Source organism: Onychomys torridus, chromosome 1, assembly GCF_903995425.1.
Source record: "Onychomys torridus chromosome 1, mOncTor1.1, whole genome shotgun sequence".
NCBI classification, from domain to species: domain Eukaryota; kingdom Metazoa; phylum Chordata; class Mammalia; order Rodentia; family Cricetidae; genus Onychomys; species Onychomys torridus.
In genome coordinates this window covers 60336239-60439243 of record NC_050443.1, presented here as the reverse complement: position 1 = coordinate 60439243, position 103005 = coordinate 60336239, and the positions used below count along the sequence as shown (strand labels likewise).

At 48.7% G+C, this 103005-nt stretch overlaps 5 protein-coding genes across 8 annotated transcripts; 1 reads left to right on the top strand and 4 right to left on the bottom strand.

The window, feature by feature from the left end:
• Positions 1–1791: 1791 nt before the first annotated feature.
• Positions 1792–6371, bottom strand: Ngrn (neugrin, neurite outgrowth associated). Its single transcript, XM_036175468.1, has 3 exons — positions 6154–6371; positions 5692–5802; positions 1792–2609 (listed from the first exon to the last, which is right to left on the bottom strand). Exons 1-3 carry the CDS (start codon positions 6315–6317, stop codon positions 2033–2035), a joined length of 852 nt encoding a protein of 283 aa, XP_036031361.1. The 5' UTR covers positions 6318–6371; the 3' UTR covers positions 1792–2032.
• A 704-nt stretch (positions 6372–7075) lies between these two features.
• Positions 7076–23758, bottom strand: LOC118584902 (tubulin polyglutamylase TTLL13). Its single transcript, XM_036189245.1, has 15 exons — positions 22633–23758; positions 21888–22155; positions 21163–21203; positions 19536–19654; positions 17274–17404; positions 16689–16845; positions 16158–16301; positions 15726–15811; positions 15183–15414; positions 14425–14609; positions 10889–11074; positions 9133–9313; positions 8667–8846; positions 7778–8096; positions 7076–7408 (listed from the first exon to the last, which is right to left on the bottom strand). The coding sequence occupies exons 2-15, from the start codon at positions 22142–22144 to the stop codon at positions 7149–7151; spliced, it is 2478 nt and encodes an 825-aa protein (XP_036045138.1). The 5' UTR covers positions 22145–22155; positions 22633–23758; the 3' UTR covers positions 7076–7148.
• A 3325-nt stretch (positions 23759–27083) lies between these two features.
• Positions 27084–40021, bottom strand: Gdpgp1 (GDP-D-glucose phosphorylase 1). Of its 4 annotated transcripts, XM_036189221.1 has the most exons (3): positions 39597–40021; positions 37711–37822; positions 27084–28667 (listed from the first exon to the last, which is right to left on the bottom strand). In XM_036189221.1, the coding sequence occupies exon 3, from the start codon at positions 28656–28658 to the stop codon at positions 27498–27500; it is 1161 nt and encodes a 386-aa protein (XP_036045114.1). In that variant the 5' UTR covers positions 28659–28667; positions 37711–37822; positions 39597–40021; the 3' UTR covers positions 27084–27497. The 4 variants fall into 4 exon arrangements, with proteins under 4 accessions (XP_036045114.1, XP_036045104.1, XP_036045120.1 ...); XM_036189211.1 differs by lacking the exon at positions 37711–37822; XM_036189227.1 differs by lacking the exon at positions 37711–37822 and having other exon boundaries at positions 39662–40020.
• Positions 40022–40082: 61 nt separating this feature from the next.
• Positions 40083–45085, top strand: Cib1 (calcium and integrin binding 1). The gene is made up of 7 exons (XM_036189244.1): positions 40083–40375; positions 40506–40540; positions 42023–42131; positions 43635–43785; positions 43901–44019; positions 44108–44196; positions 44841–45085. Exons 1-7 carry the CDS (start codon positions 40325–40327, stop codon positions 44860–44862), a joined length of 576 nt encoding a protein of 191 aa, XP_036045137.1. The 5' UTR covers positions 40083–40324; the 3' UTR covers positions 44863–45085.
• Positions 45086–45644: 559 nt separating this feature from the next.
• On the bottom strand, positions 45645–73037 carry Sema4b (semaphorin 4B). Its single transcript, XM_036199964.1, has 14 exons — positions 72908–73037; positions 58253–58416; positions 57963–58025; positions 55609–55707; positions 54859–54970; positions 54441–54554; positions 54189–54340; positions 52574–52755; positions 52305–52455; positions 51354–51564; positions 51128–51243; positions 50740–50906; positions 47807–47892; positions 45645–47269 (listed from the first exon to the last, which is right to left on the bottom strand). Exons 1-14 carry the CDS (start codon positions 73026–73028, stop codon positions 46530–46532), a joined length of 2478 nt encoding a protein of 825 aa, XP_036055857.1. The 5' UTR covers positions 73029–73037; the 3' UTR covers positions 45645–46529.
• Between the last annotated feature and the right edge of the window lie 29968 nt (positions 73038–103005).

Here is a 103005-nt window from a genome sequence, read left to right as displayed (position 1 = left end):
TCTTCAGATAACATATAGAATGAATCAAAGGGGCTTTTGACACGAGGAACTTCTAGTATCCAAAACACTTTTGTGTACAGCCAATAAATATGCTTCTGAACAGAGGTTCGGGGTTCGGATATCAGAAACTTTCTCCCTGTTACCAGAGAGCCTAAATTACATTCCAGGGTGCCTCTCCTTCTTTGACTGGCTGATGCAACACAGAACACCTAACAGAGCTGCTTAAGGCCAGGTGGCTGGGAAGCCTCTAGGGAAATGACATCAGAATCCTGTAGTCCCAGCACTTCCAAGGCTGAGGAAAAAGGATTGCCATTTTAGGACAGCCTGGGCTAGTAAGACCCTATTTCAAAAACAACAAAAAACAGCAGTCAATACTATACTGACTGTTACCAACATCAGACTGTTACCAATTTCAGATAGCTAGACTCTAACAGAAATCTCAAGTTTGATGTCCATGTTTTAAGTGACAACATAATTTGGGAGTACCAATGTCACTGGATTGCAAGGTGTTAAAATGAGGCACAGTGAAAAACGTTACTGGGTTGTTGCTGACGTTCTCATTTTCTACTAGAATTTTTTTAGTGCTAACTTCTAAAACAACCAGGAATTGGGGGTTGGGGATTTAGCTCAGTGGTAGAGCACAAGCGCAAGGCCCTGGGTTCGGTCCTCGGCTCTGGCAAGCAAAAAAAAACAAAAAAACAAAAAACACCCAACCAGGAATTGCCCCACATAGCACTGTATTACTGGAATTTTAAAGGAGGCTTGGGTTCAAGCCCCAGAACTGCTGTCATTTATCAGCAGCCATCTCAGGGTCTGTTCAATTGTACAGGGACTGAGTTCCTGGATACATGCCCACAGCATCTTTAGGGAAAAGCTGGCATCAACTGGGATATCAAAACCAGTTTGGCACATAGTTGGGGAGATTATATTAGGGACTCTAAGCCTTTAACCACTAAAAATTTAATAGCTTTGCTTCAAAACTGCTCTGTTTGCTCCCATTCCCAAATTGTTTTCAGAATCCCAGCAATTCAAAGATGTCCAAGTTTTGGTTGCCGTGGGAGCTGGTAGCATGGCTTAGCAGGTACAGGTTCTTTTGTGTGTGTGTGTGTGTGTGTGTGTGTGTGTGTGTGTGTGTGTGCGTGTGTGTGTGTGTGTGTGTGTGTGTGCGTGTGTGTGTGTGTGTGTGTGTGTGTGGTTTTGAGACAGGGACAGGGTTTCTCTGTAGCTTTGGAGGCTGTCCTGGAACTCGCTTTGTAGACCAGGCTGGCCTCGAATTCAGAGATCCACCTGTCTCTGCCCCCAGAGTGCTGGGATTACAGGCGTGTGCCACCACTGCCCGGCAGGTACAGGTTCTTGCTGCCAACCTAAGTTACATTTCCAGGACAGGCATGGTGGAAAGGGAAAACCAGTTGCTACAAGCTGTCTTATGACATTTGCATGTGCACTGTGGCATACATACAAAAATCTAATTTTTTTTTTAAAAAAGATTTAATTATGTATACAGCATGTATGACTGCAGGTCAGAAAAGGGCACCAGCTCTCATTACAGATGGTTGTGAGCCACCATGTGGTTTGCTGGGAATTGAACTCAGATCCTCTGGAAGAGCAGTCAGTGCTCTTAACCTCTGAGCCATCTCTCTGGCCCACAAAATCTAATTTTAAAACTTTAAATCTGGTTGGGGATTTAGCTCAGTGGTAGAGCAGTTCAAGAACAATTAGTGTTGTGATCAAGGAAATGAGGCTAGAAGCACACTTTCTATTTCCTCCCAAAACAATAACACACAAAGAAAGTCATGATACATCACGTTTATACTTGTTTTCAACAGAGACCAAGCAAAAAGGACGAATGAGTACTTAGATCCACAGGGATTCAGTGAGGCTTACTCCAGGAAGTCTGACTCTAGCCAAGAAGCTCCTCCACCCACATCCTAGCCTCAATTCTTCTTCCAAAGTGGCCACTCATGCAGAAATGCTGCAACTTCAAATCTACTTGCCTAGCTGTGTCAAGACTCTCCAAATGCCAGGCCAAGGTTCAAATTCTGTAGAGGAAGTTCCCATTGCTGTCAAAGAACTCACGCCCCCTCTGTACTACTCTGCTGCTGAAATTCTGGTCACCTGGCTCCCCAGCCTTCAGCCCTCCCAGCTTCTCAACACTTGGCCATCCATCGTTGTCAGATCTTCTGATGGTGTCTTTCTGAAGCTTTCTCTGATGCTCCACGGCTGCAGTGCTGGGCACCAAGCTTTCTTGCAAGCCTTGGCTTCTTTTATTCCTCTCTTCCTGTCTCCTCTGTGCGCCTGTGCTGTGAGTGTCTGACCCTACCACTTTCAAAGCTGGGCTGTGAGTCTGACTTTCAGAAGAGACTTCATCCCCTGGCAGCAGCAGTGGGCCAGATAGAGAATGGCCTGCACTGAGAGGCTTCAAGGCGTCTCTAGAAACCACTTGGGGAAAACCAGCTTTTTTCAAGACCTTCTGATCCTGCTTCCGTTTCTGCTCCAAAGTGGGTACAAACTTACTTTTTAAAACCCTCCTGATAACATCGGTGCTGACATCAAAGCCTTCTGCCAACCTGGGAACTGACCAGGACTCTGCAAATTCCTTATGTAAATACCTAGGGGGAAAAACAGCAGGTTTTCAAATGAGAATAAGTCTATGAGAAGAGCTAAAGTGATAATGTTAATGACTCAAATGTGGTCCTTAGACTGTGCCAATGAATTCTGTACCTGTGAGCAAACAGCAATGCCTGGCCACAGGACAGCTCACATTAACCAATAGCTACCAACTGCTATCTACTGATAGAGGTATTAGTTAGGTCCTGGTAATGTAGGACTGGCCTTCACTTCCAAGATTATACAGGTTGGTGGTAGACATACTATGGTGATATTTTATTTGTGCTGAAATGCGATTTTATTTGTATGTTAATAAACAAAGTTACCTGGGGGTCAGAGCTAATAGCAAGCCATAGCAGAAGTCTGGCAGTTGTAGCACACGCCCTTAGTCCTGATCATATCAGGCAGATCTCTGTGTGTTCAAGGACACCACCAGCATGGAGACATGCACCTTTAATCTCAATACCAACCATAGAAGACCTGAAGGTCTGTATAAACAGGCAGTGACCAGGAGGTCATGTGGTTGGGTTTACACCCAATGAGAAGGCAGGGCAGAAAGTCAATAAAATGACAGATACACAGGAAGTAGGTCTCTCTCTGAAGGGAAGGACAGCAGCGAAGGGTAAGAAGGTGGTTTTAAGTCTCAGCTCTTAGCTACTGCTCTGACCTCTTGGGCTTTTACCTCTGCATTTGGCTCTGTGTTTCTTATTTAGTAAGACCGTTACATCTACAATATACCACAATGTAACAATAATGCAAAATAATGATAATGCAGTTAGTGCACCCAGAGGGAGAGCGGGGATAGGCAATTCCACCACTTACAGTCTGACCCAGGAATGCCTGAGGAGTCCGAGATAGAGAGGATCTAAAGGATAAGGAAGAAGTAAGCTGGAAAAAACAAAGGGGCAAAACAAGATACTGCCTGTGAAGCAAGCAGCACGGGAAACCTGAAACTCTGCATCAGGAAAACTGACAGCATACCGCCATCAGCAAGATAATGAGTAGGATAGGGGAAGAACAGGAGGCTGCCAGGCTTTACTTCATAACCCGTCTTTCTGTTGAAGCTAAAGGACATTTACTGACTACAGGCAAGGAGGAGCTGACAGGTAGAAAGCTGGAAGGTTAGTTAAAAGCTATTATCCAAAATGGTAGAAAGGCACTTATCAGGAATGGTGGCACTTATCTTTAATCCCAGCACTCAAGAGGCAGAAGCAAGCAGTTCTCTGTGAGTTTGGGGCCAGCAAGAGCTACACAGCCAGACCTTGTCTCCAAAGGAAAAAAAGGGAGAGAGACAAAGTTTAGAGGGCTGTCTATCTATACCTCAGTGGCAGAGTACTTACCCAGCATGTTTGAGGCTCTGAATAGGATTCCTAGAACCTTGGGGATGGGGAAGATTACAGTTTCATGGGAATCCAGGAGATAGTACAAAGTCTTGACCAGCTCTACAGAATTCTCTTTGTTAATTAATTTGAGTCTTTCTCACAGAAATGGAAAAGGGTATATAGTCAATATAGGGCTACTTAGCAATATTTATCATAATGCAAATGTCTTATTTCCAGTAGATATGCTGCACACTACATATACAAAGAGATTTTAGTTTTAATTTTTTTGGAGACAAGGTTTCTCTGTATAGCCCTGGCTATCCTTGAACTTGTTCTGTAGACCAAGTGGTCCTGGAACTCACAGAGAACAGCCACCACCCCACTTCTTCCCTCCTCCCCAACTTGGAGAACTCTTTGTAAGGGAAAGAATGGAAAGCATTTAAACACCTATCACAGAAGACAGGAAGGATAAACTATGGCCCACTGTACACCTATAAAAAAACTCCGCCTACACAGTTGTATGTAGGCCAAACCCAGCAAAAATAGGATTTAAGAAAAATATTGTATTGTGGTCATGTGTAGAGGGTGCATGGATGTGTCTTGGTGCATGGAGCTCAGAAGACAATCTCTAAAGTTGGTCCTCTGACACCTTCTATCCTTTTGAGACAGGGCCTCTCACTGGCCTACAACTCTACCGTAGAGGCTAGACTAACTGGCCTTGCAGCCCAGGGGTACGCCTTGTCTCTGCTTCCCATTTCACCACTGCTGGAATTACAATTACAAGCACAGGTCACCACATCACGCTTTCTCCATGAGTAACGGGGAACCAAATCCAGGTCCCCACAACACTCGCTAGACAAGTTACCAACTGATCTCCCCCAGCTCCTTTCTTTTTCTTTTTTTTTTTTTTTTGGTTTTTCGAGGCAGGGTTTCTCTGTGTAGCTTTGCGCCTTTCCTGGAACTCGCTTTGGAGACCAGGCTGGCCTCGAACTCACAGAGATCCACCTGCCTCTGCCTCCCGAGTGCTGGGATTAAAGGCGTGTGCCACCACCACCCGGCTCTCCCCCAGCTCCTAAAAGAGAAAACAAACCTTAACACTTAAAAAAAAAGAAAAAGGAAGAAAAAAAAAAAGAAACTTTTAAGACCCCTTTCAAGCAACAATGGTGGCTCTCTCACAATGCAATCCCAGCACTTGGGAAGTAGAGGCAGGTGGACTGCCAAGAACTCCAGGCTACCCCGTTTACATAGTAGTCCTGTCAAAAAAAAAAAAAAAAAAAAAAAATCCAGGCGAGTTGGCACATACCTGAAATCTCACATACAGCACTCAGGAGGACAAGGAGTTCAAGACTGTCCTTGGCTACAGTGTACTGGAGGCCAGCCTGGGCTGCATGAAACCGTCAAGAAAAATTCCTTCCAATACTTCTAAGTTACAGTTCTCTTCCAGAAACAATGCACAAAACCACGGAAAATTCCATCTCACTATCTCAACTCGTTCTATTCAGATGTTAGGTGTTTGGGCCTCTATAAATATTAATATTTTTACAAAAAAACCCAAAAAACCCCAAACCACCAATTGCCCGTAATGGTAACATACTAACCCCAAGCTGGGGATGTGGTTCCGAGGTAATGCCGTTGGCGGACCCCAGCATCGCAAAACAAACAAACTTCTAGACAGGTTTAGGAAGGTCCTTATGGCGTTTTCTATTAAGGCGACAAAATCAAAACCCTCAAAGTAAACCCCATTGTGAAAACAATGTCTTACCGGATCTGCTCAATGGCTTCCCACGTCAATGTTCTGGGTGGAGCCCCTGGAGCCTCCATTTGCCTCCGAATTTTCTGGAATCGCATTGCCTTTTTCTGTCGTTTCAGAGCGCTAGGGGAAAGAGCCAATGGCAGAAGCCATGCGTGGAAGCAAGACGGGTGTTTAAAGAGTCTCGGACTGATTCACGGAGAGCCCAGCCCTCGTTTGCCCACAAAGGCAGCCCGGCCATGTGTGCCAGGTTAACGCACTCTGCACACCGCCCCGGAAACCTAACGCCTACACCACCAGACGGTAAGCATGCCGAACTCTTTAAACGGGTGATGAAACACGGCACTAGCGAAGGGACCTGGGGTCCCGAGGGTGAGAAGACACTAGAGCCTCTGCGGACGCGGCGGCAGGACGCCCGAAGCGGGGGGGCGGGAGGCCTAGCTGCAGGCTGAGGGCCCGCCAGGGAGCCGGTACCTCTGCACCTCCTGGAGCGCCCGCTCCTCCGGCTCCCAGTCGGAATCGGGGTCCGGCTCGCGGCTCACGGGGCCCAGGCCCCCCACGGCCTGGGTCGCGAACCCACGGCGAGCAACGGCGGCGCGGACACGACAGCCCAACCAGAGGCTCAGGGCGAGCGCCATTGCGACCCAAGTCGGCCCTCTCCAGCTCGCAACCGGAAAGCACCGGAAGCGGGAGGGCGGGCCCGGAAGCAGAATGGGGAGCCGGAAGTCGGGCGGGATCGTGAACCTTCAGTTTACCAAATAGGCGGAGGCTGCCCATGTACGGTCTAGTTACCCACCCTTTTCTGCTTATTTTGTTTTTGCGGTGCTGCGGAGCCAAGCCAGGTCCTCGTACATGCTAGGCAAGCTTCTACCACTGAGCTATCTGCCTACCACCGCGCTGGGCTTCCCTATTGTCACTGTGAGAAGAGCAGCCTCAGACGCGAGGATGGAAAGGAGGTACACGACGCGCCTGGAAAATGACATAAACTTTAATAAAAAGACGGGTTCATTGCCCAGAGCCGCCCCTCTGGCACAGGCTGCCCAGGCCTGCCTGATTCTGCCACTGTGGCAGGAAGGGCGAACCCTCAGCAATCTTCTGATGGCGACTACACCGTACCTTGGGCATTTGACTCCACTCGGAAAGGAACTCCTTGTTGCCCAATGACCTCCAGCCACAGGCCACAACCAGGGTTCAGACCCATCGCTTAGCGGTAAACCCAGCCTAAGGCTTGATGAGCAGAGATGCATACATGCTGGCCTTAGCTCTTCATCTTTTAGTCTTTACCGATCTTTTTGATCTTTACCAGAGAATCTTAGGATGGTGAAGAATTCTTGGTGTCTTTGTGTTTTGCCTCTTGCAAACAAAGGTCCTGGCCAGAGCTTTTCAAACTGGAACTTGGTGGCAGTCTTTCAATTAGCAATGATTGAAGGCCATTTGCTCTTGTAGTTGAGTGCTGGGCTTCTCTTCTTTTACCTGTGTTGGATGACGTTGAGGAGTGGGCTGGAATGGTGCAGCACTGGTGCAGAGGCAGGGCAGAGGGTGAGATTCCCAGCCTTTGCTCCTCTGTGTTCAGAGTTTACCATGGAGGGCAAGGTGCAGCATTCGGTCCACGAGTCACTTCCACGTCTTTCGGGCTGCAGAAGATAGCCCTGCTTTGGGGTTAAAGTGGGTGGCACTGATCCTGACAGGGCTCGGTTTATGGCTTCTAGCCTTCTGCTGGCTTGACCTTCTGCAGTAGAAACATGGATTCCCACTAAGTTGTGGTACTCATGGAAGAGATGTTCTCACCTCTTTCCCAACTGTGGTCCATTACACAGAAGAATGGCATCCCATGCTTCCCTCCAGCATCTTTACCACACGTATTTTAATTAGTCTGTTTATATGTCCATTTCCCTGTTAACCTTTGTTGAGGGCTGGGACTGTTCCTGCCATGTCTATCACCAGGGGCACTAGACAGAAGTAAATCAATGGGTCCACTGCCTTCCCCCACTACTACACTATCAGGAGTGCCGCTTTATGTCTTGGGAGCATCCCAGCCGTAGTACTTGCCACTGGGAATTTACAGTCAAAGTGACCAAAGCTAGTTTTGTATACTTACGGCCAGTGAGCCTGACTCTAGAGCTGGAAAAATAGTGCTTCCCAGATTTCTTCATTGGCAATGAACAGTGGCCAATGGCTGCTGGATCTCCTGTCCAGTTGAAGTTCTTGGGCTGCAGATGGCACCGAGAATGCTGTGCAATTTCGGGATTCATGCTTGATAGCGGCCCTAAGATCCTGGGGATCAATTCATGGGGCCGAAGTGGTTGCAGGAAATGAGGAGGGACCTGTTCTGAAGCAGCCCCTCTCAGGAACACCAGTGGGACCAAATTCACAGGTTGCAGTTCTTGACTACCCAGCCCGTCCTGGTGAAATCTAGGCTAGAGGAGAAGAGCAGCCCCTTACCATATTTCTTGTGAGGCTGGATAGAGTGTTGGAAGAAATATGCAACTAAAAAATAGAACAATCTCTTCTAGGCCATAGCCACTGTTTAACTAGTTATTCTTTAGGGGTTCAACAAAAACGGAGGGCCCAACAGGTTCATTACTAGCCCAGGGAATAGTGAAAACGGCAGCTGTTTTGTTGGCCCAAGACTGTTTACTTAGCTCCCATTTGAGCCAGGGTATTAGCAATGCTAGGGCGATTACACAGAAGCCACTGAGCATGGTGGTGGCCTTGTTATTTGTCAGTCATGAGTTGTGAGTTGCTGTGAAACAAGAATAGAAAGAGCAAGTCTCTTGCCATTGAGAAAGTTGGGAGCTGCACTTTGCTGGGTTGCAATACCAAACCCAAGGGATCCTGGGAACAGACATCATGGAAGCAACAGACCCTCTCCCAGGGTCCAGTGACAGATACCATCACATAAACCTCCTTTGGTGTAACCACCACCATGTGCTGGCATCACAGCCCTTGTTCCCTGGCTTTGTGAGAGGCTTCTCGGGGACCCTCACCCGATACTCATGAAGCTTTCTGTGGCCCCGGTGGCTGGGGTACAGCATGCGAGTGAGCTGCTCTACAATACCCAGGCTGCGGATGAGATTCTCTCTTTGTAACAGGAGCTTCATCCGCTCAAGCTCTTCCTCTTCCACGATGTCCTGAGGCTGCATGGTGTCCAGGTGTGCTGGTAGCAGCTACAAGACACAGGAGAGATATAGGATGTCCAAGATGAGGCTCAAACCATCAGCAAGGACAGATGCAGGCCCCTGCTCCACTCTACCTCCTTCCCTCCCCAGACCTCACTGTGAGGGTCCCTCAGCTGTCCATTCTCTCACCTTCTGTTCCAGAAGGTCAGATTCAATTTACTAGTTAGAGACTCGTCTCTCTCGAGCAAGGAGAGGACAGGACAACAGGGATTCCTTTCTCTACTGGTCCCAATTTCATTTCATGTGAAAAGAGAAGAGCCACAGCCCCTGACACCTCTTTCTCCCGGTTCCGGTTTCTATAAGTCAAGCTGGTGACAAGGCCCCGTGTTCCTGTTCTGGATCGGCTTTTCTCCCCAGCTGATTCACCCTGGTTCTGGTCCTTGTTCTCCCTTCGCTTCTTGGTGCCTGGGTTTTCCTGCTGTTCCTGCTTGAGGCGAATCTCTTCCAGTTGCTGCCTGATAAGACACAGCAGCTTCAGACACTGGAGAGACTGTGTGGGCAGAAGGGGCCAGGGGAAACAGGACGGGCTAATAAAAGGGAATCACGGTGCAGTGTTGGGGCTGTTGAGAAGAAACGAGGGAGAGCACAGAAAACACTAAAGGAAAGACTCATCAAGAATCTGTGTCGGGCAGTGGTGGCGCACACCTGTAATCCCAGCACTTGGGAGGCAGAGCCAGGAGCATCTCTGTGAGGTCGAGTCCAGCCTGGGCTACAGAGTGAGTTCCAGGACAGGCTCCAAAGCTACACAGAGAAACCCTGTCTCAAAAAAAAAAAAAACACAAAAAACAAAAAACAAAAACAAAACAAAGCCAGCAACAACAACAACAGCCAAAAAAAAAAAAAAAAAAAGAATTTGTTAGTGGTGGGTTGATAGCTCAGGCAGTAAAGTCCTTGACCTGAAAGTATGACCTGAATTCAAGCCTCAGAACCTATGTTTTTTTAAAAAAAAAAAAAGCCAGATATGGTAGCATATGCTTGTATCTCAGCACCAGCAAGATAAACATAGGCAGGTCCCTGGGACTCCTGCTGGCCAGCGAGCCTAGCCTACTTGGTGAGTTTCAGGCCAATGAGAGACTCAAAAATCAAGTGGTCCAGACATAGTGGTACCCACTTTTAGTCCCAGCATTTGGAAGCACAGGCAGGCAGATCTCGACGCATTTGAGGCCAGTCTCATCTATACAGCAAGTTATGGCCAGCCAAAGCTATGTATTGAGACCCATTTCAAAACACAAGACTCTAAAAAATAATAATAACAATACAGAATAAAAACAAAGTGGAGGGTTGGGGATTTAGCTCAGTGGTAGAGTGCTTGCCTAGCAAGCGCAAGGCCCTGGGTTCGATCCTCAGCTCAAAAAAAAAAAAAAAGAAAAAAAAAGAAAAAAAACAAAGTGGAGCTGGCAAGATGGCTCAGCTGGATGGTAAAGGTGCTTGCCACCAACCAGACCACCTGAGTTCATTCCCCAGAACCCACTTGGCAGAAGGAGACAGTGACTCCTGAAAGTTCTTTTGACTTCCACATGTGCACTGTGTATACATACACGTGAAAATAAGTAAAGGTAATTTTCACATATTTAAAAATGCACAAATGTCAGGCAGTAGTCATGCATGCCTTTAATCCTAGCACTCGGGAGGCAGAGCCAGGCGGATCTCTGTGAGTTCCAGGCCAGCCTGGGCTACAGAGTGAGTTCCAGGACAGGCACCAAAACTACACAGAGAAACCCTGTCTCAAAAACAAAACAAAAAACAAAACAACAACAACAACAAAAACCCACAAACAAGGTGAGCAAGCTAGGGAACAATACCCAAGGTTGTCCTCTGGGTTCCACATTCATAGTGTGCACACATACATTGCATACATACACATCATATGTTCAAATGAAGGCATACATGCATGTTCCTGGACACAGAATTTTTTCTCTATTTCTCCTTTCTCAAGTATGTGGCGTCTTCCTCTTCCCCTGGTAGGGAGCAATTCAACTTCAGGATTTGCCCCCAATCCACTTGAACAGAGGAAAATGCAGCCAAGATACCTGGCACACTCCTCTCTGGCCTTGGAGGCAGCAGTCTCCTGGAAGAGGGAGCCATTGTGCTTGAAGAAGGGTGCATATTTCTCTGAGTCAGGCCCAGGGTAGATCCGCCGGTAGCCCCCTAGGTGGGAATCTTCATATCGCTCCTGGTCCTGCATGGCAGCCTGGGATGACTCAATCTGTTCTCGCCTATAGAAACCAAGCTTAGGGAAGTCAGAGGAGGGCTGTGAGACTGTTCCGGAGGGAAAAGAATACTGGCTAAGGCTTTCAGAACCTCCTACTGGCTGCCTGCCAGGTCTCCCTGACCCCTGCCTATGTAGGGAAGCATCCAAGCTCATGGCTAGCCCCACCATGTATGTAATCATCAAATTAGGTGTCGTTTCCAGAATTTTGATTCTCATCCTAAGTTCAGAGTGATCTATTCATAAACAATCTAATTACCACAGTCTTTTGGGCTCCTGATTATAAGAGTAATACCAATTCAATATAGAAAATATAAAAGGGGTTGGGGATTTAGCTCAGTGGTAGAGTGCTTGCCTAGCAAGCGCAAGGCCCTGGGTTTGGTCCTCAGCTGGGGGGGGGGGGGGGAGGATGATATATATATGAGAAATATTAAAGTAGATGTGCCACAAGCTTATAATCCTAACCCTGGGAAGGCAGAGAGAGGAGCTAGAGTGCAAATCCAGCCTCAGCTTCTTTGTGAGATCGAGGCCAGGCAGCCAGGCTCATGCTCACTGCTGCGAGGCACACAATTCATTCCTAGAGTGTAAAAAAGAAAAAAACGCCTGTGGTTTTTAACATTTGTCTGGCCATTTGCCTGAGACTAGAGCTTGCTAAGTGGCTCAAGCTGGTCTTGATCTTATGATCCTCCTGAGTGTTGGGATCCCAGTCCTGCACTGAGACACCAGGATCCCTTGGTTTCTTTAGTCCAGTGTTTCCCACACATTTTCTCCACTGACAGACATGATTAATTCAGATGTGCCACCCCATCTTTTGGGATTATTCAGGGTGCTTACAATTATTCTTCGCCCCCATTCCCCACACAAATACTTGAGTGTTTGCTATACCAGTCCCTAACACTATTTCAAGGAATCGAATATACTTTGCCTCTGTATATCAAAATGCAAACAGAGAACAATGTTATTCTCCAGATTAATTCAATTCAATTTTATGTCTCATTAACAAATTATAATTTCAGTATTAGCAACCTATTGTAACCTATTTTATAGTGAAAATAGTGGGTGATAAAGAATAACTCAAACAATTTAATATACAACTGGATGTCATTATTACAAGGATTCTCAGGAATTGGTTTCTAGATGAGCTTTGATACAAAGCAGACCAGCCTGCCCACCCTTCAAGGCTCAGGCACCTTTATGGAAGAGGGGATGGAAAGATCATAGAGCCAGAGGTCAGAGAGGACTGGAGCAAATGAAGTATCTTCTGGACCTAACAGAACAGATGCTCTCAGGAGCACACAGCAGCTGTGGGCACCTGCACAGTATCTGCACAAAGTCAATACATTCCAGTGGAGCAGGGAGGGGCTCAGAAGCCCCATCTCTGGGTGAGAAACCATTGACAGTTGATGTCTTCCAGGAGTATAGTCGGTTTTCTTTAAGAGTGTGACTCCTGGTATGTAGACCACACTCCAGTGGACTGCCCCACTCCAGTGAGTACATAGACAACACAAACCAGACTCAGTGGGTTATTAAAAACAAAACAAGAAGTTACAAGGGTGGATCTGGGAGAAGTTACAGATGGGGGGGGGGTGAATTTGACCAAAATACACCATATGCATCTATGCAATTCTGAAAATAAATAAAAATATTATAGTAAAAAAAAACCCTGGGAGTTATGGTTTATCATTAGTTCAAGGCCTGCCTGGACTACTGTATATAGCAAGAACATGTGTCAAAAAATAGGGTCAGAACTAAACAGCCCCAACCAGCTGATCACACTACATAAAGTTCCTTATGTGCCTAGTGAAAAAAGCTATGGAGTGTGACTTGTTTAACAGTCCAGGGGAACCAGGAGAAAGGATTTTGTATAAATACATTTAGACTTTCTTTTTTTTTGGGGGGGGGGTTGTTTTGTTTTGTTTTGTTTTTCGAGACAAGGTTTCTCTGTGTAGCTTTGCACCTTTTCCTGGGAACTCGGTAGCCCAGGCTGGCCTCGAACTCACAGAGATCCGCCTGCCTCTGCCTCTGGAGTGCTGGAATTAAATGTGTGTGCCACCACCTCCTGGCACATTTAGACTTTCTTAATATTTATTTTTACACGTGAGGATGTTTTGCCTGCCTGTATGACTGTGCACCATGTATGTGCAGTGCCCACAAAGGAGAAGGTCAGATCCCCTAGGCCTGGAGTTACAGATGATTTCAAGCCACAATGTGGGTACTGGGAATTGAACCTAGGTCCTTTGGAATGACAGCCAGTGCTCTTAACCGCTCAGCCATCTCTCCATCCCCACATTTAGACTTTTATTTTTATTTATTTATTTATTTTTTATTTTATTTTATTTTTTTTGTTTTTCGAGACAGAATTTCTCTATAGCTTTGGAGCCTGTCCTGGACTACTTCTGTAGACCAGGCTGGCCTCGAACTGCCTGGCTATTTATTTTATTTTATTTCTTACTTTTTGGTTTTTCAAGACAAGGTTTCTCCGTGTAGTTTTGGTTCCTGCCCTGGATCTCGCTCTGTAGACCAGGCTGGCCTTGAACTCACAAAGATCCCCCTCCTGAGTGCTGGGATTAAAGGTGTGCGCCACCACTGACCGGTTCACCTAAACTTTTAAATGCTTGTACAAATATAAATATACAACAGTAACATGAGTCGGCTGGAAACTGAATCACTGCAGGAGAAGGCCATGAAAAAGACTACTCGATGTATTTTTAAAAAATATGTCTCGCTGGGCAGTGGTGGCGCACGCCTTTGATCCCAGCACTTGGTAGGCAGAGGCAGGCGGATCTCTGTGAGTTCGAGGCCAGCCTGGGCTACTAAGTGAGTTCCAGGAAAGGCACAAAGCTACACAGAGAAACCCTGTCTTGGGGAAAAAAAAAAGTCTCTACAATATGTAGTGTATTATCTAGGCAAAAAAAATTTTAAGTTAATCAGCTCCTTCTCTTAGGAAAGTAATAACAAAGAAGTTAAGATGCACAACTAAACACCTACCAGGACCTGCAGGGTGGCTCAATGGATAATGACACTTGCTGCCAAGCCTAAGGACGTGAGTTCAATTCCCATGCTCCAACATGGTGGGAGGAGAGAACCAACTACCACATGTTGTCCTCTGACCACAGGTCTGGCATGGCCCAGTACAGAAACACACACACACACACACACACACACACACACACACACACACACACACCATGTACTATATTAACTTAAAAACAAATAAACTGGACATAGTGATGCACACCTTTACTCCCAGCAACTGGGAGGCAGAGGCAGGTAGATCTCTGTGAGTTTGAGACCAACCTGCTCTATGTATCTAGTCCCAGGCCAGGCAGAGACCTGTCTCTTAGATACGGGACACACCTGGCCTCTCGTGGCTGTTGGTGGCATGGGAAAAGCCGCTCCTTGACCCGACGTTTGTCCTCTTCAATCACCTTCTTTTTGTCACAGCCCCGGAGGTTGACAAGGTTCATGGCATCGCACAGAAGTGCATCTTTTACCTCTCGATCCAGGCGAGAGTCTGTGGTGAAGCTCGGGGAGTGGTTTACCTGCCGAGAGGAGTCCTTATCGTCCCTGTCCTAGACCACACGAGCAGGGGGTGGTCTGTTGTAGGTCTAGTCTGGGGAGAAGCAGCTCCCTCCTGTGGCCTGAGCCGACCCCTGAGGAGAGATCTGACCCATCTCAGGGCTAGTCCGAGGAAACCAGACATACAACAGAGTCCTGAAGGGCAAGACTCACTCAGGGAGCACTGGGGAGTCCTGAACATGGATTGCTATGTTGCTTGCTTGCTTGCTTTCCTTGGGTTTTTGAGTCTGGGTTTCATAGAATCCAGGCTAGCCTCAGATTCACTATGTAGCTGAGGCTCATTCTGAAATCATAATCCTCCTTCTTCCGCTTCCCAAGCACTGAGATTACGGACATGCCCAGTCTGAATTACTCTTGTAGAGGGCAAAGACCACAGCGTTTGTCTCGGCAAATGAGAAAATCTTATGCTTTCACCTGGTTCTTGCCCACCCTGAGACTTCTACCTCCCATCCTCCCTATTCTGCCATGGTAAGTACACTCTTCCCAGGGCGAGGCCTCTGACTTTGGCCTTGGCAAGTCAAGGAGAGAAGTCTTACCTCTAGAAGCCAGGGTTTGAGCTTGTGGTCCAGTAAGATGTCAAAACCCAGGATCTCAAAGCAGGCACATGTACCTCCACACAGATATTGGGGGAAACAGGTTCGGTAGTTGTGGCGAAGGACAGAGTGGGCTGAGATGATGGTTTTGATGATGATGTCCTCGATGTCCCCCCACAGCTCCCGGGGGTCATAGCTGTGCTCCCGCAGCCAGGCATTGAGTGTCGACAGCTTCCTATGAGGCCCAGTGCTCAGAGGAAGACCAATTTCCATGCCAGCAGGGCCTGGCTGCAGGCAGGAGGCTCCCTGACGTCAACCCCAATTCCGTGTTTGGGACCCTGGGCTCCAAAGGGCTGCTAGCAGCTGGGAGCTGGGATTAGTTACTAGGGCCCTAGGTGGTTGAGCCTGCACTTAGAGCCCAGACACAGGACTAGGGTCTTCAAAATCAGAGACTCCCGAGAAATCAGCTTCCCAAGAGCCAGTTGGGTTTCATGGGCTCCTGAGACTGTGGGACTAAAGGCAGAGGAAGCAAGGGAAAACAGATACCTCTTACTGCCCACAGCATCATCCCGGACAAAATTCTCATTGTGTTTATTGATCGCATAGTTGGTCAGGTGCATGCAGACATCCTCCTGTGAAGTGAATGGCCGTATGTTGGCTCACACTGCCTCTGTGTTGGCCTCTCTGACCCTTTGGTGTCTTCTTATTACCCACTGCTCTGCCCCAAGGTTGCTCATCACCTGGCCCTCTTCACCAGGGACTGTCCTGTATGATCCTGGGAAAGAGGCTGTGCTGGGCAACTTCAGACAGAACCTTTACTTGGTCACCACCCAGCAAGGGCTCCCCCAGGTGCTACAACTCTCACTGACTCCCTTCCTTGGTCATGGCTGGCAATGACAAATTTCCTACCATGCCTGTCCCTAGAACCAAGGCACTCATGGCAATGAAGGGGAAGAGGGGCCCACCCTGCCTCCTCACCAGGTTGTTATGGCTAGGTTCCACATACGGCATGGTGGCAAAACGGGCCAGGCCTTCCTCATACATGAAGATCCGGAGAGGGTCACAGGAAGTGATCAGAACATAGATTCGCATGTCAAACTTGAAGCCATCAATGAGGAAGGGCTGAGAGCACGCAAACCCAGAGGGAATACTAATGAACTTCTAAAGTGCTTATTACATGCAATATATGGTTATTACAGGTGCTTCCACTATATAACACATTGAAACCTCACAATGATCATATAAAGCAGTAACTGTTGTTATTCTTATTTAACAGTGAGGAAACAGTGCCAAGGAAAGGGCCAGGTAACTGCCCAAGATCATATGTCTGGGATATGGGAAAGCTGTGAGTCAAACCAAGGCTGGCTAGCTCTGAACAACGGCTATAATCTGTAAGATAATGAGGACAGCAGAGAGGGCATGAGCCTATAATTGACTTCTGCCCTGATGTACAAGGGATAAGGTATCCCAGTGTGGGGAAAGGCCTGGGGGTTCCGAGGTGGCCTTCACCTTGGTGATGTACTGCTGGCAGATCATATGCTCTCCTGGCTTGATTTCCTTAGGGGTTCTGGTGATAAAGATGCCACGCCCCTGACAGCCGCTATCTGGCTTGCAGATATAAGTGCGGGTTTTCCGCTGACGACCGTAGGCCTGGAAGTCCCCATAGCTACATGCAGAGAGAGGCTGGTCAAAGGGTTTCTGTGCATCCTGACTGTCTTGGGACCCCCATGGCCTCCATCTTGTTATCTATTTCCAGGCTCTTCTTAGAGCACTTAGCCTTGGACCCACTTCTGCTTTGGCCAGCTGAAATTTTCTTTTTTTCTTTTTCTTTTTCTTTTTTTCTTTTTTTTTTTTGAGACAGTCTCTCTTTGTAGCCCTGGCTAGCCTGAACTTGCTATGTAGACCAGGCTGGCCTCAAACTCACAGAGATCCACCTGCCTCTGCCTCCCGAGTGCTGGGATTAAAGGCGGGTGCCACCACCGCCCGGTCAGCTGAATCTTTCTTGGTCCAGTTCCAACCCTCTTAAACACATCTGGGTCACAGGACCACAGAGAGCGACTCCTTACCCTGCCCCCAGGATCTCGGCTCACTCACTCTGCAGGGAGACACCAGGTTCGTGGGAAGATGTTGTACTCGGTGGGGTAGAGCTTCTGCATGCGGTTGAGGTTCCGAGCCAGCAGATCTTTGCGGCAGATTTCTGTCATGCCAGGGAAGTGGTTGATTTTCTGAAACAGAGTCAGTTGGTTATACTGCTCCCCCCCAAGGTTCCTAGGACCCGGGCATCCCACAGAGCCATAGAAAGGGACTGGAAAGGAAAGGAAGTCCAGGGGAAGATGGCGCTGTATCTAGTCAGCAAGGGTGAAAAAGGAAGCTTCTGTAAGGCAGGTGGGAAGTCACTCCATGGCCTCTCCCCAGTACACATTTAGAGCAAGGCTGAGAAAGGAGAGGACAGCTGGAAAAGCGTAGACTAGCCAGGACCTTTTGCTCTCCAGCCATGTCTCACATCCTTGGTCCACAGGAATAATGACGCTGTCTGGAGCTAAGGCTCAGTGATGGAGTGTTTGACCAGTGGGCATGAGGTCCTAGGTTCAGATCCCAGCAACACACACACACACACACACACACACACACACACACACACACACACACGCTTACTTATAAAAGAAGGATGACACAAGATAACACAAAGAAATAATAAGAAACGCATTTCCATGAAGACACAGAGGAGAAAAGGAATCCAAGAGGTCTGTAGGACATGCATGCCACAGCACCCAGAGACCACATGGCACGAGGTGTCTGCTGGGACCCTTAGCTGTTCTGCCCTGCAGGGATGGAAGGCAGAAGCAACGAGACAGCCAAGTGCATCCAGCAGCCTTCCTTAGTCACTGGCTGTGTGAACTCTGTTCTGGGCTTCCTGCCCTCTTTTTAACATGCTGCTCTCTGCCACTCAGGCATGCTAAGGATTTAATGAAGAAGCAATATAGAAACCCCTAACAGTGTCTGGCTGATACCTAGGAATCCCTTGGTAAAAGCTGTTAATTAGTAATCCTCATCTGCCAGCTGCTCCCTGCATAGCTATCCTTTCTTTGCAGTTGCTCCAGCATTTAGAGCAGTTACTCCCTCCTAGCTTCCCCCTTAAGACTAGGTTAGGATAAGTTACAGTGTCCTGGGCTCCCTTTCTCCATTCCCCTAGAGAAGCGTATAGACCCTTTTTAATTAGTCATGTACTGCATAACGACATTTCAGGTAAGAACAAAGCCCAGACCAAATGGTGGTCCTAGAAACCCCATCACCTAGCAACTGGACAGACATTTGTTTATTGCACTTAATGATGTTCCCACGAGGAAATCGCCTACCAACCCATTCTTCACAAGCGCATCCTCATCAAGCCACACACGACTTCACCAGACACGGTGACACACTGTCTTGTTTTTTTTGTTGTTTTGAGCCAGGGTCTTGACAGACAGACAGCCCAGGACAGATAGCTTCAAATCCTCTTGACTCAGTTTGCTGACTGCTGGGATTACTGTCCTGTACCACTATACCATGCCCAGCTCCATGCATATGATTGTTGGCTGGCTCTCTCTCCTGCCCCACTTCTTTGTCGTGTGTGTGTGTGTGTGTGTGTGTGTGTGTGTGTGTGTTTCTTTTTCTTTTCTTTTCTTTCTTTCTTCCTTTCTTTCTTTTCTTCCTTCCTTTCTCTCTCTCTCTCTCTCTCTCTCTCTCTCTCTCTTTCTTTCTTTAGGCTGGGTCTATGTAGGATGGCCTTGAGCTCCTCCTGCTCCTCATTTCCACCTCCCAAGCGCTGGGATCACTGGTGTATATTACCACATTTGGCTCTTCCACGATACCTCTTAACAGACTTGGCTCTTCCACACTCTCTTGGTAGATGTGTGATGCTAAGCTGCTTAGATATTAAACCATCCATCTGGCCTAACTATTAGTGCCCCCCCCCCCACTTAGATCCTGGCAACTGAACTCGATGCCTTTTGCATACTAGGCAAGCACTCTACCACAGAGCACTGAGCCAAATCCCTAGCCTTCTGCTATTAGCCCCTGAAGCAGCTTTCTAGGCCTCACCCCAAGATGGGCACACCTGCTCTCAATGAGGCAGGCAGCCTAGTCAGAAGCCACGAGTCAGAACAAATAATGTGACAGGGATGTCCCCACCCGACACTTACTTCAGGTAACAGAAGCTCCAGAGAGCCAAGAGGAGAATATTTTTATTGGAGCAGAAGACCTGGGGGTGGCCTCCCTGTCTGTATAAGGCACAGCAATGGAAAGAGGCAATGTCCCCGTGTCAGGGCAGCCAGGGTGGGAATGCTCATTTTGGATGGTGGGCCAGGACATTGGTACCTGAAACCTCTTCATGTCCATGACTCGTTCCAGTGAGACAGAGCAGTCTGTCCAGTACACAGCCCACTCTTCATCCTCCCCCACTTCCTTCAGGCCACACATTTGGGCTGCCCGGCGCACTGCAGAGACAGGAAGAGTAACACTGCCAGTCTGGGCACCAGCCATGAGCCCCAGAACTCTAGCTGGGCCGAGGAAGGAACAGACCTGACCAGAGAGCAGACTGTAAAGGCGTGTGGTTCTTACCTCAGCCTCATAGTTACCAGGCTGCAATCTCAAGTTCATGAGGCTATCAGAGAAAACAAGAGCTAGACTCTGCCGCTCTGGGTCAGGACCGTTTGGATATACAGCTAACCCTCAGTCGGAGCACCTCGGGCATCTAAGACTCTGAGTGGCTCTTTGTACAGACGTCAGTAGGGAGAGGAGGAGACAGATGAAAACCTTGACCTAGCTGGGCTACGACTTTTCATTGTTATGCTCCATGAGAGCCTCTCGAGAAAAACACGGTTTTTTGGTTTTTGTGGTGTTGGAGATTCAACCTACCCATTCTCAACCTTTCAAAAATAGCTGGGATTTTGTTTGTTTGCTTTTTAAGATATTCATTATTTTGCTGGGCAGTGGTGGTGGACACTTTTAATCCTATCACTCAGGAGGCAGAGGCAGGTGGATCTCAGGGAGTTCAAGGCCAGCTTGATCTACAGAGTGAGTTCCTGGACAGCAAGGCTACACAGAGAAACCTTTTCTCGGGGAAAAAAAAAAAAAACCAAAAAAAAAAAAAAAAAAAGAAAAAAAAGAAAAAAAAAGATTTTCATTATTTTTAATCATGTATGCATAGGTGGGCACATGTGTGTCAGATCATGCATGTGGAGGTCAGAAGATAATTTGCAGGGGTCTCCCTCTGCCATGTGGGTCCCCACGATTGAACGTAAGTTGTCAGCCTTGTTGACAAGTGCATTTATATTATGAACTATCTTTCCAGTCCCAAAAGCAGTTTTAACTTTTCCTTCTGTCCCTCATTTGAAGGGTAGGGCAATGGTGACATTCCGACAGATTTTTTTGTTTTGTTTTGTTTTGTTTTGCTGGCTATGTAACCAAGGATTACCTTGAACTTCTGATACTTTTGACTCCATCTTCTAAATACTGGCAGAACCTACCAGGACCAGTTTAACGGGGTACTGAGGATCAAACTTAAGGCTTCATGCATGTTAGACAAATATTCTACCAATGAGTTATATCTTCAGGCCCCCCCCCACCGCCTTTAAAATGATTATCATTATTTATTTTTTAGTTTTTTGCCCCCCAAGGTCTCACTATGTAGCCTTGGCTGTCAGCTCACTCTAGGCCAGGCTGGCCTGGAACTCATAGAGATCTGCCTGCCTCTGCCTCCCGAGTGCCTGACTTGTGGGTTTTGTTTGCTTGTTTCTTTTTGCCAGCTAATTGGAGATGCCTTCCCTACCAGTGAGACTAGCTGAAATATGGACATCTCAGCTGCCAGGAGCTCAGCCTGGGGACCTCAGTGTAGGCAGTAGGTAACCTAGGCAGGAGCCAGAAGCTGGGAAAATGGCTGTGGTTCTGTCCCAGGAATAACAACAACAGTCCCTTGGCTGTGAGTGATGAGCCCAGTGCTTACCACTCTCATACTTGCAGTTGGTCAGATTGATGGCCAGGGGTCTGAAATGAAGGAAGGACAGAAATCAGGCAGAGTAGGAGAGGACAGGCTCCAGGCAGCCAGGAGCCCAGGTGAAGAAATAGCTAAGGAATTTATAATACAAATTCATTTTCTCTAGAAGTATCTTAAATACCAAACCAACATGCTACAATTCCAAGCTGGGAAGACCCAAATGACTCTGAATTTTTTTTTTTTTTTTTCTGTTGCAGGAGCCTTTCTTTCTTTTTGAATTTTCAAGAGGAGGTTTCTCTGTGTAGCCCTGGCTGTCCTGGAATTTGCTCCGCAGACCAGGCTGGCCTGGAACTCAGAGATCAGCCTGCCCGAGTGCTAGGATCAAAGGTATATGCCACCATGACTGGTGTGTGTGTGAGCATTGGGGATTCAAACTCAAGCCTTCATGCTGTGCATCAAACTCTCTTCCCCAATTGAGCCATCCCATCAAGCCATTGTTATATGGTTTTTGAATCAGGGTCTCAAACTGGCCTGGAATACAGTCATTATTTTGTCTCAGCCTTCCTATTGCTGGGATTATTGGTGGATGTGCACCACAGCCTGGCTCTCCTCTCGCCTCCCAAAGGCTAACATGAAAAGCTTAGATCCCATCGCTCTCCTCTATCAAATGGCAGTGTTACGCCTAAGGGCTGACTCTCTAGAGCCAGATCTGTGGGGATCTAGGGAAAAGTTACCTCCGTTTCCGCTTCCTCTTTCTTCTCCCAGCTTCCAAATCATCTGTATCTGCTGTACTTAGGATTTTCTTTGGGATTTTCTTGGCCACAACAGATAAGGTAACCCCATTCTCAAACTCTTTATAATCAGCCTTTGCAAGTGCCTGCTGGGAAGAGTTGGGGGTGGTCGATTCCTCTCTAACACACTCTTCCTCAGACTCTTCTTCCTCAACATAGTCTTCTTCAGAATCACTGGTCTTACAGGTACTGGGCTCCATCCTCTTAGATTCTAAGGGGAAAGGGATGGGAATGAAATATCAGACCTCCTTCCAGGCCCAGAGACCCTTTATGGAGCTCTAAGGAAATGTTGTCCTTTCAGACCAATTCTACTGTAGACTAGGTTGTTTCCAAGTAGAGGGCTATGGGGAGAGCATGGGATGTTGGTAGGATGTAAAGTCCTTAACTAAAAGACCCCATCATCCAGGATTACCCTGGATCATTCAAAACACTGCAGTGCATGCAGAACAGAGCTGGCCGAAGCCACGATCGCGGCTGTTTTGTTTCCTGACTAGGAAGAAAGGTGGCAGACTGAACTGGATGATTCTTTGCTTTAAAATACAGCTGATGATCAAAGGTTCTCGGGCCGGCCCTTTCCCCGAGCCAGGATTCAGTTTCCCTATGTGAACACGTCGGGGTCGGGCAACTGATGGCTGATACCCTTTGGGCTCGGATAGAGGAAAGGAAACCCACGGCAGACACTGCCCACCCGAGGTTTCGAGGAGAGCTCAGGGGCTGCTGGTGTTGCCCCTAGCAGCCCGGGGCTGGCCTCAGCTGGTCGCTCATGGCCGCCCCTCGCCCGCTGCAGCTCTTCCTGGGCGTTGCTGGACGTCGAGGACCGTCTCTTCGTTCCACAGGACTGTCTGTCCCCGCCGTCGCGAGGGGGAGCCCGCTCCCCCTCGGGGTTAACTCCTAGCTCCGAGATCCTGGCGGCGGCGGCGCCTCCTTAAGCAAGCCGACGGCCGCCGCCGCCGCCGTCGCTATGGACACGAAGGCGGCCCCTATTGGAGTAGCGTTCTGGGGGCGTGGCCTTCCCGGGAACCACACCCACTTTGGTGCCAGCAGAAGCCATCTTGGAGCCCCGGCTGTCTGGTTTTGCCGGGTGCGGCTGGAGGTCAAAGTGTATGAGTCCGTGTTTTCCGCTAAGAGAGATTCTTCCAATGCATTATGGGACTTGTAGTCCTCCCGCATTGGTGACTTTCCTGGATTCCGATGGCCAAGGCAAACAAGTCTGTGTTTGAGACAAGTAGCCGCTTGTGTTTCTTCTGCATTTTAGAAATGGTGCCTTGAGAAAAGTCCCCGCCCTTGACAGGGACAGCAGCGATTAGGACACCTGCCAAGGTTTTCACCCTGATAAGCTGAAACAGTTCCATTAACTAATTACAGAATAGGGCCAGAGAGGTGGTTCAGCGGGTAAAAGTGCTTGCTGATAAGCCAGAGGACCTGAGTTCGACCCCCTGAACCCACGTGGTGGAAGATGAGAGCCTGGACAACAGTAAGTAGTCTTCTGACCTCTATACCCACGCCTTGGCATGGTGCCCACCACTATAAAGAAACTTTTTTAACTGAAAGAAAAGGAAATAAGTTACCTCATGCAATTGCTCTGTCATTGTTGCCTTCCTATATTTGACATCCCCCCACTTTGAATTCCACTAGCTTCCTCCACCAAACCCAACCCAACTTGTTAAAATTCAGATTATTTTGTGTGGTAAAACCCAGAGAAGAATTGAACAATTTTTGTTCATAAAACGACAAACATTCTCGAAGTTACATGAATATGAGTATTTTCTGCTTCCCCGGTAATACTGAAAATGTGCTTAAGTAGTAGTGTGGCAATGGAAGCTAATGTCATTCACTTTTTAAAGTACTAGTTTATGTGTATGAGCTTTTGCCTGCATGTATGTATGTGGAGCACATTCTTGCTTGAAGCTGTGCAAGTCAGGAAAGGACATCAGCTCCCTTGGAAGTGGAGTCACAGTTGGTTGTGAGCCACCGTGTGGGCAATGGGAACTAAACCTGGGTCTTCTGAACCAGTGAGCCATTTCTCCAGCATTTTTTTTATTATTAAAAAAATTATGTGTTTCTTTGTGCCCGAGTGCCTGTGCTCCGTGTACGCAGAGCTAGAGGAGGTCAGAGGAGGGCACTGGATCTGCTGTAACTGGGGTTACAGATGGTTGTGAGCTGTCATGTGGATGCTGGGAATCTTACCCAGATCCTCTGGAAGAGCAGCCAGTGTTCTTAACCACTGAGTCATCTCTCCAGCCCTCTCTTTTATTCTTTTAAAGATTTACTTATTATTTTATGTGTATGGGTGTTTTGCATGCATTTATGTATGTGTACCACATGTGTGCAATGCCCTCAGAGGCCAGAAGAGTTTGTTGGAGTCACACATGGTTGTTAGCTGCCATGTGGGTGCTAGGAACCAAACCTTTTTTTTTTTTTTTTTCCAAGACAGGGTTTCTCTGTGTAGCTTTGGGCCTTTCCTGGAACTCACTTGATAGCAGCCTGGCTCTGCCTCCCGAGTGCTGGGATTAAAGGTGTGTGCCACCACCACCCGGCCCGGCTTCTTTTGGTCTTAAAAATCAGCATTCTATGTGATTTAAGAAAGTATTCTAGCCAGGTGGTGGTGGCACACACCTTTAATTCCAGAACTTGGGAGGTAGACAGGTGGATCTCTGAGTTTGAGACCAGCCTGGTCTACAGAGTGGGTTCCAGAACAACCAGCCAGAGCTGTTAGAGAAACCCTGTCTTGAAAAACAAAAACAAAACAAATATAAACAAATAAACAAATCTGTTGACCTTGTTACTCCTCAAAGGGGTTTCAAGTAAGTAAATAAGCAAACACTGTAAGTGCAGGAAAAATGTACCCTGAGGTTATATTACCCCAAAATCTAAGCTGTAAATAAATAAATATTTGGTCATCAATAGGTCCTTTCAATATGTACTTATTTATTTTGAAACCTGTATCATCAAACTCTTCCTTAAATTTAAGATGTTGTTAAGTATGACATTTTTCAGGAGAGTGAGTTCATGACTTAGATGGAATTCTGTAAGATATGTATGCTAAGTGTACAATCCCCCCCCCCCCCCCAAGGGTTTCTCTGTGTAGCTCTGTGCCTTTTCCTGGATCTCACTCTGTAGTCCAGGCTGGCCTTGAACTCACAAAGATCCAAGTGCTGGGATTACAGGCGTGCGCTACCACTGCCCAGCTTTAAATTTAAATTTTATACCTATAACAAGAGAACACGAAGTGTGTATTTAGGACTTGATATACCCTTGTCAAGTTCTTTTCTATATTTCTCAAGATCATTATGTTACTGACTCTGAAAAGTGATCTGGTAGTAACCTCATAATTTAAATCAAGACATTTGCATAAAATAAATAAGAACAGGGGCTTCAAGATGGCTCAGCAGGTAAAGGAAGCCACGGCTGAGGACCTGAGTTAGAGACTCCTCAGGATCCCTAAGGTAGGAGAAAACCGACTTTCCAAAATTTATCCCCTAATCTAGACACACACTCACACATACCAAGTAAATCAATAAATGTAAAGACATGGGGTTGGGATGTAGATCAGTTGGGTAGACTGATGGCCTAATGTTCTCAAAGCCCTGGGTTTGATCTCCAACATCCCAGGAAACAGACACAGTGGCATTCATCTGTGACCCCAACATGTGGGAGGGGGTGGCAGCAGAGTCAGAAGTTCAAGGTCATCCTGAGCTACAGAGAGAGTTCTAGGTGTGAACTTGAATTCCTAAAAAGGCTGTGTGTTGGGTGCTCACGTTTAATCCTGGCATTACAGGCAGACCTCATTCAGCATTCAAGGCTTGCCTGGTCTTCACAGTAAGTTCCAGGACAGCCAGGGCTATGTAGACAAATCCCGTCTCAAACAAACAAACAAACAAACAAACAAGATTTCCCTGAAATCTACTTAAATAAACTGTGTCTTCAAAGACTCCCCATCTAGCCGGGCGGTGGTGGCACAAGCCTTTAATCCCAGCACTGGGGAGGTAGAGCCAGGCAGATCTTTGTGAGTTTAAGGCCAGCCTGGGCTACAAGAGTGAGTTCCAGGAAAGGCTCCAAAGCTTTTTTTACTCAGAGAAACTCGGTCTCGAAAACAAACAAAATTGAGGTAGACTTGGTATGTAACCTAAGATGGCTTTGCACTCACTAGTCAGCTCTGTTCTTGGGGGCTAGAAGAAAATTTAGATGGAGTTTCAGAGACAGGAGGTTGAGGCCCAGGATGAAGTAGTACCAAGTACAAAGGAGAGGCAAAACCAGCCACAGGCAAAGCTGGAGACCCGGAGATTCAGGGAAACTAAGACGGTGTGTGTGTGTGTGTGTGTGTGTGTGTGTGTGTGTGTGTGTGTTAGATTTGAGAGGTTTGAGGCTAGCTTGGGCAACAGAGCAGACTCCATCTATTAAAAAAAAAGGCAGTGGTTGGGAAAGTGTGGCAGGAATCTTAAATAGTCTTATTAATAAAACCAATCCTGGAGCCAGGTATTGGGGTGAATGCTGGAAGATCAGAGAAGCAGAACAAGCCACAGCTACCTCACTTTGCCAATTCCTCAGCTGATCCTGTTTCCTCAGACTGGATGCCTCTCAGCTGAACTGTACTGCTCAAAAGCCTAAAAGTTCTTGGTCCTCATGCCTTATATACCTTTCTGCTTTGTGCCATCACTTCCTGGGATTACCATGCCTGGCTGTTTCCAGTGTGGCTTTGAACTCACAGAGATCCGGATGGATCTCTGCCTCTGGAATGCTAGGATTAAAGGTGTGTGTGCCAACATTTTCTGGCCTTTGTATCTAGTGGCTGTTCTGTTCTTTGACCTCAGATAAGTTTATTGGGGTACACAAAATTCTTGGGAACACAGTATCACTACAGGAAAGGGACAAGAGCAAAGGAAAGTCAAGGATGGTAGCCGGATGTATCCATAACCCACCAAAGCAGAGGCAATGATTCTCACCAAAGGCAAAGCCAGATATAACAGGAGTGTGAAGCTCCCACACTCACTGATTTCATACCCCACCCCACCCCAGACAGGGCTCCTTTGTGTAGCCTTCACTGTCCTGGAACTTGAGCTGTAGATAGGCTGACCTGGAATTCAGAGATCTCTCTGCCTCTGCAGCACCCCCCCCCACACACACACCCAATGCTGGGACTGAAGGTGTGTGCCACCACCACCTGGCACATTTACTTTATTTGAGATACGTTCACTTTTATGTATGTGTACACGTTTGGGTGTGTATGTGCAATGGCGTGTATGTGGAACTCAGAGGACAACCATTACCATGTGGGTTCTGGAGGTTGAACTCAGGTTGACAGACTTGGCAGAAAACATGCATCCCCCTCATTGAGCAATCTCGCTAGCCCTTAATGGCAGATCTGTTACCCCTGGGCCTTGTCTAAGAAGAGAGATGAGAAGCAGTTGAAACCTTCACGAGAATGCATCCATTCAGTGCTTTCTCTATACTCCTCAAGCTGAGAGGTGGGCAGGCGATCATGAAATGCCCAGATGCCAGTGACCAACAGTCTTCGGAAAGGGTCTCGAATCAGTAAAGAAAAAAACTGAAGAATCACAGCTCTTCCTGGGCCATCAGGGCCACCAGCGCTGCCTGCACCTCCTCTGCCTGAGTTTGGGGCAGCAGACAGTCCCGAATGAGGGCCACCGCAGCTGCCTCTGTCAAGCTGCCGAAGTCCTGGGATGTTTTAACAGGTAGGTGGCCAGCCAGCTCACAGAGTGCAACGTTGAAAGCCCCACTTTCCTTAATTCCAAAGCTGGACTTCCGGGCCCACAGAATGACTCGGATCCCAGTGAGGCCTGAGGAAGCTGATGCCTGCCCAGGTGGGGCTCCCCGGGTCACAAATAAGTTATGTGCAATCTCATGGTCACTCAGATAGTCAGTGGCCCGGCATACCCTGCTAATCAAGGCTTCCAAGTCAGGCCCTGGCCCACTAGCGTAAAAGAGGAAGCCAGGAGCTGGGAGGGACTGCAGCAGATGTATAGAGCCCTTTGGATCTAGCGGTGTGCTTGGGGCGCCCTCCACAGGCAGTGGCTGGGCCAGGTAGTAGCCGTGCAGGTGCAGATGGTTCACGGAGGCCAAAGCCCCCAGGCTGTTGAAGCCTACTCGGAAGCCTGGGTGCAAGCTCAGAAGCACCGTTTCAAGCCCGGCCCGCAGCACCCCAGGCAGCAGGCGCTGGGGGAGCCCATGAGCAGGCTCAGGCACCAGCAGCACGTGGCCCCACTCCAGGGGGCTGACATTGATCATCACAAGGATGTCCTCTTGCTTTGGGGCGGCAGGGCCGTTAGGCTCCTCCCGCTGCAGACGGAAAAGGACTTCTCCAGGTCGGATTTTATTGAAGTTAAACTGCTCAGGGTCAAACTCCTGCCTTACACTTTTGATATTCTGAGGGCGCCTCCTCTGTACTCCTCGCTCTATATTCAGCTGAGCGACGAACCCCACGGAACCAGGGAGGATTTGGGTCTGCAGATCTTCTAGGCGGTATCGAAACAGGCCCAGTGCCACTCGCTGCATCCACGCAGAGCAGAGGGCAGAATCGAAGCGGGACCGTGGCAGTTGATCCAGGGTGTTGGGTGCATTCCTTGGCCACTGAATTCCCTTCCCTACGAGGTCCTTCTGTCCATAAACAAAGTCTGGGATGTCTCGTCCCTCCCAGTCCTCAGGGTTTGGAGGGAGCAGGTAGGAAGTTTCCTGTGAATCATGTGGAACAGCCATGACGGCCACCTGAAACAATCAGAGATGGAGAGTGCGTGAGTACAGAGGGCGGCCCATTTCCAGAGGTCTGCACAATCACCGCCCAGCCCAGAGATGATGATGATGATGATATTATTATTTTTTGTTTGTTTGTTTTTCTAGACAGGGTTTCTCTGTGCAGCTTTGCGCTTTTCCTGGAACTCACTCTATAGCCCAGGCTGGCCTTGAACTCACAGAGATCCGCCTGCTTCTGCCTCCCGAGTGCTGGGATTACAGGGGTGCCCCACCACTGCCCGGCTTATTTATTGGGTTTTTGAGACAGGGTTTCTCTGTGTAGCCCTGGCTGTCCTGGAACTCGCAGGTCCAACTGCCTCTGGATCAAAGGCACACCACCACAGCCTAGCCAGAGATTTTTTTTTTCCCCAGAACTGAGGACCGAACCCAGGACCTTGTGCTTGCTAGGCAAACACTCTGCCACTGAGCTAAATCCCCAACCCCCAGAGATTATTTTTGAATCATCTTTTTTTTTCTAGTTATAAAACTGATAAGAATCTGTTGACATGCCTCAGAAAATTGAGGAAGTCAAAGATTTGCTACTCATAGGCAAAAGGATGCCAAGTCAGTCAGCTCAAGAACAGGGAAAGGTGAAGTTCACGGTTTGATGCTGCAGGATTACACCCTGGTCCTCACAGACAAGGAGAAGGTAGAGAGGCTGAAGTCATGTCCGCCTCCCCACCCCCCCCCCCCCCCCCGTTTGGAAGCAAAGGAGCTAAAATGAACCAGACCCCTCATGAGGGTGTTTTTACTGAATTAAAAAACATAGCCAAAAGCTGGGCGGTGGTGGTGCACGCCTGTAATCCCAGCACTCGGGAGGCAGGCAGAGGCAGGCGGATCTCTGTGAGTTTGAGGCCAGCCTGGTCTACAGAGCTAGTCCAGGACAGGCTCCAAAGCTACAAAGAAACCCTGTCTCAAAAACCAATATATATATAAAGCTTGGCCTTAGCTTAGGCTTGTCCCCCTAACTCTTATAACTTAAATTAACATATATACATATACACACACACACACATATAGCAAGGCATAGTGGTGCATGCCTTCAACCCCAGTACTTGGGAGGCACAGGCCTGTGAACACCCCCTACCTGGCTTAGTTGGTAAAGCACCTGCCTTGCAAATGTGAATGAAGAACTGAGTTTGAATCCCCAGAAGCCAAGTAAAGTTGAGCGTGCTACATGACTGTAATTCCAGTGTTCCTGCCCTGAGGTAGAAGGTAGAGACCAACATCCAAAGTTGTCCTATGACCTCTACATGCATGCACACACACACACACACACACACACACACACACTCATACCATACACACTCATACCATACACAAACACCAAATAAACTCAACACTCTGTGTGTATGTGCATGTATATATATACACACACATAATTTAAATTTTTTGAGGGCTAGGGGTGTAGCATTTTTCTTTGGGCTACCAGCTCACAAATAATGACATGGAGACAGTAATTATGAAAGCTTGGCCTTAGCTTAGGCTTGTCCCCCTAGCTCTTATAACTTAAATTAACCCATGACATTTAATCTATGTTCTGTCGGGTGGCTTGTTATCACATCTCTCCATACTGCTCAGGTTGCTTCCTCCAAGTCTGGTTGGTGATTCCACCTCTTCACAGAGTTCTCTATTTGCCTTGAAGGCAAACACCTATCCCTCTTGCCTAGCTATTGGTCAGCTTTTATGACATCAATCACAGCAATACATTTTCACACAGTGTACAGATATCCCACAACATAGCTCACTCAGTTGGTAGACTCCCTGCCTAGCCTTGGGTTTTATCCCCCCGGACTGAATAATCTGGGTGTGGTAGCTCATGCCTGTGATCCCAGCAATGGGGAGGTGAAGACAGGCAGATCAGAAGTTCAGCACTGACTACACGGTGGATCTGAGGCCAGCCTGAGCCACATGAGATCCTTTCTCAAAAACAAAAATCAGACTGAGTCATCGGTGGCAGCACACATCTGTGACCCAGCATTCGTGAGGCTGTCAGGACCAGCTCTATGTCCAAAACAGCCTACACCGTGAGAATCTGCATGCTGATCTCAACGTCGAGAATAAGGCCACCGCCACAATTTGAGCCGAATCTGAGGCAAGCCTGATTTTTATTAGGGTGCACCCAAGAGCTGACCAGCGACTGAGTCCCAAGTTGGGTTAAATAGAGCAGCTCCGAATCTACCTCTTGGGCCCCTTTTAAGGAGTAAAATCACTAGTGTAGTTTTATAGAAGAGAGACAATGGGGCAATAAGGAAATTTAAAAAAACAACTTTAAAAAAATCATATGATCACTTACCATGTGATTAGGATCACTTACCATGTGATTAGGAGGGGTCAGAGAGAGTTAGGGAGGGTCAGGGTCTAACAAATCAAGGTCATGGGCTGGGGAAGGTCAGGTTCCAGGAAACAAGAGCTACTCAACTCACACAGTAAACAGAAACTTATTTTTGAAACTACAGCATAATGGCTCCTGCCTTCAAAACAGAGTCGGGCAGGTTCCTCCTGCCTGCATAAGAGAAAGACAGATCGGAAGGTAGGGGGTGTGGGGAGGGAGAAGAGAGACTGGCTTCAGTCTAATTTTGTTCTCCCTCATCTTTGCTGGTCCAGACATTCATACTGGCAAACCAGAAGAAAATACACAAACAAAATGATACACAGAAGTCAACCTAAGGTGTTGTAGAACATTATTTTGTGTGTTACTTTTGTTTATGTTGCATTTGTTTAACTCTGTGAAGCTGAGTTACTGTGCCTGTCTAAAACACCTGATGGTCTAATAAAGAACAGAACCGCCAATAGCAAGGCAGGAAAGAGAAATAGGCGGGCTGGCAGGCAGAAAAGATAAATGAAGAAAGAAGTAGCCAAAGAAGGAGGACTTCAGGGGCCAGCCACTCAGCCACCCTGCCACCCAGCCAGATGTGGAGTAAGAAGGAAAGAAAAGGTATACAGAAATAGAGAAAGGTAAAAGTCCCAAGGCAAAAGACAGTGATAATTTAAAGTTAAGGAAAGCTGGCTAGAAACCAGCCAAGCTGAGGCCGAGCATTTATAATAAAGAATAAGCCTCCGTGTGTAATTTATTTGGGAGCTGGGTGGCGGGTCCCCAAAAGAGTAAAGGGTAAAAAACAAACAGCAACATTTTGGTGTACCAGCATGGCATTCAAATTTCTGTAGTGCCTGAGGAAAGTTTTGTTTTTTGTTTTTTTTTTTTTAAAATACAGCTCCTTTATGAGTTTCTGCTGGACACTTTCTGCCTGCTGGTGAGCCCTTGAACAGCCAGTAGGTTAAGTAGGAACAAAAAACTAAGTAAAAATGCCTGCCACAGTGCAAGCATTGGCATTTTAGAGCTCTAGGATGCAGTTCTTGGACAAGAACCTCCACCCAGCATGGAGCTTTAGGCTTGACTTTCACAACTTGAGAAGTGGGTGGGGCCAGCCGCCAAAGCCCCGGATGGAGGTCCCCGCTGCTTGGCAGTTTACAGTTTTTTCATGTAGTGAAAAGCCTAGAATATGAACAATAAAAGATGTCCAGATGGAAACAATGAGCATAGACTTAAGAAATGAAAAAGGGTATAGTCAGAAAAAAATGAATAGTTTAAAAATTAAGTCTTTTTTGTTTTGTTTTGTTTTTTGAGACAGGGTTCTCTATGTAGCCTTGGTTGTCCTGGAACTCATTTTGTAAACCAGGCTGGCCTCGAATTCACAGAGATCCACCTGCCCCTGCCTCCCGAGTGCTGTCCATGCACCATCACCGCCTCACTTAAAGTCTTTAAAGAGAGAAGTAAAGTAATATAAAAAAAAAAAAATAATAAGTCATGTAGAAACGGGAAATACATAGGGAGCCTGGATCCTGTATGTTATTGTGTTGATTTTGAATTTTATGATTGTTGAGAAGCAAAAGACAGTTGCTAGGAGACATGGAATTGTGAACTGGACTGCTAAATTGAACAAATCTAGATACTTTAGGAATGCTTTAACTTTAAAAAAGTCAAAAAATATACTTGTCAAATGGAAGTCAAAAATGCTTTGGACTTTTGTTCCCACAGGAGATGAGAGGTTGTGGATTCCTTCAGGGTTAATAGGGATCAGGTTTGATCAGGTGAGACCTCCTGAATCTTGACAGGTTGAAGCATGAATCCTAATTGGTCTTAATCAAAACCTGAAGCCAGATATTGGGGTAAATGCTGAAAGATCAGAAACAAAGGGACAAGCCACAGTCATCTCTCACCTCACCAGCTCCTCAGTCGAAAAGGACTGACTCCTGTCTCCTCCCGCCTTATGGTCCTTTTTCAGCCCAGCCATATCACTTCTTGTCTCAGCCTCCCTAGTGCTGGGATTAAAGGTATATGTGCCTCCCAAGTACTGGAACAAAGGCATGAGATTACAAATTCTGGGATTAAAGGTGTGTGCCATCACTGCTTGGCCTCTATGGTTAACTAGTGGTTAAGATCTGCATTCTGATCTTCTCTAGGCAAGCTTTATTTGTTAAAGCACAAACAAAGTATCACCACAACAGGTGATATCTATCAGCAAAGGTTACTGCTAGTCTTCCCAGGACTTGGCCATTATCTTAAATCTTCTCAGAGATCCCTAAAAAAAATACCTTTACCCACAGACAGCAGGAAGCAGTTTGGAGAACATGACCTCCACATTTCCATGAGGGGCATGGGGGGCTTTTGGTTAATTGGTGGGTTATGGATGTTTGCTATCATTTAGGAGAATATAGTATATTGATACAAATTTAAAGTTATTTTGTTATACTGTATATATGTTTCTACTTTTGTTTAAAGGACTTTTGTATATTGATACAAATTTAAGGTAATTTTTGTTACAACATATTGTATATATGTTTTTGCTCTTGTTTAAGGTATTGTATCTGCAGTTCATTTGGAAATGTAGGGTGAAGTTCTAGTTTTTGAAAGCTATTATTATAAACCTATATAGGACAATCAAGAAACATAGATCTGGGCTGGAGAGATGGCTCAGAGGTTAAGAGCACTGGCTGCTCTTCTAAAGATTCTGAGTTCAATTCCCAGCAACCATGTGGTGGCTCACAGCTATCTATAATGAGATATGGTTCCCTCTTCTGGGGTGTAGGGATATATGCAGATAGAACATTATATACATAATAAATGAATAAATCTTTAAAAAAGAAACATAGTTCAGTAGTTAGTCATTTATAACAATCAAATTTGTAGCTATGTTAGGTATGTTGTTTAGGTTAAATAGAGATATTTTAGATAGGTAGTATTCAAATACTTCAAAGATCTATAGAATATGGCATTTAAAATGTTTTGTTAGCTTAAAAGTATTTTATGACAAAGAGACACATCTGTTCCTGGCAGCACCAGAGAAGACGATGGGCATTGAAGAAACCCCTTATGGAGTTTGCTTTCATTGTGGCAAAGTTAGCCACTGGGCAAAGAAACTGCTCTTGCCTTTGACTGCTGACAATGTGCTATGCAGACTGGACATGCAGGACACACCGGAAAAAGATTGATGAACTTTGCCAAAACAAGGCAAGACAGTCCTTCAAATTTCCTGCTTTACTGAGAAGTCTGCCTGATACTCTAGGCCTGTAGGCTGAAGATGGATGCCTCAACGTTGCAGAGGAATTTCAGGTGGCTGTCCAGGCAGAAAAATGTCTTTGTTGTTAGGTAATATTACACGCTTCTGGGTCTTTGATGGAGTTGAAGACTAGATGGTTATAGTTGTAGTTTTTCTTAATTATGACAGAAAGTAAGTTAGGTATAAAAAACTTTGGATTCATGAGCTGGAGAGATGGCTCAGCAGTTAGGAGCACTGGCTGCTCTTCCAGAAGACCCTGGTTCAATTCCCAGCACCCACATGGCAGCTCACAACTGTCTGTAACTCCAGTTCCAGGGGATCTGACACCTTCACACCAATGCACATAAAATAAGTTTGAATAAATTATTTTAAAAAACCCTTTGGATTCACTAAGATAGGGTAGATAATGCATTATTTTCTCTGAATATGCTAACTACAAATGGACAGAATATTGTAAATTCTTACTTGATAACTGTTTTTCTTGTGTATAGTTTTTTTTTTTTAAAGATGTATTTATTTATTATGTATACAGTATTCTGCCTGCATGTATGCCTGCATTCCAGAAGAGGGCACCAGATCTCATTATAGATGGTTGTGAGCCATATGGGTGCTGGGAATTGAACTCATGACCTCTGGAAGAATAGCCAGTGCTCTTAACCTCTGAGCCATCTCTCCAGCCCTGTTGTGTATAATTTTACTACATTAAAGTTAAAACCTTTCTTATTTAGACAAAAAGGAAATGTTGTAGAATATTTTTTTTTGTTGTTTTTGTTTTTTTGTTTTTTTGAGACAGGGTTTCTGTGTTGCTTTGGAGGCTGTCCTGGAACTCGCTTTGTAGACCAGGCTGGCCTCGAACTCACAGAGATCTGCCTGGCTCTGCCTCCTGAGTGCTGGGACTAAAGGCGTGTGCTACCACCGCCCAGCCTCAGATTATTTTAAGGTGTGTTATGTTGTTTATGTTGCATTTGTTTAACTCTGTGAAGCTGTGTTATTTTGCCTGTCTAAACAACTAACAGTCTAATAAAAAGCTGAATGGACAATAGCAAGGCAGGAGAAAGGATAGGCCATGGATGGCAGGCAGAGAGAATATATAGAAGGAGAAATCTAGGAGGAAAGAGGAAGGAGCAAGAGAAGGAAGAGGACGCAAGGGGCCAGCCACCCAACTACACAACCAGCAACAGAGTAAGAGAGAGAGACATGGGCTGGAGAGATGGCTCAGAGGTTAAGAGCACCAACTGCTCTTCCAGAGGTCCTGAGTTCAATTCCCAGCAACCACATGGTGGCTCACAACCATCTGTAATGAGATCTGGTGCCCTCTTCTGTGTACATAACAAATAAACAAATCTTAAAAAAAAAAAAAAAAAAGAAAGACATACAGAAATAGAAAAAGGTAAAAGCCCAGAGGCAAAAGACAGATGGGTTAATTTAAGAAAAGCTGGTAAGAAACAAGGCAAGCTAAGGTCAGGCATTTATAATTAAGAATAAGCCTTGGCGTGTAATTTATTTGGGAGCTGGGTGGCAGGCCCTCCAAAAGAGTAAAAGAAAATCCAACAACATTAAAGTTTAATAAGTATAAAGTTCAGTTTTTCTAAATTACAATACAAATGGCCAATGTTCATTATCTTTAGCCATCATGGAAATACAAATTAAAATACTCAGGGGGCTGAAGAGATGGTTCAATGGCTAACAGCACTTGCTGCTCTTCCAGAGGTTCAATTCTGAGAACCTACATGGGGATTTGACACACTCTTCTGGCCTCTGAGGACACCAAGCACAAATGTGATGCACAGACATATATATATATATATATATATATATATATATATATATATATATATATATATGCAGGTGAAACACCCATTCACATAAAATTTAAATTTAAAAAGAGTTAATCAGAAGCTAAGTACAGTGGCTCACAACTGCCTATAACTCAAGCTCCAAGAGATCCAACATCCTCTGGCTTCCATGGCACCTGCAGGCACATGTATGCAGACATGTGCATACACTCACAGACACACATAAAACTATAAATTATTTTAAAAAATTAATAGCCATAGCTACAATGGCCAGTTCCAGGCCAGTATGAATTACAGGAACCTATCTTAACAATAAGCCAAAACAAATGGCCTGTCCTCATACAAAAATGATTGCTTTTGGCATTACTGTAGCACGGCCTGCCCTTCACACATGGAAGTCGTGGTAACAGTATATGCAGATGAACACCTTACTGCGCAGTGCAGGGAAAACCGGTCACTTGGTAGACATTTACTGAGCAAGTGCTATCAGGTACAGGAGATCATGGGTCTTAGAGCTCCTTATGAGGTTTGCAGAGTGGAGGAGAAGGACATTAACCCAACCCTAACTAAAGTTAACTTAAACTGCAAACAGGAGACAATGTGTGGGAGAATACGAGAGACTGTGCAGATCCTAGGAGGCTTGCGTACAGTAGCTGAAACACGGAGAGCCAAGAGGAGAAGTCTGGTTAGACAGGACCAGGACAGGGCTTCAAACTGTTAGCCATGTCCGTTCTGTAATCCATCCCCACTGGGCTGTGCAGTGACAAATTCCAAAACTAAAGTAATTTGGTTTCCAGAACTACAGTAACTTGTTTTTCTAGATTCTTACCTTCTCTGCCCTATGGTCCCCAATAATGGCTGCCATGAAAGATTGTTACTGATCGCCTGACACCTGATTCATCTGTTACTCCTGGCAATGGCCTTCTGCAGGCCAAGAGAGGAAGCCTTCCAACCAACCCCCATCCCAACTCTCTGCCCCATAATTACCCCCAGACAATGGGCTGGATTCTTAGACTAGAGACTGCATCTCTTGGAAGTTTATGTCATGAATAAAAGGCTATTACTTGCCGGGTGGTGGTGGCGTTGCACGCCTATTAATCCCAGCACTAGGGAGGCAGAGGCAGGTGAATCTCTGTGAGTTTGAGGCCAGCCTGGTCTCCAAAGCGAGTTCCAGGAAAGGCGCAAAGCTACACAGAGAGGGGTTGGGGACTTAGCTCAGTGGTAGAGTGCTTGCCTAGCAAGCACAAGGCCCTGGGTTCGGTCCTCAGCTCTGGGAAAAACAAAAAACAAAAAACAAAGCTACACAGAGAAACCCTGTCTCGAAAAACAAAAACAAAAACAAAAACAAACAACAACAACAAAAGGCTATTACTGCATTACTGCTGTTTTTTATGCCTGAGTCTGTTTCCCTTCTCTCCTCTTACCAAAAGGTCATCCATCCATCCATCCATCCTTCCTTCCTTCCTTCCTTCCTTCCTTCCTATTTATTTCTTTTTGTGGTACTGGGTGATCAAAGCTATGGCTTTAAACATGTTAGACTGAGTTACAGCCTATTCTAGTTACTTATTATTCATTCATTCATTCATTCATTTATTCATTCACTGTCAACTTGACACAGCCCTAGGCATATCTGGGAAGAGGAAATTTCAACTGAGGAATCACCTTTATCAGACTGGGCTGGAGGAAAGTCTGTGCAGCATTTTCTTGACAGATGATGGCTGTGAGAGGGCCAGCCCATTGTGGGCGATGCTACTGCTGGGAAGGTGGTCCTGGGCTGAATAAGAAAGCAGTTGGAGCAGGCCAGGAAGCAGTGTTCTTCATGGCTTTCACTGAAGTTCCTGATTCCAGGGTGATTGCTGGACTACACTCAGGGATGAAGTTAACTTGAACGTTGTAAGATGAGACAAACCCTTCCCTGCCCAAGCTGCTGGGGTCATGGTGTCCCATCACAGCAACAGAGACCCTAAGACGCATCACTATCCCCTTTTTCATTATTAGTGGTTTGGTTTTTTTTTTTAAATCTTGAGCTAGGGTTTCACTAGGTTGCCCAAGCTAGCCTTGAACTTGCAATCCTTCTGCTTCAAGCTTCCTAAGTAGCTGAGCTTATAGATTTGTGCCAACCAATCCAACTTATTTAGTAACTTTAAACTAAGATATATATGCTCAGGTTTAATGAAGCTCAGAAATTAGAATGAGCGAGTACAATCAAGAATGAATTTGGGGAATGGAAAGATGGCTCAGTGGTTGAGAGCAGTGACTGTTCTCCCAGAGGACCCAGGTTCAATTCCCAGTGCCCACATGGCAGCTCACAACTGTCTATAACTCCAAAATCTGACACCCTCACATAGACATACATGCAGGCAAAACACCAATGCACATAAAATAAAAATAAATCATTAAAAGGAGAGAATTTATACACTGGAGTCTAACTGGGGATACAAAACCATACTCAATGGCAGGCCCCATGCCCAGTAGGAGATGGCCAACTCAAAACAAACTCAGTAATATTTTGGGAGAATTCCTTTTGTCTCATAATGCTTTGTTTGGGCTTTTTTTTTTTTTTTTAATAAAAACTTTATTGGTCTTTTGCTTATATACCATAGTGTGTGTGTGTGTGTGTGTGTGTGTGTGTGTGTGTATCTGTATTAGGTTACTCTAGAGTAGTGATTCTCAACCTGTGGGTCTTGACTCCTTAGGTATCGAATGACCCCTCACAGGGGTCCCCTAAGACCATCGGAAAACACAAATATTTACAATTCGTAACAGTAGCAAAATTACAGTTATGAAGTAGCAACAAAAATAATTTTATAGTTGAGGGTTACAACACGAGGAACTGTATTAAAGGGTCAAAGCATTAGGAAGGCTGAGAACCACTGCTCTAGAGGAACAGAACTGATGACTATATATTAAACGGGGATTTATTAGATTGGTTTACTCGATATGGTCTGGGCAGACAATGTTAGTTGCTCAGTCCACAAGGGTGCATGTCTCAGCTATCCAAATCTGGATGGTTCCTGGAGAGTTGCTGGTCTTTTATTTAGTCTGAATGGGAAGCTGAAGAGGCTGATTCTAACGTCAGCAAATGAATTCCAAAGGGGCAATAACAGGGTAGACGAACTTATCAGCAAGCGAAGGCAAACAGGCCCAAAGCAGTTTCCTTCTTCCACTTCCGTTTGTATGGGCTACCACCGGAAGGCACTGTGCACATGCCCACTTCAAAGAATCTGACCAAAAATCCCTCACAGGAGTGCCTAGCGGTGTTGCCTTCTATTCGTCTCCAGACCCAATCAAGCTGACCACTGGCATTAACTGTCACCTTTCCTTCCTCCTCCCAGCAGCTTGGAATCTTCACTTTTTCACGCAGTGTAAATTTGTTCATTCGTACATGCATCTGATAATTATGTGAATGTCCTAGAGGTTAAGAGGAGAAAAGAGCAAACAGGTAGACCAACCTTGGGCTCTACAGGTGGAACCTTGCACTTTGGGTCACAGGAAGCATGTCGGCTGTGACGATAAAACAGCAGTGGGGATCGGTGGACAGGACCTACCTCAAAACGCCCGAGTCCGGAAACATCACTGAAACTGGATCTGTGTTTGTAAAATGGAAGCCTACCTCGTCAACTGTTCCACGAATGGGGAATAACTGCACAACCAGTGAGTCCCCAGTAAACAGCTTCAAGAGGTAAAACCCAATGCACGTAAAGGCTAAGCTACTTCTAGAAGAGTCGGCAAGGTGTTGGGAGCTGCAGCTCGTGTCCAGGAAGACAGTCTGGGACTGTCCCTCTCGGCAGAGGGGCACCGGATCTCCTCCAGTCCAGGAGCAAATGTGGAGGTTACTTGCCTCCTCCCAGGACTGAGATCTCCAACACCTGCTTTAGGCGAGGCGGATGCATCTCAAGGCTCTGCGCGCAGACGCATCCCGGAACACGGCGAGGGGCGTGGTATTCCGGACGCAGGCGCAGTCTGCACCACGTGCGCGCGGCGCGACCCGCCCCGCCCACCAGGAGGCGGGGCCATGAGGCCTGGGCCCCGCCCCGGCGCGTCCAGCTCCTCCCCGGGCCCTGCCTCCAGCTGTCCTGGGCCCGCGGGGAGGCGGGAGCTGGCCCGCTGAGCCGTGCCAAGGGTGCCCGGGCACTGTACGCAGGGGCGGGCCCGGGGGCGGAGTCCGGGCAGCGGTTGCTGTGGGGACGGGGCGGGGACGCGGCCCCGAGGACGGAAGTGAGAAAGTTGCCGGAGTCCCGGGGAGAGTTGGCGGAGCTGTGCGCGCACCGCGGCGATGGGAGGCTCGGGCAGTCGCTTGTCCAAGGAGCTGCTGGCCGAGTACCAGGTGCGCGGGGCGCCAGTTCTCGCGGAGCTCGCGTGCGGGCCCGCGCCGGGGAAGAGGGTTCGGGAGCCGGCGGCGGGGCGGCGGTGGCTTTCCGGCGGCTTGCCGACCCTTATCTGGATTTGCCTTTCAGGACCTGACGTTCCTGACCAAGCAGGAGATCCTCCTGTGAGTGCTGTCCCGACCCCCGCCCTCCACCGCGGGATTGCCAAGGGGGGGTTTGAGGGTGTTGTCCTAGCGGGGGACGGACTGGACACCTCTCTTCCGAGGGTGGGGCCGAGTTTCACGGAAATCAAGATCAGCGGGATCTGGAACCGGAGGCTCGAAGTGCAGGTCTCGCCCGCGCGCGGGCCTTAGCTTTGCACCACGCATTCCTCTGTGTATTCAGGAAAAGTTGGACTGTTGAAGTTCTGCTAGCCTCCTCTTTGCCGAGCTTCCTGCTGTCTTCTGGAACAGCTGTGGCTCTATGCGGACTTTGCCCTCTGGTAAAAACAAGAAGCCTTGATGAGCCAGGCACGCTCTTCTCCCAACTTTACCTGTTTAATACAGTAACCGTTAACGTTTACTGAGCCTTTACTCTGCCCAGGAGCTACTGAGTGATTCCCACATTACCTAAATCTTCAGGAGGAGATTATAGAACAGGAAAACAGGTTCAGAGGGTTCTGGTAACTTGCGTATAAAGCACACTGTAAGTGATTTGATGGCCAGGACGCTTGACCTAGGGAGGTTCCTGGTCTCTTCAGTGAGATTCCACTGGGAAAGAGGTGGTAGGTGAGAGAAGGGTCCCTGGAGTGAAAGTGACATGGTAGTTTTGCTCTTTTCTCCGAGTTGTTTAGGGTCACTTATAGCTCCTTCCCTAACCTCTCCATTCTTCAGGAATCCTTGAAATTGTTACCGTCATTGTTAGGGTCCAGGAACTTGGGCCACAGGTAGTCCTAACCAGCTAGGCTGGGCTACCTGCCCTCAGTAGGCCAACTAAAAGGTCGGTATTGAAAAACAGAGAAATTAAATGTATCCAATGTGGCCACACTGGGAAAAAGAACAAAGGGGTCCAGTGACAAGCCCCTCCCTCCAAGCCAGCCTTCATGAAGAGCAGGTTTATGTTTAAATATAGAGCAGAGTATGTGTAACTAAACAGACTGGTCAAGATGTGGTCTCTCCAGCATTGTCTCAGCTCCATTGTCTTATGAAAGATGATCTGACAAGTTGCTGGAACTGTGTGAAGAAATCTCTTCCTGGTAGACATTTCCTCCTTGGCTGATACCAGGCTTCATCCTTCTCACCGTGTAAGATTACTGGGCAGTTCCAATCTCTTGAGGACCACTGATTTTATAGTCTGACAGCCAAGGGAGAGGCACAAATATCTCTAGAATATCTTTTTCCTGCCAGAACGGTTACAGAGTGTCTGACACAGTGTTTGCAGACACACATACATTCCATCCATTCCCCTCCTCCATAAATACCCACCTGAAGATGGGAGTCCAAGCCTCGGCTACTTTGTGACTTCCCTCTCTTCAGTGACTGAAGTCCTGGTTATGTGACTTAGTCATACACCCAGTTTACATGGCGTTCAACATGCAGAATGGGAATGCAGGGAACACAGGGAGACTGAATGCTCCAAGGCACCAGTAAGTTCCCCTCTCTCACCAGAGCCCACAGGCGGTTTTGTGAGTTGCTTCCCCCAGAGCATCGGAGCGTGGAGGAGTCACTGCATGTCCGAGTGTCATCCGAGCAGATTCTCAGCCTTCCAGAGCTCAAGGTTCAGTCCTCGTCCACTTCATCCTCTACCTACTCTATCTACCCTGTCTCTGCTACAGTCCCTAACTCTTCCTGCCATTCTGATTGGTTGGAAGCACGTGCCACCACACCCTGGGTTTGTTTTGATGATGATGCGTAATTGTGTGTGGGTCTGTACACATGTAAGTGCCAGTGCCTGTGGAGTACAGAGGCGTTGGATCCCCTAGTGCTGGGGTTACAGGCAGTCGTGAGCTGCCCGTCATGGGTGCTAGGAACAGAATTAGGGTCCTCTGCAAGAACAGAACAGGCTCTTCATCACTGAGTCATCTCCAGCCCCACTCCCCTCTTTTGCTTTTTAAGATTTGTTTGTTGGTTTATTTTATGTATGAGTGTTCTACCTGCATGTACGCCTTTATACCAGAAGAGGGCAACAGATCCACTAGAGGTGGTTGTGAGCCACCATGTGGTTGCTGGGAATTGAACTCAGGACCCGTGGAAGAGCAGCCAGTGCTCTTAACCTCTGAGCCATCTCTCCAGCCCACTCTCTGGGGATTAAATGCGGGTCTTTATGTTGACATGGCAAATACCCACCACTTCTTTTTTCTGACCCGGGTTTTACTACACAGCCTTGACTGGCCTTGAACTTGTTTCAACCCTCCTTTCCCTGCCTTCTGAGCACTGGGATTATAGGTATGCATCACCATGCCCAGTTTACTGTGAATAAGAATAATAGCTGCTTTATTATTATTATTATTATTATTATTATTATTATTATTATTTTATTATTTTGAGACAGGGTCTCATTGGCTGAATTCACTATGTAAAACAGGCTATCCTTCAACTCTTAGACTTTGCCTCCTTGGTGCTGGAATTAAAAGACCATAATGCCTGTCTGTTATGAAATTTCTATGCAAAGAGCCTCGCTCTATAATGAAGTAATTGTTTGATTAAATATATTTAAAAATGGCCAGCGTGGTCCATCCAAGTAGCTTAGAGGATAAAGACACTTGCTTTGTGAGCCTGAGGACCTAAGTTTGACCTCTGGAACCTATGGTAGAAGAGAGTTGACTATGGAAAGTTTCCCTTCCACTTCCATGTGTGGTGCATGTGCTCACGTGTGCACATACACACTTACAATAATAATCGGCTCATCTTGTTGCTTTGCTTAGGACACCTTCCTTTTCCTGCTGTGACTCCAGTTGTGATGAGCCGGAGTTAGACTCCCAGGGAGCATCTCTGCCCTTCCCTGGCTGGCTTAGTGATCCCTCCTGAGCCCTCCATGTCCTGGCCTCAGAGTTTGTCCATATAGAGTCATGACTGTAATCAGCTGCCTCAGGTTTCCAGAAGGGAATCAGTCATGGTAGCACATGCCTGTAATCCATCAGTTGGGAGGTAGAGACAGGAGAATCAAGAGTTGGAGGCCAGCCTGGGTTTATGAGACCCTCCCTCAAGTTTCCCATTGAGTTCGCTGAGCATGTAACCCAGGCAGTGTCCTGTGACATTCACAGAAGGCTTTCTTACCTAGGCCAACCCCTTCAAGGAGCGAATCTGCATGGTCTTCTCCACGTCCCCTACCAGAGACAGCCTGAGCTTCGAGGACTTCCTGGACCTCCTGAGTGTCTTCAGTGACACAGCAACCCCAGACATCAAGTCACACTATGCCTTCCGCATCTTTGGTAAGCACCAGAACTGCTGGAGCCCACTCCTTTCTACCCAGGAAACGGGGCCAGGGGTGTGCTTGTGGAACACCTCTTGAGCATGTCTGTATTGCTCCCTGTGTCTGCTGCCTAGACTTTGATGACGATGGGACCCTGGACAGAGAAGACCTGAGTCGGCTTGTGAACTGCCTCACAGGAGAGGGGGAAGACACACGACTCAGTGCTTCTGAGATGAAACAGCTCATCGACAACGTGAGCTGACTCTCCTGGCTGGGCCTGAGGGTGCTGGGTGGGGAGGGTTGGGGCTAAGCCTAACACCCGCCCGCCCGCCCCTCTCCAGATCCTGGAAGAGTCAGACATTGACAGGGATGGAACCATCAATCTCTCCGAGTTCCAGCACGTCATTTCTCGTTCACCAGATTTTGCCAGGTGTGACCGGAGCGCCCCTGCATTCTGAGTACCTATCTACTCCCAGATACTATTACAGGGGTATTTTAGGGTGTTCTTCCAGAGGGGACACTAGGGACCTAGCCCACTCTATGTTTGTTGTTTTGAGATGGTCTCATGTAGCTGAGACTGGCCTTAAATTCCAGCTGCCTCCCTAGTGCTGGTGTTAAAGTTGTACACCACCACACCTGACCTAAATGTCGAACGTGTGGTCTTCCTTCCTCTACCTCCTGAGTACTGGAATGCCTCCTCATTTATGTGGCGCCAAGGATTGAACCCAGTTCCAAACATGTTAGGCAAGCAGTGTACTGAGCTACATCTCCAGTCCCTCAGATGAGAATCTTAAACTGTGGTGGTGCAGGTCTGTGACCCCAAGCACATGGAAGACAACTACTGAAATCCAAGGCCGCTTGGTCTACACAAGGTCAGCTAGAACTTGTTTCGGGGGACCAAAAGGCAAAAAAAGTCACAGGAGAGAAGTGGGTGTGGTTGGTAAGGTCTCAGAAAACCCCACGCCGGCTAGAGTGTAGCTAATGGTGGAGTGTACATACATACATGTTTAGCCCTGTGTCAGGCTCTGGGTTTGATCCCCAGCACCAAAGCCAACTCACTCCTTCCTTATGCAGCTCCTTTAAGATTGTCCTGTGATGGCTTCTGAGCACCAACATCCTGTCCAAGACCTTTCTACTGCTGAGATGTGGCCAGGGTTAGGCCTGCGGTGTCAGGCCGGTGCCGGCCCAGCCTGGAGAGGGCACTGCAGAGTCTGGCCCGCTGGCAGGGGAGGGCCCTCCCCCTCCTCACTGCTGTTCTCATCACGGTTTTTACTCATGGGTAATAAAGGTTTAGAAATGTTTGCCTTCCTTGTGGGACACTAGTGGAGTTGGACCATCACCACTTTGGAGACACTCAAGTACATTTCCACACGTGTGAGAGCTTACAGAATGGCACGCCAAAAAAGAAGTCAGTTTAACCACATCATCGTCTGAAAGCTTTAAACACTGAAGAGCAAAAAAAGTCCTTCCTGTGCTCCAAACTGGGTGCTAAGGCATACTCCACCAGGTGACATCAGTCAGCCTTTAGAAAAAGGCTTGGAACCCCCCAAAAGATAAAACTTAAAAGAGCCAGGCTGGGGAGATAGCTCACGTGTTCAAGTGTCTGCCTCAGAGCATGAGGCCCTCTGTCCTTAAGCCTCAGCCCTGGGGAGGCAAAGATAGGAGGATCCCCGGCATTCACTGGCCAGCGGCCTAGCCTATCGGTGAACTCCAAGCTAATGAGACCCCATCTAAAGAGGGGTGTGCAGTTCCTAAGGATGACACCTAAGGCTAGCCTCTGGTCACCACATGCATACACACAGGCATTCACATCACACATACACACAAAGCAAAGTCCTTCAAGAATCGGGGCCACAATTAACTATCATTTGTCAGATTTTATTTAAAAAAGAAAGTAAAGTGCATCTTATTAAAAAAAAATATAAAACCCATGTAAATTCAGGGTCCTTGTGATGGGCAGTGTCAGTATCCCTTAGAATGTGGGGCAAGGGCAGGGTGAACTAGGAGCCGGAGAAGGTAGGGTTCAGAAGTCCTCGTGTCGGAACCGGAAGATAGGGCTGGGGAGGTGGGCAGAGACTTGATTCTCTAACTGGGAAAAGGTCAGCAGGCAACTTCTTATGTCGCCAACTCCCCTGGGGTCAGTCCCTTGCTCTCTTGAGGCCACAGCCTGATACAGGCCTGGTAAGTCCAGGAACTGGGACAGGGCCCAGGTCTGGTGACGAGGGCTGCAGAGCCAGCCTAGCCCTCTGGTCCCTGAGGTGGTAGGGTGTCAGCGGCCACAAATAGGTCCTCGGTTGGCTGGAGCTGGAGCAGGGCCCCTGCTCTGCATTGAGAAAGGGTAGCCCAAGTCAGCAGAGTAAGGCGAAAGGCAGAACAGGCCAGTGGGGGAGGGATTTCCAACTCTCTCTCACAAAGCCACTTTGGATAAGTCCCCAAGAGCCCAGGCAGGCTGAACTGGAGTGGCTGTGTCGTATTTTTCCTTGTCTCTTGTCTCTCTTCCCTCTCACTCTGGCTTCACATTTTTTAAACAAAGGGCTCAGTTTAAGTAGCAGAATTCTGCCACCCGACAAGGGCCCTCTGGCCCCTGGAGGCAGTGCCATCTTCGGCCAGGCACTGCAACCAGCTGGCTGGGCCCTGGAGCGGTGATACCAGCTGCCTCCCAGGCAGGGTATCATGGTTGTGTTGTGAGAAGCACAGGTCTAGCTGACCTCCGCTGATCAGTCACAGCCCGAGGCCTGGGGTGGCCACATCTCAAGTCAGCTCTCATACCACAGAGTCTCGGATCTCAGAGCCCAGTCGAACTCGGGGCCGGGGACACACGGGAGACACCTCCACAAAGCTGTCCTGGATACTCAATGGCCTCTTCTCTGACTCAGTAAAGACACGGGGCCCTGGGGAGCTATCCGACAGGGCCTGGTAGCCTCGGTGGTCAAGTGGGGTGCTAGGAGGGCCGACACCATTGAGTGGTCGGGTCTCAGGTGGAAGCACCACAGGACGAGTCTTGGGGTGCACAGTGGCACACTCGCCCTGCTTTAGGAAAAGTTTCATGCCATCCCGATGTCGGTAGAGAAAGAACAAAACCAGAAGCACCACAGCAAGGCCGAACAGAGTACACATCACCAGGAATTCGTTCCAGTATGACTTGTCTGCACCCCAGCTGGCCCTGCCACCAGCGGGCGCACTCACTCGTGATGTGTTGATAATGACTGGAATACCCTCACGCTGGTCCTTTTGGTCCATCAGCCCATGCTCCATCACCTCTGGGCAGTAGCTGGCCACCAGCTGCCGGAATCCTTCTTCTATTGACCAACACTGGAACATCCCGAACCCCTGCTGGCTGCCCACCAACAGCAGGTCGCCAGTGGGCAACACTCGGCAAGAGGCAGAGGCATTGACAGGGGCCCCATTGTACAACCAGAGCCGAGTGGCCAGGTTTGAGAGGAGTGGGCAGGCCAGGGTGTTCACTGTGTTCGGTTGGATCTGGACTTGTTTACACGATTTGCCTGCGGGCAGAATGTGCAGGAGTAGAAGGAGCCAATGGCTAGAGTAGCCACAGGCTTAGTCCCGCCTCCTGGCTGTGCTCTGGTGCTATGCTGGTGTACTGGTTTGGATGAAAATGCCCTCCATAGGCTCACAGGCAACGGCACTATTGGGACATGGCGCCTTGTTGGAGGAAGTCTGTCACTGGGGGTGGGCTTTGAGGTTTCAGAAGCCTAAGCCAGGCCCACCGATCCAGATGTAGAACTCTCAGCTACCTCTCCAGCACCACGTCTGCCTGTGTGCCATGACAATAATGGACTACATCTCTGAACTATAAGCCAGCCCAATTAAATGTTTTCCTTTATAAGAGTTGCCAGGATCACAGTGTCTCATCACAGCAATAAAACCCTAAGACAGATGTTAACTTGGGCGATTCTTGGGACTGAGTGAGACTCACTATCTGGACCCCTTTTTATAGGACTAGAAGAAAAATCTATACCTATAAATACCTGGACTCCTCTTCCAAGCAAATACAGCCCACCTTTTCTAGGGCATCTTACCTGCTGGCACTAAAGTCCGGGGCCTGGCCGAGGAAGCATTGCAGAGATCTTTCGCATTGGCTCCCTCAATGTCCTGGATCCATGGCCTGGGGACGAGAAAATCTTGGGTAGAACCCCATGGGCCAGTGCTCCCTCCCCCATCTTGGACCTGGGCAGGGGACCTGGTGTGAAAGGACCATCAGGTCCAAAGCAGCAGGAAACATTTTCCTGAGTAGAGAGTCTCCATCACCACAGGCCTTCACTGGGCATCTCCAGTTATAGTTTTGTGTGTGCACATTATATGGGGGTTTGAGGACAACCTTGGTATCATCCTTAGGAACATTGTCTACCTCCTTTAAGGCAGAGTGTCTCACTGGCCTGGAGTTTTCCAGCTAGGATAGACTGGGTGCCCAGTGAGCCCCAGGGATCTATCTGTCTCTCGTGCCTCCACTATGCCTGGCATTTTTATGTGTACTCTGGAAATCAAACTCAGACTCTCATGCATTCACTGACTGAGCTATCTTCTCAGCCCTGTCTATACATTATTACAAATAAAAGTCACTATCTCCTTTCGCCATAAAAGCATAATGTGCCCGGCACATGGGAGGGAGACAGGAGGTACAGAAATCCAAGATCATCTTTGACTACAGAGTGAATTGGAAGCCAGTCTAGGCTGGAAAAAAGATGGTTTTTCATGCACTGAAAAATTAGACCTGGGTTCAATTCCCAGCACCCACATGACAGTTCACAACTGTCTGAAACTCTAGTTCCAGGAATTCTGACACCTTCATACCAATGCACATAAAATAAAGTTAAAGGAAAAAAAGGCAATAAAAGCATTGAAAAAAATTAGAAAACTCAGCCAGGCAGTGTGGTACACATCTTTAATCCCAGCACTTGGGAAAGCAGAAACAGAAAGATCTCTATGAGCTTGAGGTCAGCCTGGTCTACATGATGAGTTCCAGGCCAGCCAGGGCTGTAGTGAGACTCTGTCTCAAAGGAAAAGAAAAGAAAAAAGAAAACTCAAACAAGCATAAAAAACAAAACAAGCCAGGCGGTGGTGGTGCACGCCTTTATTCCCAGCACTCAGGAGGCAGAGGCAGGAGGATCTCTGTGAGTTCGAGGCCAGCCTGGTCTACAAAGTGAGTTCTAGGAAAGGCACAAAGTTACACAGAGAAACCCTGTCTTAAAAAACAACCAAACCAAACCAAACCACACCACACCACACCAAACCAAACCAAACAACTACAGAAGTCCCCCACAATCTACTATGAAGCAGCCAAGACAGACTTCTGGGTATACCCTTCCAGGTTGGGTTGTTTTTATTTTTGTTGGGGGGCAGGTAAGGGAAGTTGAAATAGGGTCTTTTTTGAGACAATGTGTCTCTACACAGCCCTGACTATCCTGGAACTTGCCCTATAAGCCAGACGCCTCAAAACTCACAGAGATCTGCCTGCCTCTGCCTCCTGAGTGCTGGGATTAAAGGCGTGCACCATAGCACTTGGCCAAAACAGGGTCTTATGTAGCCTAGGCTAGCCTCAAACTTGTTATGCAGTCAAGGATAGCTATGAACTGCAGATTTTCCTGCCTCTACCTGCCCAGTCATGGGACGATTGCAGACCATGCACCACCATCCCCAAATACCGAAGTTCCTGAAACCCTTGACAGACAGACACCAAGTGTACCGCCCTGTGTGAAACGGACACAACAGGAAGGTGACACGTCCATGCTCTAGGCATGTGTTCATTTACGTCCCTTCTCCTGAAAACAGAGGAACGCTACAAACCAGACAGTCGTGTCCAAAACAATTAGACTGTTTGCTTTACACATTTGTAGAAAAATACACGGACGGTATGTTAAAATGCAAGCCAGTGGTGGCACCGTGGTGCTTTACTTTCTGTATACCCTATTCTCTTCTTAAAAAGAGAAAAAAAAGATTGAATTATTACTTTTATGTATGTGTAGCTATCTGTGCCTAAGTGAGCCTACATGTACAGGTGTGTGCAGGAGGCCAGAGGGTTGGATCCCCTGGAACTGAAGTTACAGGCAGTTGGTTGTCAACTGCCTGATAGAGGTGCTGGGAATGGAAGCTGGGTCTTCTACAAGAGGAGTCAGTGCTCTTAACCACTGAGCCATCTCTCCAGCCCCACCCTTTTTTGTGAGCCCAGGTCTCACATGACCCAGGCTAGCCTTGGAAACTCACTATTTTGCAGAGAATGCCCTTGAATTTCTGAGCCTCCTGCCTCTGCCTTCTGAGTGCTAGGACTACAGACAAGCACCACCATGTTCTGGCCACCCTGTTTTCTTTGAAGCCCCCACAACCATATACTGAGTTCCATCCAGGCCAGCCTAGGCTACATGAGACCCTATCTCACTAAAACAAAAAACAAACAATAATAGCAACAACAAAACCAGGTACTGGGATTTCAGCCATGCACCTACCACAGCTGACTCATCATCCCTTTTTTTTTTTTTTTTAAATTGAGACAGGACCTCATTATGTAGCTTTGGCTGGCCTGCATCTCTGTAGACTGAGATGGTCTTGAACTCACAGAGATCTTTCTTCCTCTGCCTCCTGGGTGCTGGGATTAAAGGCCTAATGTGCCACTATGCCAAATCCCTATTTTCTAAATAGACACACCTCTGATCCACATGTTACTCTGACTACTTTTTAATGGTTTAGTTAACTGCTGTAGCCTTCACTAAGCTATGTTCACATGGCAATCCACTTTCTCCTGGAAGGCTTTCACTAGATGTTTCATCTTCTACCAAATCCTGTCGCCCTTTCCAGGCAGGTACAGCAAACACTGACTATACAGCCCAGACTAGTTTGGGGGAAGTAGGGAACTGAGAACCATGTGGAGATGAGGTTAGACATGAGACCTCATAGGTGTCCCAGCGAAGACTTGGGTGCTCAGAGGTGACAGGCCTTCAGGGACTTCGGGAGTTCTCACCTGGAGGCCAGATCAGGCTGGTAGAGGCTGACGGGCCTGCAGCTAGAGCCAGTCCAGGCACAGTAGGGGTCTCGAGCGAGGAGGCAGTCCCCACAGGTTGGGTACAGGCTGCAGTTGGCTACCGGCACTTGTACAACGCCAGAGTGGGAGGAGGCATACAACAGTCCCTACACAGCCAAACACGGAGAGTGAGAGAGAGGCATGGGCACCCTATCTCTCAGTCACACCAGCCTCATATGCTCACCACAGCCACCCCAGGGAGCCTCTGACAAGTTCTGCCCCACATCCTTTTGATAGCCATTAGTCAGGGCTCCTTAAATTTCCCATCTTGCTTGGGTGGGGAAGGAAGAGCTGGCTTGGTGCCAAGCTCATTCTATGGCCCACTCACCCCATGGCTGTCCAAGAGCAAGTTCTGCACAGGCTGTCCTTGAGGGAAGACCTGCAGCTCCTCAATGATGTGCACTCTGGAGCCCAGGGTCACTGCCTTGTGCAGGCGGCCATCACCTGGGAACATGGACACAACTCAGGCCCTGGTGGGGCCCATGGCCCAGGATCTGCCAACCATGCATGAATTCCCCTCCTTAACTCAATCCTGCTGGGCTGCAAGCACTCACCAGTGCCCAGAAAGAGGACATCATAAGTGCTGTGCAAGCCAGGCACTCGGTGCACAGCCACACGCTGGTAGCGGGCTTGCGGCTGCAGCAGCAGCAGGCGGCTGCGGACCTGCCCATCCATCAAGAAGTGGTCCTTGAGGAAGTTTAGCACTCGGTCTGGAAGCTGCAGGGACGAATTGATCTTCCGTTCCCGGGCGCTGTTGGTGATGCACTACAGAAAACAGAAGCATGGGCAACAGGAATCAGAGAGGAGGCACACCTCCACACAGGGACAGCAGCGGTCTGTTCTACCTGCTGAGCTCCAGAAACCAGAGCACATCTGCCTTCCTGCACAGTGCTGGTTCTAGCCTCTTACCCTGGGGTCCTCAAGAAGCTGGGGCTGATCAATATCTCAGTACAGCCAGCCACGGCAGATTCCCACACCTACCCGGGTCCCGTTTCTCCCTGCCCAAGAGATTCTCTGCGCATGAGATAACACGCCCAGTGATGTGCGCCTGATGGAGTGCACTGTGACAGCTTCAGCTGGTCAGTGTGAGGGTCTGAGACGGACTCCACAACTTCGTGTGGTATCCAGGAAGCTCCAGACTCAGCAGCCCAGAGTGGTCAAGGCTAGGTGACACACACAGCCTTCCGTCTGCCCCTGTCCATTCCCTCACCCGGCTTCTCAGCATCATCTCCCAACCAAACTGCTGGCACTCATCCTGATGTCAAGTTTCCCTCGTGGCCCGCTACGTAACATGCAATTAAGAAAGGATCGTTGCCTAGGATCTGGTCATCCAGTCATTTCATGACTAAATAAGGAGTCTGGGGTGGACAGAGTAAAGGGATAGTAATAATAGCACTGTAGAGCACAGTGCAGAGCTGGGGATGGTGGCATCCCCCTTGTGATCCTAGCACTTGGGAGGTGGAGGCAGGAAGATCAGGAGTTCACGGTCAACTACTGATACCCACCGCTCCAGGCCGGGGTGTGGGCACAGGGTGTGTCTCAGTGTACCACTGCTGTGTCTCTCTGTTCACTTTCTTGTACAGGCCATCAAAAGCCCTCTGCACATCATTCATGGTGAAGACACAGATGGCAGAGCCTTCTGTGGTCCCTCTGTGCCTGCCAAAGAAACAGCCAAGTTCACTCTGAGTTGGGAGTCAGGGCTGAAGACGGGGTCAGTGGGGTCCAGCCATTCTTTACCCTCCTGTACCCAGCTAAATCCTAACATTTTACTCACCACTGGGAGGTGAAGACCCCATAGAAGAGGGTCTTGCGCCAATCCTGGGGGTTGGGGCTCAGGGTGAAGACATCTTGTAGCACGTTAAAGGGAAAGCCATCATCGGGCCGGGAACACAGGAGCTGAGCCTTGAGGAAGGAGGTCCAGCGCTGCTGCAGCACCCGCTCTCCACCCTCATCGCCCTGGAGGAGAAGAGGGGCCGCTGCCTGAGTCACAAGCCAAGGGCCACAGGTGGAAGCACCATGTTGCCTTGCCAGCCCTCCTCAGCAGCAGCTGAGACACACACTGGAATGAATGGAGCACGAGAAAAAAGTCAAGACAGATATGCAACTAAAATTGAAAACTTAGGAACTAGTGTGTGTTTCCCATCATGAAAGTGCATTCCATACTGTGGAGGACGAGCGAACCAGGACCAAGGGGAAACCATCTACACAGGGAAGGCACAGGAGATAGTTCAGGGGCACAATGCCACCCAGCATGCCAGCATCGTTGGCCATGCCAGTAACCTGGAGCTTCAGGTCACTCAGGAGGATCCCTCGAGTCTAGGAGTTCGTAGCCAGCCAGGGAGTGCAGTAGGACGTCAACGCAATAGACACATAAATGAAGCTCGGTAAAGAACACTTTAGTGTTAACAGTGGTCCTTCTCGTGGGGGGATAGGTTATCACCTCTAGGGACCCTAAGGGCTTTACATGGCAGAATTCAACCCATGAGACAGCTCTGGCAGTGGCAGTGTTTTGCTGCCAGTCAGCAGATGAGGAGTGGAGTTTGAACCAGGAACCTGGATTTTCAGTTTTCAAGAGAAAGCCGGACTTCTTTTCCAAAGGGAAAGCACAGCTGCTAGAGTGTCTGCCTAGTACTGATAACCGAGCTCGAGGCCCAGCACCATGGAAACCAGGTGGGATAACACAAGCATCCAAGTTCAAGGCCATCCTGAGTTACACAGTAAGTTTGAGACCAGCCTGGGATGCATGAGACCCTATCTAAAAGGGGAGCTATTACTATTAAGAAAGTTTTTAAAGCAGGGCAGTGGTGGCGCATGCCTTTAGTCCCAGCACTTGGTCAGAGGCAAGTGGATCTCTGAGTTCAAGGCCAGCCTGGTCTACAGAGAGAGTTCCAGGATAGCCACGGTTACACAGAAAAAGCCTGTCTCAAAAAACCAAAAAATATAAAAAAGGGAGAAGTTTTAAAGATAGGATCTTGTTATGTGGTCCAGGATGGCCTTAACCTTGTGATCCCTGCCCCTCAGCTCCGCAAGTGTTAGGATTTTGGGTGTGCACTGTCATACCTACCTTCAATATGAGATTTTTTTCAATTAAGAAAAGGAAGACCAGCCAGGCATGGTAGTGCTCTCCTTTATCCCAGCACTTGGGAGGCAGAGAGAGGTGGATCTCTGTAAGTTCAAGTCCAGCCTGGTCTACATAGTGAGTTCCAGGACAGCCAGAACTATATAGTGAGCCCTCGCCTCAAAAAAAAAAAAAAACGAAAAGAGGAGGAGGAGGAGGAAGAAGAGAGACAGGTAGCTGGTTGAGCTGTTGCTCCCCAGAGGATGATTCTGGAAGGTCACAGATGTGGGTTGCCCTTTGGGTGAATGGCTCCCCTCCCCACCCCACTCACCTTGCAGACTCGGGCAACTCGGGACACAATGGTGTTCTCAAAGAACTCAAACTCCTGGCCTGTCTCACTGAAGAAGAAGTAGATCTTATCATCATCACCTTCTGGGCTGCCCAGACTTTCAGGAATGTAGGCTGAGGCCACAAAGGCAGGATCTGCAGAGGCCAGTGGAGGGTACACAGTCAGTCCAGGAACCACTGGGACACTGTCCCCTCCCAAGGCCTGGCTGCTCAGGGGACCGAGGCAGAAGTCCACCTTGTAGCCAGTTGAGGGAGCTCTCAGTCTTGGTAGGGCGGGAAGTCTGGCTCCGGGAAATGGCTGGGTCGTTTCCCTGGAAGCTACTGACTGTTCCAGTGTACAGCTCACCATCTGCCAAGAGAATGTTCCCATGGGAATGGCTCCCTTGGCCCAGGCCCTGTGCCCTGCTCAGGGCCCACAGTGACCACAGCCCCATCCATCCTGCGTAGGCGGAAGCAGGAACTTGGATAGTTAAACGGGAGGGCAGCCTGGGGTCATTCAATGCCCCCTGGGAACCAGCACAGCATGGAGACACCAGCTCAGCCCTGGGACACACACTGCCCAGAGAACAGACCACATCCCAGATTCAGTCCCCTGCCCTGTGCATCTTCTGACTCCACAAAGCCCAAAGCCCTCATCCTCTGCCACTACTTACCAACCACCAGGGCAGTGGACTTGAAGTTGGGATCAAAGGGACAACGGCCCTTGCCATCCTCCAGGAGGACATTGCCGGCCTCATCTTGAGCTAAAGTGAAGCTCGCTATGTTCTGTGGGGGAGGAGAAAAGTGGCTTGGGAACAGGGCAGTGCACAGCGGGGAAGTGTGCTGGTGCCAAGGCGTGTGCCCTCCTTCCCCATGCCCTACGTGAAGGCATGTGTGCAGTAGGCACTAACCCCCAGTGAGCAGGGAAGAGATGAGGCTTCAAAAGTAGTCCTGGAGCCAGGGAGAGCAACGCGATACAAACCCAGGAATTTCTGGCTCCAAGGCCTGTGTTCCAAAACACAGCCTCAATGCCACCCTCTGCTCGAGTGTGTTAGGGTGAGGAGGAGGAGGAGGAACACAGGGCAGGCATATGCTGAGGGGCTCAAGAGGACGCAAGAGGGTCAAGGACAGCGAGGAAAAGAATGTGGAGGGACAGGGCGGCAGGTTGAGAGTCAGACAGGATCTCTGGACAAGGTGGCTGTGTGCACCCTTCTCTGCCCCAGCAGAGACACCCAGCAGAGGGCTGGGCAGAGGCCAGGATGATGTGCTCTGGGGTCTCAAGAGTCCGCTGCTACCTAGAAGCCCGCCCTGAGGACCCCCTTTCACCAGGAGTCAGGGCTGGAGAAGAACTCCCCAGGCAGGAAGAAGGGCTGCTGTGGCCCGGGCAGCTGCAGCCAAGCCCCAGGGTAGAGGAGGGAACTCACAATGTAGGCACACAGGGGGCTGAAGGCTGCTGTGCCACAGGTAAGCAGGTGGCTGCTGTTGAGCGGCAGAAGGATCTTGATGTAGTTTTGACAGTCTCGCTGTGGGGAAGGAGAGAATGTCAGGTCCACTTGTGCCACCAGGGGGCACTGCAGAGGCCTCCTCCCCAGACCCGAGGGCCAGGCCTGGGGGCAGGGCCTTTGCTGGGGACCAGAGAGGTAACAGAAAGGGAACAATGGAGAACAGAGAAGCCAGGAGCTGTGTGCTGGCAGAGCCTAGGCAGGGTCTACACTGCAGAAGATCCTGGGGCTCAGCTAGTTTCTAGACTGGCAAACGCTCCTTTACTCTGGTGAAGGGCGCCCTGGAGGGGGGATTCCACCTCTTGGGGTATCTCCGCCCTCCTGAGAGTCTTCTCCAACCCAGTGAGGAAACAGAAGCCAAAGCAAGAGAAACTGCTCAGGCCTGAACCCACCTCCACACGGTGTCTAACAGGAATTCCCAAAGTGGTGTGGCCGACCCCCCTAAGACCCCCCCTTCCAACTGAACTCTTCCATCTTTCCAGTGGGAAGCCCTGGCCTAGGTGTCTCTCAAGGCCCACACCTTTCTGGATGCTAAACATTCCAGAAACAAAAACCCTGAATCTGACCATTTCTCACTCCTTTATGGATGGTACCCTGGATGAGGCACTGTCATCGATTAACCCTCAGTGGCCTCCCTCGTGTCCAGTCCCAGAGAGAACACTCTATCCTGTGCACAATGGGACCTAGGTATTTCTGTTTATGGCAGAGTCTCACCTTGTAGCCCAGGTTGGCCTGGAATTACTAATTCTCTGTCTTACAATCAGTAGAACCACAGGCAGGCACAAGCATGCCCAGCTCAAAGCAATCCATTTAAAACACAGGCAAGACAGGCCTGGTGGCACAAGTCAGTAATTCCAGCTATTCAGGAGGCTGAGACAGGAAGATCACAAGTTCAAGACCAGCTTGGGTTACAAGGCTACAGGGGGAGAACCTGCCTGCCTCAGGTCAGGGATGTAGCTCAGTGGTAGAGCACCTGCCTAACATGTAAGAGGCCCTGGGCTTGATTCCAGTTCTGTAAAATGAAGCAAAAAAACCCAGGCAAGGCCATGCCGCTTCTCTGCCTATGCTTCCACTGGTATCTAAAGTGATTCGCTCAGACAGAAACCGGAAGTCCTGCTCACTCCCTGAGTATTAGAGTCGAGTTCCTTACCTTCCTCTAAATCTCAAAGGCTCAAGTGTCTTTACATCATGTAAACCCGGGCACCCTTTTTTCTTTCTTTTTGAAGATTTATTTATTTTCATTTTATGTGTACAAGTGTTTTGTTTGCATCTATGTGTGGACCACTTTTGTGCCTGGTGCTGTAGAGGCCAGAAGAGGGTACTGGGTCCCCTGGAGCTGGAATTACACAAGGTTATGAGCTGTCATTGTGGATGCTGGGAAATAGGCTGGTCTTCTGGAAGAGCAGCCCAGGCTCTTAACTGTTGAGGCATCTCTCCAGCCCTGGTTTTTCTTTTTTCATGACCACCTTATAAACTGATTTTTCATTGATTTTTTTTTTTTTTTTTTCATTTTTAGCTTTTGGAAATGGTGTCATGGAGTTCAGTCTGTCACTCTGCTATGTAGTCAAGGATGACCTTGAACTTTTAACCCCCCTGCCCAAATTCTGGGATCACAGGCTCGGTTTTATTTTTTCATAATGTCTCTAGTAGCTATCACTACAGAACAAGTTCTGAAGAGGGGCTGAGGCGCGGCTCATGGCCAGCACCCCCGTCTAGCATGGGAGGAGCTGCGTTTTATCTCCACATTGCCAATAAGTACTTGCTAACTGTTTGCAGAATGAAGCATGACTGGGTGGAGGCAGCCAGGACTTGACCTGAAGGCTGCCTTGGATGCCACTTGCTCCAGTTGGGACCTGGAGCCTCTGGGAATGTCGAGAAGCCCTGCAGGAGAATCCTGTATTGGGCTGGACCCCATCTAACATCTTTGCCAAAAACCAAACCAGAATGTGCCAGACTTGTCTCTCCACTGGAAACACGTTACAGACACAATCACCACCTCATTCAGCTCCTGCTGGTGCTAAGGCTAATTTGGCACTGTTTATGTGTCAGGGGCCCTGGACCCACTGGTTTATCCAGGAACACAGGATCCCCATTTTACAGATGGGAACAGTTAAGGCTTGGCCAGATGAATCTGCTTGTTCAAGATCATAGGAAGGATGGGGCTGGGGATGGGAGTCAAGCCCAATGCTGGCTATCTCTAGGCTATGCTCTTGCCGTAACACTTGGCTGTGTCTGCTCAGTGTTCTGCCCAGATCCCTCCCCCACTTCAGTCTCACCTTCAGGTCCTTGCCCTTAAAGCTGCACTGTTGCTTCCTGTCAGCATCTGCACGCCAAAGCAGCTAAGGAAGAAGGGAAATAGGTGTGAGTGTATGGAGGTGTGCAGAGCCATGCTCCTCTCCTGCCCAAAGCATCCTCTGACCAGGAGGATGATCTTCCAAGACCACCGTCTCCACCCACCTGGCCACTGTCTCCACCCACCTGGCCACCGTCTCCACCCACCTGGCCACCCTCTCCACCCACCTGGCCACCGTCTCCACCCACCTGGCCACCCTCGGCCACCTCTCACCTCTTGGTACTCCCCGCCCGGCAGGAAGCTGACGTTGCTGTTAAGTGCAAAGAGGGCCTCTTGGGCCCCCACGTACAGCGTCTTGCCATTTTGGCTCAGCAGAAGGGCCGTGTAGTTGGAGATGTTTTCAGCTTCAAATTTTCGGATCAGCCTTTCTTCAGAGCCTGGGGAGAAGAAGTCAAGCATTGGCCTGAGAATCGCCTTTTCCATCCATCTCAAGAAAGATAAACTTAGTCAAAGGCAGGTCTGCAGGGCAGTCAGTGGCAAGAGCCTGGGACAACAGGCCGGTATAAAGAAGAGAAGCATGTCCGGCACGCAAACGTACAAAGGGAAAGCACTGAGATACATGGAGAAGGACATTAATTACAGCTCCATTCATGGGACTGAGAAAGCAGAAACCTAAGAGTCCAAAGACAGCAACTGGACAAAAATCACCATGAAACTCCACCCAGTGGAATATTATACAGCTGGCAAAAAGCAATTACAAACTCCAGAAAATAAGCAAACGAAGCTGTGTAAGAAATACATAATTTAGCTAGGTGTGATGGTACATGCCCGTAACCCCAGCACATGGGATTACGTGAGGCAGAAGAATCAGAAGTTGGAGACCAGTCTGAGTTTACTTAAGTGGGACCCCATTTTAAGAGAGAGAGAAAGGCTCAAAATATGAAACAGATTACAATTTAAAGTCATGGGGTGTCTTTACATAATAGAATATAAGAAAGGACAGGTAGGTGGCTTGGTGGGTAATGGTAACTTCTACCAAGCCTGACTACCTGAGTTCAGTACCCCAGACCCACATGGTAAGAGGAGAGAGTGAACTCCCATAAGCTGTCTTCTGAGGCCCTCGTGAATGCTATAGTAGTGTGCAAGCACACACATAAATAAATAACTGTAATAGAGAGAAGAAAGGCCGGTCCATTTAACATCCTCCTCTGCATCAACATCATCTCAGCAGCTGACCAAGAGAGAAGGAAAGACAAAGCTCTCCTTCCCTGGCCCTGCAGGGATGTCATTTAACCCTCGGTCTCACGCCAGAGCCCTCAGCACTCAGAGACTCAGAGTTACTAGACAGAGTATGAAGGTCCTTAGCCTAGAACTCAGAAACATGAATGTGCCACAGACAGACAGCATGACTGTGGGGGGGGAGGGTGGGGGGGGTGGGGGGGGGGATGAGACTCGCTGTCCCTCTCAGGAGCAAAGAGGGTCACAATATGCCGTGCTAGGCTAACAGGGCTCAGAGTGTGGCTCAGTACACGCTTGTCTAACATGTAAGGACCTGGGTTTGACCCCACACACAGCACACATGCATGTATGTGCACACAGAACAAAATCGAGGGTTCTATCAGACATTACAAAAAGATGTTAGCGGGGTGGTGGTGGCACACGCCTTTCAGGCAGCCACACGGCTCAGGAGGGAAGGTGCGGAGCATGTAGGGAGGGGCGAGGATGATGACGGAAAGCCTCATTTTTCTCAGCAGCATGCCAAAAGGTTAGAGATGGAAGAGAAATAAATAGTGGTGTGAGCATTTCATGCCAGCAGCGTCCAGAGGGGACCTCGGCAGTGTGGGAACTCTCCAAATCTCAGAGGCGGCCCTGTGAATCAGGCACAGAGCGCAAAGACTGAGATAGTGCTGGTTCTTACAGCAAAGCCTTTCCTGTTTAACATTTAAAATGGTGTGTGTGTGTGTGAGTGTGAGTGTGCGTGTGAGTGTGCGAGCGTGTGTGAGTGTGAGTGTGTGGGAGTGTGAGTGTGTGTGAGTGTGTGCGAGTGTGCGTGTGAGTGTGTGAGTGAGTGTGTGTGTGTGAGTGTGTGAGAGTGAGTGTGTGTGTGTGAGTGTGTGTGAGTGTGTATCAGAGGGCAATTCTGGGAATTGGTTCTCTCTTCCACCATGTTGAATTTAGATTGTCAAGCTTGGCAACAACAGTGCCTTTACCCACTGAGCCATCTGGCCAGCTCTCATGCATTTATATACATACATACATACATACATACATACATACATACATACATACATACATACATACACACACACACAGTACCACTGAGAAAATTTTAGGACCTATTCATTGTTGCAGAAGATGTAATAATTAGGAGATACTAATTATCTATCACTAAGTAAAAATGAAGGTTATAAAATGTCTGGCCAGATTATTGCACTTTGTGGGAAAAAAATATAAAGGAGGAAAAAATTCAGACTGAAGAAAACATGAAGCATGAAACACTGAAGCAATCACTAGAAGGTATTTTCTCCTGAAACTTATTATTTGGGGGTTTTACAGTAAGCAACTTATACTTGCATAATGTAAAAGATATATAATGTTGCCAGGCTGTGGTGGCGCACGCCTTTAACCCCAGCACTCAGGAGGCAGAGCCAGCCTGATCTCTGAGTTCGAGGCCAGCCTGGACTACAGAGCGAGATCCAGGGCAGGCACCAAAACTACACAGAGAAACCCTGTCTCGATAAAACCAACAAAACAAAACACAAAGATATAAATTTAAGAGAAGAAAAAGAAACAAGTCAACGCCCACTGACCCATCAGTGTGCTGTTTATGCTTTGACTAACTAATGGGTTCAGAGAGAAATTATTTAAAAAATTCTAAACAGCTGAAGACGGGACACAAAGACAAGCAGGGAGCAGCCCCTGGGCAGCCTCAGGCATGTCCCAGCTGACCAGCGGGTCGGGACCATGCAAACAAACAGACTCACAGAGCCGGGAAGCCATGAGGCAGCCAAGCAATGCGAAGATGGCTTCATGTGGGTTTGTATGTCCAAGGTTTTTACATACCCTCAGCCTGGGTCCACAAAGAGGTAAGGAAACACAAAGACAAGAAAGTGTCGAAAGAGAAGCATTAAAATCAGGAGCAGAGAAAAGACAATGACATCTAAACCAGAGAGGAAAGAGATCTCGTGAGCAGGGCATGGGGACTTCACACAGCTACTGGGGAGGGCTGCACATTCAGCACCAAGACTCCTGGTGGCCACGGAGGAAAAGGGAAATGCAGTAGCTTGGTTCCCACTGTTCAAGAACAGGAAAACACACCAGTCCTTTGATGGAAGCTCAGCCTTTTACCTCATGGCACGGGAGGCTGAAGACGCTCTCAGGTGGGGCTTTCCAATACGCCTGCTGAGACACGTGGGATGGGTAACATCTTCAGTCAATAGGGTGATGGACAGGAGCCCACAGCCGCTTCCCGGACGGTCTCCAGGTACAGAGAGCACCAGGAGTTTGAGGGGAATATGAGCTCTGTAGCTCAGGTTCCGTCACACGCCCATAACCCAGAGTTAGACACAGGACTGCACTAGAATTCACAAGGAAAGGTCCTGCTTGAGGACAGAGCTTGAATTCTGCCACTGACACCAGAGGCAGTCACAGCCCAAAGATGTCCTCTCTTCAAACTCCCAAGAGCCTCTTCTCCAACTCTTACCTCCTCAGCATGTGAGACTCCAACCCTTAGTGCTTCTACACACTGGGAGGCCAAGGAAAGACCCAGCACCAGTCCCCACATCCCTACACAGCAGCTGGACTCCAGGCCTCGCCTAGAAATTCCCAAACTGCTGGTCTGAAAGACAGCCACTGGCCCAGCTCTGGTGACTCGGGAGGAGGTGGCCCAAGGACAACACTCTGAGGAGCACCAAGTGGGCCCCTCCCTATGACACCCGCTCGCTCCACGGTTAAGAAAAAAAGTACAGCTCACAGGAGCCTCATGAGACTCAGAGAGATCAAGGCACACAGATCCTGTACCCCTTTATCTCTTGCACCCCTCAAAGTTTTCTGGAAGCACAGGCTGCCTCTGCTTTGCCAAGGCTTATCTGCCTGCCCCGGAGGGCATTTCCACCTGGGTGGGACCTAAGCGGGAAGCCACCCTTGGATTCTGTCCAGAGACAGAAATGCCAGGAGTCCGAGATAAGCACAAGGTCCAGGTGGCAGCTCAACAACCCCTCCACTCTAGCCTGGAGGATGGCAAGCTGCCCAGGGTCCCTCAGACAAAGGCAAGCCAGCTTGGAGGGGAAGCCTGGGTGCCAGTGGTCCACGACTCCTCCTGTCGGCTGCAAACACACGGAACAAAACGACCGAGGTTTGCAAAGTGAGCACAGTGCCTTCACAACACGCTCTCTCATGCTGGGCCGCCCTCCAACCTTGCCCTCCTCCCTTCTCCTGTTCCTCAAACTTAACAGTCATGCATGGTGTGCTGATGAACCTGGCTACCAATGGTCCTTCCAGCCCTGTGGATGGACTTCGCTAGGTCTTCCCCACCGGTTATCTCACAGGACAGATTGAGAGCATGTACTAGCATCAAAGACCAGGTTCGAATCCAGCCTCTACCATTCAATAAGGACAAGCCACTTAACCTTTCAGAGGCCCCCACTTTCCTTATCTGTAAAATAGGAACAATAATAGCCCTCTGCCTCAGAGTTGTTATGAGAAGAAACGAGATTACGTATGTAAATAATAATGTACATAATGACCCACACTTACTGAGAGCTTTACTCAAAACAACTTTGCACACGTTTTCCCTGTGCTGGCATGGTGCCTGGCACACGATCAACACTCGAGTGGCTCAAAAACAAAATCCAAAAGCCCTGCAGGAAAATCCAGCCCAGCAAGCCACAGAGGGCAGGGGAGGGGGTGTGGCTTCCCTCCCGCGAGGCTACAGTGCCAGCCCATTCCACCTGAGCCTCAGCGTGGTCCACAAGGGTCTCATGGTCAGATCCACTCAGAAGCAGGATGTGTGTTACAAGTCACAAGTGCTGTGACTGCCCAAGCTCCCATGTGTCTGGTACCACCTCCAGAGCGACAGAGCGGCTGTGTGGACGTCTGTACAAAAGGCCCTGCCTGAGCCTGCCCATGTCTGTGTGTCTGTGTGCCGATGTGCACGGAAACCTGGGGCTTGTTCAGGCTTGTGCTTGAGTTCCTGGTGCTGTGTGTGTGTACAGAGGTGACTAGAGAGGTGTAGAGGTGTGTGTGTGTGTGTGTGTGTGTGTGTGTGTGTGTGTGTTTCTGTTGTACCTCTTGTGCCAAAGACCATGTCCCACCTAGTCTCCTGGCTGTAAGTGTGGTTCACATACCCTCCCTGTTCCCTTGCCTGGGGTTTACCCCCTAACTAGAGGCTCTGGCTGCTGTCTCAGAGAGGATGGAACTTTTCCATGGGTCCTGGGCAACTTGAGCCAGTGGCTGCTCAAGAGTCTATGCTCCCCAAGGCTGCTCCATCCTTCAAAAAGATAGTCCAGGGCTGCCACCTTCAGGGCCTCACACCTCATCCTAGCAGGAAGTGATGTGGGAACTCCTCAGCCCCCAGCCTCACCAAGATTCTCCCTTCCCTGTGACTCAGCAGGAAGTGCGGAGCTTTCTGGGTTAAGACAGGAATAAGGCTTAGCCCCACCCTGGGTAGTGCTGACTCAAGAGTCCCACCCCACTTTTCTCTGATCTATGACTCCTGAGCCACCACAGGGAGATGCTGACCTGGCTCTAACTTCTTGCCCTCCACAGGTCCCAGCAGGATATGGCCAGGAAACACCAGCCTCCCTGCAACGTCAGAGCAAGAAAGGGGCCCTCTGCAGGGGTGTGAAAGGCCTCCTGGGTGGCTATGTCTCAAGGACGTCATGCCAGAACCTTGAACCCACTCGCTACAGTCAGCAGCAAACTGTCCTGGATGTACTTCCTCTCTCTACACCACCCAGTGCTGGGCAGGAAGCAGCCACCTTGTCCTCAGGCTACGTAAGCATGGGACCAAGGTCGACATCATTGGGCTAACTAAGGTCAGAGTAGAGTCCAAAGAGAGGGTCAGTCCCACTGTCAAGGACTATGTACCAAAGCCCGCCCCCCCCGCCCGCCCTGAATTCAGTGGTCCAGAATCCATTTGTTGACTAGGTATGGTGGTGAGTAATCCTAGCACTTGGGAGGTAAAAGTATGAAGGCTCAGCAGTTCAAGGACATCCTTGGCTCTAAAGCAAGTTTGGACCCAGCCTGGAATAAAAATAAAGTATTTACAGCATTTGGGAGACGGAGGAAGAACTTACGGGAAGTTCAAGGAAAGTCTAGATTATACTGCAAGACCCTGACTCAAAAACAAAACCAATAAATAATAATAAAAACAATACATTGATGCTGGACAGTAGTGGTATACATCTTTTAATCCCAGCACTTGGGAGGCAGAGGCAGGTGTATCTCAGTGAGTTCGAAGCCAGCCTGGTCTACAAAGTGAGTTCCAGGAGAGCCAGGACTGTTACACAGAGAAACCCTGTCTCAAAAAAAAAAAACAAGAAATAAAATAAAATAAAATAATACACCAGACAGCATGTATGTTCGTGGGGTGGGTTTACTCTGGAAAGCCTCCCTCCCAACTGTCCCTATGTGAGCTGGCCAGCCCGTTAGAACCCCAAAGCCTCGGGACCTGTGCCTCTTCTCTGCAAGCTGTTCCAACACCTGTGCTCACCCCCTCTAAGGCCCACTTGGGTCAGCTCCTGTGTCCCCTGCTCAGTGGCTGGCTACTGTAACTCTCCCTCTGCTATGGCCTCTGCCCTCCTACCCACCTTCTTCCTCACAGATATCTCCAAGTTTTTTCTGAAGAAACAGGAGCCATTGAATATGAATGACCTCAGCTTCTAGCCTCATCATGACCACGCTCTCCCCTTCAGAAGGCACCTTTGTCTAGAAACACGGGCGAACTCCCAAAGAGAACTCTAGCCCACTTTCACCTTCCTTCTGTGTCTCACTCCCACTTCCAGGAACTGGCCTCACCCAGCCCAACACTTGGTGGGTGAGCCCTCCAAGGCCCAGGAAGTGTCTCACTGATAGCCCCAGACCCATCACACTGCTTGTCCTCCAGGTGTTGGGGCCCCAAAGCTCTCAAGGGCCATCTCATGTCTTCCTCACATACCCTGGCCCCTGTAGATTCAGCCCCACAATCCCCTCCAGGTGGCCATGGGTAGGACTGATCTCCGTTCAGGATACGAGGAGGAGGTGGGATATGAACCCGTGCTGTCCTGGGTGTGCGTTGCTCTCCGCCCCTCAAGCATTTTGTCCTGTGTGTTGGTTGTCCTTGCTCTTCTCACTGTGTGAGGGATCCACACCTACCACTCAATGATATAGATTCTGGTGACCCACACAAGCACAATGACTTACTCTAAGGACACCCTCATGGCCCCCTCCACCTCTCACTCCTCGATGCCTGGTGTCTTTCTACCATCCAGCTCTTCTTCCCTCAGCCACGCACATGCAGTCTACCATCACATTCTGCCAATTTTCCCTCCGCTGTTCTTTCCCAATCTGCCCCACCTCACTACTCCACGACCACAGTCCTGAACCAGGCTACTACTTGCTCCCACCCAGGCTACTGTAGCCTCCTAGAGGCCCCGTGCTACATACAGCTGGAAGGTTCTCCAAGAACTGTCACCACACGTCACAAAGCCTGCATTGGTGAGACACCACCCGATCTCCATCCCCTCCCCCAGCCCCCCCTTCCATGAGTGACACTGAGGCTCTGCTCAAGGGTGCTCTGGTCACAGCCAGCTCTGTGGTACAATTCTCCCTCTGACTAAACTTATCAGCTCTTCTATGGACCTTCCAGAATCTCCAGCCAGACAAGGGCTTGCCATACTCTTCACACCTGTCACAGGCTCAAGTAACGCTGTTTTAGGATGAGTTTCTGGGTCTGTCTTTTCCAAACCCATGCACCTATCACCTGGTCAGGTGACTGCCAAGGAAGTGTGTTGTGAATGTTTGTTGACTGAACGAAGGTCAGAGTCCCTCATTTTGAGGTACTATAGTCCAGAAAGAAGCCCTAGATTGAAAGGGGACAGCAGGGGGTCCCGAAGGTGCCTGTTCCACACAGCGTCTGACCCCTCTGGCACACGGGCAGCTCAGTCAGTTGTAACATCCCAAAGGCCACAAAGAGACATGTGGCAGCTAAAAATGCTGCAGGAAACAGGAAACGGGCCGCAGAGATGTGGGGGGTGTGGGAAGGAAGTCCTGAAGTTCCCATGCCTCCTGACTTCATCACTGTGTGACTGTGGACAAGTCACCGGCCTCCTCCGAGGAAGGCCTGCAGAAGGGCCGCGCAATGCTCCCCTTCCTGCCTCTTGCTCCCTTTCCCGTCCCCCCTCCTGCTCCCCCCTCCTGTCCTCTCACCTTTTCCCACACCAGGTGGTCTTCTCTCTGTAACATCTGGTACCCTGGTGCCAGGCAAGGGACACAGAATTGGGATGAGTGGAACCATCTGGAGGCAGGAGGCCCTCGAAAGAGGAGGTGGCTGCTTATGCTGAGTTGCTTACAGCTAAATGGGAAGGGGGCCCTGCCTTGCCAGAGACCCCTGCAGCCGGAAATCTGGATTTTCATATAAAATTTCTTGAGTTTTAAATATCAGCCACTAATTAAAAATTTCTAAGTCACTTGAAAGCCAAGCAAAATACGTCCCCAGACTGGCCACCACCCCTAGTGTGCAAACCTCTGATATATGTGCCCCTATTTTCCTGGCCAACGCCACTGGTATCCAATTTGACAGTGCCCTAGGGGCCTCAGCTGGCTCCCTGCTCTGTCGACGGGTGACCTCAACAGACTTTCACCAGACAGAATCGCACAGCTGATCCCTTACGACAGGGCTGAGCTGGACCACGCTGCTGCTTTTGTGGAACTGGCAGGTAAAGGGAGAGCAGCCGCTCTCTGGGAAAGAATGAGGCTCCTGAGTCAGGGAAGAAACTGACCCATGCAGTCTCTTATCTTTAGTGAGGCATGACCCTGACAGGATCAGGTGGCTCTGCTGGGGTTCGGCATTCTTTTCTACACTGGAGGAAACAATACTGTTCCACAGGCAAGAGTGAGCCTAGCCCAATGGACAACTGCATGTGGACGGTGTTCTTCCTCTTCTGTGAGCAGGCAGCCACTCACAGAGAGTGAGTAACAAGAGACCAGGGCTGGGATGTAGCTCAATGGGAGAGGGTTTCCTTAGCAGCCACGAGGTCCTGTGTTCCTGGGTTCCACTCTAGCATTGAAGACCAAAAAAAAAAAAAAAATTCCCCAAAGGCAGCAAGTTGGTACTTTGGACACTCTTTAGGAGAAAGAAGGAATGAGGGCTGCTGTCCCCCACCTCTCACATCTATCACAAGCCCTTCCCGGAAGTATCCCTGCTAGCCTTCCAGGCTAGAGGAAGGGTTTTCAGATGGGCTCAAGAAGTGATGGAATCACAGGCTTGGGAGAACCCTGACATGGATAAATCACTCCCCCTCTGTGATCCTCAGCGCATCCGTCCCTCACCAGCTATCTTCTTCTAGGTTCTCAAGGCTGGAACACCCGGAGGGCTGAAGGCAGCCCCGTGACAGAGACACACGAGAATCAGCTAACATGTGACCAGGGAGATCCCAGAGAACACGTGAGCAGCAGAGGAGATGAGTGTGGTCTTCAGAACAGCAAGAGGAGAGAGAGGTCCCTGTACCAAGATGCTGTCCCCTCTTGGCAAACCTTTCCAGGACAGGAAGACCAGAAGGTAAAGAAGAGCGGGGGGGGGGGGGGGGGGGGGGCAACTGGGGAAATGTGGCTATACAAGGCAGTCTTAAGAGACAGCGCTCTCGAGGATGCTGAGTGCAGAGGGGCAGACCTGGACCACAGTGTTGTGGGATATTTGTACACTGTGTGGAAAACATATTGTTGTGATTGGTGTAATAAAAAGCTGAATGGCCAATAACTAGGCAGGAGGTATAGGCGGGACTTCCGGGCAGAGAGAACTCTGGGAAGAAGGCGGAGTCGGCAGCCAGCCAGAAGAAGCAGCATGAGCAGTAGAGATAAGGTAAGGAACCATGACATAGAACATAGATTAAAATAAATAGGTTAATTTAAGTTTTAAGAGCTAGTGGGACAAGCGGAATCTATAGGCTGAGCTTTCATAATTAATAAGTCTCTGTGTTATTATTTGTGAGCTGGCAGCCCAAAGAAAAATCTGACTACTAGTTCTGTTGATTTTCTTCCTGGGATGCAGGGAGGGCTTCACCTAAGGTTTCTGAGCCTGGACCCAGCCTAAGCAGCCATGGATATGGGACAGGGGCCATAGGGTCTAAGAAAGGGATACTAGGAAGGTATGAACAGTGACAGACCTTTCAGAGCCTTCCAACCAGGCACCATCACCCAGATGATGGCTTTGCTATACAGTACATCAAGGGGTTCCTCCCACACGCTGCAAGTGTAGTGTTCTGGGCAGGCATACCACCAACTGAATGGGACTTCCACAGAGCACAGTAGAATGTGCAGGGAAGGGGAAGTCCAGTCCTAAGCAGAGAAGGTTCTGGAAGTACAGAAGAATTTTGAAAGAACAGAACCAGGAGCTCTTAAAAAGTGGGGCAAACCCTCCCATCAACCCTAGAGGCCTGGCCTCATCTCCCCAGGGCAGAGCAGGGCCACGCCACTCTGCTCAGCTCCCACAGCAGATGCAGTGCTTAGCTGTGCAGCGATCTCCCAGAGTCCGGGACACTGGCGGTGCTCAGCACGCACTTCCTGGAGTGAGGCCGTAGGAGGTTCAAGCAGAGTAGCATGCAGCGAAAGCTGCCACCTTCCACTGGGCAGGCTGTGCGTGTCAGGACCCGCGCCAAGCACTTTACATACATTATTTCAATAATTCTCTCTGGAGTCTTGGAGATGGGCCCCGTTATTCTTCCAACCATGCAGACATGGATACAAGCTTAAGAAGGCCACAGCTTGCCCTCTGTTGTGTCCTTGATAAGGGTAGTAAGCCAGATTTCCCAGTCCGGCTCTCAGCACCCACCCTTAGGCTCTCAACTGTCTACTTGCCTCTGAAGAATCATGAATAGACCAGCCTACGGGACAGAACTACAAAGTCTCTTGCTGGGCCCAGGTCACGTCAAGAAGGGAGGTCAACAGGCTGACAAGAGGGACTCAAAGCAGCGGCCAGCACAGGGGCCACTCAGGCAGCCTTGACTCGGAATGGCTGCTCCAGGTCGGAGGACGGGCTGCTGATTCGTGCCAAGGGCCTTGTTCTCTGCATTCAATGGGGTTTTGTTGACTGCGTTTTGCAGGCCTACAGATTTAATTCCAATCTGGTTCATACACTGTTTCCAGAGCTTTTTAGCAGGATGCTTCTGGGGCTGGGGGACATTAATAGCTCTTTTAATTGGCCCAAATAAGGGGCTCTGCCTGACTTCAGTAGGCTGTGGGAGCAGTTTTGTTTTGTTTTTTCAAACAGGCCAGACTGCAAGGGCTAACTCCTGCTTTTGGCCCACATTATGGCCCTGGAGTTTTCAGGGCAAAAGAACCTCACATTTCAGGCTCTTTTCTGAAGCATGCTTTCACAGACTTCCAGCTGATTTCAGGAATCCACATGAATGCTCCCCACTCCCACTTAAAAATGTCCTGGGTCTTCCCTCCCTCTGCTAACCATTAGGTAAGGTCTTTTTTTTTGGGGGGGGGGGGGGTTGAGACAGGGTTTCTCTGTGTAGCTTTGCATGCATGTTTCCTGGAACTCACTTGGTAGCCCAGGCTGGCCTCGAACTCACAGAGATCTTCCTGGCTCTGCCTTCCGAGTGCTGGGATTAAAGGCATGCGCCACCACGGCAGGTGAGGTCTTAAGTACCCCCTCCAACCTGAGGACTCCCAAGAACCATCAACACAAATGAGAATTCTCTATGATCTATGAGAAACCCTCCACACAGAATAAACTGAACTTTCCACTTCAAGGGACTTTTGATCACAGACAGAGCCCACATCCCTAAGCATCAGGTCCTTGGGGGACACCTGGGTGTAAATTCAGTTCAGGTGGTGTGGTCTCAGTTCTGTGCCATCCCTTCCAGGCCTGTGTCAGAAGGCTGAAGGGCCCTGGGCCAGGCACCCATGGTCACCATGAGCCTGCCAAGAATGGGCACACTGCCAGGAACATCTAACGAGCCCCCAGGGATGAGACAGGAAACTGTCTCAGGCCAGACTCAAAGGGTGAGCCTGTTCAGTCACCAGGGCATTCCGCCTTGGGGACTCCAGCCACAGGACCTGCCTGTACACGGAGGGAAGGGAGCAGAAACATGAATGAAGGGTCCTGTGGAAGTCCAGGAAGATAAAGCACTGGGGTAGCATGGTAGCGCAGTCAAATGTGGACACACACCCAGTGTTCAGGAGGCTGGGCATGGCTGAAACACTGCACATCACGGTGAGGATTAGTTAGAAAAGGTCCCCGCTCCCCTGGCAGGAGGATCAGCCCCCCAAACACAGCAGAATTATGTTCTTGGTCTACAGGCCCTTTCAACCCCTTAGCTGGATCTTCATACAGTGCACGACACACCCCTTGCCCACCTGTGGCAGCCCTAAATGGTCAGAAAATTGTGGAAGCTGGCCAGGTCCTGGAACAACTGTACAGTGAACCAAGGATTGCCGTTCTCCCAGGAAGCGGGGCCTCTTTCCTACTCTTTCAAGTCTCCCCACCACTCCCTGAGACACAAAGCCAGCTATGTTCAAGAGCTAATATAATACTGCCTTCCCAGTGTGTAAGTGGAGTCCATAGGTGCATCTCTCCCCACCTTGCAGGCCCTGCATTTTTCCCTAAAGCTGAGAGGGTCTAAGCGTCTAGGGCAATGGTTCTCAACATGTGGGCTTCAATCCTTTTACAGGCGTCACCTAAGACCATCAGAAAATACATACATTATGATTCATAACAGAAGCAAAGTTACAGTTATGAAGTGGCAAGGAAAATAATTGTGTGGTTGGGGGTGAGCACAAGAGGAGGAGCTGTATTAAGGGTTGCAGCATTGGGAAGGTTGAGAACCATGCTCTAGGGACACAGCAGCAGCAATTGGTATGGCTCAGAGGTAACCTGTCTAAGGCAAGATGGGTTCTGTGCCTAGCTCAACAGGAAAGGGGTCAGAGCGGTATGGCCAATGGTTCCTCAGGAAAAGGCATTCACCACCAAGGCTGATGGCCTGAGATAACAGCTGAGCTCCACATGGCTGAAGGGGAACTCTGCCAGTTGCCCTCTGCCCTCACTGACCTCCACATGTGTTGCGTGTGCCCACACACCCACACACAAGCTAAATACAAATTTAAAAGTAGCAGAGCAACACTCCTTGGTTCTGATCTCAGTCCTTACCTCAAGAACAGAACTCCCAAGGAGCGGCAGTCAAACTAACACTCTGGAACCATCTCCACCCCAAGGAGAACCACCCAGTTCCACGCAGGAGTGGTCCAAGTTTAACATAACAAGCATGACAGCAAACGCCTGCTGAGAGGTTTCTGTACCAAGCCCTATCCTAAGGACTTTACAAGGCTAATGGGTTGAGCCTTGGGCAAGGTGCTAATATCCCTATTTTACAGATGAGGAAATCAAGGCACAAGAGAAGTTGTTTACTCAAGGTCACAGGGGAACTAAATGGCAGAGGCAGAACTTGAACTTGGACCACCAGTAATGTTTCCGATAAGAAATTCAGATCCTGTTAGGAGCCTTAATTGAAGAGCTGGTTCTGCCCTTTTGCAAATGGGCATGTTTTTAGGGGTGGGGATGCTATAAGGAGAAGGAAGTCTGGTAGTTTTAGACTGTAGCCTCTAATTTATGCACATTCTGTTCTAACTCACACGTGACAGCTAGAAGTTTAGAGGGGTTTGGCCAAATAGTGTCTGTTGGTATCTATGTGCCTGATGTCCACCTAATGCACCAAGTTTCATTGATTTCCCAAGATGGCATTGCAAGGTGGCCTGAGCCACCTTCGAAGAGGAGTAAACTGGAGTGCAGAGAATAGAAGGTACTTGATGGGCTTAAGACCCAAGTCCAGCCAGGAGGTGGTGGCACACACCTTTTAATCCCAGCACTCAGGAGGCAGAGGCAGGTGGATCTCTGCAAGTTGGAGGCCAGCCTGGTCTACAGAGTGAGTTGTAGGACAGCCAAAGTTATACAGAGAAACCCTGTATCCAAGTCTCGAAAAACCCAAAGAAAGACCAAGTCCCTAGAATTCCAAAAGTTGAGGGCCCCAGGAGAAGGTTCTGGGACAATCAGATGAAGGAGAGTAAAAGCAGAAAGAGTAGAGGGTTGGAAACACAGGCAGCCACAGAGACAGCTGTAAAACGACAGGAAAGGAATCCCGCCAACCAGGATAGTACTCTCAGGTCCCTCTAGTTGGGGTCTTTGGAATGCCAGTTTCCAAGTCCGGGTGTTTATGTGTGTGTGTGTGGGGGGGGGGGGTTGCTCTCCAGGTCGGTCAGTCAGAGATGGCAGGGAGGAGAAAGACCTGGCACCCACACGCCCCGCTTCAGGCTCTGCAGTGACCGCCTGAGAATACCAGAAGCAGAGAGTTTATAGCACGGTCAGCAGCAGTACCCTCAGCCCTGTGCCGTGGGTGACTCTGTGGTTGGCTCTGAACAGCATCAAAGACAAGTAGATGAGTAGGCGGGACGGCCAGCACCTGAGGCCCCCAGACAGTGCCGAGCGTGCCCCCTCCTAGGAGACGAGCAGCAGCGACAGAGCCAGTGAGTGGCCCTCTCCAGGTCCACATAGAAAATGGAAGAAAGGGGCTCTCGGCTTCCTAGCTTCCCTTCCCTCTCCCACTGACCACAGCATTTTGAAAAGGGAAGGGGTCCTACTGGATCTCAACCCCTCCTTTGTCGTGGCCACCCGCACCATCCACCTCGCGGCCCGAGCTCCCCTCCCTCTCGGCTGCGCCCCACAGCACTCACCCAGCGGCACACTGATCCGGGGGCCAAGCGCCCGCGTCCTCATCGCCCGCAGCACCAGCAGCAGCAGTGGCAGCAGAAGCCGCGCGCACAGCAGGGTGGCGGAGCAGCTCGCCCGGCCCATCCCGGCGCGTGGAGCTCGGATCGCGGCAGCCAGCGGCGTCCTCCGGCTGGGGCTCAGGTTGCTTAACTGAAGTCGCTAGCTGCAGCCCCGCCCCGCGGCTCGGCTCTTGAGTCCTTCCCTCGGCCTCCGCCTCCGGACCTAGGGGGGCAGCAGAGAAGATGGAAACGTGGGCAGCTGCACGGCAGGAACCTCTGCCCAGATTGCTGCGGAGTGGTGTACCGAGCCCCGCCGCAGGGAGGAGGGCGCGGAGCAGGAAGTCGGCGGCTAGGCCAGCCTCCTGGCTGCTTCTCACTCAGCTCTTCCCCCTTCCTCCTTCCTGGGCGCTGGAGCACAAGGGGCGCCGGATCAGGTCGTCCGGCTTGGGGCGCACGGGGCGGAGCAGAGCCTTGGGAACTGAGCTCCGAGACTGAGGGGCGCGCAAGGCCGCTCAGGGCCACTCGGACCCGCCCTCCTTCGGGCTCCCGGGGACCCAGCCCGACTCGCTGCCTACACATCCCCACCCCCTGCTCCGGGAGCTGTGTTATAGACTGGGACTGGTGGTTTTCCAGTCTTAGTTCCGCGGGAGGTCTATGCATGGTCTAGAATCTAGATACTCTGCTGGGTTGTCCATGCTTAGAATTCTGTCCACGCGAACCCCGGGGGCGGCGCAGAATTAGTTCAAGTGGGATAATAGGATTTCATGGGCTGCGCTGCCAAAGAGGCTAGACCTTCCCCCACAACCAGCACGTGGCTGAGCATAGGAAAGGATTCCGTAAGGATGGAGTAAGACGCCAGAGGTATTCATACCCGCAGGTACCCCGACCTGAGGTCAATTTGGTGGATCTTAAGAGAGGGAGAAAGGGAAATAAAGAGGTGGGAGACGGGAAAGAAAATCAACAGAGAGAGCGCAAGGATTTGGGAACCCGGTTCAGCTTTTTCTGGGTGCATGAAAAGGATTAAAAACTTGAAAATCTGTGAATCATTGTTCTTGTGGCAATGAGACCATTTCACCCAGAATTTTCTGCAATTGTGGAACAGCCACTGCACCTGCTGCCAATATCAGCGGTCTCAAAGCAACACTTTTGTCCTCCCATCCCCCACCCCAGCGTTCCCCACCCTCTCACCAACAGGTAGAGGGCAGTCAGGGTAGGCAAGAGCTTGTTGGTTCCAGGTCTCCTTTCTTCGAACCAGACTTCTTCATGTCCCACAATGTCTGTACCATCACCACCCTGACATCCTTTTATAGCCTCATGTCTTTTCCCTATTCCTCATGTCCGAACCCACTAGCAAACCCCCAAATCTGAAAGTTATTGCTTCCCTCCATCCCACCGTTGCTCTCCTGGCTACACTAATGGTCCTTCTTCCTCTTCCTGCTTCTTCCCTTACTCCTCTAATCTCGTCTCAACCCGGTAGCCAGAGTCCTTGAAAATGAAAGTCAGGGGCTAGTGACCGGGTTCACTGGGTAGATTTTTGCTGCCAAGCTTGATGGCCTAAACTCGACCCCAGGATTCATATGGTAGGAGAGAACGAACTCCCACAAATAGTACCCTCTGAGCTGTGTGTGCCTGAGACACACAAGATGGATGTATGTAAACACATTTGGGGGGCGGAGGCACAGGGTTTCTCTGTGTAGCTCTGGCTGTCCTGGAACTGGCTCTGTAAAACAGAGACCCGCCTGCCTCTGCCTCCCAGGTGCTGGGATTAAAGGCGAGTGCCACAGGCCTGGTTTCAAAATAAATTTTTAAAGTCAGCTGGAAATGGTGGTATATGCCTATAATTCTAGCAGTTGGCAGGTGGAGACGGGCGGACCAGGAATTTGAGGGCAACCTCAGATACAAGACAAGTTGGAGGCCAACCAGTGCTACATGAGGCTCTGTCTCAATAAGTGAATGAATGAATAAAACCTTAAATAAATAAATAAAATTGAAGTCAGGGCACAGCTTTCCTCTGCTCAAACCCCTGTCCCCCAACACCTGGAACGGCACCCATAAACATGTAGGCAGGCCTTCAATAAACACTGGTTAAAGGGAATGACCAAGTAAACAAACATAACAAGAGCCACAGAATCCTACTCGCTCATATCAACAACCCAGAACAATCTCTTGACACCAATTTCTACCTAGTGAAGAATACCCCAAACCTGAAATTATGCAATAAACTTTTTCAACTGAACAGAAGACTTCAAAATGATCTCTTAAATCTATTAGTTTTGGCCCAGATTCCATCCCACATGTCATTTTGAATTTCGATTCTATTATCATACATGTGGTGCCTCCCTCGTTTTGAGTCATCATAAATTTGGCTAAGTATTCCTTAATCAAGTCACTGATAAAAATAATGGGTGTGCAGACTTAGCCTCCAGATCTCGGTTTCTGCCCACCACTCCCCTGGAGAAGGAGGAAAGCGATCTCCTTGGAGGACGAAAGGGAAAGTATATTAGCGATGATGTTGAAGTCCCGTGCCAGGTTGAAAACATACTATTTAACGGCTATTTTAATGTTCATTTTCTTACTTAAGAGCATGGAATTTCTTGGGTATGACAAAGTCTCAGATTTGGGAGATACATTTTGTTGTTTTCAGAGGTGATGCACTATGATGTCAGAAACTATCAACAATCCAGCAAAAAACGTGTGTGTGTGTGTGTGTGTGTGTGTGTGTGTGTGTGTATGTGTGTGTATGTGTATGTGTGTGTGTCTGTGTGTGAGTGTGTGTATGTGTGTGTGTGTGTGTGTGTGTGTGTGTGTGTCTGTGTGTGTGTGAAGTATAAGCATAGTTGGCAAAATTTGGTTAAACTAAAGATTTGTGGATGACTTGTGCCAATCTTTTAGTTCATTTAGGGAAAGAAAAAAATAAGACATGTCAAAACAGTGTCAATGGCAGGCCAGTAGAAACTTCCACAAGGGTTATAGTGACCAATATTTTTGTTGTTATTGTTGTTTTTTTGAGACAGGGTTTCTCTGTAGCTTTGGAGCCTGTCTAGAACTCACTCTGTAGACCAGGCTGGCCTCGAACTCACAGAGATCCGTCTGCCTCTGCCTCTGCCTCCCGAGTGCTCCTTGTAGGTTGGGCAAATGACTGTCCTCCTCACTACATGGTTCCACCCACATTTTTCACCATATCAATAATAATATTACAGAAAAAAATTAAAATCCTTGACTAGGACTGAGGAGATAGTTCAGTAGATAAAATGCTTGTCATGTAGGCTGGAGATATGGCTCAGCCGTTAAGAGCATAGGCTGCTCTTCCAAAGGACCTGGCTTCAATTCCCAGCAACCACATGATGACTCACACCTGTGTGTAACTCCAGTTCCAGGGGATCTGACACCCTAACACAGACATGCATTCAGGCAAAACACCAATGAATATAAAATAAAAATAAATAAATAAAAATGTTTGTCATGCAAGCATGAAGACCTGAGTTTGAGGTCAGAACTCTGTGTGTGTGTGTGTGTGTGTGTGTGTGTGTGTGTGTGTGTGTGTGTGTGTGTGTGTGTGTGTGAGAGAGAGAGAGAGAGAGAGAGAGAGAGAGAGAGAGGAAAAAGCCAAGCTTGGTAAACACATTTACAATCCCAACACTGAGGAGGTGGGAGCATACAGATCCCTGTGGCTCCCTGTTGGCCAGCCTAACTTACTTGGCAAGTTCCAGGCCAGTGAGAGACCCTGTCGCAAAAAAAGGTGAATGGCTCCTGAGGAGTGGCATACAAAGCTGTCCTCTGGTCTCCATACCTACATACACACGTGCATCTGAGTCTCTTATGTGCACACACATACCCATGAGTGTGAATCTCATATGTGCACAGAGATATCCATGCATGTACATACACCTGCACACAAAAGCCTCATTAACAATCATTTTTTGCTAGCTACACACCTGCTTCCCACCCCTCTCTAGAGCAGGGCCTGATCTATGGCTACCTCCTCAATTAGCATTTATTGAGCGCCTGAATCTGGGCATCAGTAGCTCCTAAAGCTGCAGGGGATTGGTCTGCTCTTGTGTCTTGGCAACAAAGCCTTGTCTGATGGCTGTACTCATCCCTGAGGAGGCAGGGACTGATGCAGCCTCTCATGGTTGTTAATTATATCCTGCTCATGTGCTTTGAAAGTATGTCTTCCGCCAACTGGGCAGCAAGCCCCTAGAGAACCGTGACAGGTCTTCTGTCTTCTGACCCCTCCCCCATGCCTAGCAAGGCACTCCAGTAGGAACCACACAGCACTATCTACATGAGGGTCCCTGACTCTTGGCCTGGGGAAGCACCCTCCAGTCCGTGTACATGGCAGCCTTGTTCCTGGTGGGCTCCACTGTCTTCTGTCAGTGTACTAATGTGGTTTCTGATGTGCTCTCCCAGACTGGAAAGAACAGAAGGGTGACTGACAGAGAACTGCCTTTGAATTAACTTCCTGTAGGCTAAAGAGTGGTCCCCAAGCCAACGATGTGTCTCCTGTTCCCCTCCGCCACTCTTGGATGTGGGCAAGTGTTTTTCAGCCAGATGTCAGTGTTTACAAAGAACTCAGGGGGGTAGCTTGGAAGAGAGTACCAAAAAAACAGAACAAGGAAAAAGCAATGCTTCCTCCATGCCCCAGGCTGCTAGATGAAGTCATCCACAAGTTGTTAAGTCTGGCCCACTGTCCACCTTCATTCTTCCCCCCATCCTGTCTGTCTGTCTGTCCTCTCCCCAGTGCCACGCACAAGCTCACCAGTGCAAGGATGAGTGGTAAAATGTTCATAAGAACATATTATAGCTGGGCGGTGGTGGCGCACGCCTTTAATCCCAGCACTTGGGAGGCAGAGGCAGGCCGATCTTTGTGAGTTCGAGGCCAGCCTGGTCTACAGAGTGAGTTCCAGGAAAGGCGCAAAGCTACACAGAGAAACCCTGTCTTGAAAAACTAAAAAAAAAAAAAAAAAAAAAAAACCTTCTCTCTTTGGGTTGGGGATTTAGCTCAGTGGTGGAGCGGCAAGGCCCTGGGTTCGATCCTCAGCTAAAAAAAAAAAAGAAGGAGCTGCTGCCCAGCAGACATGCCGTGTGGTGAGAAATGACAGAGACCAGTGGGCACATGCCTCCCGGGCAGATGAAGAAACTTTAGAGATGACAGACAGATTCTCTATCATGATGTGGTGTTGGATTTTCAAGTGTGTACAAATGTTAGAATGCACTGAGCTTTACCATCTCAAGATCTTCTATGTCTTTGCTATATTTAAGCCTTTTGTTTTTAGATAGAGTCTCACTTACATAGCCCAAGGTGGCCTAAAACTTGCTCTGTAGCCCACACTGGCCTTGTACTCTGATCTCCTGCCTCTCCCTTCCCAGTAATGGCAATGCAGGAGTGTGCCCGGTTCCCTGCTATAAGCTTATATTTTATACCTGTCAACAAAGGAAGAAAAGAGATGGGGGAGTGGGGAATGGACCACAAGTGTAGAACAAATGGAAGAAGGACAAATTGACAGACCGACAGGAGAGAGGGACAGAGGAGAAGAGGAAATAAGGAAGAACGGAAACAGAAAATGAACAAACACATCTGTCTGTGGCCTAGCTTCTCTGCTCCTCACAGTCAGCCTATTCCAAACACTCATCCTTCCGCCTCTGGTGCAGCCTCTGCCCAGGTGCAGGCAGGAGGATGTCCTTGGGCACGCATGAAACATGCCAAAGGGCTCTTGCCAGGCCTGTCCCCTCTGACTCCCACCCAGGGGAGCAGGGCTCCATACTCCCACAGTTCTACTCTGGAGTTGCAGCTTTGTTTGCCGCCTTGCAGTGGGAGGGGCCTCCTGCCAAGCCCAGTGGAGCTTGAACCCAAAGGTCCCACCCACCCCTCCTTGGGCAGCATTCAGGCTCCTCCCCCTCCCCCACCCCTGGGTGCTGACTGGCAGGCTGCCTAGCAAGGTCCCGCAGACGAACTGGCTGTGGCCCAGCTCCCTAGGACCTGGCTCCGTGCCACCATCCCCCCCCCCCCCGTAGCCCCAAGCTCTCCTCTTATGCCAACCTGCAGCTGCAGTTCCCCACCCTGCCCTGGTTAGGCACGAGGCTGTGTCTCCTCCGCAGGGGCTGGGCACAACTCGGCTGAAGCAGACGTACATTTGGATCAGGAAGTCACGGCAGCTGACCCACTCCGTGTGTGTGCTTTTAAATCGTCCAATGACTGCCAGATCCCGGGAGCTGGGCACTTCCCTGGGGCAGGCAGCACCCTCTACAGCATCCACCCCGGGGTCGGCACCTTCAGTTCTCTCTGGTAGCTTTCCACAGAGTCCGGAAACAAATATAATCAAACAGCCCATCTCCGACCCAGACCAGCATCCCTCCCCGGCCCTTTGCTGCGCTTCCCGCCCCCACATACCCCCACCCCCACATACCCCGTTTAAGTGGAAGAGTTCAGCGGTTGAGCATAGAGTAGAGAATTCATCACTACCCGTTATGTATGGGCCTTAAGAGGACCCTCTAGCTGTCAGCTGCCTCTCCTGTGGTAGAAATACTACAGTACTTTATAGGCATGATTAGGGGACATGATGAGATAGCAGCTATACAGCCATCAGCAGCATGGCACAGAGTGAATGCCCTGTGTCCCAGACTGTTAGCGCCTTCCTATCTGAAAGTTGCCCCATGGCCTCAGCCAAGCGTGAATCTTAGAAGCCCCTTCCTAGCGCTCCCTCAGGTTCATCTGCCTCCTGCAAACGTGGTGCTGAGGCTGCAACTCTCCTGGGCAGAAGAAAAAAGCCTGCCCAGCCCAAGCCTTGGGTGTGCCTATGGTGGCAAGCAGCCCACTACACAGCACCGCCCCCACTGGGCCTGTTAGGGCCTGAGCTGGCCACTCCCTGGGAGGGGATCCCCCACCCTACAAGGCTGTGGTGCAACCAGCAGGGCTCAGCCTGTCCCTGCCCAGGCAGGGTGGAACATGAAGTTACCCCTGTCGCTCCTTTGCTCCCCTACAGAAGTTCAGGAGGTGCTATCTGTGCCTATAGGGCTGCCCAGGCAGGGGGACTAGCCTGGCTGCTCCCCGAAGTGGTGACTGATCGATCATTGACTCTTTGCTGCTCTCCAGCTACAGCCACAGGCAGGTATCCTGGGCCAGGGAAGGCTGGGGTCAGAGTCTCAGCTTCCAGTCCAGCGTATGAAACCTTGTTCTCAAGATCTCAAGTCAAGAAGCCGGGTATAGGATCACACTTGTAATCCTTGAGAGGCTGAGGCAGGTGCTTCATGTAAATCCAAGGCTAGTCTGAATCACAGATTGAGTTCAAGGCCAACCAGGGCTGCTTAGAAAGACCCTGTCTCAAAAGAGTTAAAAATTTTAAACTTTTTTTGTTTATGGAGAGAGGGTTTCTTTGTACAGCCTTGCACTTACTCTCTAGACCAGGCTGGCCTCGAACTCACAGAAGACTGCCTGCTTCTGCCTCTTGAGTGCTGGGAATAAAGGTGTGCACCACCACCACCCTGCTGGGTTTCAAAGATTTTAAAAACCTATCTCCCAATTTGCCATCAAGATCCTTCCCTCTTCCATCTGCTCCAGGCCCTGAGACCCCTAGCTACTGCCTTTTGAAGGCCACGCCTCTATCCTCAGGAAACCAAGCTTCCATCCCAGTCTCTCCCTCCCCTCTTCTTTCCCAGAGGAGGAGCTCTTTAGCTCCCAAGTTTCTGTCATCTTAAATCGCCCTGGCTGACACATCTCCCACACAGTCTTGCTCTTGGCTGTCATACTGAACCAAGAGAGTAAACAGGGACAAGGGTGTCTTAGGAGAGTGGTGGAGCTGGAAGATGAGTTTTGCCACTGATCTCCTGCAACTCCAACAGTGTCTTGATGGGTTGTCCATTCCAAGGAATGTTCCACCACGGCAGTATGCAAATTTGCCACCCTAAAGTAATGGTATCAGGCCCGGTGGTGGTACTTGCCTTTAATCTCAGCACTTGAAAGGCAGAAGTGGGCAAATCTCTGAGTTTGAGGCCAGCCTGGTCTACAGAGTGAGTTCCAGGACAGCCGGTGCTGCCCAGGAAAACCCTGTCTCAAAAAAACCAAAAATAAAAAAGAAAGAAAATGAAAAAGAAATGATATCAGGTGCCACACTCATAGATGGTATGAGGTAGACTCCTACCTGGATGGGGTCCTCTGGCAATACTATAAAACCCCAGGGATTTTTATTGCCAGATGTACACTGTGAGACACCCCAGGATCTCTGGGTCTTGAACCCAGCAGAAGCTCTGAGTAGACTATGTGCCGCTCTCCATGGCTTTCAGAACCCCTTGAAAGAGCAACCACAGATTTCCATCATGATGCTGTGGTACCTCACCTACGGTCAGCCTTTCACCACAGCCTGCCAACAGAGCAGAGGCCCTTCCTCCACAGTGGGATTCTGGGCGCTGGGAGCCCTAAGGATGATGTGCTGCTGCTGCTGCTGCTGCTTGTGGAGAACAGGAAGCAGAGCTTTCATCTACCTTCAAAAAGATCCTTGTCAAGGCTGGAGAGAGGGCTGCTGGTTAAGAGCACTTGCTGCTCTTGCAGAGGATCCAGGTTCTGTTCCCAACAACTGAACTCCACAGGCACAAGACACAATGTGGTTCACGTACATGTGGCGACACACACAAATCCTTGTCAAGGCCTGAGGATACAGCTTAGCTGTTAGAACACTTGCCTGATGTGCCCCAGAGAGGTACTCTACTCTAGGACATGGTGAGGAGCTTTGTCTTTTCTTTTCTTTTTTTTTTTTTCTTTCTTTGTGGGTTTTTGGAGTTTGGGTTTTTTTGTTTGTTTGTTTTTTTTGTCTGTTTTGTTATTTGTTTTTCCAGACAGGGTTTCTTTGTGAAACAGCTTTGGTTGTCCTGGAACTTGCTTTGTAGACCATGCTGGGCTGAAACTCACAGATATCCACCTGCCTCTGCTGGGATCACAGGAGAGTGCGACCACCTGGCTTGGTTTTGATTTTGAGACAAGATCTTACTATAAAGCTGAGATTGACCTTGAACTTGACCCAGACAGACCACAAACTTTACTACCCTCCTGCCTCAGGCTCCTAAGTGCTGGAATTACAGGTGTGTAGCACCACACCCAGCTATAACCATTTCTTTAAAGTGTGTTCATCTGCAGAAACAGGGAATTTACAAAATTAGCCCTTATCCGGTAAAAAGAAAAATCTTCCTTCATTTCGAATGGTTATGTGACCTCCACAGGAAGTACTTGGCAAACTCCCCCACCTAAATCAAACTTGACAGTTATACAGGTAATATTTTCTTTCGCACTGACTGTGAGACATTCTGCTGATCTTTCCACATTTATTAATTTTTAATTCTCAAAACAGAGGGAAATCGGAGTTATTATATTATGTTCCCACTACACAGATGACAGGCTGCAGGGCTTGCTAGGGCCACACGTGTGCCAGGTGAAGACTTGGGGCCAGGGATCTGCGGTCTCCAGAACTCATGTGGACACGGGGTTTGTCTCCACTCAAGCCATCTCCAACTTGAGATGATACAAGCAGCTGTCTTTAGCCCCTCCGTCCTCCCTCCATTCATCCAACACTGTTTCTCATTGGCTGGCTGCCTTCTAAGCGGGGCTCAAACTGATGAAATGACCGCAGTTGCTGCAGGCAAGAGCTTCATAATTCATCACCATTCATTAAATGCTTCTTTGCCAAGACTGCCTGCCCATCCTGGACTCCATATCTCTAGACACTTTCACCGACAAGTTCCTTTGCCTCAGACAAGGGTGGTAGCCAGGGCTAGCCCGGTGAACTCCGGGACTCCCAGGCAGCACAGAGGAGAGGTCCTGCTGTTTTCAACGGATTTCCAGGGCTGCTCCTCTGGGCTCCTTCTGCCCTGGGCTCAGGTTTCCATTAAGGCACTCATTATGCTGTAGTAAAGCACTCATTTACACACCTCATCCCTCTCTTCCCATCCCTTCCACGAGCTCCTTGAGTGCAGAGAGCAGACCTGCCTAACTTGGGTTTTTAAATGTCCAGCCTCAGGGCAGAGCTTGGAACTAGCAGGTAGCCAGTAAATGTTGACTAAATGAACAAATGCATTTTCTGCTCTCAGTGACGGTCGGTCTCAAATCATTTCCAGGTGATTCATTCTATTCCTTCCCGGATCCCTTTTTACCTACCTTTCTCTTATTCTTTTCCAAGAGTGTGAATAAGAAAAGGCACCACCCCAAAGAGGAGGGGGGGGAGGGGGAGGGGAGGCCATGGCTCCATTTCCTTGCCTTAGGGCAGCCCAGGGTTTTCTTGCTCTCCTCATCAGCTCTAGTAGCTTCACAAGAGACACTATGCTGGGGGTGGGGGGTGGGAGGGGGTTGAACGTTTGGCTCCTGTCAGATACCACAGTAAACTGAGGGTCCCAGAGCCTGGGGATGTAGCTCACTTGGTAGAATGTTTGCTTAACATGCGCAAAGCTCAGGTTGGAGTCCCAGCACGGCATGGAACATGGTAGTGCACGCCTGCAATCCCAGCACTCAGGAAGTGGAGGCAGGAGAGCCAGAAGTTTAAGGTCACCCTTGGTGACATAGAGTTCAAGGCCAGCCTGGATTACATGACACCAAAATGGATGTCATGGTTTACAATGTACATAATAGACGTATACAATAACTATGACGGGCACATTGCAGATGACCGGAAGATGGCAGGACATGGAGGTTTTGCCCCAGGCAGAGCTGAAGGTCTTCCTGGTGCATAGGTCTTGTGCTCTGGGATTCTCAGGTTTTTTCCATTTGGTTGTTTGGTTTTTGTTTAAGACAGGATCTCATGTATCCCAGGCTGGCCTCCAATTTCATGTGTCTAAGGATAACACTGAACTCTTAATCTTCCTGCCTCCACGTCTCAAGTGCTAAGAAAGGTGTGTACCACCAGACCCAGACCTCACCTGTTACCATCACCATCATTTCCCTTTCGTCCCGTGGATTAAATCCAGGGCCACACATGCTACTAAACTTTGTGCTCGGGGCTGGGGATTTAGCTCAATGGTAGAGCGCTTGCCTAGCAAGCACAAGGCCCTGGGTTCGGTCCTCAGCTCCAAACAAACAAACAAACAAACAACAAACAAACAAAAAAAAAAAACATTTGTGCTCTACCACGAAGCTTCACAGGCCCCATCTCCACCATTTTTAAAAATAAGTTATTCTTATTTTATGTACATTGGTGTTTTGCCTGCATGTCTGTCTGTCTGTCTGTCTGTGTGAGGGTGTCAAATCTTGGAGTTATAACAGTTGGGAGCTGCCACGTGGGTGCTAGAAACTGAATCTGCTCTAGAAGAGCAGTCAGTGTTCTTAACCACTGAGCCCTCTCTCCAGCCCGCCATAATTGCTTAAATGGCATTTATTTATATAGGAGGGAGGAGCGTGCATATTATGCATGCAGAGGTCAGAGGGCACTTTCAGGAGGCCATGCTCTCCCCTTCCACCATGTGTGACCTGGGATCAGATTCAGATCATCAGGCTTGAGGACAGGCACCTTTATCCTACTAGCCATTCCGCCACACACACCCCCACACAATTTTCAGATCACCTGTCATTAAGAGCTCAAGACCTTAAAGTGCAAAAAGATGTACTCTTACTTCTATGAACTTCAGAAAAAGAAAAAAAAAAAAAAATCACTCTCAGCCACAGCCTAGGAATCAAGAGACTGAGTTCAAATCCTGACCTTTCCACCAATCCACTGAGTCACCTGAGTATCTCAGTTATCTGGATCCACAGTTTCCCCTGTGAAAATGAAGGGAAGGGAAAGGGTGATTCCTAAATCTCCAGTTCCAAAGCATCTAGTTCTTACTGCAGTCGACCCTTAGAATGATTCTCGATTCTTTTTTCTTTCTTTCAGATTATTTACTTCCTTACTTTGTGTGTGTTTGCGTATGTGATGGCCATAGCACGTGCCAAGCTGCATGGGGTGGCGGTCAGAGGACGAAGTGCTCTCTTTCTACAGTGTGTCCTGGAGACAGAACTCCGGTCCTTGGGCTTGGCAGCAAGCGCCGATCTTGCTGAGCCATCTCTCCAGCCCTTCCCGTGATTCTTAAATAACATATTCACATGACAGGTGAGGGAATGTGGACAGCGGTTTGACGACCTTCCCGACGCGACCCAGGCCTCCGGAGCCTCTGGGCGAGACTAGAACGGCTAAGGAGAGGCGGGCGAAGGCCTCATTCCCAGGACCCCAACTTCCTCCCCCTCCTGGCCCTTCATCCACCTTGTTGTTCAGAGAAGAAAGAAGCATGACAAAGGCCCCTCACTCGGAGGTCACAACCACAAACGTTCGGAGGAGGAGCCCAAGGCCTTTTTCCTAGTGATTTTCCTCCGGGCTCAGGAGTAGGGGGCGGGTGTTGAAAGACACAGTTAAAGGATTCGCGCAGAGGCCCCCGGTGGCCATGGGAACGTGGGCCCAACCTCCTGCGCTGCCATGGCAACAGGCTCCCCCACTGGCCCCGGCTGGTGCCCATCAGAGCGCGCGCAGGTGGCGCCCTCTTGGGAGAGAGGGGCGGGAGGAAGACGGGGTGGGGGGGGCCACGACGAAGGCCTGGGCTAGTCCTGTCACCCCCAGGTCTCGGTTCCCACCTCGCCCGGTCCCCTACCTGGAAGGAGTTACCTCCCACGACAAGGCTACTTCCGCGCGGCCGCGAAGTTCCACAGACTCCCTCCCACTGCCAGGCCGTCCGGTCGCCGTCCCTGGGGACCTGGAGCGTATCGTGAAAACCCTGCGTCCTGCGTCCTGCGTCCTGCGCGGTGTCCCCGGAAATGCTGGGCGGCCGCCAAGCCCCGCCCCGCCCGCTCGCGTTTTCGGGAATTGTCCGGAGGCGCCCTGCTTGGTTCCGCTGCCGCTGCACGGCGGTCCCCTAGCCTGATCCAGCTGTTCTGGACACGATGCTACCCACGTCGGGCCAGAGCCCCCCACCATGGCTGTGCCGCCCACATAGGCCCAAGTCCACTGGGTTGCACCCTCTCTCTGACCTTGGCTTGCTCGGTCTCGCTGGTGGTCTTCCTAGCTGAAATGTGCTGCCTGCCTATGGAACTGGAACCCAGATCCACTAACAACTTAACTGGCTGTGCTAGCTAGGGCAAGTGTCTTGACCCCTCTGAGCCTTAGTTCACCTGCAAAGTGGGCATGAAACCAACAGAGACCTCAGCGTCGTGGTGAGAAGCACACACCTGGCCCTTAGTCAACTCTCCAATAATGGTAGTATTGTTTACAGTGGAGGCAAGGGAAGAGAGCAATGCAGAGTGGCCTCCGAACCACTCACGGCTCCGCCCATAACCTGCGACCCACAGAGTTGGGAGAGGTAAGCGAAGAGATAGGAGTATAAATATAAACAGCGCTCATCAAGTGACCTTGACCCGTCTCTCTTCAGCCCTTGAGTCCTGGTTCTCCTATCTTCCAGAAAGGGACAGCAGCTTTCTGTGCGGTTCCTGAAATAACCAGTTCTGGGCATGTAAGTGGCTGAGCTGGCCAGAGCTGGCTGGTTAAGCGGCTGGAGACGCTAATGGGCCAAGGGCCAGCGCTTCCGGGGCCAGATGAGACCTAAGTACATGGTCCTTCTACCTTCTCAGGAAGAGCTCCAGCAGAAAAAGAACACAGTGGTTATTTTGACACATCTACAAAACATGTTACTTAACAAATGTTTACCGCAGGAAGGGTGAAAAGTAATACCACGGGGTGGAGGGGTGGGGGTGGGGGGTGGGATACTAGTGTGAATTTTGAAGGAGAAAGGACTTTGAATTTCTGATTCCCCTGCCTCCAATCCCTGGGATAAGGGGATGGCAGAAAATCTGAATTATAGGATACTGAAGGTGGAAACCAAGGTTTTATGCATGATAGAATCACTCTACCAACTGAGACACACACACACACACACACACACACACACACACACACACTTCTTTGTTGTTTTTGTTTTGTTTCGTTTTGAGGCAGGGCCTGCTCTGTAGGTCCTGCTGGCCAAGGAGCCTGGAGCTCCTCGGGATCCCCCTGCCTCTGGAAGTTAAACGTGTATACAAACCCACAAGGCGGCTGCAACATAAATTTTTAACTAAGTCTCTACTATGGAACATTAAGGTTCTTGAGAAATGTTGAGATTAGCATCCTTGCCAATAAACCTTTGGATACTTCCTCAATTATTTTCTTCTGCTTCCTCCTCATGAGCAGGCAATTTCACAGTAAAATAAAACAGACTGTGTTTCCAGCTCAGGTAGTGAGTGAGCACACTTAGGCAAATAGCTTTGGAAGTCTTCCCACCCTTCCTGTTATCACTGACTTCCCGGCAATGCCTGAGAAGTCAGAAAGGCTGCGGCGAGCCCAGCTAAATTAGAGGTCCATCAGAGGTCATCGTGGCCCTGGAGGCTATGCAAAAGAATTACTACTTTCAATTTCCTGAGCAACCCGTGAGCACCAGCTGCTCGGAAAAACACCAGGAATCTAGGCCCCTTCCAGGCCTGTGGACTCAGCTGCTTTCCGTGTGGTCCTTGGTTCCTTCATTAACCCATGGCCCTCAAGAGAATGTACCCTAAAACTTCCCTTTGCTCTCCATCATCGTTTCTCCTGCTTCTCTTCCAACCTTCCTTTTGTTGGGTAAAGAGGAAATGATTTCACATCATTGGACAAGGCTCCATTAGAAAGGGCTGGGTCTTTACCATTATTGATCCCGACCCCTCCACCCCCCAACATTCTGTCACTACTACTACATGACCTCAGGTGTGAGGAGGTTGGAGTTAATGTTGTTTCAGTTCGACACACATAATCCCCATTGGCTGGACTGCAAACACCCCTTCATTGATGGAACGGTATGGATCCTTCTTCTCTTTCCTCCTCCCTCCCCCCCACAGACTCCCATTCTAAGGGGTTTAATATGCTGTCCTGGTTAGGGTTACCATTGCTGTCATGAAACACCACAGCCAAAAGCAAGTTGGGGAGGAAAGATTTTATTTGGTTTACACTTCCACATCTTAGTCCATCACGGAAGGAAAGGACTTTTGACTTCCATCAGGACAGGAAGTCAAACGCGGCAGAATCCTGGAGGCAGCAGCTGATGCAGAGGCTGCAGGGACCAGCTGCCTACAGCTTGTTCAGCCTGCTCTCTTATGGAACCTAGGATCACCAGCCCAGGGATGGCCCCACCTACCATTGTAAGGCTGGGCCCTTATCCATCAGTCACCAATTAAGAAAACACCCTACAGGCTTGCCTACAGCTGGTCTTACGGAGGAGGCATTTTCTCAGTTGAGGCTTCCTCCTCTCTGAGGACTCTAGCTTGTGTCAAACTGACGTAAAACTAGCCAGGATACATGCATATATGCTTTTTTTCTTTTTGAGATAGGATCTCACTATATAGCATTGGCTGGCCTCAAACTCTCTACTTAGACTAGATGTGCACCACTACACCAGGCCATGCTTAGATTCTTATGTGTTCCTATGAAATATATATTGTAGAATCATACATATCATTGTTCATATATATATATATATATATATATATATATATATATATATATAGAGAGAGAGAGAGAGAGAGAGAGAGAGAGAGAGATCTTGGGCACATTAGGCAAGCCTCCACCACTGAAATACATCCCCAACCCTTCTGTTAACTATTTTATTTTGAAATAATTACAGACTCCCAGGATATAAAAACAGAACAAATTTACCCTAAAAGCTCATCGACACATTCTTACAATGATGACATTATATAAGATATTGCAGAATCAAGAAAATGACATTGGTTCAATTCTGTTAGATTATAGATCCTACCATCAGATTTTCGCCTTTTTTGTTGTTTTGTTTTTGTTTACCTCCTTGTTTCAAAGGAAGGCTTACGAGAATGTATGTCATACACTGAGGATGGAGAATAAGACCACACAAGCAGACTAACTATGACCCAAGAAAACTCAGTAGCCTCCAGTGCCTCCTTGCACCAGTTTGCACATTGTTAGACATGACCTACCTCTAGGCGGCCTGGTCGAGGTTGGCACTAGGTCAGCTCTTAACTCTGAGTGATCCTCTTGACAGCCAGGTGGGTGTTGCCGCCATGTCCCGTCTGCCATTCTCCAGCTCACCCCCAACTCATCCTCGGGGGCATCTGCCACCTCACCTAGTAAGCATATCATGAGATAGGGGGGGCCTTGTTTCTGCAAAGTGACATCACTATCAGGGGGGACAGCTTGTCTTAGAGTCTGCAGCTAACGGCTGGAACTGCCTGCCTTCCTGCAGTAGCCTATGGGACACATCCCTGTTGTGGAATAGAATATTTGTTTAACTATGTAAAAATGGGTTACTTTTGTTTAAGCTGTATTTGTTTAACTATGTGAAGATGGGTTGCTGTTTCACCTTGCCTGCCTAAGGCACCTGATTGGTCTAATACAAAGCTGAATGGCCAATAGCTAGGCAGAGGATGGCTAGCAGGGGCTGGCAGGCAGAGAGAAGAGGGGGCCAGCCAGAGCCAGGGCCAGCCAGAGCCAGGGGCCAGCCAGCTGGTGATCAGTCAGCCAGATGTGGAGGAAGCAGGAAAGCCATGGACAGTACTTAGATGAGGTAAACAAGCCAAGGGCCACACATAGATTAATAAAAATGGGTTAAGTTAAAAAAAGCTAGCTAGAAACAAGCCAAGCTAAGGCCAAGTATTCATAATTCAAAATAAGTCTCCATGTTATGGTTTAGGGGCTGGTCATCCAAGAAAACCTGCTACACATCCCAGCCCCTCTTTAGAGAAAGTACATGAGAGACTCAGTCCTAAACGGGAGCGATCATGAAGTCAGTCCTAGCTCAGCATAAGGCTGACTCATGTCGCCCACAGGAACCAGGAAATTCTGTCAGCACAGGGACTAACAGTGACCCTGACACCAAGGCCAGGTTAAGGCCCTCCCAGGGCCAGACCCACTGCTCTGTAGCATCTGCTATTGAGTGGAAAAAAAACTAATCCAACAAAAGCCCGGATCAGCGGTAATAGAATGCTTGCTCAGCATTCATGAGGCCCTGAGAGGACCCTCTCATCTCACAAAATTTCAATAAATAAATAGATAAATCTGCCAAGTATGGTGGCTCATGCTTATAATCCCAGCATTTAAGAAGCAGAGGCCGTAGGATCGCCATCTGAGTGACGTAAGTTCCTGGGCCACAGAATGAGACCATGTCTCAAAACAACATAGACCCCCACCCCACCCCCAGTAAGCCAGGTGTGGTGGCACATACCTGTAACCCCAGGCAGGATTGCCCCAGGGGAGGAACCGGTGGCTACTTAATTGTCTTAGGTCACACCTTTAGTCTGTATTCTCCATCTTCAGTGTATGGCAAACATACCCAGAAGCCCTTGGGAAACAGGAATTAAACTGTATTCCTTCCTTACTGTCCCATTGCTGTGGCAGTATACCTGATATCAGAAACACATAAGGGAGGAAGGGTTTATTTGGGTTCACATTCTAGGGAGATACGAATCCATCATGTCATGGAAGGCACGGTGTCTGGGGCAGCTTGGATTATGACAGACAAGATAACAGTAATAGGACCTACCATGTCATGAGCTCTTGACCAGGTACCAGTCATTGGTCCCAATCCTATAAAGTGGTTCTTCAATTCAATGAGAAAGACATTGGATACCCCCAAAATATCCATGCCACTATTATACAAATGGGCATATCTTGTCAAGCTGGTCATTATTGTAATTTGCAGGGTTCACAGCTGGGTAATACTGTTGGTGACTCCCCGCCACCCCCAGCAGCCTCTATACCACCTTCTGGTACTATGAAACCTAACCATTGGGGAGGAAGCTTCCAGTTAGAAGCAGCTTGATTTTCCTATGTCCTATGATCAAAGTGTACGGTGTCTGCACCATTGGCTGTTACCATCTAGTTCTGGTGGGCAACCAAGAATGGAGGCAGGCGCCTGTGCTGTTTTAGATGCCAGGTTAAACCCTCAAAGGCCCATCCACAGTGGCCCATGTCTGCCACTGAGACCCCATGTCCCAAAGGCTGCCTAGCCTCCCACACCAGCACCTTGTTAGACTTAGATGTCCCAAATACATGAGCCTGAGCAGGGCTCTTCAGTCCCGAGGAACCAAACTGGTTGATGTGTTTTAGTTTTGCTTTACAGTCTCTGTGTTTAAGAAATCCATCCCTGCCACAACCCCAGCACTTGGGAGGCTCAAGAAATAGGGTGGACGCAAGCTTGAGGCAGTATTGTTACACGGTAGGTTCGAACCCACATGGTTTGTTGGCATTGTTAGCAGATGGTAGGAACTTCCTGGACTATAAATGCAGGACTCTGTGTCAAAAAACAAACTGAACACAGAATAAACACAAGAAGCCCGTCTCTAGCCAGAGGTTGCAAAATCTTACACAAGTATCGATGAACATCTTAGTTTTCTGACACATTTAGATTTTAATTCTGTATGAAGTCTATTTCCCATGTGGCAATCAGCTTTTTTTTTTTCTTCCATGAGATGAAACACCTTTCCTGGTAGTAATATTCCAACAATCCTCAAATTTGGATATTTATCAGAAAGATGGTTTAAGCAACAGATTTCCTGGCCACATCAGTCATTTTCTTCCCATCTCAACTGAGAGTCACTCTCCCTACAACTCCTGGGGCCGTCCCCTCGCTCCCCTGCCACTGTCACCACTGCTTGGGGAATGCCGAGTGGGTGCTGTGACACCTTGGACAGCACTGGACTGTCTTCTTCATGTCTCTGGCCGCGTCTTCATCACTTTCTGTGCACCCGTTTTCTTTCTTTTTTTTTAGTATTTTATGTGTACAAATGTTTGCTCTGTGTACCATGTGTGATGCCTGATGTCTGTGGGAGCCAGAAAAGAGCATTGGATATCATAGAAATAGAGTCATAGACTGATGATGTGAGCTGCCATATGGGTACTGGCAGCTGAGTACCTGAGTCCCCTGAAAGAGCAGCCAGTGCCCTTAGCCACTGCACTATCTTTCCAGGCCTCACAAAGCTCTTTTCAACCTTCTCCCCCTGCCCAAGTGTTGTACGACCTCCCTTTACCTCACATTCCATATAAAAGCCATTATGTGTGTGTGAGGGGGAGGGGCCCTCTTCTGGTTTTCCTGCTTGCACTAAGGCTATCAGGAAAAGGCAGATTGTCTTAGGCTATATGGATTAACTGTAGCAGGTTATAGAACAACTGTGGGCCTGGCACGTTGGCACATGTCCCAGCACTCAGGGGACAGAGGCAGACAGATGGAGTTCCAGGCCAGCTAAGGTTATAGAATGAGACCCTGCCTGACAATCACAGACAAAAACCCAAATGTAGTTACTTGACATCTCTACACACAACACCCTATTTAATGCTTTGTGTGTGGGCAGAGAAGTGGTGGTAGGAACCAAACCCAGGGCCTTGTGTGTTGTGGGATAATCTTTTTACACTGTGAAGATGTGTCTCTGCCAAAACACCTTCTGATTGGTTTAATAAAGAACTGAACAGCCAATAGCTAGGCAGGAGATGATAGGTGGGACTTCCGGGCAGAGATAGGAATTCTGGGAAGAAGAGAGGCAGGATTCACCAGTGAGACATGGAGCAGTCAGGTGTACAGTACTGAGGAGAGATAGTGAGCCGAGTGGCAGAATGTAAATTAATATAAATGGGTTAATTTAAGTTATAAGAGCTACTTAGGAACAAGCCTAAACTAAGGCTGAGCTTTCATACTTAATAAGTCTCCATGTCATTATTTGGGAGTTGGTGGACAAAAGAAATTCTGACTACCCTTGTGTGCACTGAGCATGTGTTCTGCTGCCAAGGTACTCATTAGCTGGAAATCAGAACTCTTTATGAACATTAACACAGCAAATGCAATGATAGAGCTGCAATACATTTGCACAGGCATAGAGAGGGATACCACAAAGCATGTCACATTAGCTTGCTAAGTGCTTGGAATTGAAGGAGAGTCTTACCCTGTCTGTCCTCTCTGTTTCTCTCTCAAAGGGTAAGGAGAGGCATTTTCTGAACTTCCCTTATCTGTCTTGAGATTGGCTTCTCAGAAAGAAGCCAGTTGTTCTGGGTCCCTTCCCCAAATCTCATTACCTCGCCCTGCCCTAGGCTCTTGTGTTGAAGGCTTGGTCCTTGATGGATTCATTAATCATCGAGAGATGATTGGGTCCTAATGGCTCTGCCTGAGTCAATGGATCAATCTAGATATGGATTCATAATTTGTTAGCATTATTAGCAGATGGTGGAAACTCCTGGGGCAGGGCAGGGTGGGGGCAAGTTGGAGGAAACAGCCACCGGGGGTGTGTTCTTGGGGGCTATCTCCAGCCTTAGGCCTCTTTCTCTTTTTCCTGACTGTCATGAGGTGAGCAGCTTTCTTCCATGTTTCTGTCTTACCACAGGCCTAACAGCAAGGGACCTCTCAGTGCCGTTGTGGGAGCCCGTTCTGTCTGCTGTGGGTGCCGACGAGCTCTGTTGTTCTGTTTGCTACTGTCTTCACGCACACCTCTTTGCGTCTTCCAAAGAGAGAGTCGCTCAGAACCTCTGGTTCTACAGTTGTCTTCCGGTCACAGTGGCTTTTAAAGATATTGGAAAGACCACTGTGGAAGCAGAGGTGGGGTTCGCTGACTTTAAATTACCCTCATCAGAGGCTATGTGAGGTCTCTGTAGAGTGTGTGTGCTGACTTGATCCAAGGTGCAGAGGAAGGGAACCTGACCAGTTCACAAGCTACCAAGACACTGAGAACCACGAAAGAAAATTACCTGGTAAAGGTTCCAAAACACGGGATTCCTAATAAGAGGCCACAGGCTACTGAATGACTTAGGCGATCCTTCGGAGATTGGTAAATACATTACTTCCATCAATATCCAGCCAGACCTGGAGGCTGACATCTCTATTGCAGAAGCCTAAGTCAGCTATTTTAATAAGTTGACTCAATCAGTTATTAAAACAAAGCAAAGCAAATGGAGCCAGCCAGCCACAAAGGCTGGACACAGTGGTACAGCCTTTAATCCCAGCACTCCAGAGGCAGAGGCAGAGAAGGCAGATCTCTATTAGTTTGAGGCCAGCCTGGGCTACATAGTGAGACCCTGTCTCAAAACACAAACAAAGAAGCAACAGAATGCTAAGCCTGTGCAGCCAGCCTGCCTTCACAAGCACCAATGAGCAGAGGCAGGACCCAAAGCTTAAGCTGTCATTTATTCAAGAGTTGGCAGACTAAAAGACAGTAAATTAATACCTGAAAAGCCAACCAAACAGTAACAATGTATCCACTGGTCCTCCTGGGTGCACCCTGCTTCCTGTCTCATTTCCAGCCAGCAAGCTTTAAGGGGGTGGAGAGAGAACAAAGAGAATCAATCATTTTAGCCTTTACTCTCGCCCATTTCTCCCTCTTGTGGTAGCTCTTTATTCTCTGAGTGTCTAGGCTCAGGCTCCTCCTCCTGCTCTTCTTCCTTCTGACATATCAAGCTATTTTATTTTTACTTAAAACATGTACACGCAGTCTGGAGAGGTGGCTCAGAGGTTAAGAACACTGGCTGCTCTTCCAGAGGTCCTGAGTTCAATTCCTAGCACTCACATGATGGCTCACAACCATCTGTAATGAGATCTGGTGACCTCTTCTGGTGTGCAGTCATACATGCAGGCAGAACACTGTACACATAATAAATAATCTTTAAAAAACAAACAAAAATATGTACACATGTGGTGGTGCATGCCTTTAATCCCAGCACTCGAGGCAGAGGCAGGCAGATCTCTGAGTTCAAGGCCAGGCTGATCTATCTATAAAGCAAGTTCCGGGACAGCCAGGGCTACACAGAGAAATACTATCTTGAAAACCCAAACATGCACATGCTTAACTGGACAATATTTTGAGGTGAGGTCAAGGTCAGGAACTTTTGAGTATAGTTATCTGGCAGTACCAACTTCCAGGAACACCTGGGCTGGGTGGGGGTTGACTGGGAACAAACAAGCCATTTACTGTGTGTAACTGTTACACTTTAATACTGATTCCTTTCTACAGTATGGAGTATGAATGTGTCCTGATATATAGGATATAGAAGTACCTCCATCTGTTTCTACTATACCTTAGCAAAACCAATAAAACAGTCGGGCACAGTCCTTTAATCCCAGCACTCAGGAGGCAGAGGCAGGCGGATCTCTGTGAGTTTGAGGCCAGCCTGGGCTACCAAGTGAGTTCCAGGAAAGGCACAAAGCTACACAGAGAAACCCTGTCTCAGAAAAACAAACAAACAAACAAAAAAAAAAAAGAAAGAAAGAAAGAAAGAAAAGAAAAGAAAAAGAAAGAAAGAAAAAAAAGAAAGAAACCTTTCCTTTCACGAAATGGTTTCTCTGAGGCACTAGTCACAACAACAAAAAGCTGGCCAGAATACTCACCACTGGGGGAGACTGGATGTTGTCACAGACTGCCACTGTTCCGGTCTGTTCATTCTCTCCCCAAGACCGTTCTCCTCCAAACTGCCTCAATCCCCTCTTCTCTGCACTACCCAGAGAGTAGGATCTAGTCGCTGCGCAGAGTTCTGTCTGCAGATAGCAAGCCGGGAACTCCTGCATACGGGAGGATGAGCACCCCGCTGTCCCCTTCCCAGCATTTTTATCTATTTCCTTTTTATACTAGATTATAGCCAAAAGGCCAAGAAGCGACTATCTTACTTTAAAAATGACTTTGTTGTCATGCAGCCTGAGGCTGGCCTCAAACTCACTGCAGTCCTCCTGTCTCAGCCTCCCACAGGCTGCAACTACGGGTGTACACTACCACCACTACCACACCTAGCTCTCCCAGACATCTCATCAACCAGGAAGACTCAGGGGACACCACACCCAGACACCCAGGTACTCCATACCCCGTTCTACTTGCTGAGGGCTTGTCTTCTCTCTCTCTCTCTCTCTCTCTCTCTCTCTCTCTCTCTCTCTCTCTCTCTCTTTGTTTTTGTTTTTCTTTTTTGACACAGGGTTGTCCTGGAACTCCTTCTGTAGACCAGGCTGGCCTTGAACTCTGGAGTGCTGGGATTAAAAGCGTGCGCCGCCATGGCCTGTGGTGGGCTTCTCTCTTAAACACATTAACTGGGAAGCTTTCCTCCACACTCTCTAACCACGTCCCCACTGACTTCCAAAGCTCCACGCCCTGTTCCTTCCTGTGTGTAGCTTAGAATGCTGTAGAAGCTTCAATAACCCAACTCTTCTGACCAGTTCATTCTGCAGAATTCTTGTGCACACACTGCAAGTTAGATATGGTTTTAAAGTCTTGCATGGTGGCTTACACCTGCAATCTGGGAACTTGGATGATGGAGGCAGGAGAATTGCTGTGACTGGGCTACATAATGAATTCTAGGCCAGCAAAGGCTACATAGGATGACTACATATTAAAAAAAAAGAAAAAGAGGGGTTCCTTGTGCTGTTCCCAAATACTGGGGATACAACCCAGGGCTCGGTGCTTTGGAGGTAAGCGTTCTATCACTAAACTACACTGCCACCCCTCCTCTATTGGCCTGCAGTACTGGGAACTGAACCCAGGACCTTTGATCATGATAACAAGGGTGCTCCCCTGAGTTACCCTTGCACCTCTTTGAATATATGGGTCATGTGATTTAATTTAAAGCAAAGTCAAGGAATTTACCAGGGTGAAGGGAAGCCATTTTTGCTCCCCTGCATGCTATCATTTGCTATTATGTTTGCATACTCTCCTGGGTCCCTGCGCGGCACACTCATCCTCACCCTCCGGTTCCTCTCCCTCATTCCCTCCCTATGGGAGGATCACCCATTCTCCACAGCTCACCTCTCTTCTCACATACCTACTTTCCTTCTGCCTGAATGATTGCCAGACACCCACCACCACCAACTCCCCTAAATCCACGAACTGTCCAGAACACCTCCTCCAAGACCTCCTCCTCCTTTCTGTGCGTCTCTCTTCCGTGCCCTCTGTTAGTCACAATCCCTCTTGCTGCCGATACCCAGGGGCCAATGCCTCTCCCCGACTACTGACCACTTGTCCCCTTGACCATCCCAGTCTCCATTTGGGAACCAAAGCCAAGTTCTCTCAGCCTTTCCACACCAACCCCAAGCCCTGTTACAGACTGTCTCTCTCACCATTTGTCAAAGCCTCCCCAGTCATCCATGTTCCTAAAATATTGCAATTTCAGAACCCACCTGAACATCCCAGGAAAGACACTTCTGATGTAATAAAGGCCTCTCCAGGTGTATTCTCCCAAAACAACAAGACCCTGCTTTCAGATAGACCAACCTGCAGTTGGTGCCCAATTAACCTTAAATCGCCAATCTAAGATTTCCTAGTTCCTCTCAAGAACTCTCAAGCAGACTCCAGGTAAGTATTCCTGTCAACCAACAGTGTAAGTCTTCCTGCCTACTGCCTATTCCTAAGGGTGGGAAATCTCCATGGGATCTCTCTGGGATTGCTCCCCTTCTGACACTCCTCTTCCCAACTACCAGGACCATGAACCTAAAAGTTTCAAGTGTACATCCAAGAAAAAACCTTTTTTCCCCCTAAACCCCTTACCCTGTGTCTGTCCCTGGTTTATCTGTTCCAACAGATTTCAAATCAGCTACAGACTGCTCCAGCAACTCCAGCACCAGCACCAACCTTTTCCTTGGAATCTGCACCCTGGTCCAGCCTCACAGACCTCATTTCCCTAACCTCAGATGGTCCCACAGAACCTGAACATCGACTGACACAGCCTGCTTTTTCCAACCTTGACCAACAACCCAGCTTCCTTGGGTCCCCTAATAACAACGCCTCAGTGTCAGTAGGAAGCAGACACAGAGAATGATGCCCACTCACCCAACACTCAACGACCCAATAGTAAAAGAAAAAGGTCAGAATGAAGGACTCGGACCAGCTCGAGCATGGTGGGCATGGTTCTGGCAGGTCTCGCCCTTCTCCCAGATTCCTTCTGCCTTGCTAAAAGAAAATGTTGCCGGGTGGTGGTGGCACACGCCTTTAATCCCAGCACTTGGGAGGCAGAGGCAGGCGGATCTTTGTGAGTTCAAAGCCAGCCTGGTCTACTGAGCGAGATCCAGGAAAGGCGCAAAGCTACACAGAGAAACCCTGTCTCGAAAACAAACAAACAAACAAACAAACAAACAAAAATGTTAACTTACATTCCTAAAGCTAGGCATCAAGGCCTAGTCCCTTATTTGGCCACTTCCTCCTCTTGAGGCTGACCACCAAGGACCAGCTATTGAAGTACTGAAGTCTAGAAAACAAAAGCCCCCTTTGGCTCATCTAATAAATGCCCAATTAAAATTAAACACCTCGTCCTAACATGCGGTTTCCCCCTTTATCTTTATAAACGGCCATTTGCCTATGATCCACGTCTGTCTCCTCCCTGTCCAGCCATAGTCCTTTGCCCCCAACCCACCCCCTCACTCCCCCTGCCATAACCCTTCCTCCTCTCCCTTGTTCCCTTCCCGTTCTCCCTTGTCCTTTATCTCCGTGTCTCTTATTGCCTGCCCTCTGAGTCAAATAAATCTCCTTTGTGCTGAGAACGTGGTCCTGGGGTGTGTGTGTGTGTGTGTGTGTGTGTGTCCTGAGATGATCTTTTTCCTTTCTGTGACTCTACCCTAGTCCACTCTCCCGCATGAGCACTATTGGGAAGGAGCCAGCCACATCTATCTGTGTTTGCTCAGCACTGCCCCTCAACGTCACAACCCTCAACATCGTGCACAGTGCTTGGAATGTGGGAGGTGCTTGGTAAGTATTTGTAAGATGCGACTCAGGAGGTTGCGGCAAAAGGTTAATGGTTTTCAGGTCAGCTTGGGCAACCAGCCAAGATCGGTGCCCGTCTTGAGTGGAAACAAAACAAGCAAACATCCCATGGTGAAGGAGCACTGTGTGTTACTCCTTCAGTGTGAGGGGCAGCCCCTGCTTCTGTGTGTGGCAGATTCTCCAGTCCTCCCCTGCTCCCCCAGGTTCTCCTTACAGCCACCCTGCTCTGAGCCTTCTAGCTGCTTTCCTGGAGCCCCCTGGCCTAAGAAGGGGGGCTGAGGAGATTACCCAACACGTCCCTGTGTTGAATGTTGCCGCCTTGCTGCCAGCTAACCAAAAGGTCAAAGGAACCTGTGTAGCTCCTGGAAACAGGTTCCTCTCTCGCCCCCTCTCACCACCCCCCTCAACCTTGCTCAGGGTTTCCCTGGAAAGAGTTAAATCACTTACTGAGACCAGGAGGCTCCCTCCACACTTGAGAGCTCTAGAGATGTTCTGTAAAAGGTCAGATGTTTCCAGGACCTCAACAGACAGCCTGTGTCTGTTTACATAGAAAGATGACGAGTTGCTGGCACCCAGCCAGCCCTCGTGGGCAGCCCTTGCCTGGTTCTGCAGACACCAGGCCAGATGCCAGGACAAGAGCAACCCACCACCCTCACCCTCCTGAAAGCCAGACTGAAGTTTTCTAAGTCTCAGCCCAGGCAAGGCTGGAACCCCCACAAATAGGGCACACACAGCTCTCTGAGCCTGGGAATCCTGGGGGTAGTAACTTCTTGTAGAACCCTGAACGTTTTCAGCTGGAAGGGACTGTACCCTGAGGTTGTCATTTTAAAGATGGGGCTCAGAATGGGGTGGCTTTGCAGCCTGCAAAAAAATCTGGACCCAGAGTATGCAAGTCCACCTCCAAATTTAGCCTAGAACAAAGGACTGTGGGATTCTGGGGGTAATGGGCCGTTCCTGCTGGTCTGCGTGAGTGAGGTCAGAGGATAGCTTGTAGGAGTTAGCTCTCCCCTTTTACAAGGTTTGCTCCAGAATGGAACCCAGGTCCTGTGGAAAGCACCTTTCCCCAGTGAGCCATCTTGTCCATCTCGAGCAAAATGTTTGGCTTTAGAGGACTAAACAATTATTTATTTAACTACAGATAAACACGAAAGCATGCAAATCTGCTGAAAGCATTAAATAGAAATGTAAAAAGGCATTATGAAAGCAATTATGAAAGACTCTGCTCTCAGAGGGTCAAGACCTGAAAGACTGGGAGACTGGGACCTGGTTTGTGTGACATGTGACTTTGGGCAAGGCAATATAATGGCTAAAGTTATGTTTTACATTTAAATTACTGTGCTTAAGAGATCTATAAAAACAAAAATGTCTCTCAATGTATAAGCCCCACTTGCCCAAGGACAGATAACTTCCTGGAATGCTGGGGGCTGGCTGTTGCTCTTGTAAGATAACAAGCCCTGTGTTTTCACATCTGTAAACAAGCTTGGTTGCCCCAACTGCACAGGATGTACTTGATCACATGCATGCAGGAGGTATGTAGGCAGGAAGTACGTCAGGATGTATGCTTGCTCCTGACTGGGCTAAGATGAGAATACAAAGCATTATGGAGTGTGCCTTTATAAGCACCCGACTAATGTAATTTGCTGCTGTTCTCTGAGAATCCTGGGTATGGACCTGGCCAGTGTCCATCGTCCTGGTCAATATTTAATAAAGCTTGCTTCAAATTTGTCTCAAAAATTGTGGTGGTGATCTTATTCTCACCCAGTGGGGTTAAACTTTGGAAGTAGAGGCAGGGGAATCTCTGAGTTAGAGGCCAGCCTGGTCTGTAGGGTGAGTTCCAAGACAGCCAGGGATACACACACACACACACACACACACACACACACACACACACACACATACACATATACATACATATGTATGTATCAGTGGTTCCTGTCTCAAACAACAACAAAATTAACTCAAACTCTACCATGTCATGAGTCTGAGCTGTTTCTGATGGCTCACTTACACCTGTAGCATCATGTGACTTCACTAGAGCCTTGGTTCTGAACAACACATGCCCTTTGCAAGCCATCTTACAAACTCTTGAAACACGCCGGCTCAGATTCAAGATTAGTGTGTGCTGTGATTTGTGGTATTTTTACAGTGCATGCGAAGTTTTCTGCTCTTATAGAAAAATGACGTTTTATTACAAAAAAACAAATACATGTATATTTAATATATATGTATATGTGTGTATGAGTGTTTTGCCTGTACCTGTGTGCACATCATGCATGTGCCCGTGGAGGTAGGAAGAGGGCATTAATTCCCCAGAACTGGATTTTTGCTTGGTTGTGAGCCACCATATGGGTTCTGTGTACCCAACCTACATCCTCTTCAAGAGCAGCCATCTCTACAGTGTCCTGTGATTATATCTAGACACCACCCCCAACTAGCTCCTCTTAGACCCTCCCACATTGCCCCCTCCCAACTTCATGTCTTTTTACATTTTTTCTTTTATAATTCCCTGAGTTCAGTTAGTGCCTCCTGCATGTACATGGGTGCAGGACCTTTCTCTGAGCCAGCATGTGCCGTCTGTGTCATATAACACATGCTAGAGACCTAAAGATTAGGAGCTATTAAAATGTCTCAGGTGAAAGAGTCACGAGTGGAAAAAATTCAGAAACACTTCTCTAGCCTAGCATAGTGGCGCATACCTTTAATCCCAGTACTCAGGAGGCAGAGGCAGGCGGATCTCTGTGAGTTTAAGGGCAATCTGGTCTACAGAGTGAGTTCCAGGACAGCCAGGGCTGTTACACAGAGAAACTCTGTCTTGAAAAACTTAAAAAAAAGAAAGAAAGAAAGAAAGAAAGAAAGAAAGAAAGAAAAAGACACTTCTCTAAACAAAACCACTCTCCAGCACACTTGATTTCCTGGCTTGATATTAGTTATGACCTTCGTAAGCGGCCTTTGGTAAAGGCCTCAGCCCATACTATCCCATTCAATCCCCATGTGTACATAGGAAGCATGTGCAGGGTGCCCCTTACCGAAGGGTTCTCATTCTCAAACTCCTACAGAATCCTCTATATACTGGGATTTGTCCTATTTATGCATAGCTAGAATAAAGTTTAATTTCTTAATTAGAGTCAGTAACGAAACTAACTAATGACTAATGACAAAATTGACCAGTTACAACTATGGGCCATAGTAAAAGTTATTTAGCACCCCCCCTCCCCAGAGACAGAGTCCAAGCTGGCCTTGTACTCTAGACACTCCAACATCAATCTTCTTAGTGCTGGGAATATGGACTTCTATTTCAAGTTTAGAAGTTGGTCATTTTTACAATTTTCCATTTAATATTTCTGAGTCACAGTTAACTGTGGGTAATGCAAATTAGACATTATGGGTGCATGGACGGGAGAGACGGTTCTTTGGTTAAGAGCACTTGATGTACTTCCAGATGCCTAGAATTCGGTTTCCAGGACCTGAGTTAGGTGGTTCACAACTCCCTCCATTATTTTGTTGTTATTGTTTGTTTGTTTTCTGAGACAAGGTCTCACTATACAGCTCTGACTGGCCTGGAGCTTGCTATGTAGACTAAGCTGTATTCAAATTCACAAAGACCCCCCTGCCTCTGCTAGGGTTAAAGGTATATACCATTATGCCCAGCTCACAACCACCTATCTTTAACTCCAACTCCAAGGGATCTGGACTACAAAACCCATTCTGTATATTAATACAATCATGATAAACATCCATGTGTATCAGTGTAAACAAAACATCCTGGAAGAATGTAGCAGTAGCCTAACTCCCTCGGGGAGGTGTGTGCTATGGAATAATACTCTAGTACACTGTAAAGATTTGTCACTCAAATTAGTTTAATAAAACACAGATTGGCCGGTAGCTGGGCAGGAAGTTAGGCAGGAAAGCCAAACTGAGAATGCTGGGAGAAGGAAGGGCAGAGGGAAGGGATCGACAGCCATGCACAGAGGAAGCAAGATGAGGATGTTGTTTTGAGAAAAGGTACCAAGCCATGTGGCTAAACATAGATAAGAATTATGGGTTAATTTAAGTATAAGAGCTAGTGAGTAATAAGCCTGAGCTATTGGCCAATCATTTATAAGTATTTAAGCCTCAGAGTCAAGTATTTAAGAAGCAGCTGTCAGCTGGGTGGTGGTGGTGCACGCCTTTAATCCCAGCACTCAGGAGGCAGAGGCAGGTGGATCTCTGTGAGTTCGAGGTCAGCCTGGTCTACAAAGTGAGTTCCAGGACAGCCTCCAAAGCTACAGAGAGAAACCCTCTCTCGAAAAACCAAAAAAAAAAAAAAAAAAAAAAAAGAAAAAAGAAAAAAAAAGAAGAAAGAAAAAAGAAGCAGCTGTCAGGTATTTGGGAACAGGCAGGAGAC

Coding starts and splice junctions, on each gene's coding strand:
- Ngrn (XM_036175468.1), bottom strand. CDS start 6,317: ATGGCGCTCGCCCTGAGCCTCTGGTTGGGCTGTCGTGTCCGCGCCGCC. Junction 5,803..6,153: donor GCGCTCCAGGAGGTGCAGAG/GTACCGGCTCCC, acceptor TCTTTCCCCTAG/CGCTCTGAAACGACAGAAAA. Junction 2,610..5,691: donor GAAGCCATTGAGCAGATCCG/GTAAGACATTGT, acceptor TTTTCCCCCTAG/GTATTTACATAAGGAATTTG.
- LOC118584902 (XM_036189245.1), bottom strand. CDS start 22,144: ATGGAGCCCAGTACCTGTAAGACCAGTGATTCTGAAGAAGACTATGTT. Junction 16,846..17,273: donor ACCTGGTGTCTCCCTGCAGA/GTGAGTGAGCCG, acceptor CTCTGCATGTAG/CTATGGGGACTTCCAGGCCT. Junction 11,075..14,424: donor CAACAGCCACGAGAGGCCAG/GTGTGTCCCGTA, acceptor TGGTTTCTATAG/GCGAGAACAGATTGAGTCAT.
- Gdpgp1 (XM_036189221.1), bottom strand. CDS start 28,658: ATGGCTGTTCCACATGATTCACAGGAAACTTCCTACCTGCTCCCTCCA.
- Cib1 (XM_036189244.1), top strand. CDS start 40,325: ATGGGAGGCTCGGGCAGTCGCTTGTCCAAGGAGCTGCTGGCCGAGTAC. Junction 44,020..44,107: donor TGAAACAGCTCATCGACAAC/GTGAGCTGACTC, acceptor GCCCCTCTCCAG/ATCCTGGAAGAGTCAGACAT. Junction 44,197..44,840: donor CGTTCACCAGATTTTGCCAG/GTGTGACCGGAG, acceptor TTCCTTATGCAG/CTCCTTTAAGATTGTCCTGT.
- Sema4b (XM_036199964.1), bottom strand. CDS start 73,028: ATGGGCCGGGCGAGCTGCTCCGCCACCCTGCTGTGCGCGCGGCTTCTG. Junction 54,341..54,440: donor CTCCCTCAACTGGCTACAAG/GTGGACTTCTGC, acceptor TGGCCTCTGCAG/ATCCTGCCTTTGTGGCCTCA. Junction 50,907..51,127: donor TGCTCTTGGACAGCCATGGG/GTGAGTGGGCCA, acceptor TTGGCTGTGTAG/GGACTGTTGTATGCCTCCTC.